The 144,179-nt window shown below is 40.8% G+C and overlaps 2 protein-coding genes across 4 annotated transcripts; one reads left to right on the forward strand and one right to left on the reverse strand.

The window, feature by feature from the left end:
• Positions 1-38,201: 38,201 nt before the first annotated feature.
• On the reverse strand, positions 38,202-78,261 carry TESPA1 (thymocyte expressed, positive selection associated 1). Of its 3 annotated transcripts, XM_036458237.2 has the most exons (12): positions 78,033-78,261; positions 74,530-74,592; positions 65,614-65,821; positions 64,746-64,788; positions 55,056-55,105; positions 54,667-54,720; positions 53,880-53,916; positions 53,548-53,646; positions 51,314-51,522; positions 48,833-49,641; positions 47,187-47,286; positions 38,202-38,985 (listed from the first exon to the last, which is right to left on the reverse strand). In XM_036458237.2, exons 3-12 carry the CDS (start codon positions 65,774-65,776, stop codon positions 38,780-38,782), a joined length of 1,770 nt encoding a protein of 589 aa, XP_036314130.1. In that variant the 5' UTR covers positions 65,777-65,821; positions 74,530-74,592; positions 78,033-78,261; the 3' UTR covers positions 38,202-38,779. The 3 variants fall into 3 exon arrangements, with proteins under 3 accessions (XP_036314130.1, XP_036314128.1, XP_036314131.1); XM_036458235.2 differs by lacking the exon at positions 74,530-74,592 and having other exon boundaries at positions 78,033-78,259; XM_036458238.2 differs by lacking the exons at positions 64,746-64,788; positions 65,614-65,821; positions 74,530-74,592; positions 78,033-78,261 and adding an exon at positions 62,369-62,445.
• A 27,057-nt stretch (positions 78,262-105,318) lies between these two features.
• NEUROD4 (neuronal differentiation 4) lies at positions 105,319-114,027 on the forward strand. The gene is made up of 2 exons (XM_036456873.2): positions 105,319-105,641; positions 112,121-114,027. Exon 2 carries the CDS (start codon positions 112,130-112,132, stop codon positions 113,120-113,122), a length of 993 nt encoding a protein of 330 aa, XP_036312766.1. The 5' UTR covers positions 105,319-105,641; positions 112,121-112,129; the 3' UTR covers positions 113,123-114,027.
• The last annotated feature ends 30,152 nt before the right edge of the window (positions 114,028-144,179 follow it).

Genomic DNA, 144,179 nt, shown 5'->3' on the forward strand with positions numbered 1-144,179 from the left:
TGTCTTATATTAATTTTTGCTCCCAAAGATGCGCTAGGTCTTATTTTCAGGGGATGTCTTATTTTTCCATGAAGAAGAATACGGTACACATTTATTGTTAAATGAAAATAAGGGAAATTTATCACCTGTATACGGTACGGTAGTACGGTAGTTGTCAACACAAACCAGACAAACTGTGAATCCTACAGTATCAAGAATTTACTCATTTATTTAATGACAATCATGTCATCATCTTCTGGAACATCATCATAACAATCCAATTCCTGAATTTCCTGGTGAATTTACTCCATTTCTTTCAGAATCAGTGGACCAAATCTCTCATGTTTAGCAATAGCACTGTCTTTAAATGAGTACTTCTTGTCAAGGTAGCCTGCTTGCAGTGCAATTGCAATGCAACTGTCAGTGATTTTCTCTCATGAATTCTTTTTAAAAAAAATCAATCTTTATTGTTCATATTATTACAAAGATTACTCATTTCTTCCCCCCTCCACCAGGTTCCCACCCCACCCTCTGCCCTTTCCCCACCCCCCATTGTCCTCATCCATAGGTGCACAGTTATGATCAGTCTCTTCCCGCATCCACCACTCCCCTTTTCCCAGAGAATTGTCAGTCCTCCCCTCCCGTATCTCTGATTCTATTATAATCAACAGTTAATATTGTTCATCAGGTTTTTTAATTTCCTTGTTTTTTTTAAATTAATAAACTTTTATATTTTTAAGAATAAATTTTAAAATCTAATAATTTTAAACCTTGTTTTTTCTGCCTTGGGAACTGAGAAGCAAACTTGTTTACATGTAAACTTGCCCTTAGGCTATTTAAATGTAAATGGACACATTGTTTAAAGTTAGCTGCTAGCTGGAATTGGATTACCTGTTCTGGGTGGGAAGGGCTTGTCCTCCCCTTTCTCCATTGAAATTAAGGTGTTAGCTTTAAAACCTCTTTTTGGCAAGAGACCTTAAACTTTCAGAACTTTAAATTTTTCAGGTAGTAAATCAATTACTTAGTATTTTCTCAAATCAATAATACCTCCACATGCCCAATGATACACTTCACACAAAAGACACTTCCAAATAGATCAACCAACCTCATCCAGACCCCACACAAGGCACTCACAGATCAACACCCCAGCGCTATACTAACTCAACACATCCAGATCTAAGCCTTCCTCACTTGATTCAGCAGACCCTCAAGTTCCCGCAAAAGTTTCCAGCCATGTCTGAGAGGCAGCCGTGGGGCAGGGGCAGGCGAGGAGCGAGCTGTTCTGGGCCTGGCTGCTCCCGGCCTGGCCTCTGTTGCTCTGGTCCGCTCCACAACCAGCTGCTCCGGGTTTGGCAGCTGCAGCTCCCGGCCTGGCTGCTGCTGCTCCGGGCCTGGTTGCTCCTGACCTGGTTGCTCTGGGCCTGGTCGCCCTGGCTTGGTTGCCTCCACCCCAGGCCTGGCTGCCACTACCCCAGGCCTGGCTGCTCCGGGCCTGGCTGCTGCTGCTCTGATTCTGGCTGCTGCTGCTCTGGGGCCTGGCTGCTGCTGCTCCAGGCCTGGCCACTCTGGGCCTGGCCGCCGCGGTTCCAACATTCTATCTTTTTTTTTAAACACATTTATGTTGCAATGTTGGCTGCTGAGTTGAGTTCTGTCTTAATCTTCAGTTTTTCAAGATCTTCTTTGTATTCTTTTTTAAGTAATTTTACTATATTTTGCTATAACTTGATTTCTTCACATTGAAAACTTCTTCGGTTTCTTCCTCCTTGTCCTGGAAGCTCAGCAGGCTGGCCTGTGGCGCCCCTTTGTTCTCTGGGGCCTCCTGCGCGACTTCAGCCTGTTGCTGGGGTCGGCGCCACCCAGGAAGCAGCCCCGGCTTCAGCTTTGTGGTCCACGATCAGCAGTGAGGGCCCAGCGGCACCTCCCCACCAGGGGCCCTGTCGCCTGGCTCCTTGCTGGCGCCCAGCTTGCTGGTGCCCTGTAGCAGCTCCCGCTCCTCATCACATTCTTCCCAGACTGGAGCTTTTGTCTCTTTCCCCCTAGGGCAGTCTAGCATCAGAGTCAACAGACCGTCCTCTGCATGCAATGTGCGCGATTCTGGGGGCTCTGCCTTTCACTGCTCCCCTGGGATTCTGCCTCACAGCCCCATCTCCCTCTGTTTGAGGCTGGATCCCCAGGGACTGGCCTAGAACTAGGGTTCAGAGCAGTCGGAACTGGGGCTCAGCACAGCTGGAGCTTTTGTTTCCTTCCCACTAGGGCAATCTAGCATCAGAGTCAACATTTTGTCCTCTGCGTGCAATGTGCGCGACTCCGGGGGTTCTGCTTTTCACTGCTCCCCTGGGATTCTGCCTCACAGCCCTGTCTCCCTCCGTTTGAGGCTGGGTCCCCAGGGACTGGCGTAGAACTGGGGTTCAGCGCTGTTGGTTCTGGGGTTCAGCCCAGTCCTGGGCTTTTATTTCCTTCCTGTTAGGGAATGCCAGCAAGGTACTCCGCCTCCCCCTCCTCTCCGGCTCTGTCCTCTCCATGTGTGCGCAGCATGTCTCCGTACCTTAGGCTTTTACAGTTCCTCTGATTTTCCTTCTGGTTTTCTCTTTCCTTTTTTCTTGTAGAATTTTCAGTCAGTCGACTTCCTGTAACTCTGGGCAATGTCCATTTTATATTTTAGTTGTATTTTTTTGAAATTGTTGTGTGCAGCTGCGGTTAGGTGTTTACCTGTGCAGCCATCTTGGATCCTCCTCCTCTCCCATGAATTCTTCACCCAAGTCACAACTTCTTGCAGTTTAGGTTCCACAAAGTTTCCACGCTGATTTCTCTCCATTCTATTTTCAATGTAGTCATTAATTTCTATGCGCAAATTGCCTTTGAATGGCTTGTTTATTGCAATATCAAGAGTCTGGAGATAGGCCGTCATTCATTCGGGAATCATTATCTGATCTATTTTTCTTTCGTGAAGAAATGTCTTCATGTCTTTAGCGCAGTAAGTGATGGCTGCATCCCAGACTAGCAGACCTCTTTGGCTCCCTCACATAACAAGCGACAGCATTAAATTGACCCACTTCCTTATAACTGCTTGTGTGGCCCAGGCTTTTTCAGTTTCAAGAATAAAAATGCCCAAAACACGTTCAATCTTTTCCTTCTTGCCCTTAGAAATGATTAAAGGGGGAATTTTAGTGCCATCCAGATGAATTGCCAAAATTCAGGAAACACGTGCACTTTCATAAGCAGTGGAGGGAATGTACACTAAGGAGACACCCTGCTGTTCAATTGTTGTTTGAGATGATTGGCCCATAAACACTGCAGTTTCATCCATAGCAATCATGTTGGAAAGATTGTATTTAGAGAAGTCAGCATCATCAATAAAGGACTTGAATGCAAGTGCTCATTTAATAACTTGAGTATCTTCCAACCCAAACAATGTTGTACAGGTAGAACTTCTTAAAGACAGTTCACTTCGCTGAAGGAAATTATCCAGCCAGTGTTGTGATGCTTTGAAGTCTTGGGGGCTATGTCAAACTGTGGTGCCATTGCAAGGGCAAATTCTTGAATCTGAGCCCTATTCACAACCAAAGCCTTTGCTCTCCTGTCAACAACCCATTCACAGATCAGGTCTTCCAGCTCGGAAAATAATGGTTGCCGACCTGATCCACACTTGCGCTTTTTAGCATTTCCCTTGTCCACTTGTTCAATGAGGTTACCATATTCTGCTCGCCATTTTGGACCAATCGGATACTCAACATCTTCTCTTTGCAGAAAGCAGTAAGATTTTGGCCCCAAGAGTCTTCCACAATTCCTTTCTTGTACTCCACGGAGTAGCTTTTTCTTTTTGCGCTCATTTCTAGGGGTAAAAAAAAGGAATTGGGGTATCAAGATGGGGGGAGGGGGATCACTTAAAATGACACAGGGGGGATTAGAGGGGGGAATCAAAATGGCACAGGAGAATCAGAGGGGGGCTTACCATTTTAGTAACCCCTTTTGATCCTCCTGTGTCATTTTGATTGCCCCCTCTGATCCTCCTGTGTCATTTTAAGTGATCCCTCTCCCCCCACCCCCGTGCCACTGAACACCTTCACCAGACATCCCCCCTACCCCTTTATCAGACATTTACCCCCTGGGGCCTGCCTGGGGACTGTCACTGGGCTTGCTGGAGCCTGGATCTTGGCTGGAGCAGGGTCTGCCACTGACTGAGAACCTTCAGTCATCATGAGGGCGGCTGTAAGCATCAGGTAGTGTCACTAGAGACAGACCAGCACTCACCACCTTCGCCACATCCTGTCTGCTCTAATCCTCCTGTTCTTCTACACGCATCTGCGAAAAGTCTCCTCCTCTCTCCCGCCCCGCGCTCACTGCTCACTCTGACCTCCACTCCACCTCCACACAGCAGTGACCCGGGTAATGTCACTGGTTGCTAGACACCAGTCAGGGAGGCTCTAGCGACCAGTTTACGGTAAATTAATTGTCATTCTGAGACAGAGCCTGGGGGGGGGGGGGGCTTATTTTTTTGGGGATGCCTTATTTTTCATTCAGAAGGAAATCTGTAAGTAGGTATTATTTTCGGAAAATGTTTTATTTTCGGGGAAACACAGTAGCATCCAGAGTAAGATTCCACATTTGAAACAAAACAAAACAACACATTTTTATATGATCTTAGAGAAATATGTGGAAATATATATAAAACTATTCACATATGCTTCTTTAGAGAATGTGGGAGAGAGAGGGGTTATAAATTTTTTCTATTATTGTTGTGTTGACTTAGTACAATCAAGTGGATTTTTGCCTTGTTTATTGCTGCCTGTATAGTACACAAAAATGTGACAGGCAGCCCTGGCCAGTGTAGCTTAGTGGTTAGAGTGTTGGCAGTGCACTAGAGGGTCTTGGGTTCAATTCCCATTCGTGGGCATGTACCTGGGTTGCAGGTTCAATCTCTGGCCCTGGTCCCTGTCATCTCTCTCTCTTTCTTCCTCTCTCTGTCGGTCTCTTTCTCTCTCTCTCCCTCCCTCCCATTCCTCTCTAAAAAAATTTAAAAAGATAGGTATATTAGATAATTCAATAAGGTTTATTGAATAAATAAACATTTATTGTTTCTTTAATTTGAAAAGAAAATATATGTGATCAGGTAATGGAGAAATTAGGTTCAAAATAAGAGCAACCCAAAAGAGATGTGGAGAGGGCCATTTCAGAATGGAACCTGGGTGGATCTTTAAATAGGGAGTCAGAAAGTACAGGGAGAAAGCTGGCCACAGAGGTGATTATGGGGGATTTAAGCAAATAACTCTCCCTGGAACAGCTGGGTCACTTCTTCCACCCTCACTTGTTCACAGAGTGACTGGTTCAAGGTTTGCTCTCAGGCCCGTGTGACAGGATCAGCGGGTGTCTCATCAGCGAGAGGCATGATGCAACCTGATGTAACTCTGCATCTCCCCAATGGTCACAGAAAGAAAAGGACTGAGTTACAAAATAACCAGATATTCTAAAGCCAGTTTCTTAGAGCAACGTTGTCCCCAGGTTGTTTGCTAGCTCTTCATCCACATGTCCTCCCTAGTTGTGCCGTCCGATTTCCTGAGACAGCAATTGGTTAACTCCAGGGAGAGACAGTCCTCCTGTACAAACTCTGAAGGATCCCATGCCTGGTGTCTATAAATTCAGCTTAGCCTGTCATTTGAAGCAAAGCATTAGCAAACATTCAAGGAAAATTAGCATCATAAAATAGAAGGACCAAGAAGAATTAATGAGATAACGAGCTAAGGATGAAACACAGAAAAATGAAAGAAAAGGAAAAAAGATCTGAAAAATTATACTTACCATTTTCAGAAAATGTTGAGAGGATGTTATATACAGATATCAAGGGCCCCTTCATAGGCAAAATTGTTTTTACAAAATAAAGAATTGCTGATGAAAAGAAAATCCCAAATGGAAGATATGGCTGTAAAATGAACCACTGACTTAGAAATCAAAGTACGCTCCCATGATAGACCCAAAAGACAAAGAGGTGGAAATTACGAAAATAAAGATAAAATACATGTTGGAAAGGTCCAGAAGATCAAATAACTATTTAAGAGGAAGTTAAATGATTAAATCAAAATATGAAGGATAAGAAGGAGGAGAATAACAATTTCAGAAGTGAAGATATACTTAATACTTCTGGTCAAACTGCCGACTGAGAGTAGGAAAAAATAGCTAGGTATAATGTCTGGATTCTGAAATTAAGGGCTAAGCATAATTTAACAAGTTTCCAGAAAAAAAATTACATGCAAAGAAAAGCTAATTGGAATGGCATAAAACCCGTTGTCTATAAGATTAAATGCCAGTGACTAGGAAGCAGAGGAAAAAGAACTGAGAAACTGAATTTCTGCAGTTAGAAAATATCATACAAGCATTAAATACAAATAACAGGGACACACCATTTCTGAAAAAATTACTCTCAACAGAGAAAAAAATTCAAGAAAGAAGATTACAATAATAGTTGGAAAGCAAGAAGACTATTATAACTTATAGTTAAATTTAATTTAACAATAACTCAATCAATTATTTTTAATTAAAAAATTACTTATACCAGTAAAATAATAATTTAACTTTTAAGGATTAATTAATTTAACATTTACTTGTTAATATTGTATCTTATACAATCATTAAGAATTGATTCTTATAATGAGTATATCTATAATAATAAAAACATAATATGTTAATTAGATTGGATGGTCAAACGACCTTCTGGACGAAGCGGGGGCGGTGAGGGCCGAGCCCCTTGCACAAATTTTGTGCATTGGGCCTCAAGTAGTATAATAACTGACCATAATATAGAAATAATATTTTACTATTATTTTGGAGGAATGATTGGGAAAGACAGGAAATTAGAGAAATGATACATATCTTATTTTGAGGGGAGATCATAGTGATTAATTGTTCATATTTGTAGAGAAATGCTTATTTAAATATTACAGGCCTAGAAAAGAATGGAAGGAAATTTACAAAGTGATGCAAACCAAGGGACTGCATCCAAGAATACTCTATCCAGCAAGGTTATCATTCAAAATTGAAGGGCAAATAAGGAGCTTCACAGACCCAAAAAAATGCTAAGGGAGTTTATCAATACCAAGCCAGTAATGCTAAAGGGACTGGTGTAAAAAGAAGAAATAGCCGAAACTGGTTTGATCCGTGGATAGAGCGTTGGCCTGCGAACTGAAAGGTCCCAGGTTCGATTCCTGTCAAGGGCATGTACCTTGGTTGCGGGCTCAGCCCCAGTAGGGGGTGTGCAAGATGCAGCTAGCTGATTGGTGTCTCTCTCTCATAGATGTTTCTAACTCTCTATCCCTCTACCTTCCTCTCCGTAAAAAAAATCAATAAAAATGTATTTAAAAAAGGAAATAAAAAGATAAGAAGGAACACAGACACAAAAAATAAAAATGGCTACAAATAAATACCTTTCAATAATAACTTTAAATGTACAATAAATGGATTAAATGCTCCAATCAAAAGACATCGAGTGGCTGAATGGTTAAAAAAACATGACCCATATATGTGGTGTCTACAAGAAACCCACCTCAGAAAAAGGGACTTTTTAAAAAACTTAGTTGCATGCTTTTTATGAGTGATGCACCAAAAGTGAATTGGCACAGAAGGTTGAATAATAAGTGAAGAATAAATATATACAGGGTAAATGCTAACCAAAAGAAAACAAGGTTAGCCATGTAAATTTTAGAAAAAGTAGAATCAAGGCCAAGATCTTTAAGTGGAACAAAGAATGCTTTTTATATAGAAAAAAGGGGTATGATTTGCCAACAGTCACGACCTCTAAGTATTAAAATCACTTTGCACTGAGACAAATAAAACAAAATCTGTAAAAAAAATGTAAAGAAAAAACACAATCATAGTAGGAAACATTAAAAATTCATGTCTTAAAAAAAAACCCACGCTTGGATTTGAGTATAGGACGAAGAAGCTTTATTATGGCTTTGTGCACAATGAACAAAGAATGAACCTGTTTCCAATCCCCACGGGGCATTAAATGTAGGACACTGATCAATATTAGCCAGGTACTGAAGAAAAATCTCAACAAACCTTAGGGAAGGTTGAAAATGTACAGGTCAAATTTTCCAAAATAATGCAATACAAGTAGAATTAAAAATTATAATAAAATGTCTTAACCACTTGGGAATATTTTAAAAAGCAGTTTTCTAATATTTTAAAAAGCAGTTTCCTCTTGGTTAAAAGGAAAACCAAACCTTCAATTACTGGCTATTTGAGAACTGACAATGTGAGCACTTCACATCTTAATGTGGATTGGAGTCAAAATAGTTCTCAGAGAATTCTTTATTATTTTAGTGATTTTTATTGCAAAATGAGATATATCGAAAGTGAAATATCTTGCATTTAACTTTAGAGACTAGAATATAAAAACAAATAAACCAAAAGAATGTTGGAGGCAAAGCAGAAATCGTTTTAACAGGAAACCTCAAACAGAACAACTCATGGTTCTTAGGTGCCCCTCTCTCCTTGGGAGGCAGCTGCAGAGCAGCCTGCGTGCTCTGGAGCCCAGAGACCTGCTGGCGCCTAGGTCTGCGCTGCAGTTTCAAGATCTTATGGCTCACTGACACCCTTGCTCTCCTGAGGCTTTATCATCTCCGCTCCCAGTGATGCTCCTTTATTTAAGACTTTGGCTCCTGGATCATAGTTTTGCTTTCTATCCTACATCCTGCCAACATCTTAGATAATTTTCATTTTTGTGAAGCCTCCCAGTTTTTTGACCTCCTCATCCTATCTAATAAAAGAGTAATATGGAAATTGACCATCATGCCAACATACAAGATGGATGCCCCCATGTGAACACAAGATGGCCACCACAAGATGGCCAGCAGGGGAGGGCAGTTGGGGAGGTACCAGACCTGCAGGGGAGGGCAGTTGAGGGGACCAGGCCTGCAGGGGAGGAAGTTGGGGGGACTGGGCCTGCATGGGAGGGTAGCTGTGGATGATCAGGCCAGCAGGGGAGGGAAGTTAGGGGTGACTGGGATGGCAAAGGAGGCCAGTTGGGGGGGGGGGGGGACCAGGCCTGTAGGGGAGGACAGTTGGGGGTGACCGGGCCTGCAGGGAAAAGCAGTTAGGTACAATTGGGCCAGTAGGGGAGTAATTAGGCATTGATCAGATGGCAGGGGAGTGGTTAGAGGGTGATCAGGCTGGCAGGCAGAAGTGGTTAGGGGCAATCAGGCAGGCAGGTAGGCAGACCAATGGTTGGGAGCCAGCAGTCCTGGATTGTGAGAGGGATGTCCCAAATGGAACTAATTTAGGCCCATTGGAATCAGGCCTAAACGGGCAGTTGGTCATCCCTCAAGGGGTCCCAGATTGGAGAGGGTACAGGCTAGGCTGAGGGACACACCTTCCCTGTGCATGAATTTCATGCACTGGGCCTCTAGTTTCTAATAAAAGTTTCACCTCAACTGCTTTGGCTGCACGTAGACCTAATTCCTTACCTAAATTAGTTCCATTTGTGAAATTCTTAGTTGAAATAACCACCTTCCCCTCACCATACCTCCCCCACCAAGTCTTTAAAACAGGTATTTCCCTTTTATCTTTTTTCATCTCCCTCCTTCCAAGATGTTCACATTTTAATCCCCAGAATTTGTGAATACATTATGCCACATGGCAAGGGGGAATTAAAGTTGTAGATAATTAAGTTTGCTTATCAGCTGGCACTGAGATGGGGAGGTTATCCTGGGTTATTTGGGAGGACACGGAGTAATAATAAGGGTCCTTATAAGTGAAAGAGGGAAGAGGGGAGTCAGAGCCAAAGAAGGAGGTGGGAAGCAAAGGTTGTAATGTGAAGTGATTGCTGGCTTTGAAGAAAAAGGGGGCCACCAGCCAAGGAACATAGGCAGTCTCTAGAAACTGGGGGAGGCAAGAAAATGGATTCTCCTCTAGAGCTTTCTGAAGGAATTTGGCCCTCCAGATGCCTTAACTTTACCCAGGGAGACCCATTTTAGACACCAGATCTTTAGAACTATAAGATTCGTGCTGTTTCATGCCACCATGCTTGCAGTAATTTGTTATAGCCATCATACGAAACACACTGAGGCAGGTCTCTTTGGTAGACTACTTTGTCTGCCTCTCTTTTCTAGTGCAAAAACCCAAGCAGTTCTTCTTTAAAAAAAAATATATTTTTATTGATTTTAGAGAGAGAGGCAGGGAGAGATAGAAACAATAAAGGGAAGAGCAACATTGATCACTGCTTCCTGCACTCCCCCTACTGGGAAATGAACCACCAACCCCGGGCATGTGCCCTGACCAGGAATTGAACTGGCGACCTCTTGGTGCATGGGACAAAGCTACAGTACACTGGCTGGGGCCAAAACCCTAAGCAGTTCAGAGTTCCCAGCTGAAAGGAGAGGACAATTCTGTTATAGCTCTTTTGCACATAAGGTCGGTGACGGTGAGGATGGTAGAAAAGGGGAGCATGCTAATCGGACTTGAATGCAGCAGCATGGAAATGATCAGGGAGGTTGGCTCTGGCTCACACACAAGGACAGAGTACCATCATGTGCCTTGTTCCTGCACGCCCTGAGTGCTCTTTTTCATATGGCTTGAAGTCACTGGGTGACTCAGGAAGAGAACTCTTCCTCTTGAAGCTCAAACTCCTCATCTATAATAATAAAAGTGTAATATGCTAATTAGACCGGACATCCTTCTGGAAGTCCTTCCGGACAAGCTTCTGGATGAAGCTGTGGTGGTGGGGGGCTAAGGCAGAGGCACCCCTGCAGTGGCAGCAGTTGGGGCTGAGCACGATTTTCATGCATCTGGCCTCTAGTTTATAAATAGAGTTTGGATCAGATGTCTGTCAGGCCATTGGCAGCTCAGATCCTGGCATTGACCTTCACCCAGTCAGCGCCCTCCCCCACACCCCTTGAACACCCCTGTGTTCTCTTGCTTTAGACGCTGACACACAGAGTTCCTGAGACTGGCTTCTCTCCAGGCCTGTGCCTGGCACAGACAACTTTCCTTAAGTTCCTGGCTCCTCATTGGACTTGGAGAAACTCGTGTATAGAATATTTTCCACAAGCTGTGTGTTTTTCCCCATATTTTTCGGTTCCCAAACATGATAGTGCTGGCACAGCTGCTGCTTTCTTCTGGAGTAGAAGTGGAGGAAGTGTGTGGGAATCTCTCTGGCTTCTTCGGTGTTGATTTTTGCTGTAAATTATTGCCATAGCCTATTTGGAACAGCAGAGGGCGCTGATAGCTAAATTTTCATGTGAAAAATGAATGGCTGTGTGAATTTCTTTAAAAAAATATACTTTATTGATTTTTCTTTTTTTTTACAGAGAGAAATAGAGAGTTAGAAACATCGATGAGAAACATCAGTGAGCCACCTCTTGCACACTCTCCACTGGGGATGTGCCCACAACCAATATACATGCTCTTGACTGGAATCAAACCTGGGACCCTTGAGTCCTCAGGCCAACACCCTATCCACTGAGCCAAACCGGCTAGGGCAGCTGTCCAAATTTCACTTTTTATTATCCTGTTAGGTATTTAAAACTGATTGCTATCAATATAGTTTGTGAACTACTTCAAATAAATAGAAAAGTGTAGACTAAGATAAAGAACACCTGAGAATATGGAAGAAATCTGGCCTAAGAAGAACCAAGATGGCAGCATAGAAGGAAGTGGTTCATGGGTTACTTCAGGATCCATGGCCAGGTCCCACTTCTGTATGCTTATTACTTACAGATTACAGATGAATTACCCGATAGATGAGTATGTGTGACTCCTATAGGGCACCTTGGGATATGGTGCTGGTAATAAAACCAGGTCAGATAAGGTTACAGCTGACTTCTCAGGGGTAGGAAGCTGCTTCTGAATTTGGAGCTGGGGCCACGGATGAAAAGTCAGTCTCCCGGGTGTGGGCCTGCCTTCCTAAAATGGCTCTCCTAGGTCTTGAATGGCACCTGGGTTTCATAGCCTCTTATCTGGATCCCAAAGCTCCCACAAAGGCACTTTTGTCCATAGATGGTCGACAAATCATTGTTGGTGAGAGGGGTTATGAGACAAAGATTTCCTATTTGGTCATGTTGACATCATTTATGGACAGGATCCTTCTGGACTCTAATCCCTTTTCTTGGAGCTCCCTTTTCTTAGAGCATGACTTTAGAAAACTTGTAATTCTTACAATTATAAATTCTTTCTGCACCTTTGAGATGCAAATGTTTTAAGAAAGGTTTTGTCAGTTTTGTAAGCCACAACTGACTTACAAGTTTTCTAAAGTCATGCTCTAAGAAAAGGGAGCTCCAAGAAAAGGGATTAGAGTCCAGAAGGATCCTGTCCATAAATGATGTCAACATGACCAAATAGGAAATCTTTGTCTCATAACCCCTCTCACCAACAATGATTTGTCGACCATCTATGGACAAAAGTGCCTTTGTGGGAGCTTTGGGATCCAGATAAGAGGCTATGAAACCCAGGTGCCATTCAAGACCTAGGAGAGCCATTTTAGGAAGGCAGGCCCACACCCGGGAGACTGACTTTTCATCTCAAAGACCTGAGAACTATCCCTTTGAGATGTAATCATTAAGGAAGATAGAAGCCCCATCTTCCTCCCTCTGGGAGGTTGGAGCCTTCATGAAGAAGTTAGAAAGCTTACTTTCCTCTTGGGTAAGGTCAGTTAACAAACCCATAGATAGACTGACTTCTCTCATCTCAGCCCTTAAAAACTTTTAGGCCTTTGTTCATAGATTTGAACTCGGACTGAGTTCCAACCTTTCTACCCTATTGCAATAGCCTTAAATAAAATCATCCTTGCCCTTTTAACTTTGTCTAGTGTGATTTTTAAATTGGTTACTTTACAGAAAATGATAATAAAATAAAAACTGCATGATAGCCCATTTGTGTGAAATTATAATACATGTTTATGCATAAAGATGTATATGAAATATGGTTGTAAAAATGAAAATAATGACAATCTTAAGTGGTGGGATTGGACTTCTGTTGACCTTTAATTTCTTTATTACTCTTGCGTATATTGATTGAAATTTTCAGTGAACATCCATTATTTATGCTGTCTGAACATGGGTCAAACAAGTAGTACTATTGTTTTATAGGCCTAGGGTGTGAAACAATTAAGAGGAAGACAAGATAAGACATGACAAGGTAAGACATATGGAGATTAAATTATAAGCTTTATTACTGGTAAAATTAGTATTAGAGTATGTCACACACACACACACACACACACACACACACACACACACATAGAGGCAAGTGGACTTCCTAATTTTGGTCTCCAGGATTAGACAGATTTATTCCTAGTCAAAGAAAGGTTGTATTGAACTCCCATGGATCTTCATGTTGTAGAATACTTTCATAAAATCTGGTACACGAAGGGGCAAAATTTTTTATGTATTTTATTTTATTTTTTTTAAATCAATCTTTATTGTTCATATTATTACAAAGGTTCTTCATTTCTTCCCCCCTCCACCAGGTTCCCACCCCACCTTCCACCCCCTCCCCATCCCCCATTGTCCTCATCCATTCGCGCAGTTTATGTTCAGTCTCTTCCTCCCTCCCTTTCCCCGATAGTAAATCCCTTTTCAGATAGTAAATCAGTTACTTAGCATTTTCTCATATCAATAATACCTCCACATGCCCAATGATACATTTCACCCAAAAGACATTTCCAAATAGGTCAACCAGCCTCATCCAGGCCCCACCCAAGGCACTCACAGATCAACACCCCAGCCCTATACTAACTCAACACATCCAGATCTAAGCCTTCATCACTTGATTCAGCAGACCCTCAAGTTCCCACAAAAGTTTCCAGCCATGTCTGAGAGGCAGCCATGGGGCAGGGGCAGGCGAGGAGCGAGCTGTTCCGGGCCTGGCTGCTCCGGGCCTGGCCTCTGTTGCTCTGGTTCGTTCCACAACCAGCTGCTCCGGGTCTGGTCACCGCCGCTCCCGACCTAGTTGCTCTGGACTTGGCTGCTGCTGCTCTGGGCCTGGCCGCACCCGACCCGGCTGTTCCAGGCCTGGCTGCTCCCAGCCTGGCAGCCGCTGCTCCGGGCCTGGCCACTCCCAGCCTGGCAGCTGCTGTTCCGGGCCTGGCCGCCCCCAGCCTGGCAGCCGCTGCTTTGGGCCTGGCCACACCCACCCGGCTGCTCCGGGCCTGGCCGCTCCCAGCCTGGCAGCTGCTGCTCTGGGCCTGGCCACAGCCGACCCAGCTGCTCTGGGCCCGGCTGCCCCGGGCCCAGCCACTCCGAGTCTGGTCGCTCCCAGCCTGGATGCTCTGGGCTTGGCTACTGCTGTTCTGGGCCTGGCTGCTCCCAACCCGGCTGCTCTGGGCCCGGCTTCTCCGGACCCGGCCACTCCGGGTCTGGGTATTCCTGGACTGGCCACCCTGGGCTTGGCTGCCTCCGCCTCAGGCCTGGCTGCCACTGCCCCAGGTCTGGCTGCTCCAGTGCTGGCTATTGTTGCTCTGGTTCTGGCTGCTGCTGCTCTGGGTCCTGGCCGTTGCTGCTCCGGGCCGGGTTGCCACTGCCTTGTGCCTGGGCACTCTAGGCCTGGCCGCCGCTGTTCCAACATTCTGTCCTTTTTTTTTTTTTTTTTTTTTAAACGCATTTATGTTGCAATGTTGGCTGGTGAGTTGAGTTCTGACTTAGTCTTTGATTTTTTAAGATCTTCTTTGTATTCTTTCTTAAGTAATTTTACTATCTTTTTTTCTCACTTGATTTCTTCACATTGAGAACTTCTTTGGTTTCTTCCTCCTTGTCCTGGGAGCTCAGCCGGTTGGCCTATGGCACCCCTTTGTTCTCCGCGGGCTCCCGCGCTGCTCCAGCCTGTTGCCGGGATCAGCACCGCCCAGGAAGCAGCCCAAGGCCTTGGCTCCGTTGCCCGCGCTCAGAGGTCGAAGGCTCAGGGGCACCCCCCCCCCCGGGGGCCCCGTCGCCCCGCTCCCTGCCGGCGCCCGGCTGGCCCGTGTCCGGCAGGGGCTCCTGCTCCCTGTCGCATTCCTCCAGTCTGGAGCTTTTTTTTTCTCTTTCCCGCTAGGTGAGTCTAGGATCAGAGTCAACAGACTGTCCTCTGTGGGCAGTGTGCGCGACTCTGGGGGCTCCACTTTTCCCCACTCCCCTGGGATTCCGCCTCACAGCCCCGTCTCCCCCTGCTCGAGCCTGGGTCCCCAGGGTCTGGTCCAGGACTGGGGTTCAGAGCAGTCGAAACTGGGGCCCAACACAGCCGGGGCTCCCGTTTCCTTCCCTCCAGGGCAATCCCGCATCAGAGTCAACATTCCTTCCCTTGCAAGCAATGTGCGCGACTCCGGGGGGCTCAGCCTTTCGCCGCTCTCCCAGGACTCCACCTCAGAGCCTCGTCTCCCTCTACTTGAGTCTGGGTCCCCAGGTATTGGCCCAGAACTGGGGTTCAGAGCAGTCCGGACTGAGGCTCAGCGCCGCCGGAGGCCCTGTTCCTTCCGGCTGGGGTAATCCAGCATCAGAGTCAACATTCAGTCCTCTGTGCGAAATGTGCGTGCGACTCCAGGGACTCTGCTTTTCACTGCTCCCCTGGGATTCCGCCTCACAGCCCCGTCTCCCCCGCCGGAGCCTGGGTCCCCAGGGTCTGGCCCATAACTTGGGGCTCAGCGCTGCTGGTTCGGGGGTTCAGCCCAGGCTGGGGGTTTTATTTCCTTCCTGCTAGGGAACGCCAGGCAGCACCCAGCCCTCTCCTCCTCTCCGGCTGCGACCTCTCCGCGCGCGTGCGTGCATGGGAGCGCGCAGCATGTCTCTGTACCTTAGGCTTTTTTTCAGCTCCTCTGATTTTCCTTCTGGTTTTCTCTTTCCTTCTTGTTGTAGAATTTTCAGTCAGTCGACTACCTGTAGCTCTGGGCGATGTCCACTCTACATTTTAGTTGTATTCCATTGAAGTTGTTGTGTGCTGCTGTGGTTAGGTGTCTACCCGAGCAGCCATCTTGGATTCTCTCTTTTATGTATTTTATATTAGTATCTTAATTTCAAGAGAGAGGTGAGAGAAGGGAAGTAGGTTAAACATGCCCTGTAACATGTTTTAAATGCCCAAATCAGAGAAACCCCACTGCCCACCCCCAGGAGAGAGTGAGAGTGCTGTGAAAGTCCAGAAGCACTGAGCACGCAGAAACTTATCACTATGAGAGGAAACAGCAAACAGGAAAGAAAAATTCCTCTGTGTGCTAGGTGTTTCCAATATCCATTCTTTCCTTCTTTATCAGTTTTAGAATGTCTACATTTAGATGATCCCATGGCCACCCAGAAGAGAAGTTACATTCCTCAACCTCCCTTTCAGATAAGGTGTGTCTATGTGGTTAAACGTGATCAATATGGGGTAAGTGGAAGAGGTACTGTGCAACTTGTAAAAGTTTCCCTAAAGTAGGGGAGTCGAACTCAATCAGAGAAGGGGCCAAAATCTAAAATCCAGCCTAAATCGCGGGCTGAATGGTTTACTGAACAGTCATAAACTGTCATTGTGATGGAAACGCAGCGGAGTGCAGTGATGACAGCACGGTGCGGGCCACATTGCAAGGCCTGGCGGGACGGATTTGGCCCGCGGGCCTTGTGTTTGACACATGTGCCCTAAAGGATGGTGCTAGATCCTCCCTTCCCCCAACTGATGGACAGAGTATGATGTAAACTGTACCTGTGGCCTGGACATTCCCGAACACTGAACCAGACACCTATATGAATTATACATTGAACCACCAATCAGCACCTGCCAAATACCCTAAGTACCTAAGTGCCTAATTGTGTGTCATATGAAACCACCAATCAGCGTGTGCCGAGTACCCTAAGCCTCATCCCTTCCCTTTCCTCCCCTCAAAAGACGTGTTCACCTTTGCATGTGTACTACTCTCCCTTGTAGGGCAGCCTGGCAGGGGTCCTTCTCCTCTAATAAAGCCTGTAGTCCTGGTTTTCTGCCCTTTGTCTCATTTTTCAGATGGAGCATGCCTTTCTCCTTTCTTTGCTTTTTGTCTTGTTTATAATGTGAACATGATAACTGAGGCCTGAACAGTCATCTTAGGGACTGCAAATTAGTCCCTAAATGCATGGTGAGGTCAGTAGGGCAAAAGGCTAACCCCCCCCCCCCAAATCCGTGGGTCCCTTATGATGAGAGAGAGAGAGAGAGAGAGAGAGAGAGAGAGAGAGAGAGAGAGAGAGAGAGAGAGGGGGAACATAAAGGATATGTCAAGCATATTTAAGCCATTGTTTGTTTATTTATTTCCTACTGAAGCCAATCCTTTGGTACCTGGATGAAGTATGGTAGCAACCATACTTGGGTAAAAACTGCTGTTTGAATTTTAACCCTGCTATTCTGGCTTTGGCACTCGCTTACTTGCTTAAACAATAGAGTAGTTGCCTCAGCTTTCAGATGGAGACCTGGAGGCTGAGGCAATTTTCCTGTGCCTGTGGACCAGGACCACAGGAGATCGATTCCCATTGACTCAGTAGCTTCAGGAGTAGAAACTGTAGATAACCTTTATTTTTTATTATTATTTTAAAAATATATTTTATTGATTTTGTACAGAGAGGAAGGGAGAGAGATAGAGAGTTAGAAACATCGATGAGAGAGAGTCATCGATCAGCTGCCTCTTGCACACCCCCTACTCGGGATATGCCTGCAACCAAGGTACATGCCCTTGACCGGAATCGAACCCGGGTCCCCTTAGTCCCCAAGCCGACGCTCTATCCATTGAGCTAAACCGGTCCCGGCTATAGATAACCTTTAGAGATTAACTGCTGAACTCTGCTTCTGTACTATCTGCTTTTGCAAGATAAGGTCACATTTCAATGTCTAGTAGGATGTGGCTGGGAATGACCCTGCAGGCTGTTCCCAGCATTTAGAATTTAGAATTCAGAACAAAGGAAAATTTTTGTGGTTTAGACCTTTAAAAGGACTGCCTACACCTGGAACAGTGCAGTCCTGTGTGTGGCCACCTGTGTCTGGTGCTCTTGTGGCCATCCTGGCCAGTTCAATAAATCCTTGCCTGCTTTTTTTAATCAATCATCAGCCTTTGGTGGTCTTATTCTAACTCCAGGGTTCAACCCCACAACTCTGAAAATGGGACGATGCCATCAGGCAGAAACTAAAAATATGACCAGTGGGCAGCAAGGACCTGAATTTTGCAAGAAAAAGTCTGATGACTACTATTATTTAGTGACAACACATTTGAAAAGAAAAACTGCCACAGTTGGGAAGCTAACTGCCTGCCAACTAATATGGCATTAGTGAAAATGATGGGGAAATGCAGTATTAGTGTAGGTTGGCTGCTGCTTGCCACTTTCATCAAAGTCCTAGGAGGGAGATGAATTCGGGCTAGAGCTCACCACTTAGCAGAGGACGAGGAGGAGGCACAGCTCTCTGGGAGATGCTCTCTGCCTGAGGCTTTTAATTTAAATTGACTGAAGTCTGGAATTAGAAGTCTTGGAGTTTGGAAAAGATAATCGCTATGGGAACCCCAAATGAATCAGTTATATGCAGGGATGTGAAAAGGCAGCCTAAGCAGGAGATAAGACCATGGCCCCGAGGCATTATTAGCACCTCTGTTAGGGTTTTTCTGCCAGACAGTTGGAGTCCAGTGCAGCTGCGTAGATCAGATTAAGGATGCTGCCTTTGTGCTACCGCTTTCTATTTTTTTCTGAAGACTTCTAGATAGCTGCCACGAGCTTGTTAGAAAGAGGCACAGATAGAGGAGAGGCCAGTGAGTACAGACCAGAGTGTTCCAATTTTAAAACTTTGTGCAGACATGCCTGGTTGCGGAATATTGGCATGTGAGATATCTAGAATCTACCACATACAAACAGATCAGATCTCTACTAAGTTTTTGAAGTAATTATATTGATTAAAAAAAACCCCCACACAGCCGAAACCGGTTTGGCTCAATGGATAGAGCGTTGGCTTGGGGACTGAAGGGTCCCGGGTTCGATTCCGGTCAAGGGCATGTACCTTGGTTGCTGGCATATCCCCAGTAGGGGTGTTCAAGAGGCAGCTGATCAATGACTCTCTCTCATCGATGTTTCTAACTCTCTATCTCTCTTCCTCCCTCTCTGTACAAAAAATCAATAAAACATATTAAAAAAACTATTTTAAAAAAAACAAACCCACACAACTTTGTAAAAGTCTATTATTGTTCTATCCATAAAGCCCACAAACACTGGGAAGTTGTGTAGCTCCCAAGAAGTCAATGCAGTTATGAGCACCTAGAGCTCACCACTTAGCAAACGGAGATAGGAGGAGGCAAAAACACTGGGAATAACTGTTTGTTATTCCCATCCTATCTAATAAAGAGGGGATATGCTCATTGACTGTCATTCTCTCAAATATGACGGCACCCATAGCCACAAGATGGTGGTTCCCAGTCCCCTCAGCCTTGCTGGGGCCGCCCCCAGGTGGATCCGGTCACTCCATGCGCCTGCCTCTGGAGTTCCCCAGTCCCCTCAGTCCCCCAACCACCCAGGGCTGGCCCTAGACACAGGCAAGCCTCGGATGGAAGCTGCCCAGTTGCCCAGGGCTGCCCGAGGCTCAGGTAACCAGGACTGGCCTAGGCTTGCGTTGCCAGCAGTGGCAGCAGCAGAGGTGTGATGGAGCCATCTCCTTCCCCTGATCACCTGGTAGCCTCATGCCCCTGAGGGCTCCCGAACTGTGAGGGGAGCAGGCTGGGCTGAGGGACCCCCCTTCAGTGCATGAATTTTCATTCACCAGGCCTCAGTAAGATTACAATAAAGCTGAAAATCCTATCACCTAGTATGTCATAGCCATCATAATAGGGGATGCATTACTCACATGCTTCTGGTGACACTGCTGTAAACAAACTTGCTGCACTGCCAGTCATATAAAAGTATAATACATACAAACATGTAAAGTACATAATACTTGATAATGATAATAAATGACTATGTTACTGGTTTATGTATTTACTACACTATACTTTTTTTTTATTAGAGTGTAATCTTTCTATGAATAAAATATTTTTGCTATAAAACAGTATACTATTTAGTGCTGGCAGCAGCCTCATACATCTTGTGTTTATTGCATCTCTTGATGTGTCATTTCTCTCGTGCTTGATTTAAGATTGTGTTGTGTTATACAGTACCATGCTTGTAGCCTAGAAGCAAGAGGCTGCAGGATAGAGCCTAGGTGTTCATTCTGTGATGTTGACACAAGGACAATATCATCTAACAAAGTAGTTCTCAGAAAGTATTCCCTCTGTTAAGCAGAGCAGGGGTGTGTTTTCTAAAGTGCACCTTGGTTTAGCTGTGGAAGATGATAAGCAAGGGAGAACAGACTGAATAGGACAGTGGGCCAGGGAACTACTCTGCAAGAGCAGAACCAGGAGAAGTCAGGTGATCAAAATAAGGGCTTACTTACTACAAAAAAACAATGGGTTTAGTTAATTGTTGGACTAGTGACTCCTCCGGTTACCAAATCACAAATTTAATTGCAGTTAATCTCGTTCTTACCCCTTCATTGCCTCCGGGGCATGTTTGAGGCAGATGAGGTCCTGTAGCTTATAGGCCACGAGATCACAGCGAGCCATCTCTAGTCCTAATTAAGAAAAAGTTCACCACCTGGAAATCCTGGACTTTGATCAGAGGCTGTGCTGGGTGGCACTTGACTGTTGTCTCTTTTGAATAGGGTGCTTGTGTGCCCTTTAGGGAGAGATAGTTGGGTGGTCAAAGGGTCAGATGGTGGTAGAGATTGCATATTACTCCCTAATACTTGTTCTTCTCTTCTTCCTCAGTAATGGAATCTTCAATGTTAGCTGGACACTTGGCTGCTGGACCTAAAGATGATTTGCTAGCTTCCATTACGGCTGTTATGGCCACAAGACTAAGTCTGGCCAAGAGTATCTATAATACATGGAAGTGGTTGGCGCATCTGCTGAGCAGTGTCCTTAAAGGGGGAGGTGGGAGTGCCCTTCTTTTTCCTCTTTCTCCTTTCTCCCTGGCCAAATGAAGGCATGTCAGCTGGAAGTGGAAGAGATGGCTTCAGGAGGTAATGTAGAACCCAGATGATAAGGATGGGAGTGTAACAAGATAGTAGACAACTGGGTTACTGGTAATGGTGGATCCCTATACAGTCATGCTTAGCCTAGAGAAAAAAATGTATTTTTGGATCTAGTCCTGACCAATGTACATTTCTCCTCAAATATACATAAATATTAGACAGATTTATTTATTTTTTAACTTCAGGTTAAAAAATGACCAATCAACCAACTATAACCACCATCACCACCAACACACAAAGGAATCCATTTGGAAAGGAAAAAATTTAGGAGGTGAAAGTAAAGATTTAAATATGATATAGTGTTCAATTTGACTATCAAGTGTTTCCTTTTCTCTTCAGAGACCATCTTATTTGAGTAAAAGCACTTAATATATTGTTTGGGATTTGGGACGGGGGTTACTTTGCAACTTGACTGGCAATTACACAGCAGGCCTGTTTTCCTGAAACTGGCTTGATCCATCCCCAATGATGCACATTTTCTCCAGTGTATGATATTTGTCATAAGCAAGCTTTTCTTTTCTTCAACATCACGCATACATTGCATTTATAAACAGGCATTCATTGCATTTATAAACAGGCAAACTAGTTTTATTCAGTGTTATGTGGCAGCACATAATAACTTAAATGCCACATAAATGTCTCATAAAGGGAAAGTATTTCAAATGAATTGCAGTTATTTGTCCAGTTATGACACCACATAACAATAGATGTGATAACGACAGTATGATGCTGGACATTTTAATTATAGATGTGCCTAATATTCTATGTTTATTAAAAATACTCTATATAGAAAACATTATTCAAATGGAGTTATCACAGCGCATTGAAAAGTCCAATATTAAAAAATAATATTTGAAGCATTTAAATGTCATAAACATTAAAAATATATATCGAAATAAAACCTCTTAATATCTTTTGTTTCAAGTTAAATCTTAGTCTCAAATGTGGTACGTGAAGAAGTTGAAAGTTGAGCTCCTCTGCAAGCCCTGGTGGGTGGGGACCCAGAGCTCTGCTCCCACTCCCCAGTCCTAGCTTGCACTCCTGCAGGGTGCTCAGGGGATGGCCAGGGTCTGTGGGGTGCAGTTAGGCAAAACCCCCTTTAGTTTTATGCCCTCAGTTAACATAGGAGGTGACTGCAGCCCAGAAGGGAAGTTACAGGTCCCATAACCAATGACTGGATTGTCTCACAGGTACCTTCACAGCTAATAATAGCTGCAGTAATACAAACAAGCTGTGCCATGTCAGAGGCATGGCCTACTTTCACATAAACATTCTGTTGAAAGGAAACACTTTATAAGTGTGCAATAAAAGGTTAACTCAGTGGGCTTGGTGTATTCAAGCCCTGCACATTCTAAAGAAAGGACTGGCCTTTGATTGATTCTTGGGAGATAACATCCAAGACCTTGGAATATACTGGGAACTTGTCTTTGAATACCTGGGAACTTGGGCCATAGTCAAACATTTTTTCCTAACAATGTGATTTATGGTGAATGCCTGTTTCTACTCACTTGAGGCCTAGGCCACAGTGCATCAGTTTGATGTCACAGGAGCTAGAGACTACGTGTCTCAGATCAGTCACCCAGTGCTCCACGCCTACACGACTGACTCCCAATAAAAACAGCATCAGAGGGCACGTATGGGAGTGGGGAGGGGAGGCAATGGGGGTTATGGACACATGTAATACCTTAATCAATAAAAAAAATTGAAAACAAAACAAAACAAAAACAGTATCAGTTCAATCTGTGGGATTGCTGGAGATTAATAGCTAATGTCTGTCACATGCGTGTACCGTGCCTACATGACTGACCTCCAATAAAAACCCTGTACATTGAGGCCTAGGTTAGCTTCCCTGGTTGGCAATAGTCCATGCATGTTGTCACATATCATTGCTGCAGAATTAAGCACTGTCCACACGACTCCACTGGGAGAGGATGACTTGAAGCTCATGGCTTGTTTCTCCTGGATTGTAACTTTTTCTCTTTTCCGATTTTAATCTGTATAATATTGCTATAATGGACTGTACTCATGAATATAGTAACATCTTTTCTAAACCCTTCTAGCAAGTCATTGAACCTACCTCTGACACAGCATGGGTTGACAATGATTATAAAATTTGTTAATTTTCTGTATAAAAATAATTCTTAACTATTTTTAAATAGTTAAATAAATTTATTGTCAATTAATGCAAATATGAAGAGAGTACATTCATTTGGCATTGATTAGAGAAACTTCTAAAGGACATCATATTTTTTTAAGTCAAAAATTTTATAAAATATATTTTAACCAATAATAAAAAAGGAAGACTAATCAATATTTCTATTTGTAGAATTGTTTGATGTACCAACATACAGATAGTCTTTAAGAGTCATGCTTCAATTTTATTTAATTGCAACTAGACTATGAGTGTTTCATGGAAAAAATCTGATTTGAAAATTCTTTACATCACATAAAGGGTGAATTATAAGAAGAATGTCAAATTTTTCACCTCAAAATTTCATGAAAGAATTTATATGCCCTGTTTCAAGTATTATCAGACACATCATTCATACAAACACCAACTTTTCTTTTTTTCTAGCACCAATCAAGCCATAATAAAGAAGACAAAAGGCATGACTAAAATAGAAAAAATGATAGAGGAACACTATGAAATATTAGAAAAACACACTGTATTTCCTCTAATAAAACTATAAACCAACAGGTTTTACAATAATAATTTAAGAAGTTTTGTTTTGAGTCCAAGTTAAAAACTTATTTAAAATGTAAGTAAAGAGCTAATTGAAATTATTACTATAGACTGATAACTATTTTCAATTGTTGAAGAAGTATTTCAAAATATATATATTAAAAAAACTCATACAACTCAACACCAGGAAGACAAACAATCCAATTAAAAATGAGCAAAGGATCTGAATAGACATTTAGATGGCAAATAGACATATGAAAAAATAGGAAACTTCACTAGTCATCAGAGAGATGCAAATTAAAACCTCACTAATTGAAGGATTACTATCAATAAATCAACAAACAACAAGTCCTGGAGAGGATGCAGAGAAAAGGGAATTCTAGTACACTGCTGATGGGAAGGCAATCTGATGCAGCTACTGTGGAAAATAGTATGGAGTTTCTTCAAAAAATTAAAAATGGAAATGTTGCCCTAATCGGCTTGGCTCAGTGGATAGAGCATCAGCCTGTGGACTGAGGGGTCCTAGGTTCGATTCTAGCCAAAGGCACATGCCTGGGTTGTGGGCTCGATCCCTAGTAGAGTATGTGCAGGAGGCAGCCAATCAATGGTTCTCTCTCATCATTGATGTTTCTATCTCTCTCTCCTCCCTTCCTCTTTGAAACCAATAAAAAGAAAAAAATATATATATGCTAGAGGCCTGATGCATGAAGATTCATGTAAGAATGAGCCTTCTAACTGTATACTCAAAATCAATAAATTGAGGATACTGCACTCTGAAAAAAAAAAAAAAAAAAAAAAAAAGAATGGATCTTCTTTTCCTTGGCCAACACTCTATCCACTGAGCCAAACCAGTTTTGGCTTCTTTTCTTTTCTTAATCCTACACCTCTTTCACCCAGGCCCTCTTTCCTCTCCCCTGACAGCTGTCATTATGTTCTCTGTATCTATGAGTCTGTTTCTATTTTGTTTGTTATTTAATTTTGTTCATTAGATTCTGCATATAAGTGAAATCAGATGGTACTTGTCTTTCTCTGACTGGTTTATTTCACTTAGCATAATACTATCCAGGTCCATCCACACTTGCCCAAAAGGTAAGATTTCCTTCTTTTTCATGGCTGAGTAGTATTCCATTGTGTAATGTATCAGCTTTTTTTTTTTTTTTTTTTTTTTTTTATCCATTCATCTTCTGATGGACTCTTAGGCTATTTCCAAATCTTGGCTATTGTAAGTAATGCTGAAATGAACATGGAGGTACATATATTCTTTCAAATTAGTATTTTGGGTTTCTCCCAATATATTCCCAGAAGTGGAATTGCTGGGTCATAAGGCAGTTCCATTTTTAATTTTTTGAGAAACTACATATTGTTTTGTACAGTGGCTGCATCAGTCTACATTCCCACTAACAGTGAATTTGAGTTTCCTTTTCTCTGCATTCTTGCCAACTCTTGCTGTTTGTTGATTTACTGATAATTACCATTCTGACAGTTCTGAGGTAATATGGCACTGATAGACTTGCTTAGCTTAGGGCTTCCACAAACCTTCAATTTGTAAAAAGTGCAATATCTGTGAAATACAATAAAATGAGGTATGCCTTTGATTTACTTTAAATTTTATTTTACTTTCCATATAATTAGGAAAGTTGTTCTAAAGAATGAGATGTAAAATAAGAAAATTATAGAGATGAAGAACAAATTAGTGATTGCAAGCTCTAAGAAATGGTGCAAGTGTTCAAATGGTGAATAGAGGTTAAGCATGCCATTACTTAGTATTATAAGAAGATCCTAACTTGTTCTTTTCAGCCTCATTCATTTTATTCCTTAACTTCACAATATCATTTGGAAGTTGTATAGAACTCCTCTTTATTTTTTATAACACTGACACCTCCTCTTTTCCCTAGGAGAAAAAGAAATGCTGCTCTAGTTGGTCAGATTTCAGAATAAGTGTGAAGTGGTTTTTTAATGGATAACGTCAATAGGGAAATCTTTACTTTGGCTCTTTCTCCTCTAATATTTGGAGGTGTAAACTATCCCATTTAAGTAGTAACTGCCAACATTCCATCTTGGGCCATGTAGGACTGTTATTTAGTCAAGTGACTTCTAAACATTTTATATACAAGCACCCTAAAAGGATTTGGAAAAACTACATACCTTATACATTTTTAAATTGACATTTAAGATTTTTAAAGAAATTATTTAAGTTCAGATAGTTACGAGTGATATAACTTTCAGCACATTATAATATTGACATTTCAAATAAAACTGTTACTTTACTCTTTTAACTGCATCCAATGAGACCTAAATGTCATAGCAATTTGACACCCACTGTCAAACATTTTTAAAAGACAAGATGTTTTTAAAGTTAAAAGTTTTACAAAAATTTTTTCCTTTTAACCTATATTTACACTCGACTCCCCCATAGTATATTTTATGCTTGAAAGCATTTAATTGATTAAATTATCATATTCTTCTGTAAAAAAAAAAAAGGGGTATAATTTAAATCTTTACTATAATCATAAAATCCCAAGTTTTAAAATTTACTTCTGGCCAGGTGGCTCAGTTGGTTGGAGCATCATTCCCTATAGCAAAAAGGTTGCAGGTTTGATTCCAGGTGAGGGCACACACCTAGGTTGTGAGTTTGATCCCTGGTCAGGATGCTATTCAATGTTTCTCTCTCACATCGATGTTTTTTATGGGAGCATTTAAACCATTTACATTTTAATGGCTTAAATGTTTCAAATATTGATAGGGGCACATATTTATTGACACTTTATTATGTTAACTATGTTTTTTTCTTCTTTTTTTTCTTCTTAAAGAAGGCCCTTAACATTTTTTTTTTGTAATGATGGTTTTGTAGAAGCTCTTTATTCCCCAATTTTAATTAATTAATTAATTAATTAACCAACTATCTAATTAAATTTTTATCCCCCGCGCCCCCAATTTTAAATGATAGCCTATCTGGGTAAAGTACTCTTAGTTGTAGTTTTTTGTTTTTCATTACTTTGTATATTTCATGCCAATCTCTCCTGGCCTAAAATGTTTGTGTTGAGAAATCATCTTACAGTCTTTTGGGAGCTCCTTGGTATGGGCCTCTTTGGGTTGTCCTGTTTCGGAATCTCTCTGCTTCCTGAACTTGTATGTCTCAATTGCCATGAATCTTTGAAGTTTTTCTGAACTCACAACAATTTTAATTATATGGTGAATTTTTGCTTGTTTTTGTTTTCAAGGGTTCCAAAGCAGAAATGTATTGACTAAGCATTTTGCTTAGTCATCCTCGCTGTGTTACTTTATCATTATTACTGATTGTTAAGTCCCATCTTGAGTTTAGTCATAACTTCCTCCTGCTGAAATCTTAGCTCATTTCTTCTTCCCATCTTTCAGCAGGGAAGAACAACTCTTGCCCATTCTCCATAGGTAGCCGTGTAGCTTAGACATGTAAGCACTAACCCAATTCTTACTCAGTCTGCTCTTTGTTTAGCTGAATCATCCTAGTGTCCACTGGACAGATTGAAACTCTCCAATCTATTTTAAGGCACTTTTGGCAACAGAGAACTTAAAAAAAATCATCACACCCATCTCTGCATCTGGGCAGGATTACTTCCTGCCAGGAAGAGCAATATTCTTTCTTCTTTCGAAGCACTAGAATTGTAGTAGGCAGTTAGATTGCCAAGAGCAGAGCAAGGACAACAGGCCAGGTATGGAAGGTCACCAGGGTGAAAAGCCCTGGATGCCTAGCAACTGGCAAAGGTGGGAAAACAAGGAACTCCCCCCCCCCCCCCCACACGCACTGGTAACCTTTCATTCCCTAGCATATTGTAAGCCATGAGGTTTAAACCCCTTAACATTTCATATTGCTGGTCATGCAGTTCAGACCCTCCCCTGACCACTCCTAGCATATTAGTAGTCATGTGGTAGACCCCTCTAGAGGAGGAACAAGGGGGGCAGAGAATAGCCTCATATGACTCCCACGTAAGCTCTGGCAGGACCACTTCCTTAAGCAGTAAGCCCATTTGCTGAGGTTCTGACCCACATCAAATGACCTTAGGAACGAGGCCTCAGGCCTGGTGACCACAGAGACAGAGTTTGGTCAATCTAGAGATAAAGTCTAGGCCTCAGTTGTGTTTTAGCTCCTGACCCAGAAAAGCAGCAAAAGCGGGTGGAGCGATGCCTATGGCTCACGTAAGGATCGGATGCAGTGATTATTGAGCCCTGGCCTAGTGCCAGCCAATCAGTAGAGAACACGACCCTGAAAGGACACACCTGGAAGAGCTGATGAATAGTGAGGTCCTCTCCTGGGACCCATCCTAAGAGAGGAGATAAAAACCCTCAAGATGAAGGACCCAGAATGTGTTCTCCTCTGGAACAAGTTCATGCCTTTCCCCCTCCTAATTCCCCCAGGTGTGTTACTTTCGCCTTTCTTTCTCTTAAGCTCCAAGGGTCCTTCTTTTGCCCCTTAAACTTTTTTCCTGAGCCCATGCAGCCTCTACTTCTATGACTTTAAATAAACATTTACTTGTATTTGAGCCTTGGCTCATAGTGAACAAGTGATAAAACTGTCAACTGTGTGGGAGATATATATATATATATATATATATATATATATATATATATATATATATATATATATACTATTCCTCTCACCCTCTAAGTTTTTATAACCAGGCTAATAAGATTAACAGGAGAAAATAAAAGTTTTAATTTATACATGTGGAGAATCCACATGGGCATGAAAACTCCAAAGATAGGGAAGCAACACTGGGTATATGAGACATTTTTGGACAAAGAAGGAAGAAAGGAAAAACAGGGTATTGGATTTTAGAAGTGAAAATAGACTATTTACATGTAGTTGAGGAAGAGTGGAACATACATGGACAGGAAAATCCTTGCTAGGCAACTCAGAAACCAGGGGACACAGGGGGTATCTAGCTAGCATAGTAACCATAGTTAATGATTAACCATAATTAATTCAAATTAGTCTAAGGTGACATCCTAAGATTTCCTTCCTGAATCAGGGTTTCTCTATCTAAATCTCTTGGGCAGGAAAGGTGGGAGGGTCAAAAGTTATTCCTGAATAAACACATTGTCTATTAATAAACACATTTAATTAACTCACCCCTAATGCTGTAGCAGGGCCAGACCAAATGATTTCATGGGCCTTATGGGCCCGATGTTCCCTAACCTGACCTAGATGCACAGGGCTTTGTTTAAGGCAAAGATAAGCCTTTTATTAAAAAGTTATATGCCTGGGGCATGACGACTCACCAAGACCTGCCCCATTAGGAATTTATGATCAGATTGTTAGTGTAGGTAGCTAGCTAATTATTAATAAAGGAAGGGAGCAAGGGAATCAGACATTAAGGATAAACTACTAGGGAGCCAAACAGGACATTAAGCCTGCTTCACTAGGAAGTCGCAGCTTGCATAAGCTCCCAAGGGGGCTGCTGGATCCTCAGTCCTCAGGACCTAATTCCCTAAGGATCTGTGACTGGCCATTAGCCATGATTACTGAAGGGAAGGGAGAAAAAAAGCAGGGAAATCCCTTTGCTGGGCACATGCACAGTAGGAATTAAAATGGTAACCAAAAGGGGAGACATGTAATCTGGGAAAAAGACCAGATTGGTTAGGGGGAGGGCCTAGCACAAGCCCAAGAAGCATTGGGAAAGTGATTGCTCAGTTTGAAAGCCCAAGGTAATATAATCAAAGAAACTGGAAACTGACCACCAAGACATTTTAAAGTAAAGTTTATTCCCCAGTAATGAGGGGGACTCATTGCGGAGGTAGAGAAATCAGAATTGAAGGAGTGGGGAGGGGAGAAGGGATCCAGCCGGGCTGCCTCCAGATGGACATGGAGGAAAAGCAACAAGTGGCTGGTCTGGGGGTCTTTTTAAGGGGAGGAACAGGAAAGGGTTGGACCCAGGGCGGAACAGGAAGGGGTGGGCTCTAGGGCACTTTGGCGCTGATTGGTGGTTCAATGTCTTGGGGATGTCTCTGTGACAGATGCCGGTAATGCCATAACTCCACTCACCAGTTGGGGGGAGGGAGAATCTCACACTAACAAAGGCATTTCCTTGGTAATATGTTAATTCACTGGCCCATTTATTCATTAGTTCCCTAGCAGCCATGCAGGTCTAGCAGCCATATGGGCTGAAGTGTGGACCCCAAGTATGGCTCCAAGTGTGAGGCTGGCAGCTATGTGAGCCCAAGCCTGGGCCCCAAATGCAAGCCTGGGTATAGCAACAAAGTATTGGCGGGGGTGCAGCCAGGAGCAGACAAAGTTAGCTGGATGGGGATAAAGACTGAGTTGGACTAAGTTTTGGCATGGACTGAACCAATGGCACAGAATTCCCAGAACATGGCCCCTTTTCTGGGCTTGGCAAAGACAAGGCTGGACTTTCCCATAGTGGAATGGATGAAAATGAGACGCTGGGTACACTGGGTCCCTGGGGGCAATCTTTTATTTCTAATCCAATAAATCTTACACTTCTCATCCTCCCATTCATGGGTCCTCAATATGCTTTTCTTGTGACTCCACAAAAGGACCAACAGCAAGATCACCCTGTAAGGTTATGTTCCATAGAACCCCTTTCATAAAATTCACTCGGAAAAGTTTACACAATAGTGAATAGCCTCTGTGGCTGGGACTAAGTCACTTCCCTCTAATCAGTTTGACTGAGGTAGGATGTGTGCACAAGACAATAATTCATGCAGCCATGTTGCCTGTTTGCTTTCATGCACAGAAATCACCTGCTTTCATATTGTTATTGTTGGTGACTAAGTACAGTCATACAGTAGTAATGTGTATTGAAGAGAAGGTTGTATTAGGAAATAGTAATTTTATCGTGCACATGAGAAAGAAATGTTCTTCTTTCCCCCCCTGATGTCGTAAGTTTTGTTATGTTGTGTTTATTTTTAATTTCTTATTGTGATGAAAAACATATAACATACAATTTTCCTTTTTTAAATTATAGTTCACATTCAATATTATTCTGTATTAGTTTCAGATGTACAACATAGTGGTTAGACAATCATATACTTTACAGAGTGGTCCCCCTGATATTTTAAGTACCACCCCCTCCCCCAGCCTATATATAGCGATTGCAATATTTTTTATTCTTTATCGATTAAAGTATTACATATGTCTTCTTTCCCCCCCATTGACCTCTCCCTGGCCACTCCCATCTCACAGCACATGCGCTCACCACCACCCCCCCTAGAGTCTGTGTCCATTGGTAATGCTTATATGCATGCATGCAAGTCCTTTGGTTGATCTCTTACCTCTCCCCCTTTTCCCCTGCCTTCCCTTTGAGGTTTTACAGTCAGTTTGATGCTTCTCTGTCTCTGGATCTATTTTTGTTCATCAGTTTATGTTTTTCACTATATTCCACATATGACTGATATCATGTGATATTTATCTTTCTCTGACTGGCTTGTTTTGCTTAGTATAATGATCTTCAGGTACACCAATGCTGTTGCAAATGGTAAGGGTTCCTTCTTTTTTTATAGCAGCACTAGAGGCCTGGTGCATGAAATTCATGCACGGGGATGGGGAATAGGGGGGCTTAATCTGGCCTGCACCCTCTCGCAATCCTTGACCGCTGGCTCCTAACTACTTACCTACCTGCCTGCCTGATTACCCCTAAACACTCTGCCTGCCTGGCAGATCATCCCTAACCACTTGCCTGTTTGCCTGATCACCCCAATTGCTTGCCTCCCTGCCTGATCACCCCTAACTGCCTCGACCACCACTGCTGTGGCTTCGTCTGGAATGATGTCTGGAAGGTCATTTGCTGACTGGTCTCATTAGCATATTATACTTTTATTATTATAGATAGTATTCCATTGTGTAGATGTACCACAGTTTTTTAATCCATTTGCCTGCGGATGGGCACTTAGGCTGTTTCCAAATCTTAGCTATTGTAAATTGTGCTGCTATGAACATAGGGGTCCGAGTTTGGAATGGGTGAGTGCTACTGCGCTGGTGCTCCGGTTCGGACCCTAACCCGGGTTAGCTTAATAAAGACTTTCTGCATTTACATCGGACTCGGCTCCCTGGTGGTCTGTGGTTCCAGAATTGACTGGGCACAACACAATATCGTGTCATCTGTGAATATGGACAGTTTTACGTCTTTTTTTTTCCCTCCCAATTTGGATGCCTTTTATTTCTTCTTCTTATCTAATTATTATGGCTAGCATTTCCATTACTATGTTGAACAGGAGAGGTGAGTGGACATCCCTGTCTTGTTCCTGTTCTTAGGGGAAATGGCTTTAGTTTTTGCCATTGAGTATGATGTTGACTACAGGTTTGTCATATAAGCCTTTTATTATGTTGAGGTATGATCCCTCTATTCCACTTTGCTGAGGGTTTTTATCAAGATAGGATGTTGGATTTTGTCAACTGCTTTTTCTGCTCAATTGATGTGATTTTTATTTCTCAGTTTGCTTATGTGATGAATCACTTTTATTGATTTGCGGATATTGTACCAGCCTTGCAGTCCTGGAAAAAAAAAATCCCTCTTGGTCATGGTGTATGATCTTTCTAATGTAAAGTTGGATCCGATTTGCTAGGATTTTGTTGAGGATTTTAGCATCTATGTTCATCAGAGATATTGGCCTATAATTCTCTTTCTTTGTCCTATTTTTATCTGGTTTTGGGATTAGGGTAATGCTAGTTTCATAGAAAGAGCTTGGAAGTGTTCGAAATGTTTTTAGGATAGAAGCTTGTCACAGAAGTTTTATTGGAATTGTCTGGAGTCTTTTGCTCAGCTCTCCTGTCATAGATTTATGTGGAAATCTGTCCCCATAAGTTAGGACTGAGGGAAGATGGAACAAGCAGGGTGTGGTCCCTGGCCTCCTCCATACTATTAATTCCCATCTTTATATCAACAAAGAGGGGAATAGGAGTTCTGGTCATGCTAATCAATAGGTTACACAGTCATTTTGAATTAGATCTTAACAAGCACCCAACATCAGCCTTATCCACTCACAGAAGGTCCACATACTTAATTTGGTTTGGTTTATAAAAACTATAAAGTCAGATTATATTTTCTAAGACCTTAGTAGCAGTGCACCTTTTAGAACAGTCACCAGAATTTACGTTGAGCAAGGGCAGGAAGGTGGCTAGAGATTGGGAGTTTACTTTGGAAAACTGCCTAAATACAAACTGATGCTTAGGTAATTGGCACTGCTATTTCATGAGAGAATATTGTTTTCCTGCATTAAAGAATGTTAACGGGGGGGGGGGGGGGGGGGAGGCGGGGGGGTGGAATTGAAACCTGTAAAGAGTTTTTTTTGTGAGTTTATTTGAGCCTTACTGTCGACACATTCCAGGAAGCAGAACCTCAACGGATTGAGATAATGCTTTGAAGAATGGCGGGTTACATTTCTCTATTTATACACTGAAATCAAAGGAGGGACATAGGTGGGTTACATGAAATTCATTGGTGATGGAGTAAGGAGGCGGGAGAAAGCAAAGTGGTGGGAAACTCCTGGGATTGGATAAAAAGTAAAATTGCAGGAACAATTAACATGATAATGAAGGAATTTGAGGCATCTGTCCTGGCTCTCACCACATTTGGTTGTGCCCCAGGGGCTCCGGAAAAAGGGAAGTTATAAATTACCCAGACATTTCATAAATATGTTATCTTAGAGGCAAAAAGGCAAATGGGCTCAGTAAAAAGATCAAAGTTGATCTTTGTCTGGGAAAATATCTGGGACATGACTACCTACTATAACCTGTTAGATATTTAAATTTTCAAACCATCTTTTGTGGTTATCTTAGGTCTCTGGGTTTGCAAGACTGCCACGAAGGCCTTCCCTGAGCTTGTCAGGTTAGCATGTGGCTCTTTTCTTTCACAAGAAGAATTAATGAACTTCAGAAATGGACGAAGTCTGAGATATCATTAATAATTGTAAGCCCTTCTCTCGTGATTAATAAGTGCCAGCCTTCTCCTCTGCTTGTTACACAGAAGAGCTCATTTAATGCTCACATTAAGCTCATGAAGTGAATAGTATTATTATTCAACAAGATTGCCTTCATATTCCCTTCAACTTTAGTTAGACTTTTTTTTTCTGACTCTAGACGTTTGACCTCCATTTTTATAGAGCATTTACTGGAGAAAACTGGCCATTGTAAATTCTTCCTCTGCCCCTTTGAGATCTAAATCTTCCCCACAGTCCATCCCCAGGGTCTTGCCAGTTTTACAACTTCAGGATGTATTTCACAGGTATAGGGAACATCTCTTTGAAGTGTAATCCTCAATGATTAGCATTCTTACCTCCAAACTTCTTTGGAAGGCTAGGAGCCTAACATCTGAACGTGCCTAGCTCAAAATTGCAAAACTATTTTCTACAATAAAGATACGAGAGACATTTTTCCTTTGGATGAAGCCAATTATCAGGTATAGCCTATAATCCCTCCTCAGGTCTTCCAGTACTTTCACATTGGCTCACTCCAGCTGTCAAAAATTCTATCATTCTTGCTTCAGCAGAGATGAGTTCAAACTTAATTCTGGCCTCTCTCCCCTATTGGAATAGCCAATAATAAAGTCTTTCTTGCCTGCTTAATTTTGGTGCAGTTTTTACTAAGACATTACCCACAGTTTATTGATTAAGAATCTGAAGCACAGAGGGGGGTAGAGGGATGAGAGAGGGTAATGGGGGAAAAAGGGGCATACATACTTTCAACAATAAAGAATTTTTTTAAAAAAAAGAAAAATTGAGTAACTTGTCTAAGGTCACATATTAGTAAGTGGGATTCTAGTCCTACCTCCTCACAAGGTGATGCTGTCATTCAGGGCTTTCTGTCTGTTTGAATTCTTCCTAGAATAAATATTACTGTGTTAAAACTATTTTTATGGCATTATTTTATTTGATCCAGCTCAATATACTAGGCAGGATAGGTATTTTAACATCTTTACTTTATAGTTGAGAATTTAGGGAGGTAAAACACCTTGCCTGAATCACACGAGTTTAGGGCCCCAAGGTTTAGGGTTCAATCCTCACTACACTCTTGAGCTGTGAATCTAATTAGAACCAGGTGCTTGGGAAGGGCTAACTCCCACCCAACTCTGAAAGCCTGTGTCCTCCCCAAGGAGTGCCTGTGATCCTTCCTTCTTATTCCAATGGTCAACCAGCTCCCCTCTTCTACCCAACAGTTTCCAGAGGCCTTTCTTTAGTTCACAGAAGCCATCTCCAGCCCTGGCAGGCTTGGCTCAGTGGATAAAGTGTCAGCCTGCAGACTGAAGGGTCTAGGGTTTGAGTCTGGTTGGGGGCATATGCCTGGGTGGTATATGCCTGGGTTTCGGGCTCGATCCCCAGTGGAGCACATGAGGGAGGCAGCTGATTGATGCTTCTCTCTCATCATTGGTGTTTCTCTCTCTCTCCCTCTTCTTTTCTCTCTGAAATCAACAAAAATATATTTTAGAAAAGCCAATCTCCAGCCTTCTCCACCAACATTGCTTTCCTTTGAACCAGCTCCCTGTAATGATTCTGCCTTTCCTTGGCCTCCTAGAACTCACTGAAGAACTCCAGTTTATATATGGACACCTGCCACCTGTCACATTGCTTTGTGAGGCCACAAGTATGAGCTCCAGCCAGTTTCCTACGTGTGTCTTATCTCCCAAATGGACTTCTATTCCTTCCCCAGGGCTTCCCAATGTCACCATAAGGAACGTTCAAAGCTGTGAAAGTTTTTTGTGTGAGTTTACTTGAGCCAAACTGTCGACAATTTCTGGGAACCAGACTCTCAGCGGATTGAGATGTTCCTCTGGAGAATGGCAGTTTTGCACCTCGTTGTAGACATTACAATCAGAAGAGGAGACTCAGTGGGTTACGCAAATCCATTGGTGATAGTTCAGGGAGGTGGGAGAAAGCAAAGTGGGGGAGACCTCTGGGATTGGATAAAAAGTAAAATAATGAACTCATCTTCTACTTAAGTGGGTGCAGGAGAGTGAACAGCCAACAATTCACTCAAGAACAACGAGGAGATTTGTGATCTCCGCAGAGCGATTCCTGCGCTTTGAGAGGGTCACGATAAAGAAAAGCTACTTTGACATTCCAACCATATGTCATCGTAGATGCAAAAAGACAATAGGCTCAGTTAAGGTAAAGATGGACCTTTGTCAGGGAAGATACTGGCCGAAGACATGACTACTCATCATAGCCTGTGTTTTAGTTTAAAAGAAGTTTTGATTTCAGGCCATCCTTCGTGGTAACTTTAGGTCTCTGAGTTTGCAAGGCTGCCATGCAGGCTTCCCTTGAGCTTGTCAGGTTAGCAGATGGCCCCTTTCCGTCCACACCAAGTAATCCAGGACGGCAATGGGGGCATAGGTAGGAGTCAAGGCAGAGAGAACTCAGCACTGAAAGGATGTTGGAGAAAGAAGATCATATAGCAAACCTTCCCCAAGAGAGTGGGTCTAACAGAAAACAGTTTCCTCGGCCCAGGGCCGCCTCTCCTCTGGCTGTGGGCATGTAATTTTGGTCCTTTCTCTGACTAAACCCTGATATTCTGGGATTGTGAGGCCTTGGGGTTCCCAACGGGAATGGAAGTAGGTACCTTCCCTGCTGAGCTCATAGGGAGCTCAGATTCCTTATGGGCAACAGGTCTTGGAAAGAGAAGCAGGGCCCAAGCTTGGAGGCTGCGCTTCATTTGAGTGCCGCCCTGACACGTGTCTAACCCAATTTTCCCAAATGTGGCACGCTCTGCACATCTACCCCCTGCCAGTGAGGCGGGCACAGTAGACTGGCCTGGGGACTATTATCTGCTCTGGAGGCGACCCACCTGGGAGCCCTGTCTCACAGGCCCAGTCACCACAGGGACAGCCGAGCAGCCTGGCTCTCCTGGGATGGAGGTGGAGCCAGGCACGTGCGGCAGAAAGAGAGAGAGAGAGAGAGAGAGAGAGAGAGAGAGAGAGAGAGAGAGAGGGAGAGGAGCAGGAAGCTTTTGTTCTGGGCTAATAATAGAAGCTTCTGCAAATGCATCTGACTCACTGTCAGAGTCCGTCACAACCTGCCAGGAGCGGCTGTGCAGGCAAAATGCCTTTCTTTTCCTTGCCCGCTGACACTGCCAGTGCGGACCCATCAGTTACTCCAGGGCTGTGAGCACCGAGGAAGGGAGCTGAAGAGGCTATGGGGCCATACCCTACCTCCAATACCGTCCCCACCGCCCGCTAGACACACCCCTTAGAAGGCTTCAGTTCATTTCTGTATCTAACAGTACCTTCTGGCGAAGCTGAATGCTGGGATTGCCTCGTTCCGCAGCCCCAACCCATTTCCTTAAGTGCTGTTAGTCTCTTAGGCGCTTTAAGTGACAAATCACAGGCCCTTCTGTTCACTCTCATGATCCAGAGGGCCTTCACCGCCCCTCAGGTTGACTAAAGCGTGGACAGGCTTTTCCTGATGCTAGTCCCTGGCTTTAGAGAATTTTACTGTAAATCCTTTCTCTGTCCCTTTGAACTGTAAATCTCTCCCTGCCTCATTCCGGTTTAACCTCCTGGGAAAGGACCTGAGAATCCAGTCTCTATAATGCAAACACCAGGAAGCTAGTGTCCCATGTCTCAGTGTCTATGGAAGGGCAGGAGCCTAACTCCAGTGGTGGGGGCGGGGAGGCCGTAGCTCCAAGTTGTAAATCTACCTACCTCCGGTCATGAAGATACATACCCAAAGTTACCTTTTCCTTTGGGTGAGGCCGATCACCAAACACAGATGTCTAAGACTCCCCCATGCGAGCTCTTCAGAATGCACAGCCTGTTGTTTCCACCTAGCTAGGTATCTGTGTTTCATTTATGCTCTCTCTCTATTGCAGGCAATAGTATCAGAATAAAAGTAACCTGTCAGCTCACTGTATTTGATGTGATTTTTTTTCTTTAACACTTGTGAGATTCTCCCTCCCCTCAGCTGGTGGACAGAGTTATGACATTACTGGCATCCATCACAGAGACATCCCCAAGACATTGAACCACTAATCAGCACATGCCCAAGTGTCCTGGAGCCCACCCCTTCCTGTTCCACCCTGGGTCCAACCCTTTCCTGTTCCTCCCCTTAAAAAGACCCCCAGACCAGCCACATGTTGCTTCTCTCCATTGACATCCATGGAGGCAGCCCTGCTGGGTCTTTCTCCTCTCCCCACTCCTTCAATTCTGATTTCTCTACCTCTGTAATGAGTCCCGCTCATTACTGGGGAATAAATTTTACTTTAAAATGTCTTGGTGGTCAGTTTTCTGCGCCTCAAACCTTACAACAATCACCATTTCCCTCAAATTCCTCTCTTCTGGTCTTTGCTGTTTTGCAACTTATTACGCAACCAAGTCATACACAACTGAAAACGTGTGTGTGTGTGTGTGTGTGTGTGTGTGTGTGTGACCTCTCCCACTCCACTAAAATGTTCTTTGGGAGCAATGTATCTAAGATGTCTGCATCACATACTGCCTTACTGTAGAGCACAGTAGGTGCTCAGGCCCTGATTGTTGAAAATGTTTTGTCAACGTTTTCCATCCAACAGAAACCATGACTGTTAGTTCTCCAAAAACATGGCAAGATTTTAAAATATTTTATTTGCATTGTTTTCTGCCAGCAGAAAATACTGTAGTTTTTGTTTTTCTTTCTTTTTTTGCAGTGGCGAAGAAGAGACTCTAAATTCCACTCATTTCTTCCTATGAAGATACAAAGTTTGGGGTAGAGGAAGAAGCTGATTTTAAGGGGGAGGCTGTAAGTGGATCTCCTCAGATGAGGCCTCAAGAAGAAAAACAGGATTCCGGTGCTATGGAAGGACATTCTGGAATTTAACGGAGACCACATAAGATTGAGTAGAGGCTCAGAGGGACTTTCACTGTGGGTTGCACCAAGGTTTCAGAGCCCCGAAGTGGGATTTTTCCTTCCTCACTTAGCTTGAGCCCTTTGAGAGCATTCCAGTAGCAACTGTTGTCACTCAACCTTCATCACCCTTAAATCCCCTAACTGTCCTATGCAGTGTCAAACAAAACTTGGGAGAAAATTAAGTCTTTGTCCATTTTACCACTGTCCTTATCATGTATTCTAATACCTACATAGTAGAGAAATCTACATACATGCCTAAGGAAGGAAGGAAGACATGCCTAAGGTCCTTCTCTGTGCGTTCAGTTCATGAAAACATCAAGACGTAGATTCCAAGTCTCTCAGTCTGGTCTCCTCCCCTGTGTACCATGCTGCCTTTCTCCCACTGAGTTCAGGACTTTGGAAGGTCTGGGAGCAGGAGCTGGAGGTGGGAGGCAGTACCACCTCCTGTAAGAAGAGGTGGGAGTTAGGCTCTTCTATAAAGCCACTGCTGTCAGAGCATGCGCTGTGGTGGTGGAGAAAGCCTGCAATGTAAATGAAAAGGAAACACATCATGCATTTTGAAGACAATGTTGGGTATTGGTGCTAATAGAAACTTTCCTACGCCACCTGTGGAAATGCTTCTCACTACTATAAGTAATATTTAAAATTATTATTAGTAGCAACAGTTATGTGATTGGCATTCTGCTCTTCTCACCATGAAGTGAGATTTCTAGAATGTTCACCTCTTTTTATTCTTATAAAAGTATACCTATATTTTATTCTTATTTTTTTATATACTAGTACTAGTGGCCTGGTGCACAAAATTTGAGCATGGGGGTGGTGGTGTGTGTCCCTCAGCTTGGCCTGAACCCTCTCCAATCTGGGACCACTTGGGGGATGTCCGACTGCCAGTTTAGGCCCAATCCCCAGGGCTGGCTTCTAACTGCTCACCTGCCTGTCTGCTTGATTTCTCCTAACCACTCTGCCTGATGGCCTGCTCACCCCAAATTGCCCCCCACCATGGCCTGCTTGCCCCCAACTGTCTCCTGCCCCCAACTGGCCTGATCACCCCAATTGCCCTCTCCTCCTGGCCTGATTACCCCTAACTGCCTCTGCCTTGGCTTCACCACCATGGCTTTGTCTGGAAGGATGTTTGGAATGTCTCCCGGTCTAATTAGCATATTATTCTTTTATTAGTATAGTTATTGCTGAGCATTGCTGTAGAAACTTTTTTTTCCCTCATATCTCTGCTAGGTCTTTTAAAAATAGAAATCTAATCATATAATTCCTTGTAAAAGTTTTAAGTGGTTCTCTAGACTGAATAAAATATTTAAAATAACATAGAAGACTTTGTTTCACAATCTGCTTTCTATTAATCTTTCCTAGTTTTAATTTTTATTTTCTCCCACATAATCCATTTCTCCCACTAGGCACAAGGTATAGTTTCTGAAGATGTGATTTCCCATTCCTGTCTGCCTTTGCACATGTTCTCTCTCTAACTGGGATGTCAATGTCCTGCTTCTTCTTCTACTTCCTCCCACTACCTTTACTAATCAGTCCAGATTCACCTGGAAATGACATCCTCTGGGAAGTTTGCTTTTCTATGTCCCCATGTCATCCAATGAAGTGAAATCAAAGTAATTTTTTATTTTCCTGCCATGTCTTTCATGAAACTATGAGCTACAAGTATCTTGTGAGTGTTTCTGCTTAATCTATATAATACTCTTCTTGTCTGAATTCATAAGAGCACAAGCAAAACCAATGGTGGCAAAGCTGAAAGGGACAGGGCAGATCCAAGAACAGGAAGTGAGGTTTGTTCCGACCCACAACCGCAATCCAAACTCCTGTGTACTCAGGGCAGCGTGCCTTCATGAAAAGAGCGTTGATTTGGAAATCAGGAGACCTGAATTCTAGTACTGATTTTGATATTAACAAAGTTACATGATCTTACTAAGTCATTTTCTTCTTAAATAGTCTCTGTAATTCTAAGACTTACATGAGATAATATCTCTGAAAGTGGTATATACTCACTAGAGTACTTTCTACCTGAAGGGCTGGGTAAGATAGCACGGATGGAGCCACGGCCTCTGCTCTGCACACCTCCAGGAGTAATGCTTACATTGCAGTCTACGTGAATGCTGACCTGAAGTTGAAGGTCAGCTCTGGATATAGCCTTGGTAAGCCATAGAGACATTTGAAATGAATGACTCAGAAAACGAGCATTATGCAATGCAGAAGCAGCATCCTTCTGCCTTCCACAGCTCTAGAGAAGAATGGGGCCATACAGATAAAGGGAAAGCCAAGGAAGAGAAAAGAAGACGCACAGAGGTGAAATGGCAAATACATTTAAAAAATAAGCTTAATTTTCCCTGTTGTGAAAGAGGCTTCTTCTCCTCCCACATTTGTTCTTAAAGTGTGTTGCTTTATAAAATCTGTAAACTCTTTGTCTCTTTGAAATGTCTGTAAATCTTTTTAAAAGGCTAACTAAACCTCTTGCCACCTTTACAAGCCAGAAATATCTTTTCCAAAGAGAGCCATTGCTTTGAAATGTAGTCATCAAGGACGATAGCACCCTTACCTTCCAGTCTTCATGGGAGGGTAGGAGTCTAACTCACAAAACTATCTTCTACCATAAAGATAGGAGAACTTTTATTATTCCTTTGGATAAAGGCAACTAGCTAACACAGCTGGCCACCTCTGTTACCAGGTAAATGTCAGATGAACTATGTATGACAGATGGTGCTGTTGAGTCTTCTGATTTGAACACTAGTTATGGTTTATTTTGTCATGTATATAATGGGTTGTATTTGTTTGGCTACTTGACAGATTAGATTTCTTTCTGTCTTTAAGACCTTGTTTGTGGATTGCCTGTGATGCACATCATATTCTGGTTTAATGTTTATTTAAAAATAAAACTGTTTTCTTTCTCTTATACCTTTTGGAGAGGTTTTGTGGGGTGGAAGAAGATTTTTATCTTTAATTATATTTCCCCAATGGGCACAAAACAATCTTGATAAGAATTATAATTGAGCTAGAAAAATAATTGTCACATTCTCACAATATTCTCTCTCCTTCCCCTCTCCCTTTTCCCATCTCTCCTTGTACTTTGTATCTAATAGTTCCTCTTCAGAATTTATTTTGGCATAAAAATAACTGTCCAGTGTCATCTACAAAGTAGAAACAATAAAAAATTAAATCATAGGATTAAATAATTTGATTTTCATAAAGTGATAAGGATAGTAGTGTTTGACATATAGTGAGCCATATATCCTAAATACTAAAAGCCTAATATGCAAATTGACTGAACGGGGAACCACTGGTCATTATGATGCACACTGACCACCAGGGAGCAGATGCTCAATGCAGAAGCTAGTGTGTATATATATATATATTTTCTAATATACATACATACTGGTAGCCCTGTGCACAAATCCATGCTCCAGTAGCTCACCAGTAGCTCGCTGCCACCCTTCAGTAGCTTTCTGCCTGCTGCTCAGCCCTCCTGTAGCTCTCCTGCCCCCTTCCACTCATAGCTTGCTGCCCTGCCTTACTCTCCCACCACAGCTTGCTGTTGTCCTTCTGTAGCTCTCCGCCTGCTGCCCCACCCTTCTGCTGATCTGTGATCAGTCGTTATGCGGTTGGTCATTACGCTTCATGGAATAATGACCATTTGCATATTACATCTTTGATATGTAGGATATAACACACGCACACACTCACACACACATGCATGCACATGCATACACACACGTTATTGTTAATATTATCATAAGGAAAAGCCTTTCACCAAAGAGCAAGTGTGTAGTTACCTGGCCCACATAGGTTCCATCAAGTACACACAGATAGCACTTAGAATAACCCCCTATAGGATTATGTCACACTAATTATTCTTTAGCCTATGCTCTGTACCAGCCCTCCCCCCAAACCCTTCCTGGCTTTTCTCTCACTGCCACTAGAAGAGTTGACCATAAGATGAAACCTCCTATCTCCATACATGATCACTTCACAAATAGAATATCTGTTGGCCTGTGCTACCTCAAATCTGGTAAAAGAAACAAACAATGAAAAATTAAAAACCTCCTTGGCCCTGCCTTTTATAAATGTGGTCAAGGTCAAATGGTTTAAATTTCAGCAATAGGGCACCAATAAAAGGGCTGTGAATTGGAAAATTTTGAGCATGATGCAAATAATGGGGGGCATTCTTTTTTAGGAGTTTGGAGAAAGAGTAAGACTTCTCTGGTAAAGACTAAACGATAGAGTGGAGGGAAGAAAGCTGATAGCTGGGGACCAGACCCTTTTTTAAAACAGAAAATATGCCTTTGTACTAATTACAGAAAGGCACTTTTGCAGATTAAATAGAAGAAAAAAAGGAATTCTATCTTAGAAATGAAGAAACCTTGAAATTTTAGGTGGTAAGCTCTATAGAGCCAGATTTGAACCATTATTTGCCTCTTTAAGTGAGTGTCTTTGTGCAATGAGGACTACAGACCAGACACAGTGGTCGACTGAGTGCTGCTACCACTTCCTACTCATGCTCACACCCCTCCCATGACTGATCATCAGTAGTAGGTTAATTTCTGGGACTTGATACAGAGATCCTGGGCCATAATTCATTTCTTGGAGTTAATTACAGATTCTGGAAGAGGCAGAGTGGAGTTGTTTTTCAGTAGATCCAGGACTTTGCCAACTATCTCTGCCTTTAATGGTGGTAAGTGAATTTCACCCTTCCATATTTCTCACACAGTCTATAATGTTGGCAGCACTGAGCTGTTTTCATGGTTATCTTCCCCTTCCTATGATTTCTTAAGGGATGATTGAGGGAGATGCTTCATAGCTTCATGAAAAGACGATTAAGAAAGCTCACAGAGAATTGGAAAGATCTGAGAACCACTGTGATCCCCATCTCAGCCAAAGACTGTACCAGTGAAGGGGTTTCTCATTCTTCTAGAGAGGCATAAAAGGGAAAGTCTACAAAATCACTTCCTCGTTTATCTGAGAGACTAAGTGCATTTAATGTCTAGAGTTACACTGAATCTGATAAGCCATCATTTGTGAGATTTATAATTATTTTATATTCCACTAAGGAGGCAAAAAAAAAAATTAGTCAATTAAACTGGCTGACAATGGCAATTATTAAGACCCATTCCACTCGAGAGATTAAAATGTGGAAAAGGGAGAGACAAACCAAGATGGTGGCATAGGTAACACCTAATTGCAGCCTCACACAACAATTTCAATAAAATACAACTAAAATACAAAATGGACATTACCCAGAACTACAGGGAAGTTGACTGACTGGAAATTCTACAACTAGAAGGAAAGAGAAAACCAGAAGGAAAATCAGAGGAGCTGTAAAAGCCTAAGGAAGCCTTCCCCACCATGAAGTAACCTGGGCTCCAGAGCCTGCCTCACCATCAGCCCTGGCTCCATAGCACTTAGATCTACCTCACCATATCCCACATGCTCAGAAATTATCTGCCTGCAAGACATGCAACAGGATAGGATCTTTCCTTTTCTGTGTTCCCTTGTAGGCACAAGGAACACAGAATAAGAACTCAAGATAAACCTATTGAACGGAATAGACCAATCCCCTCTTCAGTGTCTATTCCAGATATTTCCTTTATGTCCTACAACTTCCTTTTTCCTCAAAATACTGGCTTGCCCCAAATGTTATAATTTTCATCACTTTTTCCCCAGGTGGTTATCAAGCAAACGTATGATCCACATTAAGCAAGCTGGTGTTAGAAAACATCTATATTGTAAAAGAAAATTTGGAGTGTTGATTTCTCTATAAAAGACTACTAGCCTAGCTTTCTTTAACTAGGAAGTTCCAAGTATCTGCACAAAGAGTAGATGCATGATCTTCAAACTCCAAATGGTGAGGATTCTTTTACTTTTGTCTTTATATTTTTGTATATTATTTGAATACTATTGTATATAATGATCATGCTTTATTACTTAAAATAAAAAAGAAATGCAAAAATAAAATGTGGAAAAGGTACACCTTAGAATATGTGAAATACAGCATTTCTAACTGCAATCTCTCTTGCTATAATGTAATTTTATCACCATGGCAGATAATGGAATCTAGTAACTTATTTTGAAACGTGTAATTATATAGATCCTGCATGAGGCCTGCTTTGCTGGACACCTTGGTATTTTCTTGTGCAAGGCTGACATCTGCTGGTTAAATGGCATTTGAGCCAAGCTCTGTACAGTAGTCCCCTCCTATCTGCAGTTTCAGTTATCCATGGTTAACAGTGGCCTGAAAATATTAAATGAAAAGTCCCAGAAATAAGCAATTCAGAAATTTTAAATTGTATTTTATTCTGAATAGTGTGATGAAATCTCTCACTATCTTGCTCTACCCCACTTGGGACATGAAACATCCCTTTGTTCAAAGTCTCCACACTTTAAACGTTCCCTGCCCATTAGTCACTTGGTAATCATCTCAGTTATCACATTAGCTGTCAGAGTATTATAGGACTTCTCTTCAAGCCATTCGTATTTTACTTAATAATGCCACATTCCCATAATTTTTATTACAGTATATTAGAGGTCTAGTGCATGAAATTCGTGCTTGGGGGAGGGTATCCCTCAGACCAGCATGTACCCTCTCCAACCTGGGACCCTTTGGGGGATGCCCGACTGCCAATTTAGGCCCAGGACTGGACCTAAACTGGCAGTCAGACATCCCTCTTATAATACGTGACTGCTGGCTCCTAACCACTCACCTGCCTGTCTGCCTGATTGCCCCTAACTGCTTCTGCCTGCCAGTCTGATTGCCCCTTAACCACTCCCCTGCCAGCCTGATTGATGTCTAACTGCTCCCCTGCTGGCCTGATCGCCCCCAACTTCCCTCCCCTGCCAGCCTGGTCACCCACAATTCCCCTTCCCTGCTGGCCCAATGATCCCCAACTGCCCTCCCTTGCTGTCCTAGCCACCCCCAACTGCCCTTTCCTGTTGGCCTGTTTGCCCCTAACTGCATTTTCCTGCTGGTCTGATTGCCCACAGCTGCCCCGCCCTGCCAGCCATCTTGTGGTGGCCATCTTGTGGCAATGTGGGGGTGGCCATCTTGTGATGACATGAGGGCATTGTGTGAGGGAGCGAGGGCCACCTAGGCTTTTATTATTATAGATTGTTGCATTTTATTATTAGGAGATTATTGTTGTTAACCTCCTACTGTGCCTAATTTATAAATTAAACTTTATCATGGGTATATATTATCATAAAAACAGTACATATAGCATTGAATACTATCTATGATTTTCAGGCATCCACTGGGGGTCTTGGAACATATCCCTCATGAATAAGGGGGGATTACTGTGTGTGTGTGTGTGTGTGTGTGTGTGTGTGTGTGTGTGTGTGATTCTCCTATTTCATAGGACAAAATTAAAGTGATTTCTGAAAGAACTTATATGAGGTATGTTATTTGACTCCATGTCTTAAATTTTTTCAACTGTATATAACATATTGCTGCCTTCTGATATTTACCTCTTCTATGAGTCACTAATCTGTATACCTGGAAATGGAGGTAATGAGTAAGAGAGAAAGAAGAGCCATTAGGGCTCCAAGCCATGGATTATTTGAATTAAAAGAGAATTATAGAGATCTTTGTGATTATGGACTAATAACATTGAAATTTTGGAGTTTTCACAAAAAAAGGTATTGTGCTAGGAAGTGCAGTAAATAGTTCTAAGATATGCACAATGAAGGGAACTCTAAGCCTGATGAATCTTTATTCATCTACTTAATTCAAGAAAGGTTTCAATTCCTACTATCTTGCAATAGTCATTATCCCCAATGCCATCTTCTCTGTGGTTCTGAGATATAGGTAGTAAAAACCACAGGACATTTTCACTTAGTTTAAATAATAAATCTTTTGGCCAAATGCTCAAATGTATAGGAGATGCCTCTGAAAGAGTTAACATTCAAAACTCACATCACAAGGAAAGACATTTTAGCGGCAATAATAATGTATGTGAGATTCGACATCAGACCCTTGCTGCAGAAAGGAACTCAGAGCCTAAATGAACAAAGCTGTGAGATACACTGAGGAGTCTTCCCTAAGTGCTATGATGTGGGCTGATTAAGACGCAGCTAAAAAAGTAGGTGCTGGCATGTAAACCTCCAACGTTCCTCAACTGTTACAAAACTTCTACAATGCTTTTCAAACTCCAGTGTGCAAAAGAATCACTAAGCATCTTGATATAATGGTGATTCATCAGATAGGAGCTTGGATTCCAATTTTCTAACAAAATTCCAAGTGATGTTAATGCTGCTGGCCTGTAGACTACATTTTTAATATTAAGGTTCTATAGGATTTTCCCCAGAACAGCAGTTCTCAGACTGTGGTCACCAGACCAGCAGCATCAGCATCACCTGGGAACTTGTTAGAAATGCATATTTTCAGGCCCTGTCTAGACCTATTTAATCAGAAACTCTGGGAACTGGGTTTTATTTTAACAAATCCTTTGGATGATTCTAATGCTAATGTCTAGAGAATCAGGGATCTAGAGAAGTATTTATCTACCCATAATAGAATTTCCCTAGGAGCTTAAAATCAAAATATCTGCCACTGGTTTCCATGCCATCCCAATTAAATTGGGATTTCAGGATGTGGGACTCTTCATTGTGAGTATTAAAAAAATATTCCCACGTGATTATGATATGCAGCCAGGTTGGAGAATGAGAGAGAGAGAGAGAGAGAGAGAGAGAGAGAGAGAGAGAACCTGAGACTTACTTCTTGAGTCTTTGCCAACAAAAGGATGGTAGAGGTGAGGGTGTGTGTGTCTGCTGGCCCAGTGTGTCTCTTTGTCTTCCTCCTCACTGTTGCTTTGCACCTGTAACCAAGATCCCAGCAGAACTAATTAGAACCGCTGGTGGGAAAGGTGCAGGATGTTAGGCAGCTATAGGGGAAGGAGGCTGAGTTTGCTTGAGACTTGGTGTCTTCTCCTTTGGCAAGAGCCTGGTAGTGAGGAAGGCAGGAGCTGAGGTTGCTCTCTACATTCAGTGAGAGGTGACATACATGCAATGATAGTTTGAATTATCACAGCTTCTCATTGTGGCAAAGACTTGAGAGCTTTTCCAAGAAACCCTTGTATTTGGTAACACAGCTATAGATCTAGGCAAGATGAGTCCTGAGTTTTTGAGAGTCCATGGAGTAAAGAGTTGGTGGATCTAGGGTAGGGGTGTCGAACTCAATCAGAGAAGGGGCCAAAATCTAAAATCCAGCCTAAATCGCGGGCCGAATGGTTTACTGAACAGTCATAAACTGTCATTGTGATGGAAACGCAGCGGAGTGCAGTGATGACAGCGCGGTGCGGGCCACATTGCAAGGCCTGGCGGGACGGATTTGGCCCGCGGGCCTTGTGTTTGACACATGTGATCTAGGGGATGTGCTCACCTCGATCCTACACTACCCTGTCTAGACCATACTTCAGTTACCCAGAATCTTAAATATGCTGCCTAAATGGCCCAAGTCTGCTTCAGTAAACTGAACTGTTTTTTCCTGGTATCTGTCCTCTCAAGAGCCATCCTCGCCGAAACCAGTTTGGCTCAGTGGATAGAGTGTCAGCCTGTGGACTGAAAGGTCACAGGTTCGATTCCAGTGAAGGGCATGTATCTTGGTTGCATGCACATCCCCAGTGGGGGGTGTGCAGGAGGCAGCTGATCGATGATTCTCTCTCATCGATGTTTCTGGCTCTCTATCCCTCTCTCTTCGTCTCTGTAAAAAAATCAATAAAATATTATATATATTTAAAAAAAAACGCCATTCTCTCTATTAGTATATACACTTCTGAGCCTGAGTGATGGCCAATGGATGGCTATTTGTGGGAATAGGGGGTATGAGGCTGGGATGTCTGGGATGTTCACACACTTGTGTATGAAATCCCTGATGGTTCAGGACAGATCTTGGCATGGGAGGAGAAGAGGACAGGCCAGGGGCTGGAGTGTGGCTCTGCCCACACTGCTATGTGCTGTAGAAGTCCTAAGAGTCTGAGAATTCTAGATTTGAACCTGGACTTTCAGGTCTTTATGGTTACATATTTGTAAAGGTAGAAGAGAAAATATTTTATTTAATAGTGTTAGCTTAGTGTGTAACTGACCTCTTCTCTTGTGTGGATCCCACAAGAGTGCTTGATGAGAAACTTCAGGAAGCTCAGATAAGATGAGGAATGAGAAAAGCAGTTCTGGAAATCTGAATACTTGTAAGAAACTGGGCCTATTTCTTTTTCTCCTTCTATGTTAACTCATTCCCAAAGGTCTCGGAGTGTAATTCAAGAATTGTATATCTGATAAGGACATGGAGCCTGGATTTTATTTACCCAAGGACAAGAATTCAGAGCCTTTCTCTGCTAGGCTCTTCCTCATCTCCAATCTACTCACCTTCTCCAAGTCAAAAGTGTCCTGCAGTTGATGGGTTAGAGATCGGCACAGTTCTGGCCTCTCTTGGCTCTGCTTCCATTTCTGTTGGACGATGGATAGATCCAATGAGTGAACCTTCCTGACAGTGGAATTCTTCTGAAACAGGCTCTTTCTTGCTCTGCTCTTCCTTTTCCAGAAAGTCTCATCCTTGACCAAGTGGACCTCTTTATTGGTGGCCTGTAGACCCCACAACTCTCTCTTTACCTGTGCAGAGTCTGTGTTCCACTGTAGATTTGCTCTGGGCAGAGAATGTGTACAACACGGTAACTTGGGGTTAGAATGCAGAGTTTGCAATGGTTCGCACACTGTGGACATCCCCTGCTGTGTTTCATCTTTAGGGCAGAGGACACATGAACAAGAAGAAGTAGGCAACATTGTACGCCTGATGGGAGGCACAGGACCTTCCTGTGAGCCTAGTCCAAGTTCAGGGTCTTGCTGAAGAATTAGCTTCTCTCCTCTCACTCTGTCCATCACTTCCCACACTACTTGGTCCAAACTGTTCCTTTTGGAGTTATTGTGGGGTGGTGATAACTGAACACGGGGGCATGTATATAGGCACATTTTGGAGATGGCTTTCCGGAGGCGATCTCTGGGTGAGTGAGGTTCAGGTTCTGGAGCCAGAATCTTGATGGATGGCACGTCAGTTGGGTTGCAATTCCAGAACATGTGGGATGGTGTGAACTTTTGGACAGGTGTCTTAGACACATAGGAGTAGAGACAGAAGAAGGCATCAGCAGTAACAGCCAGTGTTTGCACCTGCTTAAATCTGCCTGGGTACAAGGGTTGAAAACAGTGAGTCTGGGAGGCTATCAGCAAATTATTTCTTGAATTTCTCACTTCAATAGTCTTCCTAAACTTAAAATTCAGAGAGAAGATATCAATTTCTCCACTAGCATTTCTCCTATTTAGATTTTTTATGCTCAGATTCCCCTTTCTTGACTTTTCTTTAATTTTCATTGAATATATTGGGGTGACATTGGTTAATAAAATTACAAAGATTTTAAGTATACAATTCTATGATACATCATCTGTATATTGTATTATGTGTTCACCACCCAAAGTTAAGTGTCCTTCCACTTTCCTGATTTCTTGACTTCCCACACCAAGTAATTATTTTACTTTAGTTCAAAAATTAATTCTACATGGTATGAGAAACATTTCTATATCTTGAGTTAGCATACCTTTCTGTTGTCAGTATTTTCTAAACAATGACTTCTACCACTATGTTTGCTTTAGAAACAAAAAATAGCTAAAACCGGTTTGGCTCAATGGATAGAGCATCGGCTTGGGGACTGAAGGGTCCCGGGTTTGATTCCTGTCAAGGGCATGTAGCTTGGTTGCGGGCATATCCCCAGTAGGGGGTGTGCAAGAGGCAGCTGATCAATGACTCTCTCTCATTGATGTTTCTAACTCTCTATCTCTCTCCCTTCCTTTCTGTACAAAATCAATAAAATATATTTAAAAAATAAGTTTACAAAATCAGCATTATTATTATTATTTTTTTAGTAACAAAACATTAGGATTATAGAAGGCAACAAATTTGAGGGATAGCAATGAATAGGCAATGAACTGGAGTAGAGAAATTTAGATGAACTCTGTCACTTCTATTAGACCTTTGCTTTTCAAAGTGTGGCCAGTAGCCCAGAAGCATCAGCATAGCTTGGTAACTTGTTATAAATACAGAATCTGACTGCTTCCCATACATTTTAACAATATCCTCTGCTAATTCATGTGCACATCCATGTTTGAAAAATGCTGTGATAAACCATAAAGCCATTAAACTGTAACCTTCCTGAAGGCAAGAGTCGTGTTCCTCTTGTCTAGCTATTGCTATTCCAGAATTTAACACATAATTATGTACCTGGTACATACGACAAATTCAATAAACTATACTCAAAAGGGTGTGACAAAGAATCCTAATACTCCCACTCAAAATTCTTGTTTCAGTAGCCCAGGAGGCTAGTTTTACTAAACTTCTAAATTGAATCTGATACAAAGAATCTGAAACCACACTGTCAGAAACACCATCTAGTTTTCGGTGTAGCAGAATATAATTTGAAATATATTCTAATATACAGAACTAAATAGAATCTTTTATACCTCATCATGGTAGAAAAGCCCTCTCATATCTTTCCTTAGTATGAAATCAGTACTAGTATAACTTAAATTATTGTTTCCCTAGATGTGGTCTAGGGATTGCACAAGAATCATCTGTGTGCTTGTTTAAAATAAATATCCCTGAGCCATTCTTTCTCTGGAGGAAAAACCTATGAGAAGAAGATGTCAATGTTATCCATCTTCACTGAAGACAGTATAAGGGAAAATAGACACAAGAGACAAAGAATCAAATGAAGCTAATCGACAGAAAGCAGGATTTGGATCCATTGATCCCTGTCTGGAGGTTCAGGAAAAAGCAGAGCATGGATCTGTGGGAACACTCACTGGCCAGCATGAGGCAAGGATCCTCCATCTCAATCCTCTGCACCTGGGCCTTCAGGAAGAGCTGGAAATCAATGCCTCTGGCCTGGGAGGGGTTGGTGAAAAATCGGGCTGGGATCCGAGAAGTGTCTTTGTGGTCCTCCTGACCAAACCCCAGACTGAAGAGGACATCTTCTGCGTCTTCTTGCACCTTGTCCAGAATCTCAGAGATGCTGAAAAAAGAAAATTTGGGTAAGTAGGGGCAATTTTGAGGCACAGGGTAATCCAAGTATCTTTGACTTTGAGAAAAACTTTTATCTCTCTGAACATAAATTTTCTGTCTGAAACATGGGGATTACAATACAGCTCTGGTTTAAAAATTGAATGAAATTCTATCATAGGACTTTGAATAAATGATTACAGGCTAATGAAAATATACTATGAGAGGATCTGAACTATCTAAGTAAGTACAGATACAAAGAAATCTGTGGTTGTGTTATTACCCAGTCAGTTCCCACTTGAACCTATGTACTATGGCATAGCTGGCTTTTGCCAAGTGCTTTGCAACTTGCCACCTCGTTTACCCTTAGCGATTGTGCGGGACAATTAGAGAATGTGTGGGTAGGGAACGTAATACTCATTTTATTCTCACTCTGAGGGTAAAAAATTTTCAATACGATAGGTCCTCACTAACTGCCATCGATAGGTTCTGTGACTTTAAGCAAAACAACATATAGTGAAATCAAACTTACCATAGGCTAATTCTTAGAAACAACTGTTAAGTTCCTATGTCATCTCATCAATATTGTAACAAAACAGTGTTGAACAAAATAACTTTATTTGAAGACCCACTATGTAGGTATGTTCAAAATCTGATTTTGAGAGGTAAACCCCTGTTCCTGTTGCTCCATTTTCAGTACAGAAGTCCTGCATTACAGAAGATCAAGTATTCTCTCTTCATGACACCAAAAAGTATGTGTATGCAAATACATGTTCCACCAGGCTGAGTGACACAGAGCTCAATAACTATGCATCTTAAACAACAATAGGGATGGGAGGAATGTGAATTATTTGAAACTTTGAATAAACACTTTCACTCTCTTCAGAAAAGATGATGGGATTTTTGATCCAAATAGGTAGCATCTTGTTTAACAGCTGGATAATTGGGATCCCTGGCTCTACTACTACGTTTGTTACCTACGTGCTGATTTTATTTCCATGGTCCCAAGTTTCTCTCTCTGAATTGTGGGCATAAGTCTGAGTATTGTTTCTTAACGAAGGCTGCATATTAGAATCACTTTCAGGGGGCTTTAAAACATGAAGATGTCTGAGTCTTATCTTAAGAGATGCTGATTTAATTGAATTAGAGTGTGGCTAGGGCTAGGGCTCTGTAAGGACAAGTCACTATACATAGTTATATGGTTTATAAGACTCAGAACCAGTTCTCAGATTCACATTTTGACTGGAGTCTGACCGGTATGGCTCAGTGGTTGAGCATCATCCATGAGCCAGAAGGTCATGGTTGCTTCCCAGCCAGAGCACATGCTTGGGTTTAGGCTCAAACCCCAGTAGGGGGCATGCAGGAGGCAGCTGATCCATGATACTCTCTTATCATTTATGTTTCTATTTCTCTTCCTCTCCCTCCCTCTCTTCGAAATCAATTTTAGAAAACTATAAAACAAAAACTTTGACTTGAAATTCCCACTTTTAATTATACCACACTAGTTTTCATCACTTTCCAATCTTGTTCTAAAGGCATTTGCATGTTATTTTATTCACTTTACTGAATTGCTGAATTATGGGGGCCAGCTCTTTGTCTTCTTCATCTTTTAAAATTTCACACAGTCATTGTCTGGCTTGCATTAGGGGATATAAATCTGCCTGAATTAATCAATATTTTATTGCTTAATTTAATCAATAAATCAGACAGTTAATCAATACATTTATTGATTTTTTTTAATTTAACACTTATGTATACTAAGCCCAGGAATTGTGATGGTACCAGTATTACACCTCCTGTGGTATAAAGTTCAGTGGAAAGACACCTGCTATTTCACACATAGCATCTAACTCTGAGCAGTAGATTCCTCTGCATTCCTCACTATTCTTGAAGCAAATATGGTCAAACTTCTCAAGTATTTGACTGCATAAAAGTTCCAGAAAGATATGCCAGAAAAAATGGGCAATGGTTCTCAGTTCCATTCTTTTCTGCTTCTCATTTTCCCCATCCTTCTACCCCTATCAAACTTGGTACCTACCTTGAACTAGTCTTGTTGGTCCCACCAGTCATGCTGCTGGAAGCCAAACTGCAGCCAAGATCTAGTAGCTGGCAGGGCCGGGCTGTCCCCAGGAAATTTCTGCAGGTATCAGAGATTGCGTCATACTAATCTTATAAGCAGTTTGTACCCTGGCTTCAAGACACCCCTGCTGGGTACCTTTGAACCATGTACTGTGAAAATTCAGTCTGTGACTTCATTCCTGATAAGGAAATTTCACTATATTGCACATGTTTAGCTCTTTGTTTCTAATTTTTTTTTTTTGACTATGACACTTACCCCAATTCAGTAGCTCCGGCTGACCTTATACTTACCTGGAGAAGAGTTTGCCATTAGCGGCCATCAGTGTAGCTGGGCAAGGAACAGAAAGGCAAAGAGAAAGTTAGAAGAAAAAATAAAAATCACTGAATCTGCTCCTCTGAACTTAAAACTTAAGTTCATCCATTGGGACAGATGAACCCCTTCTGTTCATCTCTGCCACTGCCCCACGAATTCCACTCCTTACGGGTTTATCTAAAGACTATCAAACACAGGCCTGGTAGGTGGACTAATATGGCAGAGAAAAATTGGCGCTGAGCCTCTGAGCCATGACTGGTTTCTAGACGAGAGTTCCTCTGTCCCAAGAAACATAGACTCATTCAGCTCTCCAGGCTAGACTTTCGATCACACCATATGAGTATCTTCAGATATAGTAGTAGGTTGCTATACCTCCATCTTTTATTCAAGCCCTTATCTTCCTGCAATGCAGTTTCTCTCACACCCAGTACTGAGGCAGCATTGGGTTTCCTACACAGAGAACCATTTCAAAGATGTCTGGGCAGCCAATGTTATCATGGTTTTATATGTTGTCTTTTCAGGGTCCAAAGGAAAGCTTCAATGGTGGACCAACAGACATCCTAATAGGTTGGTGCAGAAGTGTTTTTGGGCACATGATGCTTTCTGAGTTTCACATCAGATGCTATTGAGATTGTTCTGTCCCAATGGATGAGATGCTAGGAATGGGCTGCTTTGTTCTGCAGTTATTCCCTTCCATCCTGTCCTAAATTAATCCAATGTATAGTCTCTTATTCAATTTTATTCTCAGAGAGCTGTGCTACTTACCCTCTGCTCCAAGGGTCAAGTCATCTTCAAAGCTGGTTCCCCGGCTAGGGCACCCTGTCAAATAATAAGGCAAGGGTCACAGAAAATCAGGCTTAGACACCCCCACACCTATCCCCTCCCCCACAGTCACATCAGACATCTACATGGTTGCAAAACTACCCCAAACTGTACATACATACACTACTTTAAAGATGACATTCATATTTTGAGTCAGAAAGAATCACACAGACTTCATCTATAACTAACCTGTTTCCTACATCACATAGTCACATACACAAGTCTCTGCCAAATAGTAAGTGCATGGAGTGTACACTCAGACACAAACATATACAGCCATATCACTATCAAGGTGGAAGAACTCTAGAAGAAAGAACAGAGTTTTTACTCACCATTGTAGATTGAAGGTCCGGCTTCTTCAAAAAACCCTTCTTCAGAGTAGCTAAAAACCAAAATTAACTTTATAGGTTAAAATCACTACATTTTGCATTTAGATATGTGCTGCAGGTTCACATAATTTTCCTATGGGAGCCAGTAGAATTTAAATTCATTTTATGTTGAAGAAAACAAGACAGAGTGGTTATTTGACAAATGTATGGAGGTGGTCAGGAGAAACTGGAACTGCAGTGCTGCCACTGTACTGACCACATTGTCTAACGTTAGCTTAGCAACAATTCTTCAAGTAAGTTCCTAGGTAAGGAATATAGAAGCAAAACTGGATAAATACATTTATAGAAGCAGGGATTTGGGTGCATAATTTCCACACCACAAAGAAAATATAGATATTAAAAAAAAAAAACTTGTAGGAGGCCATCTTATCTACCCACACCCCCTTTCTTCTCTCAGAGTCATATTCTTGCAGAATATCATGTTTTTCAGGAAGCAGCAGAAACCGCCTCTTGGTTAGAGATTATATTTTTACATTTGAAGATATGAGCTTATCCAACATTTACCATCTGCAGAAGAAAAACAGATGGAAGTCAGCATAAATGTTAGTGAGAAACTACTCAGTTTTATAAACAAGGAAGAAATTCTCTGCCTAAAACAGGTGAGTGAAGTAGCCTGTGGAAAAAACTTTGAACTGGCACCAGGATACTGGGATTCCAGTCCTGGCTCCTTACTATTGTTATGTTTCCAAACGTTACACAGAGGATTGGATGCCTACATATTATTTTCTAAGCCCACTTCAAGCACTGATGTGTTGTGGGTTTTCTAGAGTTTGCTTGCTTGGGAGTTTTATACTGGAAGTTGCACATGATGTTTTGAAGGTAATCTCATATGGAGGCTGGAGCAGAGAAGGCCTGGTAAAGTGAGTTATCAGGAAAATGGATTGGAGTGCATCTGTTCCATTGGAATGGTCTTAGCTGATTCTTCTCCTTGATCAGTTTTCAGCGATCCAAAGAAACCTAAAGCTATTGAAGCATCACTTCATGAAATGCTTAATAATGGCAATGAGTAAACTAATTGAACATCTGTAGATTAGTTGTGTTTAAAATTTTATAAAATAAATCATTATGTATATTTACAGACTTCTTTTATTGGTACTTTGCTTTCAATAGTGAAAAAAATCAACCCTGTTTTCCAAATTCTGTATTTTTATATGTTCCTATGAAAAAAAAACAACAGTTCATCAAGATATAATATAGAGCCGAAACCGGTTTGGCTCACCGGTAGAGCGTCGGTCTGCGGACTGAAAGGTCCCAGGTTCTATTCCGGTCAAGGGCATGTACGTTGGTTGCGGGCACATCCCCAGTAAGGGATGTGCAAGAGGCAGCTGGTCGATGTTTCTCTCTCATCGACATTTCTAACTCTCTATCTTTCTCCCTTCCTCTCTGTAAAATATCAATAAAATATATTTTAAAAAAGATATGATATAGAATGTGAAATGATATATCAAAGCTAATTGAGAATAGGTACCTCTAATACTATAACTTGTACTAAAAATATATACTTTTCTTTATAATATGTAATATTATACATAAACCATTATTTTATTACACATATAACATTATTACATATATATTATATTTGTTATTGTTAATCCTCATCCAAAGATATTTTTCCACTGATTTTTTTTTTTAGAGAGAGTGAAAGGGAGGAGGACAGACACAGAGAGAAAAACATAGATGTGAGAGAGACACAATGATTGGTTGCCTCATACATGCTCTCTGACCAGAGCTGGGGATCCAGCCTGCAACGGAGGTATATTCCCTTGACAGGAATCAAGTCCATGACCCTTCAGTCCATGGGCCAACACTCTAACCACTAAGTAACACTGGCTCGGGCTACATAAATATATAATGTGATATTAAAATATGTTGTATATGTAATATTACAAATATTAGTACAAATAAGTATTTATAATTATTACTAAAACACTATGATAAGTAGTATAGGAGCTTCCAAAATGGTGGCAGATTAAGTGGAAGCTATACTGACACTTTCCCAGGACCAAATTGCAATTATACACATTGCTATTATTATTATTATTTTTAAATATATATTTTATTGATTTTTTTACAGAGAGGAAGGGAAAGAGATAGAGAGCTAGAAACATCGATGAGAGAGAAACATCAACCAGTTGCCTCTTGCACACCCCCTACTGGGGATATGCCCGCAACCGATGTACATGCCCTTGACCGGAATCGAACCTGAGACCTTTCAGTCCGCAGACCGACGCTCTACCACTGAGCCAAACCGGTTTCGGCCACATTGCTATCATTAAACATTTCATGAAGTGATGCTCCAAAAGCTTGAGATTTCTTTGGTTTGCTGGAATTTCCAGGACCAAACTCAAATTATAACTAAAATACAGAAAAACCATTCTGAATAATCAACTAAAGACCAGCTGGGAGAGAACCCGGATAACCAAGGACAGGAAGTGGAGACCACAGGTAGACTGGTAGGAAGTGTGGAGGTTCAAGAGGGCTTGCCAGGCTCCCACAGATAGCAGCTGAAGTTCCAGAGAGATAGCTCAGCTGTAGGGTGTGCTCACGGAGATCTCTGGGGTCTAAACTCCAAGGTGGGTTCTCCAGCCCAGTGTACCAGAGTTGAGAAAGATACCCATATAACATCTGGTTGTGAAAAGAAGAGGGGTTGCTATATGTTAGCCAGAGACAGCTGGAAATGCAGACACACTATTAAAGGGCCAATGCACAAAATTTTGTGTGCAAACATTTGTCTTCAGCTCTGGCAGAGGGAGGGAAGAGGGGACTATAACTGTGTGAGAAGAATCCAGAAGGCAGCCACCCTAGCTTTCTGTGTTGTGTCATTCCACAATACTGCAGAGGACATACTTCTCAGACTAAGCTTTACTAGCCAAGAAGCTTTTGGAGCAATTGACCTATCCTGTTGGAAAAATCTTACACCCCACTCTGTGGAGTCTATGCCTGGCTGTGTTCTATAGCCTGAGACACATTAAAACTGGGAAGGAGAAAATCCTACAAAAAACAAAAACAAAAACCAGACTTTAGGAAGAGGCAGTCTGTAGGCTTTGAGTCTTTGCCTGACCTCTTTTTGGATCTGGGGCTAGGAAAGGCAGACGTTGGTGCACATCTTGGTCCATTCCAAAATACCCAGACCTAGCAGAGGGAGCCACAAGCTGTGGATTGCTGATAGTTCCAAATAGTACTCAGGGCCAGTCACAAACAGTGTCTGACGTCTGGCAAGAACCCAAATAGGCTCAGTTCTGCAAGTCACAAACAATGTCTGGCCTCTAGCAAGAAGATCCCAAACAGTCCCAGTCATAAACAGTGTCTGATATTGTCCTACACTAAAGTCTCAGAGACATAGCAAATCTACCTAATACACAGACACAAACCCATACAGGCAGTCAAAATGGGGAGACAAAAAAAAAAAAACAAATAAACTCCAAGTGAAAGAACAAGAGAATTCTCCAGAAGAGCTAAGTTAAATTGAGATAAAGAAATTTATCAGATATAGAGTTCAGAATAATGATCATTAGGATGCTCAACAGCATGAGAAAAGACATAGAAACTATGAAAAATGACCAGTCAGGAATAAAGAATGACATAGAACTAATAAAGAACACATTGGATGAACTATGCAGATTAGGGGAAGCCGAGGATTGGGTCAGTGAATTAGAAGACGGTGTAAAAAATGTCATTCAATCAGAGAACCAAAAAGAAAAAGCAATTAAAAAACAGGAGGGAGGACAGCTTAAGGGAGTTGTCGGACAATATGAAACATAATAATATTTGCATCATAGGAGTGCCAGAAGATGAAGAAAGTAAGTGAGGATTAGAGAACCTGTTTGAAGAAATAATGACAGAAAACTCCCCTAACCTGGTGAAGTAAAAAAGTCACACAAGTTTAAAAAGCACAGAGAGTCCCAAGCAAGGAGAACAAGAAGGCCCACACCCTGACACATTATAATTAAAATGCAAACAGTTAAAGACAAAGAGAGAATCTTAAAGGCAGCAAGAGAAAAGCAATTTGTTACCTACAAAGGAGCTCCAATAGGGCTGTCAGATGATTTCTCATCAGAAAGTCTATAGGCCAGAATGAAATGGCTTGTAGTATTCAAGGTAATGGAAAGCAAGGATCTAAAACCAAGATAATGATATCCAACAAGGCTATCTATCATTCAAAATATATGGGGAAATGAGCTTCTCGGACAAAAAGAGGCAAAAGAAGTTTATCACCACCAAACCAGCATTGCAAGAAATGGTAATGGGATTGCTGTAATAATAAGAAGAAGTAGAGAGTGGAAAAAACATAGGCATAAAGATAACCAATATAGTCAAGCACTAGAATACTGAAATTTACTATTGCATTGAATGTGCTGTAGCTACACAGTAATGCAGCTATTAAAACCAACTATTATTATAACTACAATAAAAACACACTACTGTTGCACTTTTGGGCATATGTATATTCAGTGGAAAAGAAATACCTGAATATGTTCACCAGAAGAAATGATTTTCATAATATCCCACAAATGAAAGATACAAATCTCTATTACAAAAAATTGTAGAATAAAAAACAATTTAATGCTATGTAACAATAAAAAGTATGACCTATTGCTGCTTGAAAAACATGGATGAACATCACAAACATAATGCTGAACAAAATAAATATACATAAAACAGCACATGTTATATGATTCTATGCCTATAAAGTTAAAAAAAAAAAACCCTGCAAAACTTATCTATGATGCCATAGCCAGGCTACTAGTAAGTACCTTGGAAGCAGGGTATGAATGGAGGGGACTAAAATGAGCTTCTGAAGTGCTGGTAATGTCACACTGCAGATTTTATGGGTACATTCCTTTTGGGAAAATTCCTTGCACTACTTAATACTTGTTTATTTTTCAGTAAATCGTTTATACTTCAGTATAATGCATATCATTTTTTTAAAAGATTTATTGAGGTATAATTAATATACAAAGAACTGCACATATTTAATGTATACAATGTGATGAGTTTGGACATATGCAAACACCTGTGATACCATCACCAATCAAGATAGCAGACATATCCCAAGCTCTCAGCTTCCTTCTTTCCCTTTGCGATTTTTTTTTAAAGTAAGAACACGACATGAGATCTATTCTCTTAATAAACTTTGAAGTGCTCAATACCATATTGTTAACTAAAAGCACTTTGCTGTATAATAGATATCTAGGTTTACTTATCTAGCATAACTGAAATGTATAGCCATTGAATTGTATTACAATTTACATTAGAAAAAGAAATGCTACTAATACCCTGTTTCCCTGAAAATAAGACAGTGTCTTATATTAATTTTTTCTCCCAAAGTTGCGCTAGGTCTTATTTTCAGGGGATGTCTTATTTTCGGGGAAACACGGTATGTATGCTACACTTCAATAAGATTTACATTAAAAATACCACTGATAAACTTTCTAGTCTGTCCAAAGGAAAACTTGTTATTATTCATTAGATACAAGTGTTCATTGGGTGTTCACCCTATATTTTTCTTTTCTAGTTATATCCGGCAGACATGTCCATATTCTTTATATGAGGACTAGCCCAGGATGATAGTAGGCTTTTCTTTTCTTTTTTTATTCTTTATTGATTAAGGTATTATATATGTCTCCTTTCCATCCCATTGCTGCCCCCCCCCCCCCCAGCACATGCCTTTACTCCCCTTGTGTCTGTGTCCATTGGTTATGTTTATATGCATGCATATAAGCCCTTTGGTTGATCTCCAGCAATTCCCCCACCTCCTCCTGTCTTCCCTTTGAGATTTGACAGTCTGTTCAATGCTTCTCTGTCTCTGGATCTGACAGTAGGTTTTTCTATGTGTATGTGGGCTCTGCCACAGACATATAAATGTGGGCCTGGATTTATTGGTGCCTTCTCACTGAGAATGTTTATTTGAAACATCATATTCATTACCTAAGTCCCAGGCCTTTCATGGATTATTGCTTAAGACATAATACCAATGATTGGGGACTAGATCCATTACTGCAACTCTCTCCACCTTTTTATTGAAAGGTCCCATAGCATCATTTCAAGTCTGAAATACAAGAGCCAAAGTACTGTTCTCCTATATACTAATTAATAAAGAAAGAATAAGGAGGTGGATTGGATTATGAGAAGAAGAATGTGGCTATTTTTAGCTTTTCCTAGCAATTTACCATATTTTTTGGACCATAAGACACACCAGTTTTTAGAGAAGGGAAATGAAGAAAAAAAGATTCTGAAACAAATAGTGTCCTAAAATATTTTATGTGCATTAAAACCCAACATCACAGTCATAAACACATGTAATCAACCCTGTAAAGTAAACAGCAGCATTTAGAACCATTTTAGAGCCGGGCAAGCACACAGAGACCACACAGAGCCGGGCAAGTAAAAAAACTTTTTTTTTTAAAGTATATGTGTAGGCTATATTTGGACCATAAGACGCAGGGACTTTTCCCCCCCACTTCTGGGGGAAAAAAAGTGCGTCTTATGGTCCGAAAAATACGGTACATAAAGTGTGCAGAGATTTTAAACTGAAGTCCATACATGATTTTGGGGTTCCTGATCCTACCTCTGATGATTACAAGTAACACATTCATGCTCTAAAAAAAAAAAAAAAAATCCCTTGAGAGCCTAAGAAAAGAAAGAAAAAGGGAGAGGCATAGTTTGTAAAGACATATACAATCTAAACCTGCAGCAGAAGGGTCTGCTACTAGATTCGATTACCCCGAGAGACACTGACACTAAATTACCAAGGAAGATGGTGGACTTTCCTGGAAAACTTGCCATAAAACAAAGCCCTCTTGCTACCAGAGGGTGTTTGGCATTGAAAAGAAGGTGGAAAATATATGGTCTTGAAATAAAATTTGAAAAGTGCCTCCCAGAGTGTACAGATAACTAGTGAATGGGGGTTTCTTGTCCATCTTCTTTCCTCTGTGGCCCTGGCAGCCTAACGATCAGGACAGTGGTAACTCAGAAGGTCATATTTAGAATACATTTCATCCCATCTTCTTTATTGCCTATTATCAAAATCAAGTATTGCCTCACTAGCATTTCCCATGTAATTAAAACTATTACAAACTTATTTGGGAGGACTAGAAAATAGAGAATATTGAAAATATTTTAAGAACCTAATAATTCCTTTTCCAAAGAAAAATGTAAGCTTGCTAATAACAGACTTCCTTGTGGCCTTTTTGCAGTTTAAATATTGAATTTTTTTCAACGCAGAGTAAAGAAAGTAAAGAAAATGTGACAGATACTCTTGCACCTGACACCCTATCTTCACACATGTAAACATTTTGTCATATTTGCTTCATATCTGTTAATAAAAAATAAAATGTTGAAGATATAATTAGTCTCATTTTATTCCCTATTCCTTCCTACTTTCTTCCTTTCTTGAGGTAACCACTATCCTGGAGCTAATCACATCTGGACATATTTTTCTGATAAAGAGGTGAATATATCCTATCTAATAAAAGAATTATTTGCAAATTGACCATCACTCCAACACACAAGATGGCTGCCCCCATATGGTCAAATGTGGCCACCCCCATGACATTTTAAAGTAGCATAAAGCTCCTACTTTAGAAGCCTTACCACTCACATATTACTACAGAGCAAACAGCTCTTGTATATATATCATGTCATTTAAATCTTTGAAAACTTTTGAAATTATTATTCTAGTTCTCCACTTTATAGGTGAGGAAATTGAGATGGAAAGAATTTCAGTTGTTTGTTTACACAGACAATTAGCAAAAAGAAAAAAAAAATTAGGCTCCAACCTTGGAGTTTTTCCACTACCAGGCTACATTTTCAGCATATGTTTTGTATCAGGGTTTATCTTTGTAGAATACAGGTGGGGAAAGGTGATTTCTGAAGTTTACAATCTTATATTTCTGTGAGTTTATTCTTTTCAAGTAAAATATAGTGTTTTTGAAGCCAAGCAGCACATTTTAAACTAGTTGGCATCCCTCTAGAACATTTAGACAATCAGACAGTTAGCAAAATGCACAGTTAATAATTGTTGATGTGAATTGATAAAATAATAGTTAATGAGTTAACATCTCATTAACTGAGACAACTGGTTCTCTTTTACAAATCTGGTGAAGCATTTTTAAAAATATATTTTTATTGATTTCAGAGAGGAAGGAAGAGGGGAGAATGAAAGAAACATCAATGATGGGAGAGAATCATTGATTGGCTGCCTTCTGCATGCCCCACACTGGGAATGCAGCTGCAACCTGGGCATGCGCTCTTGACCAAAATTGAACCTGGGTCCCTTTAGTCCGCAGGCTGACCTTTTATCCACTGAGCCAAACCAGCGAGGGCCTAGTGAAGCATTTTAAATCTTAGGACACAACAAAATGTGCAAATGTCCTCATCCCTACATTCACTTTGCTTCTCTATATTTTGATTACTTTTAAGTCATTGAGTTGTGAACCAGATTAGGATTATAAGGATGATATGTTTTGTAAACAATAAAAACACAAAATAAATCATTCTTGGCATTAACTTCTGGGTCATATTATAGTTGAAATAAACAACCTTGGGCTATTCAGTGCTATCTATTTCCTACCAAATAAGCAAGGATGGGTTTTTGTATATGTTAATAGATTAGTTTAAAATAAAGGCTACATAAAACTTGAACCATTCCTGTAGGGGAAATAATGCACAGTCAGGAGTTATAAATTCTGAGAATTCATTATCACACAAATCATCAGGCTTAAATAGGTCACAGAAGCTTCCCTTCTGTTTCTGAGAAGACTGAGCCTAAAATGGTTCAAGCTGATGGGTGTGGGGGTCTCATATTTTAAAGAGTTTTTAAAAAAAAATTTATTGCTGAAACCGGTTTGACTCAGTAGATAGAGCGTCGGCCTGCAGACTGAAAGGTCCCAGGTTCAATTCCGGTCAAGGGCACGTATCATGGTTGTGGGCACAACCCCAGTGGGAGATGTGCAGGAGGCAGCTGATTGATGTTTCTCTTTCATCGATGTTTCTAACTCTCTTTTCCTCTTCCTTTCTCTCTGTAAAAAAATCAATAAAATATATTAAAAAAAGAAAAAAATATTTTATTTATTTTAGAGAGAGAGAGAGAGGGATCAAACTAGAGGCCATGCCCAGTAATCAAACCAGAGGAAAGACATAATACTTTTTGCCTTGAAGGGGCATTGAAGTACTTGCTCCCATTCTTTACTGCTTTGAATGACTGGAGTAAACTCTTAGCTCTTTGTCCTATGTTCTGCAGTAAAAATTAACAATATAGTGACAACCCCTGTCATAAGAACAATTAGGTTTCTAACCTCTTTTGTTACAGTGTTAGACTTCTGTCTAAGGGAGAAGCAGTAAAGAAGGGTCCTGGAACTCAGCCCAGCCATTCCCCAAAGCTGCAGATTCCCATCATTCTTGGCTTTTGACCAGACCCAGCCTATATTTCCAGAACGCCACCATAAATTAATTTCATCCAAGAGATGCCCACACTCACTCAAACTCTTTTACTCCCCTGTTCCCTTAACCAAACTTCTAAACATTAGCCCCAATTCAAACCCATTTTCCTGTTTCTGAGTTTCCATGGGCCAGTGCCTATTAGCATACCCATCCATCAGCTGTGTTCAATCCCACTAAATCTCCAGCACTTACCCACAGTCCTGAAGCCAGTCCTCAATCTTAGTGATTGGATTCCCTAGGAAAATCAGATGTCAGATCATTGAGAACAGAAGGAAATCAGACCCCCTCCCTACAACTCACCCCATTCTCAAGTTTATCCTTATACAAGCCAAAGTGTAAAAATGGATATTTCTTCTCTCTGCCCCCCTGTCCCTTTCCTTTCAGGAATCTGGAAAATGCACAGTATATCAAGCCCACGGCTCTCTTTCCCCCACGGTTTGGGAATCGGGGTGGATCCTTCCCCTTAAAAAACACAATTAAATAAAACAAAAAGAGCACAACATTGCAATTGTGTTTCCTACTAAATAAATAAGGATGGGTTTATTTATATAAGATTTTCTCCCCTCTCATGGCTGTAATCTCATTTGAACCTCAAAGAAGCTCTGAGAGGCATATAGAAAAGGTACTGTTACTATTCAAATTATTCAAATAAGTCTTAGAGCAGTGAATGATTTGCTAAAGATCTCATAGTTTGTTGGTGACAAAGTTGTGGCCAGAGTCCGGGCATTCGGGTTGCGTAACCTTGTTACACAAAATAAACACCCCAAAACATTTACAGAGAACTCTGGCCTCAGGTCCTACGGGCAGCTTCTCAGGATGATGCAAAACTGTGCCTCTTCCTGTTTCCCAATCCCATGCCTGCCTCCATTTCACATAATTCATACATTGTATTACTTTGCCGTTCTTCTTTTAAACTTATTTAGGCCAGTCAAAATGAGCCTCCCTGACGCCCTAGCCTAAACAAGGGACCCACTGCCCACGCTGCAGGTCTGTGCCTGTCGCCACATTTTTCCTACCAAAGACAGACGGGAAGTCTGCTTGATGTCTGACGGCTTCTTACCTTCCTGGAAAACATCATCCAGGCTGGCAGGCTCTGGATCTGGGACATCCTGCAGGGCAGCTGCAGCCTCCTCTTCCAGGACCTGGGTCTGCCAGTGGCGGCTCTGGCGGAGCCAGGCTCGTCTCTTCTCCCAGGATGTGGGGCTCAGCACAGAGCCCTCCATGACCCTGGTTTAGACTTCAGGGTCTCCTGTCACAGTGAGGCTGCCCTGCGGGTTGAAGCACAATAATAATCCCTCATCCTCTACCCAGAAACCACCTCTCCGGGTTATCTCCCGACCTCCCATCTTCCCAGATCTGCATAAAAGAGCATGACCCCTCAGCCCATTAGGGAGGAGAAAGGAGATGTCTAGCCCTTCCTCCATCCTAAAAAAAAGGAAGGAAGAAAGGAGGGAAGAAAGGAAGGAAGGAAGGAAGGAAGGAAGGAAGGAAGGAAGGAAGGAAGGAAGATAGAAAGAAAGAAAGAAAGTTCTCTGAACAATTTAAACCCTTTCAAATCAGCAAGCCTAGAAATTTAAAACATCATATGATTTAAGGAGCATTAAAAAAGCTCTTCCTGCTTAAAGTATTGCTACTTCTCATGCTAGCTGAAATTGTGTATCAGAAAAAACATTTTTCTTTAATCCTTAAGGATTTTGTCTCAGAATCTTCCACTGACATTAAAATATCTACAGATTTTCAATTTGTAAAATTCACTTTACTTGACCCTCATAAAGGTATATGAAGAAGTCTCAGATCTCAAAAGTTGAACCTCTTTTCTAAGGTCTCACAAATAGGACACCATCATCCTAACTGCAGTTATTCTGAATTTGCTTTATTTTGTTTCCTCTTTTAGATATTAGGGGGTCCGCATAGGATACCTCTTTGGGCGGGGGGGTGGGGAGGGGGTCTCTCAATAAAAATAACAAGGAGATCTTGCCTTAAGCAATTAGCAGTCACCACCTTCAGGGTCATCACTTTTGACTTTGTGAACTTGGGTTTCTCCATAGCTGTAAATTAATTCCCTAGTTCATCAATCTATCTACATATATAAAAGGCTAATATGCTAAGTGTCCTTCCCTCCATCATCAGATGGGTTGTTATGATGCACACTGACCACCAGGGGTCAGACGCTCAGCACAGGAGCTGGTGAGGTGCAGTAACTTGGCAGGGATGGTTCTCAGGTGATGCACCCCAAAACCAGAGAGGAGGGAGCCTGATTCCTTGCTGGGTCATGTGATTCCACCTTCAACCATGGGTTATGTTGTTGCAGGAGCCCTATATCTGGTTTACTGCACACTTGCTTTTGCATTCCATACTCTGTACAACAGCAACTTTGCAAAGTGCCCTCTTGCACTCCAGGACCGCTCGGGGGATGTCAGAGAGCCAATTTCAGCCTGATCTCCAAAGGCCAGGCCAAGGGACCCCACCTGCTGGAGGGTCCCACTCACTTCGCAGATGCCTTTTGAGCCATGGAGCCACTCAGGTGCTGCTGACCAGGGAGGAACTGCAGGAGGTTGGCTCCAGGACATGTCTGGCCCTTCTCCCCCAGTCCTGCCCTGCCTGTCACCTTCTAATTAATTAACTTTTAATGTGCATGAATCCATGCACCAGGTCACGAGTATATACATAAAACCCTAAGAGACTGGTCGGCCATTTGACTGGTGGACTGTTTGACCAGCCACTATGATGTGCACTGACCACCAGGGGGGCAGACTCTTAATGCGGGAGCTGACCCCTGGTGGTCAGTGCACTCCCATAGCAGGAGTGCTGCTCAGCTGACCAACAGGTGCCAGATGCTGGGCTCACGGCTGGCGAGCACAGCTGTGGTGGTGCGAGCCTCTCCCACTTCCGTGGCAGCATGCTACTAGGCGGCAGCAGGTGCAGTGGGGCCAGGATGAGCAGGAATGGTGTAGCACCTGGCCCGGGCTCAGGCTCCTCCCCAGCTGCCTGCCACTACTACATTCCCTGAGGGGTCCTGGATTACAAGAGGGCACAGGCCAGGCTGAGAGACCCCACTGGTGCATGAATCCATGCACTGGGCCTCTAGTGTGTTTATATTTCTTTTAGCACTACCTAACCAACTCCTCTGTATTTTTCCAAAAGATTCATTCTGATAGTGCTAGCCATTTATTCAAAGAAGAAGAAAGAAGAGATGCCGAAAAGTGATAATTGTCAACGAACTTCATTGCTCTGAATGGTCAGAGCTAGTTTACACACTGTTTAGTTGAAACATTATTAGTTCATTGCTCTGAAAGGTCAGAGCTAGTTTGCTCACTGCTTAGTTGAAACATTGTTAGCTGAAGCAGTCTCCACCTGTGTTGTCTTATGTAAATGTCTGTTATTGGAATTTCCTGCCCAGGGGCTATGGGTGTTTCCCCATAGTCTCAGTAAAAAGGAATAGAAAGGCCAGAGCAGTGTGTAGTCCTCCCACTAGAGGTGGGCTCCCGCCTGGCACCCAATATCGCCAAATTAATACTGTACTTTTCTAGTCTCTTCATTCGTGTATTGCCTTCTCCAGAACACAAACCCTGAACTGAAACCCTGAACTACATGGGACATGGAATAGGCTCCCACAAAGAGAGGAATCATTTAATTGTCCAAATAGAGCTTAAAAAACTCAAGGTGAAAGAACATTTATTGGCTTATGCTCTGTCCTCCTGCCTCCTCCTACCTGCCACACTCAAAATAGTAAATCAATGGAAAGGGAACCATCATTCTCTACTGCCTTGTCCCTCTATTCCCTGGAGCTGTCATAACACCTTCATTATCTTAGCTACACTTTTAACTGTTGGAGAAAAGGAGAAAAAATAAAAGAAAAAAATAAGGAGAGTACCAGTTTCCAGAGACTGAAAAAAACAAAATCATTAGTGAGGTATCTAACAATTTAGGCACTGAAATTACTATTTCTGAAGAGAATAACCAGAACATATTGGGTCGGCAGCTAAGTAATTGCGGGTTTCACACATATATGGCTTCAGTTGAATTTTTAGGTTTGCAGACGTAGTACAAATGTAAAACACATTTTGTTATTTGATAGTTGGCTATTCAGCTGTTAATCAGTAAAAAAAGTTTTTTGATCTGTTTTGTACTTTTTGTTTGGTGTTCGTTGAAAAATGGAAAATCAAAAGGAACATTTTCGTCATATTTTGCTTTTTTATTTCCGCAAAGGGAAAAACGCATCGCAAGCTCATAAAAAGTTATGTGCTGTTTATGGTGACGAAGCCTTAAAAGAACGGCAGTGTCAAAATTGGTTTGCCAAATTTCGTTCTGGTGATTTTTCACTCAAAGATGAAAAACGCCTGGTCGTCCAGTTGAAGTTGATGACGCCCTAATCAAAGCAATAATCAATTCGGACTGTCACAGTACAACACGTGAGATTGCAGAGAAGCTTCATGTATCACATACATGCATTGAAAATCACTTAAAACAACTTGGCTATGTTCAAAAACTCGATACATGGGTTCCTCACGAACTGAAAGAATCACAGTTAACGCAACGCATTAGCAGCTGCGATTTGCTAAAGAAACGTAATGAAAATGATCCATTTTTAAAACGACTGATAACTGGCGATGAAAAATGGGTTGTGTACAACAATATCAAGCGGAAAAGATCGTGGAGCAGGCCAGGTGAACCAACTCAAACAACATCAAAAGCTGATATTCATCAAAAGAAGGTTTTGTTATCAGTTTGGTGGGATTACAAAGGAATTGTCTACTTTGAACTCTTACCACCCAACCGAACGATCAATTCTGATGTCTACATTGAACAACTAATGAAATTAAACAATGCAGTTGAAGAAAAGCGGCCCGAATTGACAAATCAAAAAGGTGTTGTATTCCATCATGACAATGCAAGGCCACACACATCTTTGGTCACTCGGCAAAAATTAATGGAGCTTGGTTGGGATGTTTTGCCACATCCACCATATAGTCCTGACCTTGCACCATCTGATTACTTTTTGTTTCGATCTTTACAAAACTCCTTGAATGGTAAAAATTTCAATAATGATAATGATGTCAAATCGTACCTGATTCAGTTTTTTGCTAATAAAAACCAGAAGTTTTTTGAACGTGGGATTATGATGCTGCCTGAAAGATGGCAAAAGGTCATTGATCAAAATGGGCAATACATTACAGAATAAAGTTATTTAGTTCCATGAAAAAATTGTATTTGATTTTCTTTAAAAAATCCGCAATTACTTAGCTGCCGACCCAATACTTTCCCAGGACCATAAAATTGTTTTGAAAGCCTCTGTTTATTACAGACAAAACCTATCCAGAGAAAAAGAATTCCTGTTGTCTGATTGAAATTCTTTTACTTCGGGTCTAACCCAAGAATATTTTTCTTCAAAGAACAACAGCAGTTGAAATGATGAAACTTTGTTAACTCTGGCCATTTGTCCTTTTGTCCACTGCCTGTGTCTTTTAGGGAAAATTAAAGGATTTAATTATGCTTTTGACACAGGGAAGCCACAAAGAGGGTATAGCAGAGATAATTTGTCCTTTGGTCAGAGCTGTTATGAGGTGATGAAAAGATGCTGAAACAGTCACTAGAAAGAATTGGAAAAGCCACGATCAGAGTTTATTTACCTAGTTAGTTCTGCTCCTCCAAAATGTTTTATGAGTTTCTGTCAGTGAGCCCAGACTTGCCTATTATCTTTAATTCCCACAGTGAATGAACGTTACCTAAATCACAAGACCTCTATAGCTTACAAGAAGAAAGATTTTGATGGTTAAGGGCATTTAAAAGGAAGGCAGGAAGGCAGGAAGGGAGAAAGAAAAAAAAAATGAAAGAAAGGAAGGAGGAAGGAAGGAAGAAGGAAGGAAGGAAGAAGGAAGGAAGGAAGGAAGGAAGGAAGGAAGGAAGGAAGGAAGGAAGGAAGAAAGAAAGGAAGGAAGGAAGGGAAAGGAGGAAGGGAGAAATACTTGACCTCCACACTTTATTCTGTCACTTGCTAATAAAGTGTGGATGTCAAGTATTCCTCCCTCCCTTCCTTCCTTCCTTCCTTCCTTCCTTCCTTCCTTCCTTCCTTCCTTCCTTCCTTCCTTCCTTCCTTCCTTCCTTCCTTTCGTTTTTTTGAAAATGCAATGCCTCTTTTTGGTCTCAGTTTCTCAATCAGGACACTCTAACTTAGTATATGCCAGAATCTCACTAACTGAGATGGTAGATGGAGGCCTCAACTTGATTTTCAATATCCTCTGTGATATGAATCTACTCTATATTCTTCCTACATTTTTGAAACTTCATCAGACTCATATAAGCTAATTTCCCCTCTACCCCTTGAAAATGCTTATATATATATATATATATTAATCTTAGGCTTTTCTCATGTTCTTCATTCCATCCCCACTCATGTCCTTCAACTTTGGTGGACGTAACCTGCAAAACTCAGCTCTTATCCACCTTTCTCAGTTTGTTGAGTCAGGCCTGGTTTGCAGAGCCTATATTAATAATCACTTTTTACTGAGTTCCTTTTTTGCTTGATTTTCTTCTTCATTGTTATCACTAAAATACTTTATATTTTATTTGTTATGCTAATTTATTGTTTACTCCTCTGATTAGGACACGAGGACAGAGATTTTTGTCTGAATTATTCACTAATGTCTAAAACAGAATCTAACTCATAGCAGTTGCTTAATAAATACTTATTCTCTAAATAAAGTGAATAATTTTAGTAAGTGATTATTCCCCAAAGAAGCCCAGCATCTAATAGAATTATCATTAATACATGTAGGGAGGTTAGCTTCAAAACTGTGGACAATAAGCTTATAATCATGTGTTTACTAAGCATACAAAAAAGTTTTGGGCTAGAAGTTAGAGAAAAAGATGAATGTGAGGGTTATTCTATGACTTGTTTCTACTCTGGAAGTTCCTATAATTGTGAACAGAAGTTGTATTTTCTTAACTATTTTGACTTGTTTCTCTGTCCTAAACAGAAAAGTTTTACTGAATGTAAACAGCTAAAGGAAAATTTCTATGGAAAGAGAATCCTCAATGCTTAAGAGTTTCAAAGAAAGGTTTACAAATAAATATTATAGTTAGGACAACAAGAAGGCAGGACAACTTTAGGACTCTACTGCCTATTGAAAATGACATAATTTTCTAAGCAGTTTGGGTAAGAATTGAATAACCTCTTCTCTTGAAAAAGCAACAATGGCCTTAAGTCTGAAATAAAATATTCAAGATATATCTATGCTAATCTTTTCAACTGCCGCAAACTGGACGTGGGACCAGGGAATTGAATTAGCGAATTTTCCTCAATTTCTGCCACAGGTGTGTTGTAGAGATCTGTTCATGCAGTGTTATATGGAAACACTGTAAGTGCAGGAAGAAATAGAATTGTCTAGTTGGTGGTATCAGCAGGAAGCAGTGCTACTGGGAGATAAGAAAGGGGGTATTCTTAGTGGAAATCTGGAGGAAGCAGCAAATGATTATCAGACAAGAACATTAGCAGTGAGAGTGTTAGAAAGAATTGAAAGATGGAGCTGCACACAGCTATCAAGATGGCACCTTTGGAGGTCTTGTGGCCCCTTATAATAGAGAGAGGGGCGTGGAGATATTTTCTCCAACAGGTCATACAAAAACATACACCTATATGTCCAATGGAGTTTGGTTGCAGTGCAAAGAGCACTGACTTGGAATCAGAAAACTTAGGTATCCTTTCAATCACTGTGTGTAATTAATTGACTTTGAGCAAGTCAATTAGATTTTCTTTTTCATTCTGGAATGTAAAGCTCTTTGTAATTAAAGTATAGTTGATGTACAATATTATATTTGTTTCAGGTGTTTTACATAGTGATTTGGCATTTATATACCTTACAATGCTCACCACAAAAAGTCCGGTATCCATTTGTCACCATACAAAATTATTGTGATATTATTGGTTGTATTCCTTCTCCTATCGTTTACATCTCCGTGACTTATGCTATGATTATAAATATTTGCTTCTTGCCAAAACCGGTTTGACTCAGTGGATAGAGCATCAGCCTGCAGACTGAAAGGTCCCAGGTTTGATTCTAGTCAAGAACACATACCTTGGTTGCAGGCACATCCCCCAGTGGGGGGTATGCAGGAGGATGTTTAAGATCGATGTTTCTCTCTCATCAATGTTTCTAACTATCTCTCCCTTCCTCTCTGTAAAAATTCAATAAAATATATTTAAAAATAAAAATAAATAAACATTTACCTCTTAATCCCCTTTACATTTTTGCCCATTCTCCCACCCTCTAGGAATCATCAGTTTTTCTGTATCTATGTTTTGTTTGTTCATTTGTTTAGTTTTTTTTTTTTTTTTAGATTCCACACATAAATAAAATGATACAGTATTTGTCTTTTGTTGACTTATTTCACACAGTATAATAACTTCTATGTATATCCATATTGCTGCAATGGCAAGATTTCATCCTTTTTCATGGCTGAATAATATTCCACTGTGTGTACATATATACAATTATCCTATGTCCATTCATCTACTGATGAACACCTATGTTGTTTCCATATTATGGCTGGCTATTGTAAATACTGCTTCAGTGAACATAGGGGTGCTTATACCTTTTTGAATTGATGTTATGTTTTTCTTTAGATAAACACCCAGGGTCCTTCTTTGTCTCTTGCTACAACCTTTATTGTAGTCTGTTTGTCTGATATAAGTATTGCTATCTCTGCTTTTTATTTTCATTTCCAGTTTCATGAAATATCCTTTTCCATCCATTTTAGTTTGTGAGTGTCTTTCAACCTGATATGAGTCTTATGTAGGCAGCATATGTAAGGGTCTTGTTTTTTATCCATTTATCCACCCTATGTTTTTTTTGAATGGAGCACTTAGTTCGTTTACATTTAAAGTAATTATTGATAGATAGGTACTTACTGCAATTTTAATTGTTCCCATATTAGATTTATAAGTGGGTGGTCTACTTCCTTTTATATATGTTTGCCTTTACTAGTGAGATTGTTTTTTTCTTTCATACATTTTCTTATTTCTAGTTTCAGCCTTTTCTTTTCCACTTAAAGAATTCCCTTTAACATTTCTTGTAATGCTGGGTTAGTGATGATAAATTCCTTTAGTTTTTGCTAGTCTGGGAAAATCTTGATCTCTTCTTCAATTCTGAATGATAATTTTGCTGCTATTCCTGGTTATAAGTTGTTCCCTTTCATCATGTTAAATATATCATGCTACTCCCTTCTGCCCTGCAAAGTTTCTGTTGAAAAGTCAGCTAATAGTCTTGTGGGCATTCCCTTAATATGTAACTAGTTGTTTTTTTCTTGCTGCTTTTAAGATTCTGTTTTTATCTTTAACTTTTAACAATTTAATTCTAATGTGTCAATAAACGTATGTTTGGATGAGCATTTAAAAAAGGCTCAGACGTGATGGTCAGCCCTTGAGAAGGAAAACTGTAGAAGGAGCATATATGAGCCATGGAATCAGAATAAGTTTTGTCTGGAATCACAGTTCTGTCTACTTACTGCATGTATCCTCGGTAAAATTACTTATCCCTTCTAAATCTAACTTTCTTCATATGTAAAACAGATAGTAATATATCAAACATTGGGTTACTGGGAGTTAAAATTGAATAATATACAGGGTGGGGTAAAAGAAGGTTTATAGCTGTTTGTTTAGAAAATAATGGTTAATAAATAGTAATATAAGATACACTGTTTTGTGTACTCACAACTGTAAGGCTACTTTTGCCAATGCAGTATATTAAGTCCCTGATGTAGAAAATAAGTGCTTAATAAATGGTAGCTATTGTTATTACTCATCTTCCCTTAGCCTAAACCATTTACTAAGGTTGGAGCATTTTAAGGCAGAAAAGAATAAGGAAAGAACAGGCAGGCAGCAGGATACAGCAGTGGGAGTAAAGCCCAGATGGGAAGAAAGGGATGCTGCCGTCAAGCACAGATGAAAAGTATGCAATGACTGGGTCCTTCTTCTTACTTAATGTCCAGAGGGATCTGCGAGATCTCCTAACCCTGGCCACTCATTTTTCAGTTGAGGAAACTAAAAGAGAAAGAAAAAGAGATAGAGAGGTTAAGAGAGAGGCTTATCTGGAGTCATGTAGAATATTAACGGTTTTAAGTGGGACTTGCAAGTTCTGAGTTCCAGGTGTATGCTTTCTTCCTCTATATCAATAGCCTTCCTCCTGCCATTCTTGGTTTCCAAGATCCTGCCCCAGGTGTTTGTTTAACACTCTGGGCCTCCTCCCAGGGATATGTATCAGACAGACCTCACTTTTCTTCTATCTGTATCGTTCCTACACCCCACGCAGTGTCTATGAATTGGTACTGAGAATGAAAACGAGCGTGGGAGGGGAGAAAAAGAAAACGGAGTTTCCATGAACCCAGAAGACTTTCTGCATATTATGCACATTCACAACCAAGACACCCATCACCGCCATTGCAAAGGGCTGTCAAATCCCAGCACAGCCAACATTTCTGTTTGTGGATGGTACAAACTCTACCTCAACCCAGATTGATTACTCTCTACCCTCCTTCACCCCCCATTCAATACACCCCAACTGCAATGTCCTCTCACATGCTTCATAGATAGGAAATATCTTTCTAATTTCAAATTCTCTTTCATGCCACTGCAGTTTGTAAGATCATCAGAACCAAAATTACTGAGAGTAGCATTTGAGCATTCTGGGACTTTCATGGTCTAAGAGAGCAGTTCAACCTATTTCAGGGAAAAAAGGAGCGGTTACTTGGCATTTTTCTTACTTTTACTTCCACAAGATGGATGAGTTTTATGAAAGGCTTGCAAACAAATTTCACAGGAAATATAGTTGTACAGGAAGAAAGTAATCCTATGCTCTCAGTGTTGGGAAACACATTTTTTTTTTTTTCCATCTGGATAGACTAAAGAGATCAAGAATAAGATAACAAGTGTTAGAGAGGTTGTGGGGGGAAAAATAACCTTCATACACTGCTGGTGGGAATGTAAACTGGTACAGCCACTATAGAAAACAGTACAGAGGGTCCTCAAAAAATTAAGAATATAGTTAACATACAACACAGCAATCCTTCTTCTGGGCATCTACTCACAAAATTAGAAGACATTTGTTTGCAAAGATATATGCAGCTCTATGTTCAATGCAGCATTATTTATGGTCTCCAAGACATGTCCTTCAATAGTTGATTGGATAAAGAAGGTGTAATACATATATACAAAAAAATACTAACTACTCAGCCAAAAGAAAGAAAGAAATACTGCCATTTGCAACAGTATGGATGAATCTTGAGAATAGCACGCTAAAGGAAAAAGTCAGACAGAAAAAGTTGTGAACCATATGATTTCACTCAATGTGCGATATAAAACTAAAGCAACAAATAAACAATAAACAAACAAACAAAAATTCACAGACACAGACAACAGACTGGTGGTTACCAGAGGAAAGGGGATGGGAAGTAGTAAGGGATAAAGGGAGTCAAATATGTGGTGACAGAAGATGGTTTGACTTTGGGTAGTGGGCACACAATATAATATGCAGATCATGTATCATAAAAGTGCACACTTGAAACCTAAATAATCTTATTAGCCAATGTCACTCCAATAAATTTAACTAACTCCCCCTAAATACTAAAAAAAAAAAAAAAAAGAAACATCAGTCCATTTGGACTGGTTTACAGACACCTTAGTCTAGAGACAAGGGAGAATGAGCAGATTACTTGATCACTGCATTCTGTGAATTCATATCTTGAATTCTTCAGTCCTATTTCCTTGGTATTGAAAGTCTTTCCCTAATGCATTAATGTTTATTCTTCCCTCTTTTCCACAACAATATCTGAACAATCTCTTTTCCTTAAAATCTGTGTTTAAGCTTTTCTGCATTAGGCCTGGACATGAGTAGGACACGGAGTAGAGTGAGTATCAGGATACCCACTTTGGTCTTGTCCTTGAGATGGCAAAGAGCTGTTAGTTATCAAATGGGAATAAATGTCTGATCTTTTTCCTTTACTGTAGCTGTGTGAATTGATCTGAGCTGGGACCGAACTTTCTCTCTATTCTTTATTAGAATAAGAATCATAAATCTGAAACTAAAAATGACTGTTGGGTCTCTATGACCACTCCCTAATGCTTCCTCACTGGATTCCATCTAACATTCAGAGGGCCAAAGGAGTTGTGGGCAAGTGTTCTTAGGATGATTGTAAAAAAAAACTTATAACTGCCCTGGGGTGCCTGTGAATAAGAAATCATTTGTTAGGTCTCTTTCTGTCCACTACGTTATAGCTTCAGCTTGTTATCTCTGATAAAATGTAGAAATAGAGAATGTACCTGGCTTACCCTCTTCCTAGTAATATTTTACATTACTAGGAAAATCATACCAGATCTCTTTCTCTAATCACTCAAGACTACCACAGTTAAGTCTGAAGTTTGAACACACAAGTTGAAATCTTCTGACCTCTGACTATGTACTGTCGAGAATGTCCCAAGGCCATGGGTGGTAGATGGAGTCACTGTTCCTTCCCTGGGGAACCCTTCCAAATCCTCATGGTCTTATCAGATCACTCCTGTGGGGCTTTTTAAAATTTTTAAAAATCTTGTCCTTGTTTTGTTTTGGGGACCTAGCCCTTCTCTTCCACCCACTAGTGAGCTCAGTAGCATAGCAGGGGCATGGGAAAACCCCAGTGTAGTGGATCTTTCCACTCTTCTACCCTCCCCAAAACTCTTATAGGTGGTGACATGCTCAGCCTGGACACCACTAAGACAAGGTGACATTCTCAGCCTGGACACCACTAAGGTAAGGATATTGGAGAAGTACAGAATCTACACTTCTCCACCCAGGATTATGTAGGTCATTAAGTAGTCAATATATTCATCTATCCATCTCAGACATGTAGAGCTGAAAACTAACCCTGACGGGTAGTTATCTATCTTGAGCCGTCCAGTTAATTTGGCCTGGTACTGTCCAATTGCGTAACTTCATAGGTAACCCCAATGTATCTTGTTTTAGTTTATATCCTCAATAGCTTTGTTCCATGATTTCTGAAGAAAGTTCATATCCACAAAAAACAAAATTGATATAGTCAGAGAATGGGACCTGCAAAGAAACTAAGAAACTTTTCTCCTGGAGAATCACATAGAATTTATAGTCAAAGTGAGTCCAGCAAGACATAGAAATAAACTTCTGGTCAGAAAGGTGAAACATTCCTAAATACTAATTCAGGCCATCAAAGGAATACAGGCTTTGTGACCCAAAAAATAGTACCTCTCCAGTAATGGGAAGAAAAAGAGAGTGTAAAGGGAGTCCCTGTTCCAAGAGGCATAATAATGAATTTTTTTTTTTTTTTTTTTTAAGGTTGGAGTCAGGGATGAGGGAGATTTTTCTCCTGACTTTCCTCTTTTCTTCACAGCTTGATGTTTCTTTGACCTGTTTTCTCCTGTCTCCCAGCATCATCCTAGATCAGTATAGTTTTAAGTAAAGTGGAAGTTGCACTCACCTGTTTGCTGGTAGAGAGCTGAATTTGAGGCAAAGCAGTTGTTAGAGCTGGGCCAACCCTTTCCCAGGCATGGAGATCGCAGGGAGGAGAGTGAGAAAGTATCATGTTGCATATTGCACTTTCTCTCTGTCCTCATTAAACGGCTGTTGCCGCCAGCTTGAAAGGGGAAGCGGAAATGAGAAAACACACAGGCACACGAAAACACACAGGCACACATACACACAAAAGCACAGTCCCCGCCTCCTACCCCAGCCACATCCTTTGCTCTAGCTCAGGAGGCTGACTGAGGAACCAACTATCTGACCGAGCACTGAGCTCACCACTAGTGAGCCCTTCTCTGCAGAAGGCTGCGTTGGTCCCCCCAGAACAGCAGATCTTTTCCTATTATGGAACGGTACAGCCCCTTTAATGATATGCGCGCAGGGAAGTCCTCCTGCCACATCACTAGCATCCCCCTGCTGCCAACAAAGCTTTCTGTCCTCAGGAGGGGAGGCCTCTGAAAACGAAGACAAATCTCTCTTTCTGGAAAATGATCTCCCATTTTTCTCAGAGAAGATGCGTACAGCCCTACCACACACTTGAGAGGGCTCTTTTGCCAAAATGGATATTTCATAAACCTTTTACACTTTGGCGAATTCCCCAGAAACTTGTTTTCTAATACCGCATACCATCACAAGCCACTTCTTTTTGGGGGTTGACTTCTTCTCACTTTGTTTTTACATTCAAACAACTTCAAAGTTTCCCTCTTAAAAAATACACGATTCCCTTCTCCTTTAACATTTGGATTAAAAAAAAATCCATCATATCCCGGAGATGTCTTCAATTTATTTGCTTTCAAGTCAGCGAAGCTTTATTAAACTCCAAAAAGTTTTCCACAATTCTCAATCACTTCCACCCTGACTAATTCAGCAGGACTGACTCTCTTTCTCCTCACTTCTCCAATATCTGCTAATGGGATTTCTCCTTTGTTTGATATTGCACCATCCCAGCTTTGTCCTATCTCTCTTTCCTAATCCCACTCTGTTTCCTTCCCTGTATCATTTATCTGCAAATGTTTATCACAATATTTATTATACAAGGCACACCTCTAGTGTGCTTAATGTGACTGATTTTCACATGTTCATTCATATATATATATATATATATATATATATATATATATGTTATAATTACACTTGGATTTCTTTTTACCATGTGCCAAAATTCCATTTCCGATTGCTAATTTCATTGGACATCCACACTATAGCTTTGGTATGGTGGGAAAAAAGCCTAAATAAAATTCCTGTATAGCAAGTTAAGTTTTCTAAACATTATTTCCTTCAAGGATAATATAAGTTAAAAAAAACCATTCTCTCTGTCTCATTTTCTAACACACACACACACACACACACACTAATTTTCATGTAGGGATGAAAATGTCTGACATATATCCCACTATACAGTAGGTGCTTAATATATGCTTTTTCGGGGGCGGGGGAGAAGAGGGAAAATTATGTAAAAGTCAACAAGTGAAAAAAACAAACCTAGCCCTTTTTGGTCTCTTTATCACTATTATTTTATGTACAACTTGATTACAAACACTAAACTAATGGAATGCTTGAATATTTTTTAAACCCTAGGTTTCTGAAATTGAGTATGTTCCTTAATTTCCAATGTGTTGGGGTTAGGGCGGGCACCACTCCTGGAGGGAGTTTGTCAATACGGTAGGGCATTTTAGTTTTCAGAGTGGTAGAAAGCTGCTCCTGCTATTTTGTGTTCGAGAACCAGAGATGCGGAATGTCTTCAGAGGCATAGGACTGTTCAGCATAAGAAACAATTGGTCTGGCCAAAATGCTAACATTTTCATAAGCACAGGTAAGCTCATAGACTTTGTAGCAAGAGAATATCAGAAGGTATTTCTACAGAGCAGAGTTTGAAGTCAGACTCTGGCACTAGTTGGCTCTGTAGTTGCAGGCACATTAATTAACACCTCAGGCCTCTGCTTCCTTGTCTGCAAAATGGGGATAATCTACTTAAAGGAAGGACCGAAAGCTGTAGAATAGAGGAATTTTAGTCCAGGGCATACCTTAGGGCAAATACAGAACAAATTGCAGCTATTTTAAAAGGCTCTTTAATACAATGCTTTCAATTCCCCCCCTCCCCGACATGCTATATATCAAAATGGCCTCATTCAGTAAACAAGCCATTTCACAAGGAAATTTTTAGAGATTGCTTTTGTTAATTAAAAAATTGCTATTTTGATTTACTTAAAAAAATTAAAAAAATTTCTTTATAAGTAGTTGCTGAAAGTCAAGGACGAAGGCTGATGTATGATTCCTCCGAGGAGAAGGAAGTCCAGGTAGTCTGTGTTTGTCTTCTTCCTCGGTAGGGTCTCTCTCTCTTTCTCCTGCTGCCCCCTCATCTACTCTTTCCATCCTTGGAAAACATTAAACACTTTTTATTACAGACATTGCCAAGTTCTCTGATCATATATTTCACATGCATCCTGAACGCTTAACCAATTGTCCTTTTTGTGCAAATGCAGTTCAGAATTTCAGAAGGTTTTAAGACTTTGTTCACTCCCTCCTACCGCACCCCCCCCCCCCCCCCCCCCCCCCCCCCCGTTAAAGATAACACCATTATACTGAACAAGCCTTCCGACTTGAACCTTCGCTATATGATATTTAATTTCACTGGGTATCAGTTTCCTCTTCTGACAAACAGAAAAATATCTTCTAATTTTTTTTGCTTCTAGAAATCTGTAATATGCACACACACTACTTTTCTCTCCTCTCTTGTAACTATGTGTGCTTTATTATGGAAAATGAAAATATTAAATGACAGATCTTTGGTAAGAAATCATTATCAATATAATAAAGAATACATTAGGAAAAAAACTCTTGTCCATTGAAAAGTCAAATAAAATTGCTTTTGAGTAATATTATCCTCTAGACACATTACCTGATAACACTGATAGAATAGTTTCGGAACATGCATGTGCCCATCAAACAGATAAGCTGGGTTGGGCACGAGTTCTGAAGCTACAGAAGTGAGAGCTGAGCTGGCTGGTTGCCCACTCAGACCTGGGCGGAGCCGGCACAGCTGCCCAGAGAGGCTGTCCCGGGTAGGGAAGTTGCTGCTCAGGCCTCACAAATGGCAGTATTTCATCGTTTCTTATGGCTGAGTAGTATTCCATTGTATATGTGTCCCACATCTTCTTTAACCAGCCCTCTACTGAAGGACACTGGTTATTTCCATGTCTTGGCCACCATGAACAATGCTGCAATGAACACAGGGGTGCATAGATCTTTCTGAATAAATGTTTTCAAGTTTTTGGGTAGATTCCCGGAAGAGGGGTTGTTGGGTCTTAGGATAATTCTACTGTTAATTTTTTGAAGACCCTCCATACTATTTTCCATATGACTGTACCAGTTTATATTCCCATGTGTGGATCTGGGGATTCTATAGGGTGGGAGTCAGAGGCCTTTGAGGCCAGGACAACCCCACGGACTTGGTCTAGGATAACCCCAGGGACTTGAGAAACAAAAATATAGAATAACTCTTTATCTTAGTTTCCTTATCTAGAAGAAAAGAGGGCTTTTGGTACAGTTTCTCTGTATATCAGGTACCTGGTACAAAGTAAACACTCATTGCAGTGGTATAATTGGTGGTGAGGAAAAAAGAGGGGGCTGACAGAACAGCAATACACATTTTTGGATAAAAGAGCATTTAAAGTACATTGAACCTTGGAGAAACCATGTGGCAAGTGCCAGGGAATTAGTGACCCCATGGATCTGGAAAAACGTTTAAAACTGGTCCAGCACTCCAAAGTCTTTAAAAGAGTAGGCATTAAAAGCCACAGCAGCAGGTAGAATTTGGAGGCTGCTGTAGCTTTGGTATAAGGGGGGAAATGAGGGTGAGTGTGAGTGCAGAACATGAGCACTTGGGATACAGCGAGGAAGGGGTGGCTTTTTCCTAAGCCTGTGTTCTTCTCTCGTCTCTACACAAGGGAAGCCTTGAAGCTCTGAGGCCATCCCAAAGTCAGGCCGCATCCCCCGGCCAGAGCGGACTCGAGACCCTGCTGGGCAGAGCAAAGACAGGGGCAGGAGGGCATGTCGAGAAGAACCCAGTGATAGATTGGAGAACAGCAGACCAGGATTACTGGAAAGATGTTAGAATGTTTCACCGGTGCTGTGCCAGTTAAGCAGAGGAAGTGGGATAACTGTCGCCTTCTGATCAGATCAGAGGGAGCAGTGCAGGGGGGGAAATGGTGCAAATGTCAACCCCAGTGCTTGGTCTGCACAGGTGTCTGGGCTGCGAGGAGAGCTCTCTTTATTAGGTTTAGAGAAAAAGGAGGAGAAAAGAAAGAAGAGAGACTGAACGAAAGTAGCACGCACAGAGAGAAGCAGAAAGGAAGTGACTCACATGCAAGAAAAAGTGAAACTGAAGTGTACCCATTCGAACTGTGAAAGGCAAATCGGTCTCCTTCGTGGGAGGAAGCATCTCCTTTTCGCAGACACCTGCCCCTGCAACAGCCACCCTCCTCCTCTGAGGGAACGTTCTCCTCTGATGTCCCCTCCTGCCCTTACCGACCTGGAGCCAGCAGCTTGCCAGGCCTCTCTTAGAAAGCAGGAGTAAGCATTAGGGTGGGGATGGATGAGGTGCATGTGTTCCACAGGCACATACTATCATTTTTGTTATAATGCACTTGTTTCTTCTGACCTGCGTTTGGTAAAGGAGCGAGGAGTCAAAAAGCCTGTCCTTCAGACCTTGCCCTGCATTCCTCCTGGACCTCAGGTCCCTTAATTACAAAATGATGAAATGCAAATAAGTGGTCTTATAGGTTCTTTTCAGTAGAGTAGTTTATGTTTCTAAAATACTAGCTACCTTCTATTGAGTGAGGATTCTGTGAAAACAATAATACAGTTTAACTCTAGTCCTCAAAACATTTAGTAAAGTGAATATTACAACCCACAGAGAAATTGAATGAGACTGAGCAGAACGGGTGTGTCCTGACTTTTTTTATTCTGCAAACCTGTGCACTCACAGATGCTCTTCAGACGAATATATTCCTAAAGACCACCAGGTGGCAGCCTATCCCCATTCTCTGAGTTCTGCTTGTGGAATCAGACTAGCTCACCTAACCCAAATTAATGAATTAACCCAGGAGATTGGATGAATTTAGGGGCTGAGGAGAAGACGGCTTTTTCCTTAGGTTGGGTGATTTTTTTTTATTTTTTATTAAGGCTGTCCAAAGTTGAAGAGGATTTCAAAAGTTTGAGAAGTAAAAAGAAGGCTGCCCTGGCAGGGGAGATCTGAGTGAGGGTAAATACCACGGTGGAAAATAGAGGGGATGCTTGGATATTTGGGGAAAATCAAGTAGCGCAATGTGACTATAATGTGAGTTTTATAACCAAGAATAGTGGAACATAAGGTTGTTAAGATAGTTTGAGGGTGTATTTAAGAAATCCTTGAAGGTTATATTTCAGAACTTGAAGTTTATTTTGGAAATTCTTGTTTTGAAATAATTCAAAACTTATGGAAGAACTGTAAGAAGAGTAAAGGGAACTCTGATTTACAATGGTTAATATTTTGCTTTATAACACTGTCTCTTTTTTCGGAAACGTTGAGAAAAATTTGCATATCTTATGCCCCTTTATGCTTTACTTAAAATTAAGGACAATCATCATCACAGTTACAGTACAATTAGCAAAACCAGGAAACGTAACATTGATACAATATTATTATCTAACCTACCGAGCTTATTCAAATTTTATTATTATTTCCACCAATGAACAGGATCACACCCAGCACACGGATTTCCGTCTCGTCTTCTTTAATCTGGAACCACTCCTCAGCTTTAATGATCTCCACGATGTTGGCATGTTTGAAGAGCATGGTCCCTCTCTGCTCTAAATGTCCCTTAAGTTGGTTTGTTTGCAGTTCCGTGTGATGAAACAGGTTAGGAGATGGTTTCTGGATTGTAAATGAGATGCTGTTTCCCTCTCAGTTACCATGTCAGGCCGCACAGGGTGTCAGTTTCCCTGTTGTTAGTTACACAGGAGGCATTCTTCTTTTGTTTTTATTTACTATGAACGTATTTTCCTCTTAAAATAAGTGCGATTAAATACTTTGCAACTATGTAAATAGTCGATTCCTTATTTTCCACATACATCGACTAGTTTTAGCATTTTATGTGCTTACTGGTGGAGATCAAACACATCAAAACTCTATTGAGTAGGGCAGGATGTATTCAGAGACATGTTTATAAATACCACTCTGGAAGCTGTGTGTGTGTGTGTGTGTGTGTGTGTGTGTGTGTGTTAGGGCACATGCTCTAACTCCTATACACTGTGCTCCTGCTTGGAACTCTGGTACTAGAGTCCTAACCTGCATTAGGACATCGTTGCCCTGGAGTCTAGCACATAACAATCTCGGTAGATTGGAGGGTAAAACAAGCCCCTTCCTTCCAGGCCAATGGAGCTGGTCTGAGTGCACACCCCAGGTGTATTTGCTCTCTTGGGCAGGCAACCAACACAACCCTGAGCCCAGGGGCTGGTAGCTCTGGATTGGATTTGGGGAGCATCGAATCTGGGAAAGGAAAAATATATATTTAGCTCTCATTACCCAAATATGTGTTCCACTGTTTGCCCCTTCACTTACATCTGCAGCAACATTTAGGCGGGCGGTAGGTAGTATTCCCAGTGTACAGAGGAGGAGGACGAGTCCCAGCATTCTCAGAAGAAGGCCAGGGTTTCATCCCTCATCTGCCCAACTCTGATTCTGAAACCTGTATCATGTCTGCTGCTTTGTAAGTCCATTCACACTGATGACGGCACTGAGAGCATCCCTGCCATTGCCTGGGTAACTGATGCAACCAGCCCTTAGTATACATTTTCCTCTTGTGGTCACAGCTTTGTTGGAAATGTACAGCAGATATTTGTCTCATTTTATAGATGAAGACGCTCACACAACTAATGGCAAGACCAAGGTTTCGGATTTTCAATCAGAAGTTCTTTTTAGTTATAGCCCATGTGCTCTTCTGAGGAAGTTGGGGAGGATAAGGGAGAGTGAGGGAGAAGACATAGAAATAGAGGCTATAGGGCTGGGGGAGGCCAGGGATAGGGGACCTGTGAAATCCTGAGCCTCTCTGGCTTCCTGAACATGGCTGTGCCGCCACCCTGTGGTGCCTGCGGGCTTCAGGACACGTCTGTGCTCCTTTGGCTCCCTTTGCCAAGGCCCAAGAGATTGGCAGCGACCCTAGAGAAGAGCCGCTCTTGAGTGTAGGCCTCTGCTGACCAGCTGAGCAAGCAGGGCTAGGCTGCCGGGAGGGCCAGCTCCTCCCGCTAACTCGGTTTTCCAGAGGCCCTGTGAGCACAGCGTCCCTCTCTTCCCCATTTAGGAGTGGAAAGCTGGTTTCCCTCCTTTCCTTTCCCCAGTGGCCCCAGGGTCGCAGAGGGAGGTGAAGGAGTAACAAATCTCAAAGTACAAAAGAAAAGGAACAACCAGGCTTCTCCTCTGTTTCTTCTGAGACAAGAGCCCCTAGGAGCTGACAAAGAATACATAATTTTGCAGGAGAGAGAAAGGTTAAAAGCCCGGCCAGTGTGGCTTAGTGGTTGACCTATGAACCAAGAGGTCAAGGTTCGACTCCCGGTCAGGGCACATGCTCAGGTTGCAGCTTGATCTCCAGTGTGGGGTGTGCAGTAGGCAACCGATCAACGGTTTTCTTTCACCCATTGATGTTTCTATCTCTTTCTTTCTCTATTCTTTTCTAAAATCAATGAAAAAATATTTTTTAAAAAAAGGTGCAGAGAAACTTGACTCTGAGAGTGATCCCCAATATATATCCCCGAAAATAAGACATCCTCCGAAAATAAGACCTAGCGCATGGAAAAATAAGACATCCTCCGAAATAAGATCTAGCGCATCTTTGGGAGCAAAAATTAATATAAGACACTGTCTTGTTTTTCGGTGAAACAGGGTAGTTATATGTCTTCTCATTCCCCAACATGGCAGGCTGAAATTTGAGTGGGACTGGCTTACGTGTGAAATAAAAAAATGATTTCTGTGACTCTTTGAAGTTTTATGTCACTCATGGGGTGGATAACCTCACAGATTCGTCTTGGACACAGCAGGAAGGATGGGGTGATACCTGAAGGAGCAGTGTGCTTCACAGGCAGACAGAGGTCGGCGGCCAACATTTGCTCTGTAGTTAACCAGTTAGTTGAGTTGGGGCAAGCGATGCAGCCTTGGTGCCTTCGTCTTCTCACGTAATGGACTACAGTAATAGTGCCCATCTCAAAGTGTTGTCATGGAATGTGAGTATGTAAAGCCGAGTATGTTACCTAGTACATAGTAAGCAAAACATTTGTTATTACCATGCTTCTTACTTGTAGTGAAAAGAGCATTGGGTCAAGTGAGAGGGAAATTGATTTTTATTTCTGCTTCTTTCAAGATACCCAATTTTTATTCTTGGAAAATAAATCTTCTCCCCCCACCACCACTACATACTCTCTATGCATAAAGGCAGGCTTGTGTAAGATCCAAGTTCTATTTCCAATCGTGATATTAACTCAAAGTTTGAGCTAAGGAAAATATGTCACTACTCAGCCTCAGTTCCCCCCATTTATAAATGGATAGGATTATACCTATTTGGGGTTGCTGGTTAGTAACAGTGTTTAGAGTCAGACAGGTCTGATTTGAATCATGCTTTCAACACTTAATAGCTATATGGCTGTGGACATCATATTTAACCTCTGTGAGCCTCAGTTTCCTCAGTTGTTAAGTAGAGATTATGATACCAAACACCTTGTTGAAATATTTGTAAGGAGTGCTTAAAACAATGAAGTATAAGCTGCTTAACACAGAGGTAGCCCAGAGTAGGTACCCTGGAAGTAAAATTAGTAGCTGGTAGCTTTTGGGTGTAAAGACAACCACCTAAAAACTATCCTTTTAATCATATGTCTTTGACTATAACAAAAAGTAAAGAATGAGTGTGCAAATTTAAAAACCTTTTCCTACTTTTCCCTTTTAGACAGGCTCACTGAAAAAGTAAGAATATTTGTCCAGAATTTAGCTATAACCTGCTCTAACACCCCCCCTACCCCTCCCTCCAATAACGGACAAGGCCCATCCATCAACTCTCAATCTCACCTTTGTCATGCAGAGTGGACTAGCCCCTAGCCACAAAGCCCCCTCTCCCCAAACACACCAACAAACACACACACACACACTCATTCTGCACACCACACACATAATTTCTCAAAAGCCAAATTAAAGTCACCTTCCATCCACTGACAGAAGCCCCTTTCCAATTCTCTTCTCCCAGGGGAATCCTCCCTCTCCATTGACATCAGCCTCCCCTCTACCCCATCCGCCAACACAGGCACAAACGGGTCACCATCCCACTTCTCCTCCCCTTCTTCATTGCTCAGTAATTATATTCTCCGCCTCCCAGTGTCATGCTAATACAGGCTCCTGGCACAGCTGCCCAGATTAAATTAGAGCCTAAACCAGCAGGCTGACTAATTATATTTTCTGGCCTGGAATTCTCTTCCCCCACCTTCGGGGTCCTGGGCCAATGAAGAGTAAATGAGCACGGCCAATATTTGCCAAGAATATTTGACTGTTTTTGCCTGGTGGTTTTGTCCTCCCCAACCAATCTGGGCCTCTTGAATTAGATTAAACACAGAATGAGGGAAGAGAGTTTTACTCAAAGGACCTTCCCAAATCCCACCCATTCTCTTGCTGGCTAGCTCAGCTGTGCCTGGCCATCATCAGCAGGCCAAGGAATAAAGAGTGGCATCGAGCTCTTTCTCAAAAATGGGATTCTACTGCTACCTTTGTGAGTCTGTTCACTCCTCCCAACTCCAAAGATTTTCCTCCAAGGTGATTGCTCCTTGTCCTGCAGTGATAGTTGCTGAATTCTTTTACTCCTGTGTCATGTGGAAAAGAATGCTACTCCCCTTACTGTCTCATAGACTCTTTGTATGTCTTATTTATAGCTGAAACATAGTAAATGTTTCAATTTGTCTAGAGACAAACTTTGCCAGTCCTTAATTTCTTTATTTCACTAACATTTATTGTGCATTTACCATACACTTTCATAGTGAGATGGATGTTAAAGAATGTAAAGGTGGCCGAGACCGGTTTGACTCAATGGATAGAGCGTTGGCTTGGGGACTGAAGGGTCCCGGGTTCGATTCCGGTCAAGGACATGTACCTTGGTTGCGGGCATATCCCCAATAGGGGGTGTGCAAGAGGCAGCTGATCCATGACTCTCTCATCGATGTTTCTAACTCTCTATCTCTCTCCCTTCCTCTCTGTACAAAATCAATAAAATATATTTAAAAGAAAAGAAAAGAAAAGAAAAGAATGTAAAGGTGTTAAGTCCTGCTCTCAGGAAGATCATGGCCTTGTGAACAGTCTAAATTAGTACAGCTGTGCAGATAGGCCCTTCAAGAAATCTGTTCAGGATACGGTGCTGGCACAAGAGGCTGGTAGGACTCAGAAAAGGCATTACTGAAGAGGAGACCCTTGAGTGAAGTTCTGAAATTTTGCTTAGAAAACCATTAAAGTTAGGACAGGAATACTGGAAGAGAGATCAGAGATAGAAAGGCATAGCAACTTTATGACCTAAAGAATTAGGGATAAGACAAAAGAAGTAGCCAGAAGGATGAGTTTTGATATTAAAGTATGATTTGGCTTAGTGGCCAGAGCATTGGCCTGTAGAATTGTGGGTTTGATTGTAGGTTTAATTCCTGGTCAAGGGCATATACTCGTGTCTCTCTCACACTGATGTTTCTCTCTCTCAGTGTTTCCTTCTCCCCTCCACTCACTCTAAAATATCAATGGAAAAAAATATCTTCAGGTGAAGATTAACAAAAAAGTATTTTATTGCCCGAAACCGGTTTGGCTCAGTGGATAGAGCGTCGGCCTGCGGACTGCGGATTATGGATTCCAGTCAAAAGCATGTACCTTGGTTGCAGGCACGTCTTCAGTGGGGGGTGTTCAAGAGGCAGCTGATCAATGATTTTCTCTCATTGATGTTTCTAACTCTCTATTCCTCTCTCTTCCTTTCTGTAAAAAAAAAAATCAATAAAATATATTTTTTAAAAAGAAGTATTTTATTTTTGGATTTCTTGGGCCCCAAATTCTTGTCTTTTTAGCTCAGGGAGAACAATTCCATTTCTCAAAGACCTGAGCTACCCCACTCAGGACTCTTTCCTTTGCTGTCAACTTTCCTCCTGAAATTTGCTTGCAATAATCTCTCTCAAATACTTGTCCTTTTCTTAAGTGACTATTTCCTTTGAAGGTGCATTTAAGAAAGAAACTAATATTTTTAAAGAACTTAAGGGAAACATTCTGGCAGTAGAGTTGCTAAAAATAAAATTAAACAAAAACAAAACAAAACAAAAAGTTATGACAGGATCTCGAATGTTTTCCCATCTAGTCACCAATCTCCTCTACCTCTTCATTCATTTGTTTATTCAGCACATATTTTTTCAGGCCCTTTTCTATATCCAACACCATTTATAGATAATCCAGTATAAATCATTAAGAGAGTCCTTCCCTTTGAGGAATTCAGTCTAGAGGAGAATAGACTTGTAGATAATGAAAAAGAAGGTACTTGAGAGCACAGAGGAGCCCTGTATTTGTCCCTAGGGCAACTGTAGCAAAGTACAGAAAACTGGGCAGCTTAATACAACCAAAATTTATTGTCTCACAGTTCTGGAAGCCAGAAGTCCAAAATCAAGATGCCAGCCAGGTCATGCTCTCCTGAAGCCAACAGGGGAATCCTTCCTTTTCTCTTACCTTCAGTAGTTTGCTGGCAATCTTTGGCATTCATTGGCCTGTGTATGCATCACTCCAATCCTCTCTATTCATATTACATTCTCCCTGTGTGTCGGTCTTCACATGATTATCTCTTATAAGGACATCAGTCATATTGCACAGGGGCCTACCCTTCCAGTATGACCTTATTTTTACTTAGTTAATTCTATCTTCAATGACCCTATTTTCTTATAGGATATTCAAAGGTACTATGGGTTAAGAAGATGCATCTTATTTGGAGGGAACACAATTCAACTTATATCAGGTGCCTAACTTTTCCTAAGATTTGATTCCAGAGAATCAAATAAGAATAAGCCAAAAGAGTGATTTTGGGGAAGATGTTCTTATGGAAGAAATAACATCGAAAGAGGCATGAAGGTATAGAAAGGGACCATGTGAAGAATTTTCTGTTGCTGTAGAATAGAATAGTCAGAAGCAAAGCAGTGAATGATAGGCGTGAGAAGTGTGCTTGCATCAGATGGTGACAGGCGCTAAGATGTGTATACTTTCTCCTGGTGTCACGAAATGCTGTGTCTAATTTTTAGACTTGTGACCTACTCCTCTGACCATGGAAAATGAGGCTTGAGTTGTTATTAAGTGTGACATGGAAAAAGGACAGTGGTAGATGGCTCTTCCTGAGTGGCTGAAATGGCCTATCTATCTATCTATCTATCTATCTATCTATCTATATCAATCATAGGAATTGGCTCACATAATGGAGGTCAAAAAGTTCCATCATTTGATGACTGCAAGCTGTAGAAGCAGGAAAACCAACAGTGTAATTCAGTCAAGTCTGAAGGCCGAAAAACAAGGGGAGCTGATGAGATAAGTCTGAGTCCAATTCCAAAGACCCAAGAACAGGCACACTGACATCTGAGGGCAGAAGAAGATGGATATTTCAGCTCAGGAAGAGAGATCAAATTTGTTGTTCCTACACCTGTTTGTTCTATTCAGTTGCTCAACAGACTAGAAGATGCCTAGCTATTTTGGTGAGGGCTGTCTTCCTCACTCAGTCTACTGCTAATGCTAATCTCTTCCAGAAACATCCTCACAGTTACAGCCCAAAATAATGTTTTACAGGCTATCTGGGCATTCCTTAGCCTCGTCAGGTTGACACATAAAATTACCTATGACAAATATTAAATTAGAAAATGGTGTGAAATTGCCTAAGGACATGCCAGTTTTCTTTCTCATTTCCTTTAGAGCAAAGATGATGCATAAGAGTTTTTTTTTATTTTATTCCTAGGACGCGAGTCATATCAAGCACACAACAGTTTGCTTTTATAATAGATAGTCTAAAAGCAGTTTAAATATATTTCCACAAGGAAATATCTTACAAAGTGCTAATGAATATTACAGCTACTTAAAATAACACTTATAAAAAATTGCAAAGCTATATAATCTATTAAGTTTTCAGTTAATGGTACTGCCTTCAGAACAGGGGAGTGGAACACACAATTTGTTTATTTCTAACTTTGAAAATGCTGCAGACCTCTGAGGTTTACTAGATACGCTCATTTGTCAGTGGTCCTTTGTATCTCTCTGCTGCTGTTTTTAGCCAGCCTCCCATCCCACTCACATATCCCCCGAAGGGGATATGTGAACCATCTAAGAGCAAGGTGTGGAGAGGAGCAGCGATTAAGAAGGTTAATCTCATCCTGGCCTGGTACATGCTGGTTCCAGGCCACCTTCCTGTTATATCCGTTGCATTACCTCTTCCATGAACACTGCCTTTTATAACACAGCTTCTATATTAAAATGTCTTAATTTTGTGTCTTCTTAATGTGATTTTAGAAAGTTAAACTAGATATGGGAGAATAGTCATCATCTAGTTTATGACCCTCAATTCATAGTTGGGGCTCAAAGAGGTCACGGTGAGTTACTGGTAAATCCTGAAACCCAAGTCCTCTGGTTTCCAGTTAATACATTTAAAAAAGAATTAAACTTTGTTGATATTATTTTGCTTACATTTGCTTGGTTCTTTCTCCGATTAAGTTGGAAACCTTTTGAAAACAAATATTTCCTCTCTCTATTCTTCTCCTGCTATTCCTCAAGTGCTCCTGATAAAGGTAAGGTAATTACATATGTATTGTTCAATTGAGACACTTTAGAAAATGAAAAGAAGGTACTGACAGTAATTAAGCCAGGACTTGAGCCAGATACATACTGGTGAATAAGTTTATTTTACTGAAGTTCTGTGTGTGTATGTCTTTAAAATACAAATTTATCTAAGGTATTCCGATCACTATGGCCCCAATGAATAGGAACAGGGGCTCTTTCAATCAAAGTCCTTCTGTGCACACACACTCATTCTCAGTCTCATTCTCATTCTCTCTCTCTCTCAACACACACACACACACACACACACACACACACACACACACGCACGCACACATACACCCATCCGTGTTGTGGGGTATACCACAGCAAGACCTGGGCACTGGAGAGATACCCAGGTCTTGGCTAATTGGCTCAGAAGAGAAGAAAACATCCAGGATAAATAAGGAGGAATGGATAGAGTGATTCTGGGTAAGGGGAGAGAGGGAAGGACTCTTCTACATCTTTTTTCTCTACTTTAAGCCATTCTGCTTTCTCCTTTCTGTATTCTAAACCAACTCTCTGGATGGAAGGATTCTTAACATCTCACTTCACTATTTCCTCTTGCCACGAATATATACAGGTTATAACACTTTTAATCCAACTGCTTGAACAATGTTTTAAGCATTTTATAGTCATAAGGTCCTTGAGGTCTGAAACAAGATATTTGTTTTGAGTAGAGAACTTTCAACAAGGATTTCTCATTGGAAAAGTGAAATAGGATTTCTGTCATAGCTGGAGGACTGACTCAAGGACAGCTGAAACCAAGGTAGAGCATCCTGACTTTAAACGTCAGGAGATTATTTCTGAAAATACTTGTGAAATTAAATTTTCTAGTTTGTATTTAAAGATAAATACTATTATATAATATAAATGAAAAAAAAAACACCACAAAACATGTCACTCCAATTCTCCACTAGATCCCTAGTGCCTGAACCACCCAGTGTCTGGCAGTCATAGGTGCTCAATAAAAATTTATACAATGCTGTCAGGTTGTCCGACCCATTTTGTGTGATTCTTGAGATAACTTCCTCTAGTTATGTTCAACAAATGTAATAAATGTATTGTACTATGTTTTGTGCTGCAGCGAATACATTGAAAAGTAAGACAAATTTTCAGCATGAGGAATGCATGCATTCTATAGGAGAAAGGAACAAGTCGCATGAATTGTGATAATGCACCATATAACAATAAGTACATCTTTAAGTATCATCACTTTTTGCAAAGATTGCTTTTGAGTATAATCATAGAGCATTAGATGAGGTTAGTAAGAGGAGAATTAGTACAAACTCAGAAAAAGTACATTATAGAAGAAAGATATAAAACATTAGAATTTCAAAATCTGTTCTCTGAACCACCCACCCTTTTGGAAAAATGATTTTATATTCTCTGTGCCCTAATGATGTGAATGCATCTCAAGAGACTTGCAGGGATTTTTTAAGAATTGTACATTTGACAATTGACTTATTTTAAACAGGCAAAACACACTCTTTTGTTCCCATGAAAAGCTATAATAATAAAAGCATAATATGCTAATTAGATAGGAGGAGGCCTGGCTGTGGGGCGAGCCTGTGTCCCAGGTGCCTGAGGGAAGCCGGTGCCAGCAGCTGGGGAAGGAAGGCCTATTCCTGCACAAATTTCATGCATCGGGCCTCTAGTTAATAAAATAAAAATCAAACATAGCCTACTGCCTAAGTTACAACGATTGGAAGGAATTAAGCAAAAACAAACAAACAAACACAAAAACTCATGGACACAGACAAGAGCACAGTGATTACTAGAGGTACGGGGAGGGGTGGAGGAGAAAGAATACTTGTGAAATTAAATTTTCTAGTTTGTATTTAAAGATAAATACTATTATATAAATGGGGGGGGGAAAAGAGTAAATGGGGATAAGTGCTAATGGAAGGAGACTTGACTTGGAGTGAACACATATACAGGTGATGTATTATAGAACTGTACACCTGAGCCCATATAATTTTATTAACCAATGTCACCCTAATAAATTCAATTTTAAAAGTCTGCCATTTTTCTTTCCTGCCTCTTTTCTTCGAATATTTGAAAATACTGGATCCTTCAAAAATTTAACTCAAATAACTTGTCCATAAGACAAAGTTTAGTTACTGTTTTCTATGCCACAGTTGTGAAAGTGTTTGTGTGTGTGTGTGTGTGTGTGTGTGTGTGTGTGTGTGTGTGTTTGTTAGGAATGGGTGTCAGGATATTTATAAAATGAAAGTACAGTGTAAGAAGGATCTTGCTGTTTTTAATTTAAAAAATTAGTTTTATTGATTTTTTACAGAGAGGGATAAAGAGTTAGAAACATTGATCAGCTGCCTCCTACATACCCCCTACGAGGGATGTGCCCACAACTAAGGTACATGTCCTTGACTGGAATCAAACCTGGGACCCTTCAGTCCACAGAACAATGCTCTATCCACTGAGCCAAACCAGTTAAGGCAAGAAGGATCTTTCAATGTGAGGAGTGAGGAGGAATGGATAAAAATAATGGTACAGCCTAGCCAGTGTGGCTCAGTGGGTTGAACATCATCCCATGCACCAGGAGGTCACAGGTTGGATTCCCAGTCAGGGCACGTGCCTGGGTTTGAGGCTTCATCCCCAGTAGGGAGCATGCAGGAGGCAGCTGATTCAAGTTTTTCTCTCATCAGTGTTTCTACCTCTCTCTTCCTCCCCCCTTTCTTTCTCTGAAATCACCAAAGACTTACTTAAATAATGGTACAATAGTGTAGAACTGGAAAAGAAAGCAAGGCAAGGATTATGAGGTGAATATTTGATGGTAAACAATCATTTGACCTTATTATTCAATGTGCATTTCAGTGTATGTGTGTTTTAGCAAAATTCCTTAAATAAACAGTAAAGTTATTTAAAACATTTCTCTTGGGCAAAAGCTTCCTGAGTAGGGAAGTCAGGTTAATGTGGACAGTAAGCTGTATGGGATGTAGAAAAACTTTAGTTCTTAGTATAGATTGTAGGTAATTGAGATCACATTATATACAAAATTTTGTATATTATTTTAAAAAATTTGCTTTATGCCATTTTTTAATGTCTTAGAAATCTTCTGTGAATGTCAAAGCTGCAAGTTTTATCTCAGGAGTCCACTTGAATTATTCTACTGAGCCCATTTTAGTTATTTACTATCTTAACTTATGTAAATAACACAGGGGTGAATTTGACATGGTTTCCTGATGCCCTGTTGAGGTTAAATTATGTTTTTTATAAAAGGATTGAGGTTACAAAGGAGTGGCGATAAGTGTTTTTTTGTTTTGTTTTGGTTGTTTCCAGACAACCTCCAGTCATATAAGTCAAACCATCTCAGTCGGTAACTCTTTCAAGCCACTCTCACTGCATTTTATCTTTTCTGTTTTATTTCCATGCACAAAATAATTCACACTTTCTGCCCAAGGGGAGTAAAACAAGGCAGATTTCTAGAGCACTCAGCAAATATGGACGTGCTATTCTCTATGGTTCTAAATGGTTGGAATCTTAAAAGCTAGCACTGTTGCAACACATCTACCAGAGAACAAGTTACTGAGTTACCTAACCCAGCCAGGCAAAAATGACAAGTAAATCTGTCCATTCTCCTTAGCACTCACAAACAAATCAGAGAAACAAAACACCCTCAGTTTTCACCTTATACATAAACCCCTGTGAGTTCAGTATGTAAAATGGATTACTGGGGAGCTTTAGAGAAAAATTCGGGTAAATGCCTAGTTTCCATTTGGTGCTGAGTTAATAGGAGGAGTACACTGAAAAACTACATTTGTCTCGAGGCACAGCTCAAGATCCACCTCCCACTGGAACCATTCCCGGAGCGGGAGACACCTTCTCCTGGAGTCCTCGAGCACATTTCGCACTCATCACCGTTTTCCTGCCTGAAGCCATCGTATATGTAATAGCCTCTATTAGACTTCGAGTCCCTGGAATCCCTGGGGCGCTTCCTATTTTACCCACACTTGTGCCTCCAGCTACTCATAGGATTGGAACAAATAGATATTTGTGGAATGAGATATAATTTTGGATTATCTTCAGTTTGCTCTTTTCTGCACCATGGCTCCCTATCCTTGGTGAGGCTAGTCCTGAATTTTCTGATGACCCACTATTCCACTAGATCAGCAGGTCTTAATTATATAGCATCGGGCATCCCAGTAGGAGAGAGGTCATGCAGTGCCTCCACAGCACTGTACACTCTCACCCACTTCTGTGACTTCAAAGGCTTTTCCTAGGGGGTGGCCAGAATCAAGTTGAGTGAGAGTGGGGAAAGCGGGGAAAAGAAAACCCTCAAGAGAGGGCTGAGGTGGGAAGAAGAGGGACAAGGGGAGCTCGCCTAAATCTCCCACAGCTCCCTCGGCAACTGCCCCCGGGAAGTGGAAAGGGAGGGGCAGTGGCTGGAGGCCAGAGAGAGATGGTGAAAGGCTGACAGATGGAGTGCTCCCTCTGAGGGCTCTCTAAGGACCAACCGTTGCAAAGCTACACAATGTAAAGAAGTAAATCAAATTGAGGGACATGTGCACTAAAGAAGGGGGAAATGGGAGGGGGAGGAGGAAGGGGGGCTGAGGGAGTGAGATGGAGACCCCCTTAGAGCCTGAGGAAGAGAGGCCACAGGGAGCTAGGGAGAGAAAAAGGAAAAGGAAACCAGCTCTTGGGTGGCTGACATATTTCCATTTTTCGGAAACGTTAGGGAGTAAGGGGAATGATATGGACTGAGAGGGTCAGAGAGTCGTAATGTCCTAAGGTCTTTGATGGGTCTTTAAGTTATTCTCAAATCTAGACAAGACTAAATTCTTAATATAACGGGGGTGGGGGGTGGTGGTGGTGGTGGAGGGGGTGGAATCTAGGGAAAGACTTTACCAGAACTCTTAACAATAGGTGGCAACTCTCCCCACAAATGACTGTAGAGGGTCCGAGAGGACAGAGCAGTGGTTTTAGCGGGCCTCAGCTGGCACCCACAAAAACTATTCAGAGCCTTAATTTAGCCTTTAAAGAGGTTAAATCCCTTCTAGCCTGGGGGAATAAACAGCTCCCACCCTTAAAGCTGGATCTGAGCGTCTCCCTCCTGCATTCAGCTGGGGAAGGTGGGAGGTGGGGGCTGAATGTCGAGGCTGAGCCTGGGGATATTTTTTCAGGGGGTCTCCGGATGGGGTAGAGAGAGATTCCGTGTTTGTCTTTGCTTTTCAACCTCTCCTCCCTCACCGTACTTTCCCCAATTCTCGTTTAATCGTCTTTTATTTATAAAGCCCCCACCTACAATATCTCTATATCCCTCTAACTCCCTTCATCATGATCCTTCTCAGTCTGGGGGAGGCATGGTAGTCTTTCCCCTTTATAGTGGAGTAAACTAATGTGAGCGTGGAAGAACTAATGTTATAAAGTCCAGAAAGGGCAAGTTTGGAACTGTAGAGTGTGAGTGGGGTGGCCATACAATGGACGTTAGGTCGGGATAATTTTACAAGTGAAAGGGGCTCTCAAAATAATTAACAGGCGTTAATCGATCTACAACAAGTGTAAATAGGAACTTATGAATATGAATAAACTGGCTTGTAACCTATAGTTGTGTATTGTCTCTGTGTACACACTGGTTTGTTAGGGGAGAAGGAAGAGGTTGGATCTGGGATATTAATTTGTTTCATTTTTATTAAAATTTATCCTTCACGTGCTGAAGAATGAAAGAATAGAATAACAATCCAAATAAATAAAAGGGACATAACAAAAAGCAGGCTTTCAAAATATAGCATTAATTTCCTGGCTGTGTGATCTTGGGCAAGTAACTGTTCTTTCAGTTTTGCTTGCTGGTATATCCCCAGGGCATAGCACATATATAAGTCAGTCAAATATTTATTGCATGCATGAATTCATGGACCTCATTCTTTGCATTCTTTGCATTAAAAAAGTGATAATGATAGTATCTCATACCAAAGAGTTGAATGAAGTGCAATAAAGTGATGTAGGCAACGAAATGAAGTGATGTAGGTAAAGCTCTAAATTCAATGTAAAAATTCAGAAAATGCTGGCTGTGTTTCTAAAGGAGGTGATTTATGCAGACTTTTAATGTAACAACTGTGTGGTATAGACACGTTGCCAACGTAAGTTTCCTCTTCCATCTCATTCTTTCCCCCCCACACTAAAATTTTGGTATCTTAAAATACCCACATTAAAGCCAGTGTAGCTTCGATTCTCTGCCTTCCCAGTTCATACCAGGAGCTAGAAAATTAGTAGTTCTAGCTGAGAGGAGAGCGGAGCAGGGAAAGGGAAAATTGTCTGAGAAGTGCAACTAGACCCTTGTGGGTTGAAAAATTATTTGTTGTAGAAGTAGAAAACGGGAGTTTGGGAACTGGGTTATATGCATGATTCTTAAATTCTATTGGTATTTTGTTCCAATTAGTGGCAGAAAAGGGATCACCCCACTTGGAAGGTGACTCTCTGACTGGAGAACAGCCAGCTCCCACAAAGAAGTCATTTTAACACTGCTTGACTCAAATACTAAAAAGTTTTATGTTTTATTTTCAGAAGAAGGGCTGTTCTTTCTGTTCTGAATTCATGAAGTACTGTCTTAGAGCATGAGATCTGGGGTAGGCTCAGGGAGGGCCAGGTCAGTGTGGAGTATCTCTCCTAGTGTAGGAGCTTCTGGGGACCAAGAAGCTACCATCTCCTTGTATTGCACTATCAGTTGTAGCAGTAAAAGTCTCCCTTGAAATCACGTATTTTGAGCAAAACATGATTCTTTTGAAGATATCTTGGACAATGGGGAACCAAATGAGGATGTCACGCTGTCTGCTGCTTCAAGCTGAGACACCAGAAATGACTGTTAGTCATTTACTTCCAGTATTCCTCCTAAAGCATCTGAGGAATAGAATGGAATTGTAGAGATAACTATCATGTACCAGTACTTGCTGTAGGAATATCGAGTAGTGGAGGGAGACTATTTGTATCCAAATTCCAGCACCATCACTTAGTATACCATCACTTTCTTTTCCTTTTTAATAGTATTTTAAAATATATTTAAAAAATTGATTACAGAGAGGAAGGGAGAGGAAGAGGAAGATAGAAATATCATTGATTGGGTTCCTTCTATAAGCCCCACACTGGGGACTGAGCCTGCAACTCAGGCATATGCCCTGACCAAGAATAGAATCATGACCTCCTGATTAATGTGAAACCACTGAGCTACGTCAGCTGGGCTACACCATCATTTTCTGTGTGGCCTTGGGCAAGTTATTTAAACTCTGTATTTGATCAATTTTTCTGTGAAACAGGCAATCCTATATAATAAAATGGTAATATGCAAATTGACCTTAACAACCCAGGAATGACTGGTCTCTATGACATGCACTGACCACCAGGGGCAGACGCTCAACTCAGGAGCAGCCCCCTGGTGCTCAGTGTGCTTCCACAGCGGGAGCGCTGCTCAGTCAGAAGCTGGTTCATGGCTGGCCAGTGCAGTGATGATGACAAGAGACTCTCCCACCTCTGGGGCAGTACTAAGGAGTCCGACTACCAGCTTAGGCCTGCTCCCCATTAGGCCATTACTCAGACATCCCCTGAAGGCTCCCAGGCTGCAAGAGGAATGTCTGATTGCCAGCTTATGCCTGAGCCCCCGGAGAGTGAGCCTAAGCCAGCAGGTGGACATCCCTCAAGGGGTCCTGAACTGCAAGTGGGTGCAGGTTGGACTGTGGGACCCCTCCAAGTACATGAATTTTTGTGCACTGGGCCTCTAGTAATAATAATAGCAACAACCTCCTACCTTAAAAGGCTGCTGTAATGAGGAAATAAATTATACATGCAAAGCAGTTAAAATAGCATCTAACTTATTGCAAGTGTTCTATAAAGATTAGCCATAATTATTAGAGATAGTAATTAGTTTTTTCTCATTGGTTTTCACCTCACTCAATTGATGAATGTTTATGAGACATTTGATTGGAGCACTGGCCTAATGGAGCAGACCACTGAGAGCTGCCAAGGATGCCAGGAGGAACTGCCTCCACATAATATAGCGTCCATTTGAAGAATTGAACTTTGGCTGTGACCTGACAGTGCCAAACACAGGGCTCAGCTCGGTCCTCTCAGAAGACTTGATTTTATTCATCTCTTTATCTTAAATTTCTTCCAGTGGTATTAATGCTTAATTTTTAGGAAATCTCCATTGCCCTCCACCAGATATTTCACAGGGCCCACGAATCACATGATGGAAGTTTTTTAAAAAAATTAAATTTGTTGGGGTCACATTGATCAACATGATCATATAGGTTTCAGATGTGGGTTTCCATGTTACAAGATCTGTATATCACCATGAGTCCATCACCCAAAGTCAAACCTTCTCCTGCCACTATAAATTGAAACTTCTTAAATTCAACCTAAAGTTTGTTCCTAAGACCCAGTAAATGCTTCTGGGACTGAGAGTGTGAGGGCAGAGCTAGTAGGAGCTGGTGCAGTGATCTTTTCATGAAATAGTTATACTGTCAACCCAAGTGTTTGGAGTTGTGGGGCTATCAGATCCTTCCTGATAATATTTGGCTATGAGTGGGGAATGGGATTTTTAAAAGAGCATATCTGAATATCAATTTTATTTTTCTAAGTTAAATATAAACACATTATTTATATATAAAAGAAAATAATTTTTCTTCTATGGAAAGCAAACAACAAAAGTTATCTCCTTTGGTAACTATCCAGATCTCAATCTACTTAATCTCAGTAGTGAGATAACCTGAGAAAAACACTCATTGTAATTAGTTTGTGTTTGTGAATAATATAATTATTATTTAATACCTGCATTTTAACAATTAAATGTATCATATTGAACATATATTTATAAAAAATGTTTTACATTTCTCCCCATAATATATTAATACATTGAGTACATCTTTTATTTTTATTTATTATTATTATTTCATCCTCACCAAAGGATAAGTTTTTATTGATTTGATAAAGAGAGAGAAAGAGGAGAGAGAGAGAGAGAGAGAGAGAGAGAGAGAGAGAGAGAGAGAGAGAAACTTTGATGTGAGAAACATTGATCAGTTGTTTACTTCACAGGCTCTGACTAGGGATCAATCTGAAACCTAGGTATGTGCCCTGACCGGGAATTGAACCTGAAACCTTTTGGTGTATGGGATGACACTCTAACCAGCTGAGCCACCAGGCCAGGGCTAAAGTATATTTCTTATTAATACATATAGACCAACTCACTGAAAATTAAATAGTATCTTGTTGTTTAGCTAAGCCACCGGTTACTTAATATATAATATAATGTACTATTTCACTATTAAAAACTATACTGCAATGAACATCTCTGCTTCATACATGGCTACTTGAGCACTTGTAGCTATGTTAGAAAGACACAGAGAAGTGGAGTTTTTGAATTATACATTTATATGGTTTGTTTTTCTGCCATTGCCACTATAGTGAACGTTGATTAGGAATGAGAAATCTCAATGAGTTTGGTATTCCCAGAATCTTGCAATGCCTAGGGCTGCACATATGCCTAACACACATGGGCTAGATAAATGAATATAGTGTAATCATTACTATAAAAAAGAAATACTTGTATTGAGAAACACAGATAGAACCGCTATAAGAAAATCCTGATATCATTATTTTTTCTTGATTTCTAAAGGATAAAAGATATAAATGTTTAAGACAAAACACCAATAATAACCACCATTTATTGAGCATTTGCGGAAAGCCAGCATCTATACAAGGTATTTTACATACCTTATCGCATATTTAATGAGATATATATACTACTCAGAGCAAGTTTAATATCTTCCTCAGAACAAGTTTATTGCCTTCAATTTGCAGATGAAGTAACTGAAGCTCAGAGAGAAAAATAACTGGTCTGAAGCTGCGTGGTTAGTAATAAATAACAATGTTAAGATTTATTTAAATCTTAGAGGACTTTGCTCTTAGAAATTGGGGTTCCTGAGTCCAGAGAATGATGTAGGAGGCAGAGGGCACAGAGCTTTCTAAGGTGCAGAAGTTTCCCAAAGATTTTTCACAAAAGCAGGTAGTTTTTTAGTAGCTGGAATGAGTCACTCTGCATGCCCTCTGAATACACAAATGCCCATGCTCTGAATAAGTGAAGCAGGAGAAGGTTAAGTCAAGGTCTTCCCCAAGACCAGAAATCTAAGTGGAAAGAAGACACTCAAGCCTACTACCTGATTTCTAGACCCACTTTTGTCACTAACCTGGTGCATTTCCTTATTCACACCTAGGGACTCAGACTGCTTACTTTTGCATGGCTAGAGTTAGTGTCAAAGGGGGATTGTAACATTTAACTATTAACATTATAACTGAGCCAGAAAGAACCAGAGAGATCATAATCTAACCTGATCAGCGACTGCTGATGTGAGACAGCTTAGATCACTCCTCTCGAAGTTTTGTAAACGAATGGAGACTAGTTGTAAGGGAGGGTGATTAAATTTCCCAGACTGTTCAGACCCTCAGCTGAAAACTCTGTTTTACTCCAATGCTTACTCAGAACAGATTCATGTCGCAAATCACTTAGTCTCAACTTGTTTCACAATCATTTTGACCCTGCATCCTTTCCCTCCTGGAGCACAGAGATTCCACCCCAACCTCTTGCTAACCTTTGGAGAGCAGCTTTAGGATCTGCTCACATTTACCCTGAATATGGGCAATTCAAGTCCTCACTTTTTGGAAGTTCACAGCCCTCCTTTCCACAGTCCCTGATTTATGGCTCTGGACTCCATTTGTTGGTGGTATTGGTTTTAATTCAGCAAAAGCTAGCTGTCTCCCGAGGGAAGGCGAGGAGGGACATCTGGGGATCCTTAACAACAGGGTCTGTGGTTTGCAGCTTAGCACCCTGGGGCCTAATGTCAGGCATCGGTCCCAGGTCTTCAGTGTCTGCTCCAAGAAGGCAGTTTCCAGCCCCCTTCGGGGCCCACAGGCGTGTTTCCTTTGGGGGTCGGGATTACTGGGAATACTAATTAATTCATTAGTGGGGTTGATGGATTATCAAGCTGTCTCCAGGCAGAGGGCCTGGGGGGTGGGGAACAGATTGCTGCCCATAAATCTGCCTGTTGCCTCCCTTCTCGCTGCTTCAATGGCTCCCGGGCTAAGGGCCGGCAACTGAGCGCTGGTTCCATTTCCCTCACCCAGCAGATGGTTCTAACAGGTTAGCTCAGAGCTTTACAAAAAGCCGCACAGAAAGAAGGAAGGGCTGGATGGAGATTGGCCCTCTGGCCCAGGAAGCATGTGGGGGAAGGAGGATGAATGCAAATACCCTGCATCCAGTCCCCGCCCCCTTTCTCTGCTGACTGCACCCCTTGCCTCCTCCTCTTCCTGCTCTTCCAGTTGAATAGCCAACTAGGAGCTGTCAGTGACGGAGACTCTGGTGAAAGAGGCTCCATCCCTCCCTCTCCTAAAGGCAGCTTGTCAGGAAAATTCAGTGCCCTCCTCGGCTCGCCCCCAAGGCTGCACGCGCAGGCACACACACACGCACACAGTTGGACACGTTTTGAGAGCTAATCCTATTGTGTCCAGTCCCTTACATCTGTCAGAGGAGGCAAGGGACCCCACAGAATGTTCTGTCCTTACCCTTATCTTTGTCCCAATACGTTCAGCGCTCTGCTAATCCGCTACTCCTTCCGGCCCTTCGAACAGTTCACAGGCAGAGGACCAGCCACAACAGCGTCATTCATTGCCAAATGTCCATGGAGGTGGCTTAGAAGACACAGAGCAGGGGATCAATCCACTCTCTCTGTGCTCAGTGCAGCTCTATCCCAAATATCGATGACCCCACAAGTAAATTTCCTCTGGCTGGTTTTCGGAAATCCACCATTCCTACCTTGTGTTTCTTAATTACTCTGAACATAACGTTTATTTTGATGAGCATATATTTCCTGGATAGGAAATTTTTTTTTGTAAGAACTTAAAGATTTGCTGAAGATGAATATCTTCCTGTGAAAACTGAAAAAAAGTGATAATTTTTACTTTCATGTCTTCTGTGAAGGAAGAGTCATATGACACCTATGTCAGAATTAAAAAAAAATTAAGTATTTCAAACCTAAGGTATTTCTTTTAGCTTTACCGGCAGTAAAACTACCTTTTGTTTTACTTTTGTTTAAAAGGCATGTTTGCAACTTCTCCTCTCTATTAGGCCAGTGACACTGGTCGAACAAGTGACTTCCAGAAAAGCCTGGGGAATTCCTTTCAAGTCAATTTAAAATGAGTTTGAGTTTGACTCAGAATTTGATCTTACAACTGCTGGGAAAAAACCTAAGTGATCAGGTAATTTTACAGATATGAAATCTGATGCTGGGAACAAATTACTAAAAGTCATTCAGCCAATTGCACAATCCAAGTACACTTTCCTTTCTTCTTGGGAATCTCTCAAAGAGAACAAAGTCCTTTTTTTCTAAAAACGAACTCACAACCATTTGTTTGATCTTGGTCTAGTTTTACATATGCTTGTAGTCTGGTTTGACAATCTCTAAAACAAGCTCTCTGTCATACGCATACCCGTGTACTTTCTTTAAACCTTTCCAGATGCAACTTTCTTTTTCTCTTCTAGCAACACAATCTTACTTCATAATATGGCAGGAATTTTAGGGATGATGTGACTCCTCTTTTATTTCAGCTTCATTATCACTTAGGAGGGCTCTTTCTACCTGAATGCTTAATGATAAATTTTTGAAAAGCAATAGTGGATGCCAGTTTGTTATTCAAACAGCTAATCATTATTAAAACGAAAGATTTCCCTCGGTCACCTTTTGTTTTTATAAACATTAAGCAAACAGAAAAGTTGAAAGACTGGTACAATGAATATAGATATGGCTTTGCCTATATTCATTGAATAAAATAAAAGGGCTTTAAATGGGAGGAGTTTGGCATGTTGAAACGGAGGGAGAGGGAGTTACTTCTTTCTTCTACTTTTAGAGTTCTGAAGTTTTATATCCAAAGACATGGATCCAAATGGGTTAGCCCATGATGCTGTGTTCTGGGCATGCATCTTTCTCACTTTTGCACTCTTCAGACGTGGGCCAGAGTTTTTATTCACTTTTTTTTTCTCTCTCTCTCTCCAAGTCTCTCTCCAATTCCCTTTCCCCATTCTGCCCACATTGTGCCTTTTGCATTTTGTACCTTTTTAAGCACAAAGATTTCCAATCCTCTTTTTCGTTTTAAACCTCAACTGCAGCCCCTCTCCTCCCATATTTCTCTTCTACCAACCTCTATCCCCATTTAAACAAATGCACATACAAACGGCTCCGCGGGACCTAGCCAGAGGAGCCCTGGACAGTAGGTGTGTCTTTCTGCTGGGGAAGGGGAGGAGTTAGACAGCGGGCACAATCCCCCTCCCTGGTCAGCTGGGATGGCAATCAAAACTGTTGTCACTGGGAGCCTGCGGCCAGAGCGCAGGAGCTGCCCAGGACTGTGGTCCTGAAAGCTCCAGCCCGGGAACTGACCAGGGAGAGGAGGTACTGAAGACCGACTAACCCTGTTGCAGCGGGAGCATCGCCCCAAGAACTCCAAGGAAGGAGTAAAACAATTAGCAGCCAGAGAGACCAGACCTGGTGGCACTCCTGAGAGGCAGTGTCCTGGTTTAACATGGATCGATAAAAGCACCTCCTTCTCCTGTGACCTGGATGGTCCGGGAAACTTGGCTTCTCTGAGTCTCCTCCAGGGCGCAGATTCACAGAGTTCACTTCACGCCAGGCACTACGACTGCCAAAGGTGAGCCAGCAGCTGGGGTGGGAGGGGACGACTGAAGTTTCTGTGGGATGTTTTGCAGGCCTAGAAGAGCAGTTGAGCTAAGGCAAGTCTCTTCTGGACTGAGGAGAGAGTGGAATTTAGGAAATTTGAAGAGAGAAACAAAGAGAGTCAGAGCACTTAGGAACAGATATTGAACTTTTAGCAATTTCACCACTTCCCATAGTACCTGTCACCCAAAGTGAAACTCAGATACTCTCAATATTTTTTTTTATAGCACAGATTGCAAATCACCCACCCCACTCGTCATCCCCCGTCCCTCTTATAAATGTAGAAAAAGATGTCCAAAATAGTTTAATTGCTTTTCCCAGGTGGCTCAGCAAGTGGGTTGAGGGAACTGCCCCAATCTGCCTCCCTGCTCACAGCATTTTCGAAAGGAGTGGAAGGGGAGGGAGGAGAAGGGGGAAGAAAACAGCATATGGAATGAGAAAAGATGCCGGAAAGCCAGGAGGATGTTCTCACCATGGCCTCCATTTGGTCTGCTAAAAATCCTTAATTGGAAGAAAGTCAGGGAAACTTCCTTCCCCTCCACTCTTTCAGATGGGGAATCAGAAAGGAAAGATTGTCCACATCTATTTCTGCCTTCTCCAAGCCTCTATCCCCTCTCACATATCATTTGCTCACTCCAAATATATGTATTCAGGAAAGTTCTAATGCAAATTGCCTCCCTCATTTTTTGACAGAGGTTTTAGAAATGAAATTCTGAAGAACATGAAGGGAAAACTGAAGGATTGACTAGCTTCTGTTTGCAAAGTTCACCATTAGGATCTAAGGCTATGAAAACTGAAGTATGATGTGGGTATGCTGGATAAAAAGTGTGTGTGTGTGTGTGTGTGTGTGTGTGTGTGTGTGTGTGTGTATCTGGGTATTTATCAAGGGTATAAAAGATTGTACAGGAAGAGCACAGGATAGCCCACTAGCTGATTTCTGGCACTGCGACTTGTGAGCACCCTGGTCTTCGTTCTGCCTTTTCAGAGCAAACTCTTAGCAGGGCACTTTGTCTGGTCCTTAGATTCCTCAGAAATCGGGCTGACTATTCCCATTCCTGTTGTATTTAGAATCTAGTCATTGGGTCAGGAGGTGAAGAGAGCACTATCAGCCTTTAAGAGAAAGACATTGTCTAATCACCATAGACACACATGCAAGCACTTTTACCCACTATTCATCCATCGAAACTTCCTCACAGCAAATAAACACTAGTAAAAGTGTAGGGCAAACTCAAGGACAGCTCCACATAGTATAATGTATGAATGACTTCCACCCCAATAATGACAGAATTGGGGAGTTACAATCATTGGCTAAGCAAATATTTTGCTAGAACTGGTTAAAAAAATGAAAAAAAAGGAGAAAATTTCGAGTATGAGAAATATGGCTAAAACTAAAATGTTATGAAAGAATCCTAAAGAAAGTGGATTTTTTGTTATATTGTGTAAATACATAAGGAAATCTAAATTTCAAGATCAAAATCTAAAATGGACTTTATAGGGTCAGAATGTGTTTGGGGGTGCAGGGGGGGGGGTGGCGGGTCTGTATTCTGCCTCCAGAGCTAGTATTCATTGATTTTTTGTCATACTAGAATATCCTTCATGTATATTTTGAAAGCTAATTTATTTTCTAGGAATTATAAAAATGTAAAGTGGTGTATCATAATACTATTGAAATAGTGCTATAGGTTTTCCCATATAGCTTCTGTATAACAATTGCCAACCCTTACATTTGCACAATAACTTTACAAAGTACTTGTGCTTGCATTGTCTTCTTACTTTTCATCAGAGTTTTTAAGTGAGATATGACAGATAAAAATATTATTCTATTTCATTATTCTTTCTTAAATCCTCACCTGAGGATATGTTTTTATTGATTTGGAGAGGGAGGGAGGAAGGGAGGGAGGAAGGGGGGGAGAGAGAGAGAGAGAGAGAGAGAGAGAGAGAGAGAGAGAGAGCGCCTGACCAGGGATTGAATGGGAAACCCAGGTATGGGCAATGTCCATGAATCAAACTTGCAACATTTACAACTTTTTGGTGTATGGGCCAACTGAGCCACCCGGTCAGTGCTCATGCTTCTTTTAATACACCCCTGACGTGGTTCATTAACAAACTAACCATCATAGTAAAATTAGGTACCAGGTCTGGAGAAAACCAAGTTGGTTTTCTTGATCAAAACTCAGAACTGTATCACACACATTTTCAACTCTTCAACCTAAAAACTAGATATTTATCCCCCACATCCCTGATTACCTTTTGATGTATTAAAGATATTAAGGTGGAAAAGGTCAAAAGAAAAAGACTTTAATCTTTGAGGAGTGTTGGCTTTCATTTTTATTAGAGAGACACTTCTCTTTTCTCCTCAGAGTCCTGCCATTGATTCTGGTAGGAAAGTCATATCCTCATTATTGTTTAATCAAAGACAAAATGAAAAATGTACCAATGCCAATGGTTGTTCGTATTCCACCAGAAACTTCATGAACTTGAAAATTCATGTGATTGAGTAGGAATGTCTGGCCAACTGCTGTCTCCCAATTATAAACCAGAATGAAAAAAAGCTTCCTTCCTTCTTGAATGTGGTGGAAGAGTTATAGCCAATCCAGCAAAGGCAGCTGACACAACCCCTCGAAGCAAAATAGGAACTCTGACACTTAGTTTCTCTAGGAGTTTGAATATCAGGGACTTTTTTTATGAAATGGGAGTTGAAGTGAAGTGGAATTTTGTTGCCATGTAATCAAATTAAACACAAATCATAATTATACCAATTTCTGTCTATGTGGATAGAAAAACTCATGGCTAACTTTAGGAAAAATGATAGCTAACACATGGCATTTATGATGTCTGGCACTATTCAAAATCTTTATATATAATAGCTCATTTTATGCTCACAATAACCCAATAAGGTAGAACTATTATTATTCTCATTAAAAACTATTTTATTGATTTTTTACAGAGAGGAAGGGAGAGAGAGTCAGAAACATCAATGGGAGAGAAACATCCATCAGCTGCCTCCTGCACACCCCCTACTGGGGATGTGCTGCAACCAAGGTATATGCTCTTGATGTGAATCGAACCCAGGACCCGCAGGCTGATGCTCTATCCACTGAGCCAAACCAGTTAGGGCTATTATTCTCATTTTAAAGAGGAGAATGAAGCATAAAGAGGTCATGAGTCATACATCTAGTAAGTAATTAAGCTGAAATTTGAATTCAGGTCATCTGACTTTAGAAGCTGTGCTGTCCAGTTACATTGGGCAAAAGGGCGGGGTATTGGGCTGTTGTCAGATAATCTTTTGAGCCAATCAGAAGAAGCACAGTAGTTAGTACACTCTGCTTTTCCTATTCACCTCTGAGAAACCATTTTTACTTTTAAATAAGCAAATATATGTGAATGGATTAAATAAGAAAGCCCAAAAATAAGCACAAGATAAATATAATGTTAATGTATAGCACTTAACGTTTACAAAATTCGTTTTCATATTTTTATTTGATATTAAGAATAATGCAAAATATATCTTATCCTCATTTTACGAAAGAGGAAATAGAACATCAGAGCTTATACAACATGTTTTGAGATCAATAACCAGAAATTAGAAGAGCTGGGACTAGAGTATGTGCTTTTCCAGCTTCCATGCTTTTGAAACCACACTATGTACACATGGGGTTCTCTTAGAGCTAATGGACCAGTACCTATGGGAAAAGATAAAGTTGAACTGGGGTCATCTATATCTTTCCCATGGTTAGTAAGAGAACAAAGATGAAGCTTGGTTGCCCTTCTAATTGTTTAGCCAAAGTCAGTTGGTTCTTTTCTGCTGTCAATCTGCCCTGAGAGCAGCTCTTTGACTCTTACAGAAACCATCAACTTCTGCTTAAAGGCAAAATGTAGTCTCCTCTCTTCTCCTGGCTCCGCTACTTGATGGGAGTGAGGATTGACAGAATTTGACTAGAGTATAGAGGCAGGGAAGTGAGGATGTAAACAAAGGTCAAATCCAGAGGCTAGGGTGGGATTTGGTTTTCAGGGGCAATTCAGTAGACTCCTCTCTTGCTTCTTTCTTCTCTTCCTTCCTTCTCACTTTTCCGGGTGTGAAAGTATGTCTCAGTGGTAATGGCAATGATGAAGAAGACACGAGAGAAAGAGAAGGAAGAGGAAAAGGAAGCTAAGAGTAAGAGAAGAAGGGGGGATAAATGAATGAAAGCAGCAAGAAAAATTTTGGAAGAGGAAGAAATCCTGGAATATGGGAGCTGAAAATCACTGTAGAGAACACCTAAGTTAGCCTCCGGTTGGTTGATGGCTACTTCCTGGAGATTTAGCTCTACTGATCCACATCTGAAGTCAAAGTAACTTCCTTCCTTCCTGTAGTTGTGGTGGAAAAAGGAAGAAACAAAGACATAAAACCTAGGTTTTGGAATCAGAACTGGCTTTATGTCTGATTCTACCAGCTCTATGTCTTTGCATTGCCATCACTGAATCTACCTGACTACAGTGACGTTGACTATAAAATGAGCATAGTAATCCTTATTTCCCTCAAAGGTTTGCTAAAAGGCTATGCAAATGTAATTATAATTACATGTGGAACATTAGGTTTCCCAAGCCCACTCCATCCTCACTGACCTCAGAGTGCACCTGCCGTTGAAAGGTCTGCGTTACTTTAACAGAAAGTTAATTAGATCCTTCATCCTCTCTCTGGGTAGCTGCCCGAGTTAGAAGTGCAGCTCAGCACACAAGCTCTATTATCCATATTAAAAGTGGGATTTTCTTACTTGGCCTGTGCAGCCAGTTGACCAATAGGTCCCAACGTGTGTTTTCAATAAAGCTGCTTACTCAGAAAGCCTTATTAAGTGAGTAAGTCAAGCTGACATGATTTCCGTGCTGATTAACATGAAACCTAGGCTGTTTTTGCTATGCAGTGACATTAATTATTTATTGGAGGTAAATGAGGTTACAAGGAAAACAAGCTCGGATTACCAGAAACAAATCAAATCATATATTTATATTTTTAAAAGCTATGTACTAATCCCTGCATTCATTGATTTGAGGCTCAAGCTTCAAAGATAAAAAACATTTATTATGCTCTCTTATTTCTGATATATGGAGGTGATTCAGAGTTTAATATTTCAAAGACTGGCTGGTAAACTGGGGTGACCCAATGGAGCTTATCAGAGACTTTTATTTGGTAAATTATAACCCAGAAATTGCTCAACAAATCTCAAAATAATTCAGGTTTTTCCAGAACTGCATATAAAATGTTTACTAAACCACCGTCTTTTCTGGTTTACAAATGTGTTCAATTTGTAAATTTTTCATAAGAAATTCTGATTAAGCAGTTATCTGTTAAGTGAATTAAAGCACAGTCAGGCTATTTTTGTGTTTGTCTGACATATGCATCATGTTTTCAGTATCTATGTTCTGTTAAATTTAGCATTTGTTCTAGATTTTTAATTTTTAATGAAGCATTATTATAGTAGTTACATTAAAAATAATCTTAAATTGATTTGGTAGAACTCTGGTTTGTAATTCTAGTTGCTGCAGTATCTTTTTCTGATAATGTGTGATGCATGTGCAATGGGAAGAGTTCTCACTTTAGCATACTGGAAAATTTCCCTGATCCTTCTACATCAGGCCACTAACACCTCTAATACCACTAATACTAGATGAACCATAACATGTTTGCTGAAAAACAAAAGTGCTCTTTTGGTGATGGGGAGAGAACTATTACATGGTTATGTGGCATATTAGCCAGTTGTGGCATGGCTCTCTCCTAGGAAATGCTTGAAAGAACAGCTTTCAGAGTCAGAGGAAATATGGGGATGTTACAGGCTAGAGATATGTGTTATGTCCCTAAATAGAAGATATGTGAATATTATATATTCACACAAAGTAGTCTGAATAATATCACCATAGTTTTTCATTCATCTTATGGTGTAAATATGAGACAGTTTGCTTACTTTATTGTTTGACATACTTTTAAATTTTTTCAATAATTATAATTATTATGTACACATTAAATACTTATAATTACTTTAGCATCCCTTTTCACTTACAAAAGTTTCTCTATTTAGACAATAATTTATATGTGTACTGTATCTATTTCCCTTTATGAGCTGAATTCTGGGAATAAAAAAATATTTTTTGATTGGTTTACCAGTTATTTTTGCCTATAATATCCATTAGATAAAAATCCTGAGAATAAAAAGACTTAGACATTGACACTATAATAAATGATCATGTCAATTTCCTTTTTCTGTAGTTTATTTTCTTATTATGCCACAGAGAAATGAGTGTCCTAGGCATTTATTTGAGTCTTACATTAGTTATTTAGAATCAAGGACATAGACTAGATCATAGTAAGTTGAATCCCAATATAAATAGTGTTCTTTATATCCAAGGTATAAAAACATGTTCAGTTCTAAATCAAATCAAATATTCAGAGGCACTAAACTTTCCTGTTTTCTCTTCCAGGATCTAGAAATGGCAAAAACGTATGTAAAAGCCAAGGAGATGACAGAGTTGGTCAACACACCATCTTGGATGGACAAAGATCTGGGTTCTCAGAATGAGATGAAGGAGGAGGAGAGAAGACCAGCTGCTTACGGGATGCTTGGAAGCTTAGCTGAAGAACATGACAGTATTGAGGAAGAAGAAGAGGAGGAAGAGGATGGGGAGAAGCCTAAGAGAAGAGGTCCCAAGAAAAAGAAGATGACAAAAGCTCGCCTGGAGAGGTTCAAGGCTCGAAGAGTCAAGGCCAATGCTAGAGAACGGACACGGATGCATGGCCTGAATGATGCTCTGGACAACCTGAGGAGAGTTATGCCATGTTACTCTAAGACCCAAAAGCTTTCCAAGATAGAAACACTTAGACTGGCTAGGAACTATATTTGGGCTTTGTCTGAGGTCCTGGAAACTGGCCAAACACCAGAAGGGAAGGGCTTTGTGGAGATGCTCTGTAGAGGGCTCTCTCAGCCCACAAGCAATCTGGTGGCTGGATGCCTCCAACTGGGTCCTCAGTCTGTTCTGGAGAAGCATGAAGAGAAATCCCCTGTTTGTGACTCTGCCATTTCTGTCCACAACTTCAATTACCAGTCTCCCGGGCTCCCCAGCCCTCCTTATGGCCATATGGAAACACATCTTATTAATCTCAAACCCCCAGTGTTCAAGAGTTTGGGAGAATCATCCTTTGGGAGTCATCCACCTGACTGCAGTACACCACCTTATGAGGGCCCACTCACTCCACCCCTGAGTATCAGTGGGAACTTTTCCTTGAAGCAAGATGGCTCCCCTGATCTGGATAAACCCTACAGCTTCATGCCACATTACCCCTCTGCAAGTCTCAGCTCAGGGCATGTGCATGCAACTCCCTTTCAGGCTGGTACCCTTCGCTATGATATTCCCATAGATACGTCCTATGACTCCTACCCCCACCATGGCATTGGGGCTCAACTCAATACAATCTTCACTGAGTAGAGCAGTAAGATCAGAATTTCAGAGGGTGATGTGGAGATGCTTTCCATAATACAAATGGTTGAGCTGAAGATTCAATGACCTTAAAGGAACCCGTTAGACATATATAGAATACATTAGTGCCAGTCCATTTAGGCCCTCCTACATCTGTCACTCTCTATTTTTACCAACTTCTCAAAATGTATTGATTTCTTTATTTAGGGTCCTCAAGAGAAATGATTTGATTGTTTACAATCATGTGGAAATAGAACAGAATTCATAGGTCCTATTTTGGTGGGGCCAATAACTTATTGAATAATCTATGCCAATTCATTTTCCATTTCTGGACTCTTTTTTACTTACTGGTAAAAATCAGGAAATTGTTCTAAATCTAGATGATTTCTAAAATCCTTGGCAGTTCTGAAATTCTTTAACATTGGTGACCACTTTTATAAACTTCTTGAAACTAAAAGGACAAAGGAATGGTAGGAAATGGACACTATATGTCAATGATCAAACAGAGCTGCCTAAGGAGCACAAGGTGCATGACTCTTGGGAAATTAATGGTTGGACTTCTTTGCATCCAGAGGCTAAAAGTCCAAGTTGGTTGTCACTGTGAATAACAAAGCATGCTCTTGTTGGGATGAAAGTTGAACATAACTTCCTTGATGATTGATAACATTCCAAAAGCACTTTTATTTCTACTAGAGATAGGGCAATAAAGTCACTGAAACCTCAGATTCCTATGGCAAATAGGACTTAGAGAAGTTATCTAGACCACTTCATGGCATGCATACCAGAGGGCTCTGGAAATTCTGATGAAGCTCAGGGCCTGTTATTGGAATAAGCTAACAACACAAGTCACATTCAAGAGCAATAAATTGGCTATTGGCTATATTAACTATAGCTGCTCATAGGGAAACCTCTAGATTTTTTTTTTTCAAGATGAGTTTTGTTGTTGTTAAAGAAAATATGTTTAAAATCACTGACCTTGTCCACACCAATATCATATTTTCTAGAAGCACAAGCGCCAATCAATTTATTGACCAAACTTGAATTTTCCCAACATATATATAATTTGGTGTCTCCTCCTATACTAATTGTTACCTCTTCATCACTTCTAAAATAAAATATATTATTACATATTATTGATAATATTGAGAGTAATCAGACCTAAGGATGCAGACATTAAATCCAAGGTCAGGGAATGCTTTCACCCATCTATGTCTTCATCACAAGTTCATCCCAATTCACAGGATGTTTATTTTTCTTTGTATAACTCCTTTTCCCTTTATATCAGCATTATTTTGTCAAATGTATTTTTTTCAGAGAAATGTGATCTGAGAAATCTTACTGTCCTGGTCAATCTGCCAGGAAAATTATTTAAAATAAACCAAAAGCAGATCACATTCTTTTTTTTTTTTTTTTCCTGCCAGAGAGGATGTGTTTAGGGTCTATGGTACACAATTAGGCCAAAGAATAAAAGTGGTAAGGCAACTAGTAGTATGTCATTTTCTACAGCTTAGCCATCCCCTAAAACCTGCCAAACTACCTGTGTGTCTTGCCTTTTTTACCCTCTTATTTATTATCTTCTTGCAGTCTAAGTTATTTTCTTTCCATTTTGTTTGCAGCATCAACCCTGCTGGATTTTACATGCTTGGTTGGTAAATTCAGTTGAATGCATCCAAAGCCATTCTGTGTGTTTTGAGTCTGTATTGGCACATGTCTTTGTAAGAGGTAGTGGGAATCTATCCTTGAAGCTGAAATTTTATGGCATTTAAATCTGTAGATAATGAATGTTGTCTGAGTTATTTATTAGATATTATTTATTTAATTTATTTCTCCCTTCCTTTCATGCAAATCCCTTAGGTTCCATATACGTGCTTGCAAAATCTCCCTAAGGCTTCATTTGGAAAGTAGCTCATAACTTTGCTGGGAATTCCTGAGTCTGGGATGAGAGAAAATGGAGGAAGTTAATGCAGAATTACCTGCAGTGATTTAAAAAATAAATAAATAAAAAGCAGCAATAATTTGAATGGCTATGCAAGTTGATATTTTTAGATTTTTTCTTCACTCTATGACGAGCCAGTTATTTTTGGTGAATCAGTTGTTTGTGCTTTGGGTGTGTGGTTCCAATGAACCAGATGTCCCTGGTATTGTTCAGAGGGACTTTATAAGTGAATGAAAATTTGGGAATGTAGTATGGTTGTGAAGAGTCTACTCTCGAAGCCAGAGTGGTCTCATTCAGATAAAGCAAAGTAATTGTTTAAAATTTTTGTAAAAAAAAGAATGTTTTTCCTTCCTTCTTTTCCTAGCAGAAATAAAGCTTGTGAATCTTATTAGACATTGTGTTGTGTTGTCAGTCATTAAAGTTTTTCTTCACTGTCTTTTGTTTTTTGGATTCTGAGTCCTGTGAGCAGACAGCGGAGCACAGGCTGGCCTGTCAAGAGAATATGCACATCTTATATTTTAACTGATCTTGCCAGAAGATTTGAAAGGTCTAAACTAATTAAGTAGCTAGAAGCCTAGAAGGACCAATTTCTGCCACTCAAACAATCAACTATACAATCTGCAGGTGAGGAAAACACATCTTTCCCTTTAAAGAAATCTAGGGGTATGAGCAATCCAAGCTATCAAACCACAGAGAGGTGGACCACAGAAAGAGAGCATATCATCCAAAATTTAGGTGATCATACTAACTTTTAAAAAATGATGAAGTATGTTTTTTGACAACTGCTTTGTTTTTTTGGTCATTTGATTCCGTTTATTTTTTTGTTCCCTTTTTTATTGTCTAAAGTACAATTGCTTCTTAATACATCTTGATAATTTTCTTAAAATAAAGTGTAATAAAACAGTTAATCAAGATACAGATTTGGTTTAAAATATTTAAGAAACAAAAAAATACAGAATGAACCATTCTCCCATTCCTATCTTCCATGCCCAGTACCCATTTTCCATCTAGAGACCATGTTTTAACTTTTAGTTTATTAGTTTCCAGAGAACTTTTATGCATATATAAAAATATTAGGTACATATATTAGGTATAAATATTAAGCAACATTACCCTCTTCTTTTTCCTTCAATCAACGGTAGTATAATATAACACAGTTCTGCATATTTTTATTTTTTCAACCCATATGTTGGCCATATTTTCATATGCCTTAAAAAGTTTCATAACTCTTTATTATACCTGGTTAGCATTCCATGTTAAAATACCATAATTTATGAAATTAAGTTATATAATTTAGATTTTTCCAGTTATTGATAATACTGAGTGAATAATCATGTGCACATGTCATTTGACACTTAAGGGAATCTTTACTCTGCAAAGATATCCTAGAGGGATAAAGATAAACTGACGGATAAAACAATCAAATCGAGCATTTATTGGATAGTATGAATTGTCACATGTGATTGATATGTATTCATTCATTCAATCCTAAAACCATCCCTACAAAGGAGACCGTTATTATTCCCATTTTACAAATTGGGAAGTTAAGGTGTAGAGCAACCTGTTCAAGCTCACAGTGTTAGTAAATGATGGAGGCAGGATTTGAAGTAATTGGTTTATTCAAAAGGTTTAAAATGATTCTCAGTGGTTGTTTGCCTGGCAAGTACGTAAGATGTCATATCTGCAAAAGGCTGGAGCTGGTGGAAGTGGAAATACTTTTTGACACCCTTCAAATTGTCCTTTACATATGACCCTGTTGCCTTCTTGATCCAGGCTGTCCACACGAATCTGAGAGAAGACTCTTGGAAAATCTCAACATTCTATTGTGTGTTGCTAAGTAGACTATATGGATATAGGCCAGGCCACAGACAGTATTTTGCTGCTTGCTAGTGTCCATCTTTCAGAAGGCTTGGTTCCCTTTCACTGCTGTCATCTCACATATCTTGAGAGTTTTGAAAAAAAGTTTTAACAGGAACTATAGTCATGAAAAAAAATATATATATATATTTTACTAATTTAAGAGCATCCTATCATTAAGATTATTTTTTTTCCATTTATAAAACTTTGAATGATAGCTTGGTGCTTTAATTACTATCATTGGCTTTAAGACATCAAATAAATGTTATTTCAGTTATATAACTTCATGATTAAATAACCTTTGCTAAATTGATTAACCCTGAAAAGCCTCAGTTCCTTCAAATTTAAAATGGCAATAATAGCAATGGTTTCCTTATAAGATTATTATAATTCATTAATGGAGATAATACATCTAAAGGTGCTAATTATTACCATTTATGTTACTATTTATTATTCTTTGATTACATTCATGTTAACTTTTCTTTTTGCCTCCAATATATGCCTGGGGGAGTGTTGATGGTGACAGCAGCAGGTTGAGGGAGTCCCCTGGAGTTTTTTAGTTACAAAAGTTGAGTCAGACAGACTTAGGTTGGAAGCTAACTGGTTGAGTAATCTTTGCATATTTCTATGTTTCAGTTTTCTTCTGAATAAAAAGGGCATAACAATTCCACCAAATCCATAGAGTTGTCAGGAGAATTAAAAGGGATGACAGCCCTGGCCAGCTTGGCTCAGTGGATAGAGTGTTGGTTTGTGGATGAAAGGGTCCCAGGCATGTAGGAAGTAGCCAATCATTGATTATCTCCCACCATTGATGTTTCTCTCTCGTTCTACCCTCCTCTCTAAAATTAATAAAAAAAAATTTTTTTTTTAAAGGGATGATAATGCCAGGGAAGAGTTATCTCAGATTCTGGTATTGAGGCAATTTACCATTATTATTGTTGTTATTGGGAGTGGATGGGAACAGGTGAGGAAATGGAGAACAAGAGAGCAGAGCAGATCCTTTGAATTTATTTAGTAAATCATTGACTGAGCCAACGTCAAAATCAGAGTTTTTGACCAGTACACCAAACATCAGAATATGCTATTTTCTAACGCATTGCAGCAACACCTTAAACAGAACTCCTCAAATTTCCTGAATTTGGGAAATAGGAAACAAATGTTTATTTTTTTAGAAATTGGTAGAGAGATGAAAGGAGTCCTGTGGTAGCTTTTTGCTGTCACCTGGCCGAAGACTATGTAGAAAAAGATAATTATTATCTCCAAAATGTATGGTACTATAGAGATCATTTCAATTCCATTTTACAAATAATTATTGAGCATTTCCCATGGGCCAGGCCCTGAGCCAAGAGCTGGGAATGTAGAAATGAATATATAACCATGCTGTGTAGGTTTATAGTCAGGCAGATTATAAGTTAATAAAGCATTTTTACACAGTTATCATTCAATATTAATAGAAATATGAGACAGTATTTCAATTATGGATACCATTTGACAGAGGAGAAACATACTCAAGATTAGCTAGGTCAAGCAATTAGCTAGAAGTTGTCAGAGATTACCTGATTATAATGTTATTTTATTTGTTTTAAATAAGTAAAATCCTACTTTATTTGTGATTAAGTAAAACACATTTTCTAGATGATGTTAATAGATTATTCTGACAATTCTAGATAAGATACTGGTTAAATAACCTTGGTTAAATTAATTAACCCCTCAATTTTTGCTTTGCTAAAATTAATTACTACAAATATTAAATAAAGCAAAAAATTGTGGTCAAAGTTAGGTGCAGATGCATAATAACCAGGGAGATAGTTGATTATAAAAATCAAAGAAATCCTATCATGGCTGTCATAATACACATGAAAATAAAAGTGTTCCGTCAATAACTTGTATGTGTGTAAGTAGATTAACACACTAAATATGAACTAAAGAAAATTTTAGAAAACAATAGCTAAAAACTCAAGGAAAGAAAGAGGAATTGCTGTTTGTTGGATATACACACCAGCTCTAAGTTGCCAAGTCAAATTTTCAATATTGAGTCAATATTCAAAATAAGCTATTGAAGGAAGTTTCAGACACTTATATAAATGAATATGAGAACATGTCAAGTCATGTAATGTCTCTGACTGTCAGTTTTATCATCTTTAAAATGAGATGTTTATGTGGAAGACTACATGGTCATGAAAAAAAAAGGAAATCTTACTTTTTGCAACAGCATGGATGGATTTGGAGATTATTATGCTAAGTGAAAAAGCCAGTCAGTCAGAGAAAAACAAATACCACACGATCTCACTTACATATGAAATCTAATGAACAAAATAAGCTGACCAACAAAATAGAAACACAAGCATGGATACATGGCACATCTAGACAGTTGTTAGAGAGGTGGGGGAGGGGAGGACTAGATGAAAGAAGGTGAAGGGACTAGTCAAAGAACATATATGCATAACACATAGACAAACAACAAAGGGACGTGGAGAGGGAACTGGGTGAAGGTAGGCAAAGGGGGGTGGGAGGGGGGACATCCGTAATAGTGTCAACAAATAAAAATAAAGGAAAACAGTGAGCTGACTGTGCTGTTAGACATCTGAATTTTTTCTAATTTTAGTATTTTTATAGTTCCATGAGCAGCTAATGTCCATTTTCTTTGAATAACACACACATATTTTAGAGAAAAAAAAGAGTGAATAATGATTGAGTAAAATCTAATAGGTTAAAAAAAGGACTAATAAGTTATTCATATCTAGGTGGTGCTGGGGCATCTTGCAGGGTTTTATAATTACTAGTTAAGCTACCTTGAGGAAGTAGGTGCTTTCAATTTGTTGTCAACGTGGAAGGCAGTTTTATAGACAATGGATTTATTATAGAGACAATGACTGCAACATGTTTGGCCACTGAAGGACCCAAAATCTACACTGAGCTAAAATAAACTCATCAAAGACCAAATTGAGAAACTGTGTTATTCCTTGAAATATGCAATCCCCCTCCACCCTGCCCAAGTGGGAAAGAATAGGGAGCCATTAACTATATTATTTACTTGTTGCAAATATAGCAAGTTCATTCTCAGTTATTCATATTAATTATCCATGTTGTGGATTATTGATGAAAAATCTTATTAATAAAAGTTTATCTAGTTGTCATACCCTCATGCCGTGACGCCCTCATGCTGCAACAAGCGATCAGAGCAATCACTAGGAGGCTGCACGAGCAGCGGGAGTGCACAGGTGGGCGCCGGCTTTGCTGCGTGCATGGCGTGCATGGCGCTGAGGCGGGACCCCTGGCTCTGGCCTACCTCTTTGGGGCAATCCATGGAGGAGCCCTGGATGGATGGGCGGGGCCTACTTTTTTGGGGTGATTGATCACAGGGCTTCCACACTGTGAGAGGGCACATGCCAAGCTGGGGGACACCCTCCCACCGAGTGCACGAATTTCATGCATTGGGCCTCTAGTATTTCATATGAAGCTTGTTTCTCCATGCTAGCAATGTACTAATTTTTTGTGTGTATGTGTGTATGTGTATACACCTATTAATGTATCTATATTTAAACAAACATATACCAAGGCATGCATACACACACACACACACACACACACATATGTGTGTGTGTATGTGTATTTCTCTGTATATATATATACACACATATATATACACACACATATATATATTTAAATGTGTATATATATTTGAACATGTTGGTATATGTGAACATATACATGCATGCACACACGTATTTATATTTTTTAATGTATTCTGAAGTCAAATGGAAACACTTTTTGGATCATTTAATTTTTGGCAAGTCTACAGCCTGAGTTTCTTCCTTGATTAATTCGATGTTAATAACTGAGCTACAAGGTTGGGGTCTGGAGAGAGGAGGTAGAGGCAGAGAGGCAGGAAGAAAGTGGGTCAGGTGTCCTGCCCCATTGGGCTGGACTTTGATGGACAGTTTGGTAATGCTAAGTGCTCCTCCTTGGTCTGAGCCTGTGCTCCCTCCCCTCTGAGAGCTGGCCTCTGAACTGAGGCAGATCCAGGGCAGGCAGGCACACGGCCTCCCTCAGAGGGCCAGGCACAGCCGCAAGCTGTTCAGGGACTCCTGTGGTGGATGCTCCCCTGGCTCCTGCTCAGCCCACTGCTGCCAGCCGGCAGCTTCCCCCCTGCCAGACCCCTGGGCACGCTGATGGGAATGGCACAATTACCTAATCCCTGCCCAGGGAGATCTAGGACACATGCAGACAGATGGAGAACCAGGGGAATCCGGCACTATTTAGTATTGGAGGAGCAAAGGAGTGAAGCATGAGAGAAGTTTGCTTAATGGGCCAGGCTCGGAAGAAGGTTCTGTAGTCTGGTTTTCTCCAAGCAGGTCCCAGGCAAACTGTTTTCTCACTAGAACAAAAGCTCTGGAAGAAAGGCCCTACACCTTCTCCTAGCTGCTGGCAAATAATCTGAGAAGGGGTACTGAACAGAGTGTGAGTCTTCATCAAGAGGAAAAAGTCTGAGGCAGGTATTGAGAGAAACAGAATCTGTGGAAGTCAGAGCTGCAGGAAGGTACATGTAGAGAGTGACATAGAGTCAGAGATACAGAGATCAAAACAGCACATGCATGAACTCAGTATGTTGCCCCTCTCCTATTTATTTCTTACTCCTCATTCTTGCATTCTCACTTTCATTGCCACTGCCCTGGGCCAGGCCCTCAGTATCTCTCTGTCTGGAATCAGGCATAGATTCTTTCTAAATTGCAATCTTTTTGCACCCAATGTCTCCTTCCTTCTGAAAACCCACCTAGATCGATCATCTTAAAGCAAAGCCATGACCTTATCATCTCTGTGGTCAAAAACCTGCATTGGTTCTCCAATCACCACAGAATGAAGTCCAAACTCCCCAGCCTAACTTTTAACCCCTGTGCATCACAACTGGTCTTGATCTACATTTCCAGGTAATATATTCACCACCAACCCTCCCTCACCTTCATCAGAAGCTGCCAAACCCCACTGCCCTCACTTTTCTTTGCCAACCCATCTATACATTTGCGTGGCTCCCAGCGTTACTGCTCCCTCACCTTTGCCCCTGGCAATGCCTTCTCCTGGAGTCCTCTCTCTCTATCTTCACTTACCAAAATTGTATTTACCTTCCACAGCCTAGTGGAAATTCCTTCTTAATAAAATTTGACCTAGTACAATGATAATATAATTTATTGTCCCTTTCTTTAAAGTAATTAATTTATATTTATTTTATATATATTATTGCCTCCTTCCTTTGCAATTCAGGGAATCATGGTAATTGATCATTGGAATAAAGGTACAATATCCACCTGTGTCTCCTCACTAGTTTATCAGCTCCTTGAAAGGGAGGCTATTGTATCCACTTGTTATATTAACAGCTTCCAGTGTAGTCTTTTCTTTACAGCGAGGAGGAGATAAAACCAATTTTTTGAGGGTCCTTAAATATACTAGTATACTAGCAATTGTGTTGGCCCTGAGAATCATAACACTTTGGGAGCAAAGTGCTAGTTTTTTTTTCTATTTTATAGATGATTACAAGGATGTTCAGATAATGTCCATGACTACTTGACTCATAAGAAGAAAGTGATAATAATTCTTATTATTTGCCCAGAAATTCACCAATATATGTGTGAATGAAAACAAAACCTGTAAACATTTTATGAATGTTGTCTACCCAGTGTTCACAATGCTATTGAATGTAATAAAAACTTGACTATAAAATTTTTTATTTAGACAAAGCCAGAGCGGCCAGTTGAAATAATATGGAGTAAACTACAGAGACAAATAAAAATTGTTAACGAGGTAGGACTTTGGAAACAGCACCAGAGAAACAAAAATTAAGCTAACACAAAGGTTGGGCGAGGCTGAGAGAGAGGGAGGGAGCGAGAAGGAAGCCATGAGAGCAAGTCTAAGGGGAAAACAGAATAAAGGCAAGATAAAAGGAGTGAGGGTACAACTTCAGTGAATCATCTCCAGTCCTTTGAGCTATTATCCCAGAAGACCTGGGGGCTCCATGGCAGTGGGGGGAGGTGAGGGCCACATCAGAAGATAGGCAGGAGCTGCCTCCATTGTGTCTCAAGTAGGAGCCATGTGACTTGATTCCTGCTGAACAAAACATTGAGCACCACCATTCTCCTCACCAAACCTCCTTGAGTATAATCCCTGGTTGTTCATTTCCAGAGCCACACAGAAGAACAAAGACTATAGGTTCCCCAAGTTTTCCCATTCACCAGAAGTCTTAGGCTACAACATGAAAGTTTCTGTTTGGTCACTGGATATATTTTCTTTGATGACAAGGTACAGCAGGCAAAAAATTGTTTACTGATGATGTGGATGGATAATTTTTTCTAAGTTCACAGACCGATTGAAATCCCATGATTTCTTTTGAGCTTGTGAGTCTGACAAATTCTGTGTGAATGTTATGTTTGCCAGATATTAACATTGACCTTGGGCAAGTTTCATAAATTCATTAGAACTTCAAAATCTTTATCTACAAAATGACAACAATAATATCATGCAGGGTTTTTGTAATATTAAATAAGGTTGACATAAAACATGCGTCACAGGGCCTGGCACATTATTAGTGTGCAATAATTGATGGTTTTGTCATCAGCTTCATCAACATCATTCCCTCCTATGCAGGTGAATGCAGCCCATCGCACTGAGCTAGGCAGAGAAATGAGAGCAGGGGACTCCTGAGGGTACAAATAGTGTTAGATAATGACTAAAACCATCAGAAGGAATTACTGGGTTGTTGTCTGGAGTGTGCGACTCAGCTGGAGCCCGAGTACAAAGGGTCCCTAAGCAAAAGCATCAGGGACAGACAGAGGGCAGCTGACACTGTGCCCACAGTTGGCACCGTCCAGCCAAATTTTCAGGGATAAATGAAAAAAATCAGTCCTGAGAGGGAGTACTGCTGAACCATGCTGCCCTGCTTCTGAGCAGCAGCTGCACGCAGGGATAGCAGCTGCAGCTGTCCTCGGAAGCCTGGATTCCCAGGGAAAGTGGGCATCAGGCAAAGTAAAAGGGAGGGAGTGGCGGGCAGGGGACAGTGCCCTGGGTTCCCGGGATGGGAAATTCCACGGCACAGAAAGACGGGGCCTGCGCCCAGAGGGAGATGTGTGGGGTGGCAGGGAGAGAATGTTCTGAATGTCCAAGGATGCTCAGATTGGACAGCAGGCTGACAGGTCAATAGAGAGAGCTAGATTGGAGGGGGAGGGAGGTCAAGACCTTTCTAGCCATTCCTGCTCTTGGATTGCTGCATAAACATGAGCAATACTAATCGTAATCGTTAACACGAATTGAATTCTAACCAGATGCCAGGCAATGTTCTTCATTGTTTGCATATATGAAATGATGCAATTCCTACTGTATCACAATGGCATCACATCGAAATCTGAGGCCCAGAGGGGTAAGGCGGTCCTACTGCGTCACCTCACAAGCACGTGACAGACCTGAGATTCAACCTGGGCAGTGTGGCACCTGAACCTGTCTTTTTACCTCTCATTCTCTACCAATACCGTCTACTAGAACTGTCTGCAGTAATGGAAATGTTCCATATCGGGCACTTGAAATGTGGCCAGTGCAACTGAGAAATAAGTTTTTGACATTATTTAACAATTAACTTAAATTTAAGTAGCCTCATATGGTTAGGCGCTACAGTGGATAGCATAGCTTTATACTCTCGCCCTAAAGAGGCAGATCTCCATGGATTTCAGTTGTTAATTCTTTTTTCCATCTAAACACGATGAATGATGGGTTTGCACACAGGGATGGAAAAAACATGGGGTGATGGCCATTATCTCCTCCGTGCCTTCTGCCCACAGAGATGCCATTAAACAAGCACTGCTCTTTCCCACCAAGTGTGGACATTCCTCAGAACCATCACAACGGAGGACTCTAGGCTGCCAGTGTCAATCTCTTAGACTCTATCTGAGAAGGAAATGATCTCCACCTTCGGACTCCAGATAGCCTCTGAGGAAAGGACCAGGTGTAGGCATCAGAGGGAAGTCACCTCTCCCAGCCCTTCTCATTCCAGCAGCACTGCTTTTCTCTCCTCACTGTTAGTTGTATCTCCACCACGTTGCTCTTCACTCACATGGCAGCTTCCCCATCCCTTGTCTTAATCTGGGAGTTCACTTTTTGCAAGTACTTAAGGTTTTAACTGGTTTTCTCAAATATATCTGGTCCAAGTCATTTGTGCTGCATTGGATGTCAGCAGATATAAATGGAGACAGAGAAGCATTTCCTCCCCCTCCCCCTTTAAATATATCAGTGAAGAAATCCTCTACCAGGATCTACAGTGCCTTTTTGCACATAGGGAAGTATGAGAGGCAGATCAGAGGCCAGGAGATGCTATTTTCTGTAAACACAAGGGAAGTAACAGCTCTCCAGGCAGTTCTTGAACCAGAATTTTTATTTTGAGCCTTGCAATCACCAGAATAAGTCACCTTTGGCATCATCAGCCTAAGCTTCCGGAGACGCCAAAGCCTTATTTGACAAGTATTTTCCTAACTGATTCCTAATTAACTTTCGCTCTCTCTCCAGAATGACCTTTCAGCTTCCCTGCCTTCCCTTGATCTTTTGTTGCTAAACTCCTTCTTAGATATCAAGATGTAGCTCAAATGTCACTTGCCCTGGGAAGCTTTTTTTGATGCTGTTCCCAACACACACTCATCTCCCAGCTGGACGAAGTTCTCCTCCTCTGTGAGCTAACAGCTCCTGGGCTCTCCCTGCACAGCGTTTCACTCCCACCTCTACCAGAGCATTTAATTCATTCCGCTGTGCTCCTGTGTTCCTAAATCTGTCTCCCCTGAAGACTGTTAGGTCATCAATAGTAGGGAGATAAATTACAGGTTTTTGTCCCTGCTACCTTGCAAAGAGCTTGATATATGGCAAGAGTTTAATAAATATTCATTGAATGGAAAGAAGAATAAATGACCCAGCTAGAGACAAGATCAGGGCTCCTGTGGCAGAGCCGATCAGTGTTGCCGCCGACAGACCAACCCCAAGGTCAGGAACAAGGGAGCCTGTTCCCTGGCCAACCTGACCTTTTCTGTTCTGAACAGAATAACCAAGGACAGACTCTTTCCTCCTCATTCCCTGACACTCACAGAAACTCCCAGTCATTCTAATTTCATCCTCACATTTGCCCACACCCCGCCCCTTGTTCTGCACAGTTCCAAAACACTTGGCTTCTCTCCCGCTCTGTCCCAATTGTTTCTCTTTCTATAGCATTGGAATCTCATTGTCAAGCCTGCCCTATTCCCTCCTGACCTCCCAACCACCCATTGTTCGATGTCAGGAGGGCCTGGGGTGGCAGCTGGGCCCCAGCAGGGCAGACCTGGCGTCCCCAGGGCATCCTTGGCAGGTGCTCGAATGCTCCCCCGGCAGGACTGATATGGATACGCGCACCCTCTTCTGTGAGTCTCCTGCCCCTTCCCACAGACTCCAACTCCTTTTCTTAGGGGTTGTTGGGGTCTGAGTGATCGGCATGGCTGGGTATAGGCCTACCCAGAGAAAAAGTTTGTTCTTTTCTCTGGAAAAAGTTCAGATTTCTTCATGTTCCTGTGCACATCTCTTCTCAGTCAGCTCTCCTGTGTGCTAGTAGCTGAAAGCACTCCAAAACACCAAATTCCAACTCTGAAATTTTTCAAGTACTTCCCTCTGCAAAACCCTTGCTACCAAGACCTTTAAATGTAGATCCAATCAAAGGTCTTATCAATGCTACCTCTATAAGATAGCCTCTCTCAATTCCAGCTCCTTCCTTTCCCTCTATGGTCCCTTAGTACCTTGATGTACCTTTGCCGTAGCATGATCCCTCTGTTCCCTCAGTGTGGACTGTGGTACAGGGGGTAGTACTCAACTGTGTTCCAGTGACAGTTGAGGAAGCTACCCTCATAATCTGATTTAGTGTGGTTCTCACGATAAGCCATTGCAGGGGTGTTATCATCCCCACTGTACAGATTAGGAAACTGAGACCCTGCACTTATTATTTGCCCAGAGTCATACAGCTAAGGGTGGCAGAGCCAAGACTAAGTTTTGTGGTTTTACGTGATGTGTTCCTTCCACTAAAGTTCATTAACTATTTAATTAAGTTTTATTAATGGGGAAATGTTAAACTATGATGGTAACACAGATGTCAGGGATTGGATTGAATGGGAGAATAGAGACGTTTTCTCAAATGTAAGGGGGGAAAAACTGTTTCTCTTCTTACTGAATTCTGAGAAAGGAAAAGGAAATCCCTATTGATGTGGGGCTGGATTAAGCAGAGACCTAAGAAGATAGAGGAAGGTACTTTTAAGATCAGTTTTTTTATTCCTTCGCTTTCTTATTTTAACTTTTTATAACTATGTGTTTTCCTCACCTTCAGTGACACCAATGCCAATGCCATTGTGATCCTCATACTTAGAGAAAGCTTTTCCACCCAGTGGGAAGTTTTTGTACTTTCTTTTGTCCTATCTTCATCTTACCCCTCACAGGCGGTAGCCCTTCTTACGGGGCAAAGGTGAGTCTCACTAAATTGGATTTCATTCCTGAAATGGGTCTGATTTAGAAGCTATTCACTCCTTGCCTCCTCAAGGCTCTAATGTGTGTGATCAACATCACTGGCCAGGATTTGACTCTAAACTTTCAGTCTTAGCTGGAGACTTAGTCATTTTGCTCCTTGCCCTCATTGTCACCATAGGGTCCTGGCCAAATCACTGCAGTAAGGAGGATGTGGGAAAAGGAGGCGGAGTAAACACTTTACTTTTTTTTCTGCTGAAAATGAAGAAGTTAAGAAATTGAGTATGGTGGTTCTTTTCCGGTTCGATGTCAGGAGGGCCTCGGGGGCAGCTGGGCCCCAGCAGGGCAGATCTGGCATCCATTGATAAGACCTTTGATTGGATCTACATTTAAAGGTCTTGGTAGCAAGGGTTTTGCAGAGGGAAGTAATAAAAAAATTTCAGAGTTGGAATTTGGTGTTTTGGAGTGCTTTCAGCTACTAGCACACAGGAGAGCTGACTGAGAAGAGATGTGCACAGGAACATGAAGATATCTGAACTTTTTCCAGAGAAAACAAACTTTTTCTCTGGTTAGCAGAGAGGATTGTGGGATCTTAGTCCCACCTTCATATTGATGTTGTCTCAAGGAGGCAGCCAAGCAGCTAATTGGGCATTTCCTCAATAATTTATTCTCTGGGGAAGGCTGCTGCCTCACTTGGGGTTTACATAATCAAATATTCAAATCTATTCTCAGATTTGAATTGTATTCAAAGCTTAGAAATAGACAACTTATTGAGTCCCTGGGGAAAAATTACAGTTTTTGTAAAGGTAAGAAATAGCTGGAAGCTGATGATTCTTCAGGAGAACATATATTCCTATTGGTAGCTAGGAGCCCTGTTCTAATGGCTCCCCTTTGCTGTGGTCTTGAGGTAAACCCTCCTCTCAGATACTTCCTATTCCTACACCAGTTTATTATAAATAAACATAATTTTGTAAGCCAAGTTATATTTTTAATAAATCCAGTAAGTTTTTGTTTGACTACTATATAGAAAAAAAATTTAAACTTTTTATCTTCAAAATCAAGCCCTTTTTATCCCCCCCCCCCTTTTTTTTAAGTGATTATACATTGGGCTTTCTTAAACAAGTCAGACTTGTATATATATAATTGTGCTGACATGATTTTTCAATCTAAAAAAATCTATTATCAACAATTGGTGAGATTGGTTTGTGTTCAGATCAATTTCTGATGCCCCAGTTTTCACATTTGGAAAATAGAGGAAGGAGAATGAATCTCTGTTTCCCAACATGAAAGAAAACCAGTCTAATAAGAACCGTGCATATTTCCAGAGAAATTCAAAGTGTTAGTAAAACTAATTTGGAGCACAAGTCTGCCGGAGCTCACCAGAATGATCTAGGTTGAATTTTATCCTTTTAAGCTGTTTCTGTGAACCAAAAAGCCCGTGTGATGCCAAAAGGACTAGAATGAAGATCACCAGTTCCAGCTGTACTACTTCACTAGGCTTGGGAAAGTCATTTCTGGCTTCGTTTAGAAAATGAAGGCATTCAATTAGATGGCTTTCACTGAAATAAATTCTAACTAGTCATATTTAAACTTAAAAAAAAAAAAAGCGCATTATGCTAAGTGAAATAAGCCAGCCTGTGGGGGAAAAAAAATACTACACGATCTCACTCATTTATGGATAATAAAGAACATTATAAACTGATGAACAAAAATAGATACATAGGCAGAGTATCATCGAACAGACTGTCAAATGACAGCGGGGAAAGCTGGGGATGGTTGCGGGAGAGGTAAGAGATCAACCGATCAACCGAAGAACTTGTATGCATGCACAGAAACATAACCAGTGGATGCAAGACACTGGGAGGGGGTGAGGCAGTGCCTATGGGTAGGATGAGGCAGTGCCCATGGGTAGAGGAGGCTGGGGGAAAGTCAACTGAGGGGGGGAAAAAAGACATATGTACTACTATTTGTAATACTTTAAACTAGGGGTGTCGAACTCAATCAGAGAAGGGGCCAAAATCTAAAATCCAGCCTAAATCGCGGGCCGAATGGTTTACTGAACAGTCATAAACTGTCATTGTGATGGAAACGCAGCGGAGTGCAGTGATGACAGCGCGGTGAGGGCCACATTGCAAGGCCTGGCGGGACGGATTTGGCCCGCGGGCCTTGTGTTTGACACATGTGCTTTAAACAAACAAACAAACAAACAATAAATAAATAAATAAATAGGAAAAAAGCTATAGTCTTTTTGTTGTTGTTGTTGTTAAACAGAAATTTGAAAAGAAAGACAAGTACATGCACTCTGGCTAACGGATGGTGGGGAAGTAGCTGATTTAGCCAACTTGTGGTCTCTCCCACGGGTCTTTACCTTCTCCCACCCACTCCATCTTCTTTGCTGAGGGTATTCATGCAGAGCATGGACAAGTGCAGTGCTCTTGACTTTAAGGAAAAGGATAAGAGGGGGAAGCAGTGCAGGCACAAAATAAAAATCTAGGATTCCATACTGATATAAACACAAGATTGAATAATACATACAGGCCTATATACAGACAAATAGGTTATGCAGAATATTTTTAAATAATTTATGTACCTACTCTGCCCTCAAGGCGATGAAGCATACTCCCCATTCTTTGTGGACTGTGAGTAGTGGCTTCCTTTTAAAGAGTACATTGCAGAGAGGGTGAGAAAGTCATTCTATCCACCTCCCCTGGAGGGGGTGTGGTGAAAGTGGCACTTTATCACTGTGGACTTCCTGGCAAAACAATAGAACCACAATGTAATCATGAGATAAACATAAGATAAGTCCCAATTGAGATTCATTCTACAAACTACCTGACCAGTGCTCTTCAATATGGTAAAGGTGATAAAAATAAGGAAGTCTGAGAAATTGTCCAAGCCAAGAGGAATCTGCAGAGACATGGCGACCAACTGTAATGTGGAATCAGGATGGGATTCCGGAACAGAAAAAGGGCAATGGGCAAAAACCAAGGACAACCAAATAGAGCGTGGATTTTAGTTAATAATAAGGTATCAATATTGGTTCATTAATTGTAACCAATGCACCATATCAATATAAGATGTTGATATAAGGGGAAGCTGGGTTAGGATACATGAGCATTTCCTATACTGTCTTTATAATTTTTCTTTAGAATCAAACCGTCTTGAAAAAAAAGCTTATTTAAACAATTCAAAGGAGAATGGTGAGCAAAGATTATGGAAACCTAGAAAACTGTCTACCTGTGGAGAAGGAGCCTTATGGCAGGCTTCCCACATCTGAAGGTTAACGGGAGGACAGTGAGTCACTATGTGTCTCCATGGAGGACAATGTAAGGAGAGAAGAGCTTCTCTACTTTGAGCATCTTTGTTTACCTAATACCCATTCACAGGATCCCCCTTCCCTAGATGCTGGGATTAGAACTGGCAGCATTCAAGAACATGAGTCCATTGAGTCAATATGATTGCTCAATTTTTTAAAAATTTATTTTATTTTATATATATTTTTTGCTTTAGGTAATTCAATTGAATACTTATAACTAAATTCCTTACCTTTTATCAGTTTTCATATACCTCTGGTTTGCACCCAATTTTCTAGTAATATAGATTTTTCTGCTTAGTTCATCGGTAGTCAAATTTCTTTTCTGGGACTCCATTTCTTTGAACTTCACATGGCAGCAAAATTATTGCTAGATCCTTCCAAGGATGTCCACCAGAACTGTGTAGCTAACTGAATCCCTGTTAACTAGATATTCATGGATAATTTATCTACCCACATGCTCTGATATGTACATTTGCTGGAACTTCAACGAATTTGAAACTTAGTGTGTATATTCATATGTGTATCTTGCTTGTTCTTTCTGCTGTAAAATGAATTATATTTTGAAGTCTATCTTATGATTATACTCACATTCATTCCTACTTACTGGCCCCTAAATAATCAGTCCTGCATGCTTCCCATGGTATCACCTTTAGATCTAGGTTCTTAGACATTTTCCCACTAATCTGATACTTTGTCTGGAATTTCTGTATTAATTTAGAAAATACCATGCTCTTTCTATTCCTTATATGTAGGAGGCAAAAACATAAGGCATCACTGTAAGTTTTGAGGATAATTTGGAAAACTTTGTGCCCTCACTGTAGATTACACAATGGTGCTTCTTCATGACCCACCTGATCCCTGATTATTTCTTTGTTTTCTTTAATTTAGTTTGTTTCTTTTTCTATGTTTATAATATTTGGTATTTCCAAACATTTGTATTTGGGAATATTTGTCCTCATTTTGTCTCCTTTTGTATTTTCTTTAAGCTTAAGAGATGAATACAACTTTTGTGTATACAAAAATCTAATGGAGTAGTAAAATACTCTCCCACATTCTCCTAAAATTAAAATTTCTCACAGTCATCTTGAAATCCAGTGGAGAAGGGAAATTGGATCTTCCAAAGAAATTGGATTATGGAAAGGAGAATAGCCGGCTGCCTCCTCCTATTGCCTATAGGCTCTGTTGGCTCAAACGTCACGACTATAGCTTTGACTAGGAGGTGGCAGCAGCTGGACAGCAACATTGTGTTTTCCAGGGACTCCAGCTTCCATAAACTCTGTGGAAAGGTCATATTTACAAAGTCATTGATAAAGAAGGGCACCCTCTACACTTCCCCAGTGTGCATATTTTATACATAGTACGGCTTCTATTTATATCCAAATCTTAGTTTAGCCCCTGATTTCTTTGTGAAGCAAACTACTTGATGTCTATCCAAGACTAAGTTAAATGTTTTTATTTTTTGTGTGTACGTCATGGACTCACCTAACCTTAAGTGAACTGAGTTTGGAACATTGTTGTCTATACAGAGCCCTCCACATTTAAATGAAATTAATTCTTCCAGATATTAATGAAGAAGTTGCTATAACCCATTAAGCATTTAGTCTCTCTCTTTGGATTAAAGTAAAGGCAGATATGATTAATCCCTCCCTTCCCTACCCATATTTTTGTATCTCCCTGGATATAGTACAAAATCTGGCACAGGGAAGAAATAACGTGTAATTTCTGAATTCAATAGATGATTGGTTAAGCAGGCTCTCAGGCATTGCCATATGGGCTAACTGAAGGAAAATCTTGACCTAACTTCTAAAGAATCTGTCTTGGATTATATCCATTATAACTTCAAGCAATGCTATATTTTAATTTAAAAATAGCCAAGTGGCCGAAACTGGTTTGGCTCAGTGGATAGAGCACCGGTCTGCGGACTGAAAGGTCCCAGGTTCGATTCCGGTCAAGGGCATGTACATTGGTTGCGGGCACATCCCCAGTGGGGGGTGTGCAAGAGGCAGCTGGTCGATGTTTTTCTCTCATCGACATTTCTAGCTATCTATCCTTCTCCCTTCCTCCCTGTGGAAAATCAATAAAATATATTAAAAAAAATAAAATAAAAAATAGCCAAGTGAGGACTTAGATCAATAGTCAGTTATAGTAGGTATTTATTAAATATTTGTTAAACAAGTGAAAAACTTCAATCACAGGTTTGCTTTGCACAACAAATTACAAACTCAGAGTAGAGGAAATGGAGTGGGTTGTAGTAAATGTGCCGAGGAGGTTGGCAAAGCAAAAACTGCATTGGACAAATTTAAGGAAAATTATAGTCAAGGCTACTGTGATATGGGACAGAGGCCAGCACTCAGTTTCCACTTAACTTGGCTAGGACAAAGAGTGGGAGGGTTTCTCAACAGGGGGGTGACCCAATGACAAATTATTGGCAGACATTAGGGAATAGTTATAAACCATCTGTTTTTAAAAAAATATATATATTTTATTGATTTTTTACAGAGAGGAAGGGAGAGAGATAGAGAGCTAGAAACATCCATGAGAGAACATCGACCAGCTGCCTCTTGCACACCCCCTACCGGGGATGTGCCTGCAACCAATGTACACGCCCCTGACCGGAATGGAACCTGGGACCTTTCAGTCCGCAGACTGACGCTCTACCACTGAGCCAAACCGGTTTCGGCTTTTTTTTTTTTTTTTTTTTTTTTTTTTTAATTATCTTTATTCAAAGTAAAAATAGGCTTCTCATCTCTCTAAGAAAGAAGGGAGTTTTGCAACTTGAAGCGAGCAAGATCCCCCCTGAAATTAGGCTTCTATCATTTTACAGAAACAGGGAAATAGGAGTGCTCTCTTCCTCCATGGCTACATTTTAGATGAGATTGGGCGCGTTCAAGATGGTATGGCCGCAGACAATGGCTACATTTTAAAGAGATGTCTTCTAGATCCTTGAGAAAGACAGTCCTAAGTCATAAAACCAGGCAAGAGGCCTTTACAAATATTTACATCCCAAAAGGCAGAGAAGGAATTTACAAGCGTTTAAAGAAAATGCCTAAGAAAAGAAAGGTCGGGGAGAAGTCTGTCTAAACTTTAATTAAGCAGAGGAAAATGTTCAAGGCCTCTGACGACCCAGGAGTTAGTGGAACTTGCCCTGTTTTTGAGGGTCAGTCCTGCTGCCTTCTAGATGCAGCTCCGCTTTAAGCCATTGGCAGCCCGGCCATGTCACATAACTTCTCTAAACATGCTTTAGGACAGATGAGAATAACAGGAACTGTTCCAGCTCCTTCACAGGTCTATTGTGAAGTTCTAATTGCATCAGATTAGAGAATGCTTTGTAAATTAAGGTATAAGCCCTAGCCAGTTTGGCTCAGTAGATAGAGCATAGGCCTGCGGACTAAAGGGTCCCAGGTTCGATTCCTGTCAAGGGCACATATCTCAATTGCAGGCTCCTTCCTGGCCTGGGTCTTGATATGGGCTCATGCAGGAGACAACCAATCAATGTGCTTCTCTCACATTGATATTTCTCTCTGTCTTTCCCTTTCTCTTCCCCTCTCTCTAAAAAGGGAATGGAAAAATAGCCTCGGTGAGGATAAAAAATAAAATAAAAAATTAAGGTACTGCGCAATGTACTGGGAGGAAGGGGCTGAAATTACACTATTTTCTTAAGATTCTGTCTCTATCTCAGACCCCCAAGTCTATCTTCTGCATTCTGGGAGCTCCTAGGACTTTTGCCTGTGCCACTTACCGAGTCAGAGATCTCCTTGTTCAACCTCATAATTTCATATCAGAGGAGACTGCGTTTGTGAATACTTTATGCATTATTGTGCAATGAATAGAGTCAGGAGACCTAGGACTCCTGACTCTATTCACTGCACAATAATGCATAAAATATTCACGGACAAATCAAGCCTTTTCTCCAGGGAGCAGCGCTGAATGCCCCCTTTCTCAGAAGCCACCTTTACTCTGGGACTTCTATTTATATTACCCTCCACTCTTTGTCTGATTGTTGCTTTGACAGCGTTAAATTGTTTCTGTTGCCAGTTACCCAAGGTTGCTTTTTCCATGTCTCTGTGTCCTTCTGGAGCCTGGACATCCAGAGGCAGAGCAGCCTGCCTGACCACACAGAAATGGGATTGCTTTTCTGAGCTCTGGTACACTGATCTCTGCTTATCTGCCGTGGTTTGCCCTTTATCTCACAGATAAAACTGAAGATTTGATGTTGAGATGATGACCCGGAGGCCCTGATGTAAGAACTGCAGCAATCTGGGCAGGGTGACCCCGAACTTGATCCCTAGAGGCCCCTCCAGCTAATCCCTACCTTGTCACTCCCAGCCCCCATCTCAGGAGGTCGGGCAGTGAGGATGGTGAGGTTGGTGTGGGGGTGGGAGCTTGCCTCTGTCAGCTGGTGTCTGTTTTCACGACAGATGGCGTGTGATGACGTGGCTCTATTGTCCTCTCTTGCCTTCCCTGAAGGGAGATTTATTTTGCCAGCAAACGTGCTAAACTTCCAGAGGAAATAGCATCTGTCTCTGAGGAGGGGTCAGAAGGCATTGCTATTCCATCCTGTGGCCTGCAGTAACTTTAACCTGTGAAAGGCCCAAAGAGTAACCTGTTGCTCCCAGTCAGCTCTAAGGGCTACAGCAAAGGAACACTTTTAATTCCCTAAAGGAACCACTAAAGTTAGTCATTAGGAAGAATGTGTGTGTGTGTGTGTGTGTGTGTGTGTGTGTGTGTGTTTTAATATAAGGAGTATTGAATATGACTCAATGAGCTAAAACATTTGTTGATAATTGAACCTACTTCTCTGTTCCATCCTCTGATACCCTCACTCCCTTGTCCCAACACTGTGATTTTTTTCCCCCCTCTAAGTTTGTTCAGCAACATTTTTAATTACAGATAATGGGAAACACTTGATGGATAGTTTTCAGAGAGCTCAGTGTTGCTTAAATGTTAGCATGCATCAGAATTGCTTGGTGACCCCGAACTTGAACTGCTTGTGTGGAGGGGAAGAATAAGCGAGCTTGTTAAGGTGTGGCTTTTAAGGCTAAATCAGCAGATTTTTATTTAGTAGGCATGGCTACTCTGGCATATGAAATATTCCAGTGATAGTAAATTTGAAAAATATCTCCTAGAGTTTTAGACTGAGACTAGGTATTCATTTAACAGATTAATATATATATATATATATATATATATATATATATATATATATATATATATATAAAAGTTTGGAGGAGAATAAAATGGTAGAAAAGGTTGGTTGGGAAACTTGTTGCAAATGGAGGACAGAGGAAGGAGGGAAGAGATATATGTATAATTAAACAAGAGAAGGAAGAAAAGGGTTTTGAGAATTAAAGAGCTCCAGCACTGTGGAAAAGGAAGCCCTGGAGACCTTAAGATGAAGACTGAGGTAGAGAAATTTGGCAGTCTCCATCTAATGTGTCAGTACTTAGGATGCAGGGACTTAAAAATAATACTATACCATTTTTCTTTGGATTAAACTGGAATCAAAATGACTTTGGTTTATGGAAGCTGTTGAGCTTAGATCCTAAAACTTGGAATTTTACTTCAGGACCATGGAGATTGTAGGGCCTTCAGACCCTCCTGCTCATATGCAGCTACCAGAATACTATTAATGATAACAGTGATCATTTATATTTATAGAATGCTGTAGTAGTTAGAATATCGGTTTAGTTACAGTATCAAATAAATCCAAAAGAATGTAGTTTAATATTTCTCTTGAACATGCAGCTTTTATTCGTCTTTGAGATGGTTGCTCTTGCTATTGCCATCACAGTCACATTCCAGCCAGAAGGAAGGACAGTGATAAGGGGAGGAAGTATGGGTGGAATATTTTATGCATATGGATGGGGAGGAGGTATGGTGAGGAAGGATATGGGTGGAGAGGGGTTATAAGTGGAGGGAGTATGGATGACATCAGGTGTATGATTGGGCTCACAAAGAATGTGATCTGTAAGTTATCATATGACCTGAACTTTGCCACACAGCTATCCTCGGCTATAAGAGATGCTGAGGAACTATATGCCAAAGCTGTACCTTATATTCTAGATAAGAATAGAAAAACAGGTGTTGGTAAATTTCAGTGGTTTTTCCCACAAGCAGTTTAGGTTTTAAATTTCTAAAACCTAACACATGAATCATATCTTATTCTCAATGTGAGACAAAGTCAGTATGATTTCTCTTTTCAGATGAGGAAATTAGACATTGTAAGTGATAAGAGGCCAATTTTGACTTTGAACTCAAACAGGTCTTTCCCTATGCTGGATGTTTTCCATTAAAACAGTGCGGAGAAGAAGCTCTCCTGACCTTTCTGATTGTACCCAGTCACTAACTATAATACAACTAATCCTCCAGGCACTAATTTAGGCAACTCCCTTTTATTTTTTTCCCCACCCCACCCAGTACTTCCATTTCTCTAGACGTGGTTGAGAGAGATTTCTAGGTCCCCCACTTTGAGCTCAACAGCTGCCAGCAACCAGGGCTTTATTTTGAGGTTATTTTAATACAGGTTTTGGGAGCAGCCTCTCTGTTTAATCCCTGGCAGATAAACTCACAGTAGAGAGATTGGGGAGTTATTGACGAAGACTTGCTGGCTGTAGGAGATTGGACGCTTGTTAATCTTTTCAGTGGATATTAAGGGAGCCCATTTTAATCAGAATTTATACAGGAATAATCTTTTCTTTAAATTCTGGCCCAATTCCTCCAATAATTGCAACGAGGGCAGCACTCTTTGGAAGACAGTGTATTAATATGGAGTTTAATGGGATGAAACAGATGGGATGAAATAGTCCCAGAAAAGAACCCAACAAGAGTTCTAAAAGACGCTCTTGCATAACTTAAGGCTCCATGGCTGAAGGAGTCTGATAATCAGCATCCTTTCACCTGTGGCTGGGAGGGCCTTCTCTGATAGGAAGGAAGTAGAATTGGGCAGGAGAGACTCCGACTGCTGCATAGTTCTAAGAAAGTTTTATCTGTATCAGTGGTGAGTCCCTGAGCCAAAACTGTAGAAAGAGTCCTGCCTGCTGTAGGACCTCCGTTGTGCTTAGACGTCATTGGGGAACATCATGGGAGTAATGTGGCCTCCCTGCAGACACCGTGGGCATCCAGAGAGATGAAAGCCAGGGCTGTCAGCCAACTATACTCCCTGCAGTAGGTTCTCCTGCAAAGGATCTCAGTAGTGAATTTCCATGGCCAAACCACCTAGGCTCTCTGTTGTTTGACTTTTTTGGGGGGAATTTCTTCAGAGAAATTCAATTTCTCATTTATAAAACAAATGGTTATGGCCAGACAATCCTTAGGTTGTATGCATCTCTTTCAACCTCTGATTGTATGAAGAATCTCAACCTGCAGTTCCTAACGTCCAGGGACACAAGCTGCGGAAGGTTGTAGTGGAGGGAAACATGCTGATGGCTGGCAGGAAAGACAGATCATTCTGTCAGGTGCCTTCTTTCTGGCTCAGCCCTCCCCCTTTTCTATTCTCTGTGTCCAACGTGGGCCAATGGCTGGGCCGACCACAGCTTCAGCCTAATCTAATCTAATATAATCTGTCATAGAGGTAATGAACTATAAAAGTGTGGATTTAATTACAATTACAGGGGAGTTTTGTGTTGGCTGGGGTCTGGTGCTAGCCAGAGAATAGACACACTCAGGCTAAACTGAAAAGCCCCATCTGTGCTACCAAGGTCTGCCTGTTAGGGGCTGGGCAAAACCTTATTAAATACAATGAAGAAAGAACGGTACTCATCAATGATTTTTAAGAGAAAAAAGTATTAACTTTTTAGGTTTTTGTTCTTTTTAAGAATGGGACTAAAGGAAATAAATTTTTTTGTGATTTTCGTACCCTTATTTCTCAGGCAGAACCCAGATGTACCCAGAGACTTTATGACTCCAACTTTTTCTTCTCTGTCAAAGACTCTTGGATACATACCTTTCATATGTCTCCTCCCTTTTCTCCCTAAAAGGTACAGATTTAGGCCCTGGAGTAGCCTATTCTTTGGACTGTAAGAGAAAAATATTTCATTCTGTTGAAATCTTTGCAAATTTTGACAAAGAGCTTGAGGGGCATTTATTTATCTCTGTAGTCCAAAGTTGTACCCATCTTTCAAAGTCCAGCTTACTCGCATTGCCTAAGAATGCAAGTCAGAAGACATGTGATCTGTTCTTCTTCCCTAGACCTCCATAACACTCCCAACTCTCTCAATGGAATTGACCGTATTTTGCTTTGTGTTAGAAACATTCGAATATTTTTCAAACCCATTTTTCTTATCTTCTTTTTTATGCTGTAAACTTTTTGATCATGAATTTTTAAAACTAATGTTTATATTCTCTGCACCATGCTCACCTTTAATATACTAGGTGTACCGGTTAATAATGCAGATTTTTTTTCAATACATGGAGTTACACATATGTTGATTTATATGTGATTTGATATGAATGCTATTTTGTTGTATTGACAACAAGCTTCAAAACTTCAAATGTCAAATTTGCTCAAGGTGTTAACATCATATATATTTTTACCCTTAAAATTGTCAAATTTCATGCCAAAAAAAGAACATTTGTGGGAAGTTATAATTCATTACTTTATTTTGAAGAAAAGTGCTACTGAATGCTTATAGAAGCTTATGGTGAATGTGCTCCATCTCAAGATACTTGTGAATGCTGGTTTAAACACTTTTAAAGTGATGATTTTGATGTGAAAGACAAAGAACATCCAGGTCAACTAAAAACGTTTGAAGACCAACAATTATAAGCATTATTGGATGAAGATGCATGTCAAACTCAAAAACAACTTGCAGAAAGATTAAACATTGCTCACCAAACAATTTCCTATTGTTTACAAGCAATGGGAAAGATTTTAAAGGAAGGAAAATGGGTGCCACATCAACTGAATGAAAGACAAATGGAAAACCAAAAAGTCATCAATAAAATATTGCTTCAATGGCACGAAAGAAAGTATTTTTTGCATCTAATTGTGACTGGCGATGAAAAGTGGATTTATTTTGAGAATTCCAAATGCACAAAATCATGGGTTGATTCAGGTCAACCATCAACATCGATTGCAAGGCCAAATCGCTTCAGAAAGAAGACAATGCTCTGCATTTGGTAGGATCAGAAAGGTGTTGTGTATTATGAGCTTCTAAAACCAGGTGTAACCAATACTGATCCCTACAAAAACAGATAATCAATTTGAACCATGCTTTGATCATGAAACAACCAGAATGTTCCAGAAGACACAGCAAAATAATTTTGCTTCATGAAGACACACCATCACACACTTCAACAGCAGTTAAAGACACGTTAAAAGATCTTGCCTGGGAAGTATTAACCCATCTGCCATTTTTACCAGACCTTGATCCTTCAGATTACCACTTGTTCTGATGTATGGCACATGTACTTTCTGAGCAGCACTTGAGAACATATGAAAAAGTGGAAAATCGGGCCTCTGAATGGTTTGCCTCAAAACAAGAAAAGTTCTATTGGGACAAATAACCTGAAAGATGGGGGAAATGTGTAGCTAATGATGGACATTACTTTGAATAAAGCACTTTTGATGTTTCTCTTGAAATTATCATGTTTTCTTTGATTACAAAATCAGCTATTATTAACTTGTACACCTAGTACAACAGTCATTAAATGCAGGCTTACTGAAAATAAAAACGTATTTGAGAAAAAACACCTTTGTCCTCTTTTACTTTTTTGCTACCATTCTTTCTTTAATTTCCCTTTTCAAAGGGAAGATTGAGCAAAACGATAAGAAATGAAGTGATTTTTAAAAAAGTGAATTAAAAAAAAAAATGCCATTTGCTCTTCCCTTCTTTCTTTGTCCCTTGACCTAACTATAATTATTCTTTCTTGAAATTAAAGTGTATGTTTGAGAAGACCCACAGTAATATATGATTTCCCTGAAATTCTTATACAAACTTAGCTACAAAACTGTCTCATATTTATCCATCCATATGGTAATGCGGTAACATTCTCTGTCTCTCTCTCTTATTTATTTTTTTCATATATATATATATATATATATATATATATATATATATATATATGAAAAGAAGCAATAAACATATCCTTCACCCAAGTTCTACCTCTTACTGGTAATGCGATCTTGGGCATATAAGACTTCTTTCTCTGTGCCTCAGTTTCCTTATTTTTAAAACAGATATAATAATTTTATCTTCCTCAAATATCTTTTTTTGAAAATAATGTGTGATAAAGCAGGTGCTACATAAGTATTTGACATGTTTATTTCTGTCATTGTAAAAGATTATTGAAAACAGAGAAGCAAACTTCAAATTATATCTATAAATTATTCATTTGTTACTGTGTGTCAGATTTCTTTGAAGAATTTTTAAGCAGCTAAGAATGAAGTAAATTTTTTGTCTTTCTTCTTTCAATGTATACATCTGTGTAAGAGACTAAACCAATAATATTTTGAGATGTAAAACAGACAGCTGGACATGTATCCTTACACAGGATGTCACATTAGACTGATCTAACATGAATTGAAGAGCACCTGGATTGTGTCAGGACTAAGAATTCATGTACTCGATTAGGGAGTGGAGACCATACATGGGAAAGCTTCTGCCTATTTTAAAATCAAGCAAATAACATGAAAATCAGATGCAAAATAAAACCCAGATTAGCATATAATCACATTAGCAGACTAATTGAGTCAGGAGCTCAGCACTTTGGGTAATAAGGTTGCACCCTTCAAAAGGAGAAGACAAAGTCCAAATTGTTTATCCATCCTTCTATTTCAATGCAGAGCAGAGGGTCCTGGGACCAGATGTGACCAGAGTCCCATCCGGGCAGTTAGCACAGTATCACTTACTCTAGGGGACCTCTAAGAGGGGATTAAGGGTCATAGACTTAGTGTGGAAACCCCCAAGGCCTGAGGGATTAACATTTAATGCAGCCAGCTTTTCAGAAAATTGGGCTCAGATGAGGATCTACCTCCTTTATTTATCTTTGTTTTGCAAAAGCTCTAAGTGAGGGGTTTTCTTTTTCTTTTCACTCAGTGAAGCCTTTTCTATCCCGAGAAGACAGGGACATGGGTTCTACAGGTATTTGGCAGCTTGAAATAAAAACTTATTTTTCCTTTTATCCACACTTCCTCTGTTCCTCCTGGGCTTTTGTTCTTTCTACTCAGTTTCCTTTTATCCATCCTCCTCCTAGATAGCTAACCCCGAATATTTTAATAAGAACTAGTTCCTTTATTCCTCTTAAGTTCTGAAAGGAAACAGCAAAATAAATCCTGTATTCCAGCACCCTCAATTTATTTGGAGCAGCTATTAATATTGCCACTTTGCTTTCAGTCATTCAAAGATATTTATTTAGTACTTACTATATAAAGATCAGATACTTCTGTGCTCCATTGCCTAACAATGCATTCTATTGGAAAACACTGGCATAAAACAGACTAGAACTTCACGAAACCATATTCCACATTAACTATAACTTTATTGATGAGTAAGATACATTTATAAGATATTTAGCAAGGCATTCATGATCCTAAATCTAGTTATTGGATGACAAAGCCATACCCCAAATTTTTCCCTACCATACCAGTGTCCTTTTCACTATTCCCCACTTCGTACAATTATTTTATTTTCATTTTTCCTTTTATATTTTTAACATCTCATAAGTGTGTGAAATACTTATAACTTGCCTGCAGAAAATGAGTTTCAACTGAACATGGAACATTTTGTCCCCATTAATTTTCTTCCTAAATTTGCATATACATTGTCTAAGGGGTTGAGACACTTCCATGAAATACTCATATTTCCATCCTTTTCTCTGAGGCAAAGGAAAAGTACAATAGCAGAAAATACAGAACAAGTTTCTTAGGAAGTTTGCAAGCTAATGAGATATATAGGAGTTCCCAGACTAAATTTTAGAGTTAATCAGAGTTTCCAAATCTGTGCTTATGATATTTACTGCTTGTGTGGCATTGGGCAGCCTCATACCTGGACTTTAGTTTTTCTCACCAGTGAATTGTGAGGTGTGTCACTTATAAGATGGCTTTGAAAGTATTATATTTGCCAAGTGTTTGGCACATGGAAGGCTTCAACCAAATAGCAGTTTGTAAGCAAATGTATTAATTGAGCTGCCTTGTACTCTGTGGACATGGCATGAAGGGAAAGGGCATTGAAAAGGAGAACACAACACAAATCATGCTCCAAAGCAACCTATGATCAATATTAAAAATTCAAGTTAATAGACAGAATTCCAGTTTCTGGCTCTGCATGTCAGGAGTTTGGAAGCTGACACTCTGACCTAACAGCTAAAATACTGAACAGATTTGTAAGAGAGAGAAAAACACACAAGTTAACTGTTCCCAAGAAAAAAGAGACAGACAGGCAAATACAAGTCATTGTGGTTTACCAGAGCACAGACTCCCAGAGAAGCCACTCTAGGAAGCAGAGCTGGCAGAAAACATGAACTATCACTGATGAACGGCTGGAGGCTCAGTGTGGACAACTCTGAGACCTAAACACCTCAGGGGAACACAGGCAAAGGGGGCCCCCCGCACATCTGTGCCATTTAACTCTGGATGCTCAGCCAACATTTGAGAAAAATCCCCTTGTGCTCTGGCAGTGGGAGGAGAAAAGGAGTAATTCTGAAATACTTCAGAGAACTCTGTTCTTCTTAAGGCCTGCCCTCTTGCAGAAACTAGTCCACCAGGAGCTTAACTGACCTGGGGGACAGGAAAGGCCCTACTCTAGCCTTGCTGTAGCTGTTGTGTCTTGCCTAAGCGGGGAGAAAAAACGGAGAAACTCTTGTGAAGTTCACAGTCCAGAGGCATAGGTTCACCGAAAGGCTGAGCCCTAATCTCAGGATGACAACCTCTTCCCCTCTCCTCACACCTCACCACCACATAACAAAGGGCCTGTTTTTACAATTCCTTTTACCCAGTACACCATGTCTGGCTACCAAGAAAAATATTGCAAGGCATATCAAAAGCTGCAGAATACAACTAGAAGGGACAAAGCAAGCATCAGAACCAGACATGGAGTGATCAAGTTCATAGTCATAGTCACTTTTAAAAAGTGTCGCCAGGAGCTTCTTATGGAGGAATCACTTAGTCCTAACTAATAAAAGAATAATATGCAAATTGACTGTCACTCAGAGTCTAACACATAAGATGGCTGCCCCCATGTGGTCAAAGATGACTGCCCCCATGTGGACACAAGATGGCCACCACAACATTGTCAGCAGGAGAGAGCAGTTGGGAGGGACCAGGAATGCAAGGGAGGGCAGCTGTGGGTGATCAGGCCTACAGGGGAGGGCAGTTAGGAGCAAACAGGCTAGCAGGGGAGCAGTTAGGCATCAATCAGGCTGGCAGGGGAGTGGTTAGGGGGTGATCAGGCTGGCAGGCAGAAGTGGTTAGGGACAATTAGGAAGGCAGGCTGGTGAGTAGTTGGGAGCCTGCAGTCCTG

Source organism: Pipistrellus kuhlii, unplaced genomic scaffold (assembly GCF_014108245.1).
Source record: "Pipistrellus kuhlii isolate mPipKuh1 unplaced genomic scaffold, mPipKuh1.p scaffold_m20_p_3, whole genome shotgun sequence".
In the NCBI taxonomy this organism is placed as follows: Eukaryota; Metazoa; Chordata; class Mammalia; order Chiroptera; family Vespertilionidae; genus Pipistrellus; species Pipistrellus kuhlii.

What these genes read in the sequence shown, in the direction of transcription:
- NEUROD4 (XM_036456873.2), top strand. Translation starts at nt 112,130, where the DNA reads ATGGCAAAAACGTATGTAAAAGCCAAGGAGATGACAGAGTTGGTCAAC.
- TESPA1 (XM_036458237.2), bottom strand. Translation starts at nt 65,776, where the DNA reads ATGGAGGGCTCTGTGCTGAGCCCCACATCCTGGGAGAAGAGACGAGCC. An exon ending in GACTGGCTTCAGGACTGTGG is followed by an intron (nt 55,106 to 64,745) that starts GTAAGTGCTGGA and finishes TTTGGTTTTTAG; the next exon opens with CTACTCTGAAGAAGGGTTTT. An exon ending in ACCAACAAGACTAGTTCAAG is followed by an intron (nt 51,523 to 53,547) that starts GTAGGTACCAAG and finishes TTCTTTTTTCAG; the next exon opens with CATCTCTGAGATTCTGGACA.